At 38.2% G+C, this 144,179-nt stretch overlaps 2 long non-coding RNA genes across 2 annotated transcripts; both read left to right on the forward strand.

The window, feature by feature from the left end:
- The first annotated feature begins 15,235 nt into the window (after positions 1-15,235).
- Positions 15,236-53,403, forward strand: LOC106838157 (uncharacterized). The gene is made up of 3 exons (XR_006517788.2): positions 15,236-15,306; positions 52,791-52,855; positions 53,092-53,403. It is a non-coding gene; the product is annotated as an uncharacterized lncRNA (long non-coding RNA).
- A 1,255-nt stretch (positions 53,404-54,658) lies between these two features.
- On the forward strand, positions 54,659-57,078 carry LOC139041319 (uncharacterized). Its single transcript, XR_011496241.1, has 3 exons — positions 54,659-54,814; positions 55,853-55,912; positions 56,992-57,078. It is a non-coding gene; the product is annotated as an uncharacterized lncRNA (long non-coding RNA).
- The last annotated feature ends 87,101 nt before the right edge of the window (positions 57,079-144,179 follow it).

Genomic DNA, 144,179 nt, shown 5'->3' on the forward strand with positions numbered 1-144,179 from the left:
CTAAGAGGATTGAAAGGTATCCTTGCACACCTGGAGGGTGAAAGCCAGAACGATCCTGTTTATTACTAATCCTGGGCCTCCATTTCTGCCTTCAGGCTAGCATGGCGTGAAGAAACAGGTAACTCCTTTGTATTCTTGAAAGTAATTTCCCCTTTACTCAATTTGTACTTCTTTTTTTTTTTAAGGAAGATTAGCCCTGAGCTAACATCTGCCAACAAACCTCCTCTTTTTTGCTGAGGAAGACTGGCCCTGAGCTAATTTCTGTGCCCATCTTCCTTTACTTTGTATGTAGGATGCCTACCACAGCATGGCTTGACAAATAGTGTGTAGGTCTGCACCTGGGATCTGAACTGGCAAACTGTGGGCCACTGAAGCGGAATGTGCAAACTTAACCACTGTGCCACTGGGTCGGCCCCTCAATTTGTACCTCTTGTTGATGTAACTGTATTAGTGGGTTAAAAAAAAATCACCAACATATCATAGAGCCTTTCTATCCCAGCTTTGGAGAAATGTTTGGCTGTAACTTAATTATGCACCATCAAATATTGCAAATGGTTTTCCATCGAAGTATCACTGTATCCAGACAAATTCTATATAATCTCCTAAACTTGCACTGGTTCAGTCTCCTTTTCAAAAGTGTCCACTTTTCTAATGCTTCCTGTGCCATCAGACCTAGAAGATATGGTAAGAAACAAGATTTGTGGGTTTTTCCACTCAAAGATAAAATAACAACAAAAAGAAAAAATTAAAAACTGCAATCCTGCTCACATCTATTTGAAGAAGGGAGAGGCTAGAATAACAACACCAACATATATAAAATGCTTTTCAGGCCTTCTCTCTGAATTCTTATTGGTTATGCTGTTTGATTTCCCATGAGGTCATCTTAATTTTGCAGACATTACCATGTGAATCCAGGTTTGTTTTTTGTCTCCTACCCATTATTTGCACCTAATGACTCTAAGAGATATTTGCATCCAATTTATGCTTTATTTTTAAATACATGGATGTTGTCATAAAAGTTTGAATAGATTCCAAACAAAATATCAACAAATGAATTAAAAACAAAAAATGAATTGAAAAAAGAAAAATGAAAAGCTTTATGCAAGTGACTTGAAAAACTAGATTGAATAGATAATTTTTTTATTTAACATTAACTCAAGAAAAGCCAAACAGGCCAATATCGCTGATGAACTTGGATGCAGAAATCCTCAGCAAAATACTGGCAAACTGAATACAGCAATACATTAAAAGGATTATATACTATGATCAAGTGAGATTTATTCCAGGGACGCAGGGATGGTTCAACATCTGCAAATCAATCAATGTGATACACACTACATTAACAAAATGAGGAATAAGGATCACATGATCATGTCAAAGATGCAGAGAAAGCATTTGACAAGATCCAACATCCATTTATGATAAAAACTCTCAATAAAATGGATATAGAAGGAAAGTACCTCAACATAATAAAGGCCATATACAACAAACTGACAGCCAACATTATTCTTAATGGTGAAAAATTGAAAGACATCCCTCTGAGAACAGGAACAAGACAAGGGTGCCCACTCTTGCCACTCCTATTCAACATAGTACTGGAAGTATTGGCCAGAGAAATTAAGCAAGAAAAAAGAAATAAAAGGAATCCAAATTGGAAAGGAAGAAGTGAAACTTTTGCTATTTGCAGATGACATGGTTCTATACATAGAAACCCCTAAGGAATCCACCAGAAAACTATTAGAAATAATCAACAACTACAGCAAAGTTGCAGGGTATAAAATCATTTAAAAAAAATCAGTTGCATGTCTATATACTAACAATGAACTAGCGGACAGAGAAATCAAGAATACAATCCCATTTACAATTGCCAAAAAAAAAAAAAAGAATAAAATACCTAGGAATAAACTTAACCAAAGAGGTGAAAAACCTGTACACTAAAAACTATAAGAAATTATTGAAAGAAATTGAAGAAGACATAAAGAAATAGAAACATATTCCATGTTCATGAGTCAGAAGAATAAACATAGTTAGAACGCCCATACTCTCTAAAGCAACCTACAGATTCAATGCAATCCTAATAAGAATCACAATGACATTCTTCACAGAAATAGAACAAAGAATCCAAAAATTTATATGAACTATAAAAGACCCTGAATGACTAAAGCAATCCTGAGAAAGAAGAATAAACCTGGAGGCATCACAACACCTGACTTCAGAATATACTACAAAGCTATAGTAATCAAAATAGCATGGTATCCGCACAAAAACAGATAAGCAGATCAATGGATAAGGATTGAAAGCCCAGAAATAAAAACATACATCCATGGACATTTAATCTTCTACCTTGGAGCTAAGAATGTACAACAGAGAAAGGAAAGGCTCTTCAATAAATGGTGTTGGGAAAACTAGACAGCCACATGCAAAAGAATGACAATAGACCATTATCTTGCACCATACACAAACATTAACTCTAAATGGATTAAAGATTTGAATGTAAGACCTGAAACCATAAAACTCCTAGAAGAAAATACAGGCAGTACACTCTTCGACATGGGTCTTAGCAACGTCTTTTCAAATACTGTCCACTTGGGCAAGGCAAACAAAAGAAAGTTAACAAATGGGACTACAGCAGATTAAAAAGCTTCTGCAAGGCAAAGCAAACCATGAACTAAATGGAAAGACAACCCACCAACCAGGAGAAAATATTTGAAAATCATTTATCAGACAAGGGGTTGATGTCTGAAATATGTAAAGAACTCATACAACTCAACAAAAGAAAAACAAACAACTCGATCAAAAAATAGGCAGATGTGAACAGACATTTTTCCAAGGAAGATATACAAATGGCCAACAGACACATGAAATGATGTTCAACATCAGTAATTATTAGGGAAGTGCAAATCAAAACTACAATGAGATATTACCTTACACTGGTCAGAATGGCTAAAATTACCAAGACAAAGAACAACAAATGTTGGGGCGGATGTGGAGAAAAGGCAACCCTCATACACTGCTGGTGGGAATGCAAGTTGGTACAGCCACTATGGAAGACAGTATGGAGATTTCTAAAAAAATTTAAAATAGAAACACCATATGACCCAGCTATCCCACTACTGGGTATTTATCCAAAGAACTTGAAAGCAATGATCCAAAGAGATTTAGGTACCCCCTATGTTCATTGAAGCCTTATTCACAATAGCCAATATGTGGAAGCAACCCAAGTGCCCTTCTACAGACTGATAGATAAAGAAGACGTGGAATATATATATACACAATGGAATACTACTCAGCCATAAAAAAAGACAAAATCGTCCCATTGCAAGGATGGACCTTGAAGGTATGATGTTAAGCGAAATAAGCCAGACAGAGAAAGACAAACACTGTATGATTTCACTCATATGTGGAAGATAACAAATACATGGATAACGAGAACAGATCAGTGGTTACCAGAGGGAAAGGGGGTTAGGGGGAGGGCAAAAGGGATAAAGGGACACATATGTATGGTGATGGATGAAAATTAGACTACTGGGGCAAACATGACGAAGTGTATTCACAAATTGATAAACAATAATGTACACCTGAAATTACACAATGTTGTACACCATTATAATCCCAAGAAAATTACTTGGGAAAAAAAAAAAAGAGCCAAAACCCTGCAATAGACCAATGCCACTGAAAACTTGAACTACTGATGGAAATCCATTCCTATGATTGGCACTAGTGCAAATTAATTATCCTGGAAAGGCCTAACAATCTACAAGGACCATGTAATTTCCATATTAGATAAAATGCTCCAGAAATGAAAACAAGAAAAAATTTCCAAACTCAATGAATGAGCTGAGAGTTATCCTGATACCAAAACTTAATGAAAATAATATAGAACGGATACTAGAGGCATTTTTTTCTGGTAGTTATGATTTGGTACTTGACAACTAATTTCCAAGTTTACAGGATGCAATGTAAAGCTAACTTTGCCTAGAATATTTAAAATATGACTTAGTTTTCAGAAACTTTATGTATGCGTTTCCAAAATATATCTGATTTGCAAACAAGTTTTACTCATGAAAAACATCATGTTGGAGGGCATTTGAAAGGAAGCAAGGATTGAGTTCAAGTTGCCACACTTGCGCAAGCATATTTCATGAAATTAAGAAAAAGGATTTTGAAAGAAATCTGCATAAGCTCAGGAAAACAAGAGTGCCATACACAAGCTATAAATTTCTGAAAGAGAGAAAACAGTTAGAATCAAATCTATGGAGAAAAATAAGATGAAACTACAGCCAAAAACACATAGGAGAATATTGCTATGGGAATACGATAATTCTAAGAGCTACGACCAGGGATAAATGGACGAGAAAATTCACGAGAATCAGCTGGTCAACTTAGATTTAATAAATTTAGTAGATTTGCCAGATCAATTTACGTAAACCATTTATTTTCCTAAATACCAGTGATAATTTAAATCCATAATAAAGTAAATGAGCAGCAAAATAATGAAGATTAAAGTTCAAAAATGCCAAGAAATAAACTTAATAAAATTTTATGAAAAAATATGAACCTTTACTGAGAGACATATAGAAAATCTGAATTAATGAGTAAAACATACATAGAAAGATTAAAATAGCATTATGGAACTTTGAAAGGATAGAAAACTAAAAAGAGAGTGTCTCCCATGCTAACACCAAGAAAAAGCCAGAAAATCTAAAAATTATCATTTTTCTTGAACTCCTAATGAAGTTCAAGAATGAGACTCAGATGAGGTCTTAGGGTAACTAACTAGCCAGAAATTTAAGGAAAGAAAGATATCTCCAAGGAGTATCAGGATGCCAGTGCTATTTTACTTGTAGAACAGAAGGAAAAACAGGTTTACCATAAAAAAAAAAAAAGGAGGAAGAATAGTCTTTCCAACAAATGGTTATGGAACAACAAGATGTACATATGAGAAAATGAATTCTGATTCATGTTATGGACTGAATTGTGGCCCCCAATTCATATGTTGATGTCCTCCCCCTTCCCCCCACTACTTCAGAATGTGAGTGTATTTGGAGGTAGGGCCTTTAAAGAGGTAACTGAGTCAAAATGATCCTTAGGTCAGACCTAATCTAATCTGAGGGGTGTCCTTAGAAGAGCAGATTAGGCCACAGAGACATCAGGGAGGTATGCTCATGGAGGAGAGGCCATGTGACAGAGAAGGCAGCCGTCTGCAAGCTAAGGCTAGAGCTCTCAGAAGGAACCAACCCCACCAGGGCCTCGATTTCACTCTTCCAGCCTCCAGAACGGTGAGAACATAAATTTCTGCTGTTTAAGCCGTCCAGTCCCTGGTACTTTGTTATGGCAATCCTGGCAAACTAATGTAACTCACAACTCAAAATAGATCACAGACCTAAATACAAAACCGCAACTATAAAACCTACAGAGTGAAATAGAAGAGAACATCTTTATGACCCTAGGTTCAGCAAAGATTTCTAGATAAGACACTAAAAGCATAATTCATAAAAGAACAAATTGATCATCTGGACTTCATCAAAACTAAGAATCTCTGTTCTTTGAAAGCTCGTGTTTAGAGAGTGCAGGGGCAAGCCACAGACTGGGAGAAAATATGCATATTTGATAAAGAGCTTGTATCTAGACTACATAAGTTTCAAAACACAATAGGAAAACAACCCAGTAAAAAATGGGCACATGATTGGAAGAGATACTTCACCCAAGAAGACATATGATAGCAAACACCTGAAAAGATGTTTAACATCATGAATCAGCAGGGGAATGCAAATCAAAACCACAGTGTTACATTACAACACATGCTAGAATGCCTAGAGAAACAAAACAATTCAAAACCCCACTAATACCAAGTGCTGATGAGGAGGCAGAGTAACTGGAACTTTCATACGCTGCTGGTGAGAATCCGAAATAGTACAGTCGCTTTGGAAAGCAGTTTAGCAATTTCTTCTAAAGTTAAATATACATTTACCAGATAATTTAGCATTCCCACTGCTAGATATTTACCTAAGATAAATAAAATTTGTTTATCCAAAAACCTTATAGTGAGTATTTCTAGTTGTTTTGTCATCACCCAAACTGAAAACTACCCAAATGTCCTTCAACTATTACCATAGCCCCTCTTTATCTGTGGTTTCACTTTCTGAGGTTTGTTACCCACAGTCAACTGTGCTCTGAAAGCATTAAAATGAAAATTCCAGAAATAGGGCCAGCCTAGTGGTAGCATTTAAGGTCACGTGCTCTGCTGCAGTGGGTTTGAATCCCGGGCACAGACCTAGCATCGCTCATTGGGCCACACTGTGGTGGCATCCCACATAAAATAGAGGAAGATTGGCACAGATGTTAGCTCAGGGCCAATCTTCCTTACCAAAAAAAAAAAAAAGGAAAATAAATTCCAGAAATAAACAGTTCATAAGTTTTAAATTACACAATGTTCTGAGCAGTGTGATGAAATCTTGGCTTTCCTGCTTCATCCTGCCCGGGATTTGAATCATCTTTTTGTCCAGCATATCCACACTGTATATGTTACCCTTCCAGTAGTCACTTAGTTGACATCTTGATTGTCAGATCAGCTGTCACAGTATCACAGTGCTCATGTTCAAGTAACCTTTATTTTACTTGCTAATAGCCTCAAAGCACAAGAGTAGTGATGCTGGAAATTTGGATGTGCCAAGGAGAAGTCGTTATTAATCTCTTGCTGTGCCTAATTTATGCATTAAACTTTACCATAGGTACATATGTGTAGGGGAGGAAGAAATTTTCCTCTGCCTTTCTGGGTTCTTCTGGCTGGCCTAAGAATTAAATTGACATGAGACAGATTAATAGAAAAACAAACAGAAGTTTAATAACACGTATGCATGGGAGAAACCCAGGAAAACTAAGTAACTCACCAAAATGGTCCAAGCCACCACCTTAAACATCACCTTCAGCTAAAGACAAAAGAGGATGTCGAGGGGGTAGTGGTTTGAGATTTCAAAGGGGAGGAAAGCAATTCACATGGAGATGAGAGGCAATTGTTAAGTAAACAAATGTTTGCCATGCCTTGCAAAGACAATGGGACATGGAGAGGACTTTGATAAGATGGGTTTTGCTAGGTTCCTCCCTGTACACCCCACCTAGTATTTATTATACTGTGGTTATCTATGGTGATAGGTCCCTCCTGGAACAGGCCTTCTATCTTAAATTCTTTTATGCAGTTAGGGGAAAGATCAAAGTTTCTTTCTGAGTCTTTTGTTCTTAAATATAATGAAGCCAGAGAGACATGTTTTGGGGTGGCAAATTCTGCTCCCCTACATACGTACAGGAAAAAACATAGTATGTAGGGTTTGGTACTGTCCGTGGTTTTGGGCATCCACTGGGGGTCTTGGAACATATACCCGACAGATAACGGGGGGCTACCATAAATGGTAAGATAAGATGTAGTACATCCATACAATAGAATACCACTCAGCAACAAAAAGTAGCCATGTACCCATACCTTCAAACTACATGAGATGAATCTCAGTGCATCGTGCTAAGCGAAAGATGCTAGACTCAAAAGACTACGTAGTATATAATCTCATTTCTATGACTTCACGCAAAGCTACAGGAACAGAAAAAAGCTCAGTATTTGCCAGGGTCTGGGTACTGAGCCAAAGGTAGACAAAAGGGACATGAGGGAATTTTTTGGGGAGATGAAACTGTTCTGTATCTTGACTGTAGCGGTATCGTGACTTGACGCCTTTGTCCAAACTGGTGGACTAAAAATGAATTTTATTGCCTGTAAATCATATTTCAATAAACCTGGCTTTAAAAGACAGGATTTCATGAAAGAAGAGAATAATAATCAGATTAATTTAGGGAGTAGAAAGTCTTCCTAAGCAAGACACAAGATGGCAGATATGGAAACCTAAAGATTTAAACTTCTGTATAACAAAATGCACTAAGTAGAAAGTAAAATAAAAAACAAAAACTTATACTGGAAAAATATTTATAACGTATTTAACAGACAACAGGCTATTATCCAGAATATCTAAACTGTTTCAGCAAATTAGGAAGAAAAATACAAATTACGTTGTTGGAAAATTGTCTGCAAACGTGAATTTCAGTTCACTGAAGTATAATGCAATGAAAATGTGCTAACCTATGTTGTTAATAGGGAAAAACTAAATTAACAAATGAGATGTTTTCACACATTAGATGGCACAAGCTATTGAGGTAGAAGGGCAAGCAGACACCCTCACACTCTCTGGTCGCACTGTAAAATGGGGAATCCACTGGGAAGACGCTCTTACAAGTATCCGTCAAAGTCTAAATAAGCATACTATTGACCCAGCACGTCCACTACTAAAACTCTATCCCAAAGATATATTTTTAAAAGATTGCGCCATATCTTTAATAATAAAATTTTGGAAATAGCCTAAATAACTGTCAACAGGGGAAGTGTTAAATAATAATGTATAACTATACTATGCAGCCAATTAAAAGATACGATAAATCTATATGTGTTTACATGGAAATCTCTGCAAGTCACATTGTTAAGGGAAACAATAAATTCTATTTTAATAGGCCTTCATCTCATTCACGTAAAAAAAATCTTTAAAAAAGGTGTGTGTGTGTGTATTATTGTATAAATAAAATGAGGCTTGTCAAACTTAGAGGTTACCACAATTTGTGGGTAATGTTTGAATTGTTGCATTGAAGAAATACTTATAAATTACTGATGTAATTTGAAAAGAGGAAACACAAAATAAGGAAAACAAATTGCATAATATATAACGTGCTAGGCTGTGTAATGCCTGTGTTTGGAAATGCTTTGTTTAAAAAATTTATAATTGTTCAAATATTTTGATCTGGTGCTGTTGGAGTTGTGATCACTTAGGGCATCACAAGTTATTACTCACAATGTCTGCTTCCAGCGTGCCATTATTTACAACCTTGTGTAAGAAATCTTTTGTCTTTATAGAAATTATTTCTGCTCCCTTCTCTTGGGACTCTTTACTAGGTAATGCCGACACCCGCATTGGGATATGCGGTAAATATAATATTATGTAGCTAGTTCCTGACAATGCTTGTAACACTACAGGGAAAATTCAGAGCTAGATCTGAACACGTGGGTTTTCTTTTTCCATCAGCGAGAAACAGAGAAGGGAATATGACATGCTCATATATAATAACTCTTTACAATATAGACAGCCCGTCACGTAGGATTCGAAGCACTTTGCATGTCAGCATTTTGCTTCTTTAGTGTCAGTCACCGAGCAGTTCAGGCTTCCATCTGACAGGGAGACTTCACTATTAATCTCAACCACCTCTTTACTCTGCTCAGAAATGTTCCACTGTCAATCAGTCATTATGTCTCCTTATTTGCTCGAAGGGTGGTGTTATTAAACAACTTGCCTCGGGCCACAGAAGACATCAGTTGTAAAACCTAGACAGAAATGCCAACTCCTGTACGCTACTTGTATCAACAAGTCTTGCTACCTTAAAGGAACTTTTTCTTTTGTAGATCTGAGTTCAGATGTGCTACTGAAAGTATGATACATCTTGCAATTCTGGAGAAAGTTCTTACTGCCTGCTTTATAAGGACTGTTGAGGGTTTAGGGGTTCTTTCTCATCAAGGAGTCAAAGGAACTAGGTACTGAGCTCTGAATATTGAACTCTGAACTCTCCAGCCCGGCACCGCCTCCACAGCTGACTCAAAGAAGGCCTAAAATCTGTAGAGGTCCAGGTCAGAGACACAAGCAACGGGGCCCCCCTGGGTTTTACCCTCCTCCCAGCCCAGTCCCTGCACCCCACACAGAGCAGGTGTGAGGCCTGGGCAGTCCCCCAGGCTTTGCTGCCCTCTGCTCCTAGGAAACAACGGTATATATGATCCAGGGCTGGAGAACAGACCCACCACAGGGGGAAGTTGTCTTAAAGAGGAAATGGGAATCAACAAGTCCAGCTGGTCTTACACTTTGCTGAGTCATGAGCCCCTAAAAAAGCCCAAAAAACAAAAACAAAACAAACCAGTTGCAGTTATGTGTAGTCCAGTGACCTGCTTTTGCTTTTGACACACGAGGGAAGCGATGCATGTCGCTCCAGGGGGCAGCTTTTAGACCAGCGTGTGCCTTGCTACCTTTCCCTCATTAGAGTGATGGGCGCGGTTCCAGATAGTGGCTGCCCCATCAGCCTGGGTCCTAGAGTGAAAACCATAGGAGACAATGCCACATGTGTGATAACGTGACATAGGTGAGGAAAACCCCCACAGACCTATATTGTGAACCATTGAAATTTTGGAGTTGTTTATAACTGCAGCACACGCTAGCTCATTGTGACTAATGACATTTTCTTAATAACATAATTTTTCCCTAGACTGAACCCTCAAAGTTTCATAATGGACATGCTCAGCTTAAAAAAGTGTATCACTGCCCTTAATAATTTTAGGCTTATATATTGGTGTAATCAAATATTGATGTTTTTTAAAATATGCGTTCTTGTAATCTCCTATTTAAGGTAACATTTCACATTTCAATTTCCTGACTATGTTTAAGTGCTATAAAAAGGAATTTCCATATCAAGAAACAAGATTAGTCTTGATTTTATTGCCATATATTTCTTTTAAAGGTTAAAGTTGTGACCTTTTATTTTTATGCACTCCTAGGGAAAGCTGCCTGGGAATCACTGTAGGCATCTTCTGTATTATTCCTTACCTGGGAATCTGTATTGTCCCGTGATACCATGTTTGCTACTACTAACGGTGATAGCTATCATTCACTGAATGTCTGTGATCCATGCTTAATGCTTGGTTCTTGATATATATTACTTCATTACATCCTCATAGTAACTATGCCAGTGGATGACAAATGAGGCTCAGAGAGATTAAGTAACTGCAGTGTTTCAGAGATGTTAGGAAAGACTCCCAGCTAAAAACTGAAAAGGAATATTGAGATAAGAGAGAAACAAGAGAGTGGTGTCCTGGAATCAAATTGAAGGAAGTCGTTTTAGGAAGAAGTGCTCAACTGTGCAAAATATTGCTGGTAATTCAAATAAGATGAGGAATAAAAATCGGCAACATAGGGACCATTATAACCTTTACAAGAGAAGCCCTAGGGTGGTGGTAGGACAAATCTGCCTGAAATAGTTTACGAGGAAATGAGGGGAGATGAATCAGAGATAGCAAATACAGACAACGCTTCCGAGGAGTTTTGCTAACTGGGAATAGAGAAGACAGTAGCTGGAGAGAGAAGTGATGCAGGGGGTGGTTTCTGTTTTGCTTTTTTAAATTTAGGATAGGAAAAATAGTAGTGTGAGTGCACTTTTACGGAAGATGGCTAATGCAGGTGATAGAAGAGAATTGCTAGAGCATCGTCCTTGAGTAGGTCAGAAGAAATGGCATCTAGTGCACATTGAAAGGCTTGGCCTTCCACACAAGCTTGGGGGCTTCATCCACTTAACTGTTGGGAAGACCAAGTGTGTGCTCATAGGTGCTGGGTAGCTGTGGGAAGGGTGAGGCAGTTCTGAATAATTCATTTTCTCAGCCAAAGAGAGAGCAAGAGCCATTGTGAGAGAAAATGGGGTAGAGGTTTGCGAGGAGAAGGTGTGCATACATCATCTCTGGGAGGGAGAGGAAGAACAGACATGGGCGGAGGACAGCAGCTGCGAGCAGTTGTGGGTGATGCATTGTGATAACACGGGACTCAGAGATGCAGGACTTTAGAGAACAGAGGGAGACAATGGCCTGGAACCAGCAGCAAAGGCCAAATAAAACATCTACGCTTCCAAACATTGGGATCCAAGGACGGGGGAGGGATAGAGCCTTCACCTGTGAGAGCTGCAGGGGTTGTAGTATCTTCTGAAAGGATCTAGGGTTCAATTAGAGCTAGAAGATGAGGGGCATACTGAGAGGTGAGGTTTAGGGGAGACACACCAAGGAGTGGAGAGGGCCAGGGAAGGCCTATGCAATTCTGAACACACTGGGCTTCCTCTGAGAGTGGAAGGTAGGAGGTAGGTCTCGGCAGGTGTGCTCTTAGTGTGTGGGACTCATGCACGACCTTACACTTGAGCATTGTTGAAAGGGAAACCCAGATGACTAAGTGTGTAAAGAAATGTCCTAGTTAGTTTTAACCTTACACTTCAGAGAAATTGTCATAACAATGAATTCCTCTCTGTCTCATTAGATTTGCAAAAATTAGAAGTTGGATAATATGAGATGTTTAAGAAAATGGGACATTTTGTGCTCAGTGGTAAGATGAAAAATTGTTGCCCTCATTCTAAAGACCAATCTGGCAGTAATTAGAAAATTAATATACCCTCTCCTACAAATCCTATTTCAGGGTATATCTGTCAGGAAAAAAATTGCGCTGGTCCATGAGGGACTTATAGGAAGATGTTCATTACAGCAGTGATCATAGGAGCGAAAGTTGGAGGCAACACAGACATACTCACTAGGGATGTGGATAAGAAAAACGTAGTGTATGCACATGATGGAACTTGACGTGGCTGTATCAGAAGAAATAAGCACAACTTAGACACTGCATGGATACATTTTAAAGTATACTGTTGAGATTAAAAAAAAAACTGTTGAAATTTATAGTACAGTTTAACTCATATACGTTTAGTGTCACACACACGAATACTCCTATATATTTCAGGAGATGCATATGCAATCAGGACATGAATCACATATATGTCAGTGGGTGACCAAGGTGGGGAATGGGTTGGAGATGGGAACGAAGGAAAAACACGCTCACTAAAGTAAAGGAGGAGAGGAGTTTGTAAAGATGATAACAGGCCAGAAGGGAAGGAGTCTGATTAAGACAACTCGGCTCACTTGATGTTTTAAAGAAAGAAAGGTAATTCCCTTATGATCTGCTTTTTGTTAAACTACATTTGGTGTTTTCTTAGCCTCTATGCAAAGATACAGACTTAATCAAATGCTAGAATGATTTCAGACACTGCATAATGTTAACTGAATAGATTTAAACAAAGAGCAAAGAAAAGATAAGCTGGTTGAACTTAATCATTTCCTGTTACCTCCCTACTTCTCTCTAAGATATTTTTGTATTGTCAGTGTCTATATCAGTATCAAAAATGTGTAAGCAGTTACTTTCAACAAGATGGTGAACAAGCCATGAATGATGACAATGTTATTATCTAGTCTCCAATACAGGGCTAACCAAGGTAAGTTCTTAATAAATGTTTACTGAACAAAAGTGGATTTTACACATGGAGGAAATAATAGTCAACAATAATATTTTTAAATGTCAGAGAATTGAATCCTTTGTCTGATGCTACATATCTCATCGGAGGCTGCCAGTGTAGCCTGAGCTGATCACTGAGTCTTAGGGTCACCGGCTTCTTAGACAAGAAGACTTTGTCCCATGGAGCTCATTGTTCTAGTAAATACTGCACAGTTTACACCTGCAATGGAACTACTGCAAAACCTGAGTAAGTGTTGTTTAGTAATAGCATTTAATCTGTGAATCACGACAAACGCAATGTTGGTCCACTTGCCAGATCTGAAAGCCATGTTTGTCTGGACTGTAAAACCCAAAACATTTTTAGGGAATACATTTTAGGCATGGTGCTATATCAACACAATAATTTCTTGATTTCTTTTTGTGAATAGCACTCTGCAGTATCCTCTATTCTAAGCAGCCAAAAAATTTTATTTGTATGGTTTTGCATCTTATTCTGATGTTTAAATCTTACATGGGCTTTGGTCCAAAAGGAAGACACTACTGACCCTTCCTGGTGACTCAGTGTCGGTCCCCACCTGCAGAGGATGCCACAGCCCTGGGAGAAGTCTGGAGAAAGGCTAGGAAGCCAAGCCTGACTGGATACACACAAGACTGGAGACCACAGAAGAGCAGAGGAACTGAAATCAGTCTTCTGTTTGAGAAAGACTTCCAGGTTAAGCAGAGATTAGATAAACTGCAAAAAAGCATGATTGCCCTTGCCTAGAAAAGCAGAAATTTGATCAGCTGGTCGCCACCCCCAAAAAGGATTTGTAGCAAGCCATTCTGTGGGTCAAGATTTCAAGTGACCGTGGAAATGAAAATTAGTTTAAGCCACTCATATATTGTAATATTTTACATTATCAATACATTATACTTACTATTCCAGCCTCCTATTGTTGGATTTTAGATTATTTTCCTTATAAACAGTGCCACGATAATTATTTTTAACACACATTTTTCTTTTGATCTCTTATAATTTCTTTAGGGTCGGTTTCTTTGTGTGGAATTACTCATTTTAATAGTGAGAAATGTTAAAGGTTCTCTGTGTATATTGCCAAATTATTTTCAGGAAAAAGACCCCAATTTATCTTTTCATAGTAGTTTATAAGAGAGTTATTCTCCATAATTTCAGCAACTTGTATCTCCTTTGGAACTTTTGTCAGTTTGACAAAAAGTTGACAAATTCTTTTGCTTTATATTTTTTGCAATATGTGCAATAGACCAATTTTTATACGCTTGTTGGGATATATGTCTCTTCCTCAAATTCCTTGCCTTGCTTATATCTTCTGCATTCATTTTAATAGGATTTTGCCATTTTATAGTGATGTGTTTTATATTTATTAAAGTTATCTGTGCTAGTAATACTTTAAAGATACCAATATATCATTTTGGCAACGAGTTATCCCTGTGTATCATTATTTTTCTTTTATTTACAGTAGTTCTGAGAATGTATTTATTTTATTGGACTTTTGAAGTCACAAAAGTAATACATATACTTATAACAAGTCAAATAATATACATATTTCAGCCCCCGGGTCACTCGCATGCCACCAACACAAAAGATAACCAATATTAACAGCTCGATGTGTAGTCTTCTACATATTCTGTTTGCACAAGCATAGGGACACATACGTAGGTGTGGCTTTTCATTTTTTCTTAAATAAAATGTAATCATATCATAATAGCAAAAGTAATTTATGCTTATTTTAGAAAACTTTGTAAGGAGTAAAGTACCATACTACTCAAATAATCCTTGTTAAAGTTGCTGCATTTATTTTATTTATCATTAACTTTTTATGTTCTAGAAATGTCTAATAAATCACTTATTAATAACACAAATGATGGTCCTTCAAAATTGAATACTATAAATCCATTAAAAAGTCATGTCTATATTTCCTTTTTAATTATCTGCAACATTCTTAATGGTTATTTTATATGTACATATATATTTTTTAAGCAATCCTAGATTAATAAGTAAACAGTTTATTGATCCTAGAATAATAAGTAACAAAGATAATAGGAGCATTTGTGTCATTACTGCTTTCGGTGAGAAGAACTCTAGTCTTCATTGACACTGAGAATAATGAAATAACTCCATTATTTGGTATGTTATTGACTAGTGGTTTTAGATTTTCTTTACCATGCTCCATAATTACTTCCTATTTCTATTTTCCTAAGTTCTTGATGTCTAGCTTGTTAAAATAAAAGATTTAGTGAAGGAATTTTAAAATATTGTTTCTGTAACTGTTGAACTGGTCACTTGTTTTATTTTTAAAAATTATCTGTTGTTTCTAATAGATTTTTCAATTTTAAACCTACTTGTATTTGAAAATCTTATTAAGTTCAAATTCTTTTACCAGAGTACATCACCTGAAGAATTTAGCGTCCCTCTAGATCCCGTTAAAAGTTAAAAATTTAACTGCTGGGATAAAGTAGTGAGTACAGAGATTAGAACTCACGTTTACCATGAACCGGCGAGCCCCTCCTGTGCCTTGTCTGGGATCTCCCTCCCTCCCTGCCCCGCGGTCCAGAAAGTCCTGCCAGGCAGAAACCCGGAGTGACGGTGGGGCTCATCTCATTTGTTTTGCTTCTCTCAGGGATCACAGGGATCACTGTCTTGTATGTTGTCCAATATCTAAAAAGAGTTATTTTATAGATTTTGTCTAATTTTTCAGTTGTTTTTGGTGGGCAGGCAAGTTAGTTCAAATTACTACATTACGGCCGGAGGTGGAAATCTAACAGATACAATCTTAAGGCAAAATGCAGACAAGTTATATGTCTCAGTACTATTCCTTTTGTCCCATTGTAGCTGATATCTATTCCATTTGGACAACGGTTACGAGAGCTAGTGGGTGTTCTACTATATGGTACACAAGACAGAAGGCTTCTCATAGTTCTATACTGATCATTTTACTGTCTTTAATCAGAAAGGAGCTTAAGATACAGACTGTTAGCTAGTTATTCCACAAAGGAAGAACTCAGCATCAATTAAATATAAATTGAAATAATACGTTGGACTCTCACTAATATTTAAATAATCAAGATTAATCCAACTAATAGATTGGTTTTGGGTAGTTAGGATAGATTTTTCAACTCACAATAATGGGGATTTGGGGTTAAATTAATTTAATTAATAAGCTAAATTAACATTTAATCTCCAAGAGGTGTTACACTGAGCTTCCTCCATGGATGAGATTAACCACTCACAAAATAAAAGAAAACAAACAAATCCTTTAGACTTAACAATAAAACTTCAGAAGGAAATTCTTTTCCTCACATTAGAAGATACAGAAGATACAGTCTTTACTGAGAACCTGTCCAAGGCCAATTATAAGAAAAAACGTTGTTCTCAGTCTGTCATCCCTACTGTAGTAGGACTACTTGTTTGTGATGAGAACAAATGTGGTTGTTGACAAAAATGACAAGTCTTGACTAATAACTAAAGCAAGGAGTTTTCATTGTACCTGACAACTCAGAATATTTACACCGCAGTTTTTGCGAGAGTTTAATCATGGACTGACAATAATCTAGCCTCAGCCAGCATGACCTAAGGAAGCTGGTACTTGAGAGAATCTAGCAGACATGTATATTATTTCTCTATTGAAACTTATGCCCTGTCTTGGCGTCGACCCTGAGACTGGGGGCCTCTCGCCTACCTCGTCGCACCTTCCCTCCCAAAAGCTTTCACGAAATTCTACTTCAGCTTTATCCTTGCTGTGCTCACAAAGGATGGTCTGAACGGAAGTTTTGTAATCACAATTTTACAACCACAGAATTGAAGTGATGTGTTATTTGGTGTGTCTTCCGCAAGGATTCATGTCTTAAATCCTGCTTGAGTTTCGTCCCAGGAAGTAGCACAGCCTACAGAGACAAACGTGTGTACTTTTGTTTGTCAGATAATGAAAAGAATGCAGTTCAACATGCTCCCCTTTGTGTTACAACTGGCAGAAAAAGTGGGGCTCAGTTCAGGCCACTTCCTTCAACCAAAGGACAATATCTACTTGCTTTTTGGTTCATGCGTATGTTTAAAGCTGTTTTATTCCTAGTTGCTCCATTTCATATTATGTTTACCTTGTAAGACAGTTTAAATGCTTCTGGAAGGATATGGAGTGTACATTCTAAAGTAAAAAGTGAATGTGAGAAGAGAGAGGTGTCTGGAGTGGGTGGCCTGGATTGATCACAGACTAAGAAGAGAAAACAGTGAGAGAAAGAAAGTGATTATAGGAATAATGGCTCATTCAGAAGTGTTGCATGAAGCCAAAAACATGAAGAACCAAGCAGGGACCCTGGGGTTTGGCCACTTTCCTGGGTCAGTGGATCAACGAAAAGGGAACCGGATCTCAGAGGTCTGAGAAATTCAATGTTAAGAAATAAGGCTCAGAGTAATAGATTGTCTATTTAATTAATTTAAAACATGAAACGTGGAAGAAACAAGAGATGTGAAACACTGCGGCTGGGTCACCTGTAAGCCAGGGCTCTGATTTAGAGTAGAGAAGAAACTCCTAATGTTGTATTTCACTTTGATTTCCCATTATCCAGCGCCAACCATGCGTGTGCTGTGACCTAAAAGCACTTGTTCTCTTTTAACTTAATTTTCTTTTAAAGCTTTCATGTTCAGGTGACTAAGAAAATATATGTTGTTTTGGGGGAGAATTTATTTTCACACGCTTCGGTGTAATTAAGTAACTGTCCAGAAAAAGTAACTTGCTAGTTTTCCCAGTCTTTTCAGGTATATAACTAGTTTTTGTTATAGCAGTGTGGTATTTTTTAACCCTTGAGTAGAGCTTGGAGAACAGCAGCAGGAAAAGCATAAAAAGGTTTGCCGCGATGAACTCCCCCACAGGCCAAGACTAGGATCAGGTTTGCCTGGGTGTCTGTGCTCAATAGACGATTGTTGGATGAGTCATAAGATGACTACCCAAGGGAGCGACTCAGTGTCAGTCATCTGTGGCCTGGAGAACAGCTGCTATCTGACAGTAGCATCTAAGCCCCTGTGGGGGACAGACAACCTCATTTCTTCAGTGTGCTGATGATCGAACTTGAGAAACATCAGTCATATGGTCATGGCGCTGTTTTGGACCAGTGAACTGAGACATTTCTGCCTCTAACACTGGGCACAGCGTTTCATTAGAGGTAAGATGCACATGGCAGTGGGGGATGTCATCTTCTTTATGTTTTATCTGCTGTGCTTGGAATCTCCCCCGAGTGGCTCCCATTGGGGAAGCTAAGATAACACAGTACCTAGCATGACTTAGACAACTTGATTTCTGAGTATTTGCTACATGTGAAATAAGCAAAGAACTGGTGTCCTGGACATCAGGAGACCAGAGTTCTGGGCTCAGATTTGCCTCTCTCTTAGCTGAGGGCCAGCTCTGCCGGCTGAGTGCAAGTCTCTGCAGCTTTCTGAGCTTCCTATGCTCTTCTGCTCAACCAGGAGGTTGCTTTTCTAATGTCTTTTCCAGCTCCAGAGGTTTATGATTCTATTTTTGGAAACAGGTCTGCAGTATTTCAGATACTCATCTGTACAGGATCCACTCATTCCTTGCTGAACTGAGAAACCGTCTATTATTAGTCACTTTCTTCCTGGAGAATTAGGCCAAATAAGGCCCCTGTTTGTCCTGTGTCCTTATTCTAGCATGCAGGTTCTCAGAAGATCTCCAGCACTTTAGGTGTGAGAAGCGAGCCTTCCATTCAGAGCCAGGTGGATTTAGAGTGTTCATAACTTTCTTTACTGAGATAAGTGCATGCATAACAGAATTGTCACATGCTTGTTTATGCGATCACTGTGTCTGCCAGCTGGATACAAAATGAAGAGAGTAAGACTGCATTTCACTGCCTCTGCAAAACAGAAAGTGCTTTCGTTGTTTTTAAAGTTTTCTGTGTCTGGCATACAACTGTGAGGTAGGAGTTTTATGCACAACCAGCAATATATCTGGGTTTTAAAAAAATCAAACAAAAAAGAATGACTCCTCTGTTCTTCTTGATGATTCCTAACAGGTACAGAGATAGATATTGGGGGAAGAATGAAGAAAGTGTTGTTTGCTTTTGCTTTTACTGGCATGTATTGACATTCTTTTTGAGATATTCATTAGAATGAAAGAATGGATTTAAACTGAAAGAATAAATTCCCACACCGACTTTAATTCTTTTCAATCCCCGCCTCCACTATCGAAGCACCTCCACTTGCCTCTCTGCTCGTCCCTTTCCAATCTTCCTCTCCAATGAGGATAAAAAGATAAAATTGTCCTTCTGGGCAGAGGGAATGGAGAATGCAAGACTGGAGCGAGGGCAGCCGATTAGGAAGTGATGGTGGTTGCATTAACCCGGGTAAGTGGTGATGAGAATCTGAATGAAGGCAAGGTCAGCAGGAATAGGAGGCAGTCGTTTTGAGAAATATCAGCTAAGCAGAAGGTCTAAATCGAGTGACAAGAAGAAATCCACAGAGAGTTCTAGCTTCTGGCTTGGAGAACTGGTGGGTGGTGGTAGCCGAACTATGGAGGAGGACAGCAGGTTTGGGGAGGGATGGTGAGGTCCCTGAGGAATACATATGGTTTGAGCTGCCTGAGTCTCTTTAAGTGGCGATGTCTAAGAGAAGGTTGAATACGTATGTCTACTGCTTAAAGAGATTTGCAGAGCTGTGAGCTCGATATTATTATTTCTATTTTTAAAGTTGGGCAGCTGAGCCAAAGAGGTTAATTCACTCAGCAAAGTAAATTTAACATATGTGGCAGATTGGGCCCTCAGTCACGTGTGTTCTGTTTTTCTTGGATTAAACAGCTGGAGTGAGTCTGTGAAACAAAGGGGGTGGGAATCTTCTGAGCAAGCAAAGGTTTTTCTCTGAAAACTCTATAGTTGAGTGTCTTCCTGGCATCAAAGGAAACTGTGAGAAAAATGAGAGTCTGGAAGAAGTTTCAATGCTAATGTATCATGACCTTTCACCTGCCTCCCCACCTATCCTCTTTCAAATTGCGTACTTACTGCCCTAGTGTCAACACACGTGCAGCAAACACAGGCGTTGCTGTGGGATCTGGGAGCTACACAGGCCTCGGCGGCTCTGGGGTTTGCTGATTCTACTTCCTATCAAATAAACCACTTTCATTTGATGCTGTGGTTCCTGTGGTTCCCATTCAGGTAGGGGGTCGGGAGAGTCTACAAGCAAAGCAACCTAACTCTTTCTGTTCTAGCACTGTTGGTGGCCAGATGGCTTCACTCTGTTCAATCTTTCCTCTCCAGACTCCTCCCTCACAGCCCCTATATTCCTCTTCCACTCAACACCAAATCTCCCCAACCCCAGCACTGACCACTTGGTTCCCTTGGTGACCAGCTTCCTACCTGTCCGCTCTTGGCTCCAGCTTACCCTAGAGATAGTGGGAGCTCCTGTACCGCGTAACCCTGATCTTAACCAAGAAGTTAACATGTCACTTCTAGACAGAGGGGGTCCTGCAAAGATTCCTTATTCCTACCCAGAGAAAAACTCTATCCCCTCTCCTAGCTACACATGGACTCGTGTACCAGGACTGCCTGACGTGTGATGGAACATCCGACCACTGCCACTCTACTTCCTCTTTATGAGGTGGTCATAGCAACTTTTAAAAAGTATTTTCCCCAACATTTTTCTTTGATTCTCGGTTCTTTGCTCTAAATTTTAGTTGTGCCACTGGCATAATCTCAATAGCATTTTTTTTTGTTTTAAGCCATTTCATTCCATTACCTACACTTTCATATTTTGAAGCTGCCATGGAAATTTTATAGATTAATTTTTAAAAGTGCCACAACAGTGAACGAAAGACAATGTCCTATAAGATCAGAATACAACAGTATTACTCTACATTTTCAGATCTCCTTGAATCTGATGATTTTGTAGGGCTTTGTGGAATACACGGTAAATGTAGCCTGGTTTGAAGTTTTTGGTGCCCATGCTGCCGTTTCTCATTAGCACCTTAGCAAGGGTTTTAGTAGCTATATGAAATGGGAGGCTCACTAATGCATGAAATAAGATAAAAATGCCCATTTTCAATTGATAAAGTTTAATGTAGATCTTCTTAGCATTGGGAAATGGGAAAGAGCATACTCCTGGTTAAGGTGAACAAAGAGCAGCTTCATCCCACTGAAAGGTATGATGCGAGATCTGTCAAGTAGGAAATGCACGAGGCAAGATGCGCAGAAAATTCACTCCAGGGCCCTTCCAGTAGTGTACAGCTTTTCTTCCAAAATAAATTCCCAGTCTTTTATTTGCCTGCTTTTATTTACTTCCACTACAAATTTTTTCTGATAATACTAGTCTTCTGCTGTAATCAGGGCTATGGTAAAACTTCAGTGGTCTTTATATAGCATTGTCTTGTTTGCATAGGATCAACCCGGCTTTAGCAAATAATGTCCTTCAGTGATGTGGGCAGAAATGATCTGGCAGGAGCCATGGTGATGGGGAATGTTCTGTCTGGGACACCTCACTCCCAGTTCATTGTTCAACCCATCAAGTGCCATTTCCTCTCTACTTAACAAATTGTATTGTTCTAATCTTACTATTTATTCCATTGGACTAATATGTCTATTCTTTCATGAAAGTCATACATGGCATGAAAATGTTTGGCTGTGATTAAAAATTGTTAACCTTCGCCTTTACTATAAATTAGTATATTTACTATAAATAATTTGCAAATGGTAGATTTGCAAATTATTTAAATAGGTCTGTCCCAGTCTCCTAGCCTTTGTACCGCTCTCTCTTTCCTTCTTTTTGGTTCAGACAGGGATGTAAGAAGAAGACATTGTGGGGCTTGGCCACTCGGTGGCTGAGTGGTTAAGTTCATGCACTCCACTTTGGGGCCCAGGATTTCGTCAGTTCGGATCCTGAGCACAGACCTAGCACTGCTCATCAAGCCATGCTGAGGCAGCATCCCACATAGCAAAAACAGAAGGACCTACAACAAGAGTACACAACTATTTACTAGGGGGCTTTGGGAAGAAGAAGAAGAAACAATGAAGATTGGCAACAGACGTTAGCTTCGGTGCCACTCTTTAAAAAAAAAAAAAAGGAAGAAGACATCGTAAAATGGAATAAAAAGTGAGAAGGATGATGAGAACTTTCCTCTAAAATTTATATACAACAGGCAGCAGGAGGGCTTGTTTAAACACGGATTATTGCATCTCTCCCCTCCCCCAAAGTTTCTGATCCAATAGCCTGGAGTGGGGCTGATAATTTGCATTTCTATCAAGTTCCCAGGTAAGCTGAAATTGTGGTCTGGAGACACATTTTGAGAACCACTGCTCGAAGTCAAATGAAGTGTTGAGTTGAAATTCTTCTCTTGATCCCTTGCTTTTATCTTTTTGTGTCCACTCAATCCTTTCTCTTTAAATAGGTAGTGTCATCCTTGATGACACATGTCAGGAAAACATCAAAGTCCACATATCCTTAGCCGGTGCCACCTCAGCCCCTCACAGGTTCTTTCTCCATCTCCTCAGTGTGCACTCTCATACCCCTTTTGTCTCCATCTTTGGGCTTCCACTATCTCCCTCATCTTCTTGATGATTCCTTTCAGAAGAACTATCTTGGCTTGCCTCAGGAACTCTCCTTAAGGTCAAAATCCAGTGTTTTCACACTTCTATCTTATACAAAATAGGAGATAAGAGACCCCTGGTCATTTCCCACTTCCTCATCTTGACTCTAGCACATGGATTGGAATTGATCAACGAATAGGCTGGATGCCCCAGAAGGGTCTGCACCTACTTTTTTCCCATTGGTGGGGGGGGGGTACTGAATTCTTGATTTATCTCTTTAGTTTCTTTTTTCCCCTAGGTCTGCACTTAAAAACAGGTGGCCATAGTCAAATACTTGAATAGAAAAGCAAACCTAGGGAAATAAAAATTAAGCTAGCTATTGCCCAGATGCAATAATCTTGCTGGACCTCTGGGCTCTTTCCTCACATTATGCCGTTTGCATGCACCACATGGCAGAACATATAATAATATGATAAATAATTATGATTGCTGTAATTTACTGAATGTTTTAATAGCTGCCGGGAGTAGACTACTGTTTTCCCATGCTTTCTCCCCGAAACCTCCCAACTCCACAAGGCAGGTATCACTATATTTTTCACGGAGAAAAGTGAACGTTAGAAATTTAGTTTGCTCAAGATCCTTCAGTTAGTAACTGGCAGCACTGACATTCGTGTTCAGATCCATCTCATTTCAAAGTCCATCACATTCTCAATTCTGTCATGTGCAGGTCACCAGGATACTTTAAAAAATAGAATGACTTTGAGAAGGAAAAACAATTTTGCAGTGGGAAGGTAACTGCAGCTAATGTTAAGTGATTTGGCAACTAATAATAGTAATAATAAATATCAATAACATGTTCTGTGTGCTAGCTATGTTCCAGCCTACGTGCTTTGCATGATTTTTCTCGTTTAATCTTCCGAACTACAGTCCAATGCAGGCACTTTTATTATCCCCATTTCACAGATGTGGAAAGGGAGACTCAGAAATATTAAATGAATTTCCTCAGGATTCCGTGTCCCCTTAGACTAATATTTGAGTCACAAGGGCAAGCAACTTTGAACACACATTGTGAGAAAGTACGAGAAGTGCTGACCCGCCCCTGAGAAGAGCTTAGAACTGGGCCTGACTCTGGCACCAGTCACATCAAAGCTTGCATTTGTATAGTTCTTTCCAGTTTTAATGACTTTGATGTGCATTTCAATGTAATCAGTTTACTCTCTGACCCTGTCCGAGTTTCACAAACTTCTTTGGCCTCAGTTTCCTCATCTGTAAAATAGGGTGTTGAGATGATAGGTGATTTCCATGTTACCAGTGCCAACATTCCCTAATTATGTGAATTAGAGGAAGTTTTATGAATATTGTCCACAATTCCAAATTCTTGCTTTCATTTCTAGAGGAGCAGAAGATGAGAATTCTTACTATTGTTTCATAATAAACTTTTACTCACACAAGTCTATAAGTTTTTAATTAAGAATATAAAGCATGCTCATATAAAAGCAAATAGTACAAAATTCTAAAGTATAAAAATCCCCTTTCTACCCCTATGCTCATCCTCCCCATCTCATCCCCAGAAAAAATAATTCTTAAATTTGTATAGATTCTTTAAAATAAATTCTACACAAAAAAATCCATTTACAAAGTTTCTCTGACACTCAGACTTCCTTATATCTAAGGGGTGAGTAAAACAGAAAAACATTCTGGAATAGTGGTGGGCATGTGTTTTGTGGATGTGTGTGCCCAAAGAAAACCAAAACAGAACCTAATCAAGTCTAATCACTGGGAACACATTGATTTGGGGGAAAAAAAACAAAACTGGCTTCAGCATCTTTTCCCCCTTATGGGTGGCTCAGAGTCTTCTGGAAACGAAGCAATGGGAGCACCTTATCTGTAGGTAGCCCAGCTCCACCCAGGGAGGCAGGTTCAGGCAGCAGTCATAGTGGCCAAGAGCCAGGCCCTGGAGCCAGACCATCTGGATTTGAATCTCATTGCTGACACTTACTACCTGTGTGCTTTTGGGCAACTTACCTCATTTGGCTCAGTTTCCCCATTTTAAGGTTGTTTTGAATATTAAGTAAATTAATATTTAAGAATTTCAAGCAGTGCCTAGAATACAGTCAGCATCATATAAGGGGCTATTAAATACAATAAACAATTGAGAATCACTTAAACTATTTCTGGTAGATCATCTGTTCGCTGTTGTTCCTGAATCTCTTGCAAGGGGCTTGGCAAATTTTAGTTGCTTGATTAACATTTGTGAATGAACAGTACTTGAGTACATCCAGAGTTAGGGATGAGAACTCCATGAATAAACTCATTTCCTAGTTGGATAGCTCTAGATAACAGGAAATATTTTCCTCTGGTGAGTCAAGAGCTGCACCTCCTCTAATTTCTACCAGTTGTTCCTAGTTCCAAATTTTGCAGCAATGGAGTCACTGGAGTCCTTACAACTCTAGCCCATTCAATTGGCGGCATCTCTTCACATATTTTGAGGATCGATTGTGTACTCTTTCTCTTTTTTAGGGCCGAGCATTTCTCAATAGTTATTCTGTAGTCTGGCATCCAGGCACCTTGTCATATCGACAGAATTTTCCTTTCAGAAATTTCCCTCCCCTGACTTTAGCCTACTCATCAAATTTTTGTGCTATTTCGGAATCCTCAATGTGACATCCCAATTGACTAGAGATTTTTTGTTTAACTTCACCCAATAAAGTCTTACTTGACCATGATCTATTCTTAAAGACTCGTTTCTATGATAATGTGATGAATTAATTCAAGTTAAATTATTTATGCCTCGTAGAGGTTTCCTTTAATATCTAGAGGTAAACAATAAATAATTATCACAAATACATTGGGGTTTTAGTATATTTGGTTTTTGTTTTCCTCGTTCTGCAAATTAGTGATTAAGACATAAGAATAAATAGTTGTGGGCTTTGGAGTCAGGCAGCCTTAAGTTTTCATCGCCAGCTGTGTTGTCACGGACAGTGTGCTTGTTCAAGCTTTATAAGGCATTCGAAAGAATCACATGCTTTAATGTGTGTGAGAGCAATTAGCTCAGGACTCGCCGCATGGGAGGGCGGTTAAGAATTTTAGTTGTCCTCCAATGTGTCTGTCAAAGGTGTCTCTAGTTCCTTATTTTCAACAGACCTTAGACAGAGCCCTGATCATTTTTTGCCTAGATGATTGTGTTTCCTTCCCTCCTTCCAGTCTTTCCTCTACATTGCTACCAGAATTTCTAAAATCCAGATTTTGTCGTATTACTGTCCTTCTTAGAAACCTCTGGTGACTTCTATCTCTTAAAGAAGAAAACCATTTTTGTTTAACCAGATTCATGACTAGATTTTCAACTTATCTTCCTGGCTCATTATCTGCCCATTTTTCTTCTTCTGTTGTATACTCTAGTCACATCCGACAGTCGGGCAAAGCTGCCATATAACAGTCGCTTTCATATCTTTGGATCTTGGCATGTGTAGTTTCTTTAATCTAGAATGCCTTCTATTCTCTGCTTTATAATAACACTTTACCAAATCCTTCTTATTCTGTGTTTGATCCAAATGCCGCCTCCTCTCTAAAGCCATCTCTGAGCCTCCCAGACAGAAGTCATTGTTTCTTTTTCATATTTTCTTAGCACATTCATACCTCTTTGGACATATAAATCCTTGTATTTTAGCTTTTTGTTTGAGTGTAATTGTAGTTATAATAACATTTTATTTTGTATCGTACAGTCATAAAATATTTCTACTTGCATTTGATCTTCACAATCATTCTGCAAATCATAACTCCCATTTTATATATGAATAAAGTTGGAAACAAAAGAGTCTGTTGAATATGGTAACACCTCAATAAAAACTTAGATAGCATTTCTTTAGACTTACCATGTATGAAGCATTATTCTAAGTGCCTTATAGGTATTAAATCAATTAATTCTTTACCATAGCCCCATAAGGTGTGTGCTAGTACTGTATTTCATTGATTTAAGATATATCTTGTTCAGAGACAAAGAGGGGCAATATATAATGATCAGAGGGACACTCCATCAAGAAGAAATGACGCTTATAAATATCTATGCACCCAACACAGGAGCACCAAAGTTCATAAAACAACTATTAGCAAACCTAAAAGAAGATATCAAAAATAGCACAATAATAGCAGGGGACCTCAACACTATACTCATATCATTGGACAGATCATCCAGACGGAAAATCAACAAGGGAACAGTGGAATTAAATGAAAAGCTAAAACAATTGGACTTAATAGACATATATAGAACACTCTATCAAAAAACAGCAGAATACACATTCCTCTCATGTACGCGTGGAACATTCCCAAGCATAGACCCTATGTTGGGAAACAAGGCAAGCCTCTACAAATTTAAAAAAATTGAAATAATAATAAGCACCTTCTCCTATCATAATGCTACAAAGCTAGAAATTAATTACAAGAAAAAAGCTGAGAAAGGGACAAAGATGTGGAGATTAAACAATATGCTATTGAACAAGAAATGGATCATTGAAGAAATTAAAGAAGAAGTCAAAAAATATCTGGAGACAAATGAAAATGATAACATGCCATACCAACTCATATGGGATACAGCAAAAGCTGTATTAAGAGGGAAATTCTTCACAATACAGGCACATCTTAACAAACAAGAAAAATCCCAAATAAGCAATCTCAAATTACACCTAACTGAATTAGAGAAAGAAGAACAAACAAAGCCCAAAGTCAGCAGAAGGAGAGGAATAATAAAAATCAGAGCAGAAATAAATGCTATTGAAACAAAAAAGGCAGTAGAAAGGATCAACGAAACAAAGAGCTGGTTCTTTGAGAAGATAAATAAAATTGACAAACCCATAGCCAGACTTACAAAGAAAAAAAGAGAGAAAGCTCAAATAAACAAAATCAGAAATGAAAGAGGAGAAATAACAACAGACTCCACAGAAATACAACGGATTAGAAGAGAATACTATGAAAAACTATATGCCAACAAAATGGATAACCTAGAGAAAATGGATAAATTCTTAGACTCTTACAACCTCCCAAAGCTAAGTCAAGAAGAAACAGACAATCTGAACAGACCAATCACAAGGAAAGAGATTGAAACAGCAATCAAAAGCATCCCAAAGAATAAAATCCCAGGACCAGACTGCTTTCCTGGGGAATTCTACCAAACTTTCAGAGGGGATTTAATACATATACTTTTCAAGCTATTCTAAAAAATTAGGGCAGATGGAACACTTCCTAACACATTCGACGAGGCCAACATCACTCCGATACCAAAGTCTGACAAGGACAGCACAAAAAAGGAGAACTACAGGCCAATATCACTGATGAACATAGATATAAAAATTATCAACAAAATTTTGGCAACCGAAATTCAGGAATACATCAAAAGGATCATACATCATGATCAAGTGGGATACATACCAGGGACACAGGGATGGTTCAACATCCACAAATCAATCAACGTAATACACCACATCAACAAATTGAGGAATAAAAACCACATTATCATCTCAATAGATGCAGAGAAAGCATTTGACAAGATCCAATAGCCATTTATGATAAAAACTCTTAACAAAATGGGGATAGAAGGAAGTTATCTCAACATAATAAAGGCCATATATGACAAACCCACAGCCAACATCATACTCAATGGGCAAACACTGAGTGCCATCCCCATGAGAACAGGAATGAGACAAGGATGCCCTCTATCACCACTCTTATTTAAAATAGTACTGGAGGTTTTGGCCAGAGCAATTAGGCAAGAGAAAGGAATAAAAGGAATCCAAATAGGGAGTGAAGAAGTGAAACTCTCGCTGTTTGCAGAGGACATTATCTTATATATAGAAAACTCCAAAGAATCCATTGGAAAACTATTAGAAATAATCAACAACTACAGCAAAGTTGCCTGCTTGCATCATACATTAACTTACGTAAATTAGAAGCATTTCTATACTGTAATAACAAACTAACAGAAAAAGAACTCAAGAACACAATACCATTCATAATCTCAACAAAAAGAATAAAATACCTTGGAGTGAATTTAACAAAGGAAGTGAAAGACCTATGCAACAAAAACTATAAGACTTTCCTAAAAGAAATGGATGACAACATAAAGAGATAGAAAGACATTCCATGTACATGGATTGGAAGAATAAACATAGTTAAAATGTCCATACTACCTAAAGCAATCTACAGATTCAACACAATCCCAATCAGAATCCCAATGACATTCTTTACAGAAATAGAACAAAGAATCCTAAAATTCATATGGGGCAACAAAAGACCCTGAATTGCTAAAGCAATCCTGAGAAAGAAGAACAAAGCTGGAGGCATCACAATCCCTGACTTCAAAACCTACCACAAAGCTACAGTAATCAAAACAGCATTGTACTGGTATAAAACAGGTGCACAGATCAATGGAACAGAACTGAAAGCCCAGAAATAAAACCACACATCTATGGACAGCTAATCTTCGACAAAGGAGCTGAGGGCATACAACAGAGAAAAGAAAGTCTCTTCAACAAACGGTGCTGGGAAAACTGGAAAACCACATGTAAAAGAATGAAAATTGACCATTCTTTTTCACCATTCACCAAAATAAACTCAAAATGGATCAAAGACCTAAAGGTAAGACCTGAAACCATAAGGCTTCCAGAAGAAAATACAGGCAGTACACTCTTTGACATCAGTATTTAAAGGATTTTTTCAGACACCATGTCTTCTCAGACAAGGGAAATTATAGAAAGAATAAACAAATGGGACTTCATCAGACTAAAGAGCTTCTTCAAGGCAAGGGAAAACAGGATTGAAACAAAAAAACAATCCACCAATTGGGAAAAAATATTTGCAAGTCATATATCTGATGAAGAGTTAATCTCCATAATATCTAAAGAACTCACACAACACAAAAACAAAAAAATCAAACAACACAATCAAAAAATGGGCCGGGGACATGAACAGACATTTCTCCAAAGAAGATATATGGATGGCCAATAGGCACATGAAAAGATGTTCATCACCACTGATTATCAGGGAAATGCAAAACAAAACTATACTAAAATATCATGTTACACCCATTAGAATGGCAAAAATAACCAAAACAAAAAGTAACAAATGGTGGAGAGGTTGTGGAGAAAAGGGAACCCTCATACACTGCTAGTGGGAATGCAAACTGGTGCATTCCCACTATGGAATGCCACTATGGAAAACAGTATCAAGATTTCTCAAAAAATTAAGAATAGAAATACCATATGACCCAGGCATCCCACTACTGGGTATCTATCCAAAGAACTTGAAATCAGAAATTCCAAAAGTCCCATGCACCCCTATGTTCATTGCAGCATTATTTACAATAGCCAAGATGTGGAAGCAACCTAAGTGACCATCAACTGATGATTGGATAAAGAAGATATGGTATCTATATACAATGGAATACTACTCAGCCATAAAAAATGATAAAATCATCCCATTTACAACAACATGGATGGACCTTGAGAGTATTATGCTAAGTGAAATAAGCCAGATAGAGAAAGACAATCTCTGTACGACTCCACTCATGTGGAAGGAAGTTAAACATGTAGACAAAGAGAACAGATCAGTGGTTATTAGGGGACAGGGGTGGTGGGGGGTGGGCACAAAGGGTGAAGTGGTGCACCTACAACACGACTGACAAACAATAATGTACATCTGAAATTTCACAGGTTGTAAACTATCATAATCTCAATTAAAAGTTAAAAAAAGTGGTGTCAACCAGGTTTCTCTACCGTAAAGTTACCATTTCTTTTCTTTGAAATTAATCAATATAACTTGGGTAGATTAAAAAAAAAGATATATCTTGTTCAGTTAGCTATTGCTGTATAACAAAACTCGCCAAGACATAATCACTTAAAATAGTAAATATTCTTGCTGGCGAGCCTACAGGGTGGTTTTGATCATCTGGGTGGGCTCAGGCGGTCTCACATAAGCTTCCTCAGGCATCTGTGTTCAGCTGGCGGGTAGGCTGGGAGCTGTGTGATCTAGCAAGCCCTGGGTTAGGATGAATTGCTTCTGCTGCCTAATGGTCTCTCAGCTTCCCAGCAGTTTAGCAGTGGGTTATTTTCCTGGAAATGGCAGAGTTCAAGGACCAAGTGAAAGCGTGCAAGGCCTCTTAAGCCTAGGTTTGCAACAGATACAGCATTATGTCTGTCATATTGTGTTGGCCCAAACAGAGGCAAGCAGAGATTCAAGTGTTGGGGAAATAGACTTGATGGGAAGAGCTGCAAAGTCATGTAGCAAAGGATGTGGATTCAGGGAAGGGAAGAATTGGGGCCATGCTTGCAGTCAATCCCCCACACCCTTTTTTTTTCCCTGCCTTATAACATCTCTGAAATTGGTCTTTTAATCAATACTGTCTTGGAGTGGCTTCAGCTTGGATTTCCATCAAATTCTTCCAGAGACAATTTGTGTTTGCTCCTGCCAGTCATCTGGAGTAGGACCAACCTAAGGCCACTTTCAATTAAATTCTCTTTTGAGGTTTTTCAGACCATACCAATGGTGTTCTTTCAGCCTACTGAACTTGTTGGATATGGCTTCTTTTCATATTGTAGCGACATATTTTTTCCCCTCTCTGCACTCTGTGCCAAGGTGGAGGCATGTTAGTTTTCTGGTACCTTTCTGTGTGTTGTCTTTTTCTCCCGTTCTTCACATTGAGGTCATAACCCTTCAGTATATCCACTTTACATAAGGTCTTCTTTTTAACTCCAGATGTTGGGTGATATTGCTTTTGTAGTAGTACATAAAATAATGGTGTGTCTTACAATCAAAGACATCTCAGATAAAGTATGGTATCTCTCTACTTTAAAGATGAGGAATTTGAGCCATGGTGAGTTTAAGTTTCCAAAGACCTTTTGGACACAGCTGTTAAATAAAAGAAGAAGGATTGGAGCCCAGATGCTCTGGCTGCAAAACCCCTACTACTAACCACTGCTATTGTTGAATTCTGGAACTGCCTATTTAAGTAAAAAAATGCATCATAACTTAGAAATTTTCCTTATATTGTGCCTTTTATCACCAGTTGTCTTGACAGCTCTTTCTGACAGTAGATGAGGGTTACATAATAAATAATTTAACATGCATATACATGTATAAAGGATCAGAAATAAATAAATAATATGCTGCTTCATCCAGGCAATACCCATAATTTTATTAGTGACCTAACTTTATGAGGTTAATAGTATATGTGGTTCAAGATCTGAAGTAAGTCCATTAAGAGAGACTTTCTAGCAGTTTTTAAAAAACATCTCTACAATCACCTTTTATAATTAGTTCTGTCTCCATCCTCATAATACTGGGTGCCCCCAAGACAACCAGGCCCATCACTTTATCTTTTGTCTAATAGCTGTGTCTATCTACTAAATTATTCACACTTAAGAACAGAGGCCACATAATTATTTGACTCACCCAAACTCTTTTCATTTAAATAGTTCATGTATAGTGGACAACCAACAAATGGTAATTAAAAGGTAATGAATTAAAATCCCAATAATAAGAACACTTTTATCTACCGTTGGAAAATCTATGATTTTGAAATTTTAATATTTAGTTTTCTAATTTTGCTAAGAATTACCTTGTTGCCCTAAGCTGTTGCTTTTTTTATCTAGCTTTACAGTTTAGAAACATTAAACATTTTTTTTAATTCGATACAAGTTGAGATAAGCTCTGAAATATTTGCCAATAAAAAACCACAAGTATTTTCTCAAGTTGCAAAGCAGCAGTGGGATATTAAATATTTAAAAACCCCACAAAGTTTTTTCTCTGAGCTGCCAACCTTTTCCAAGGAAATGGATTAAAAGAATTCCCCCCAGTCTCCATAGATCCCCACATTTCATGAATAAAGGTAATACTTTTTTGTCTATGCTGTAAATAAACCTAAAATTTCTTCTCACTGCAACTCCTGAAAGTAAATACATGATGCTTTTTCTCATCATGCTATAGGGAGGCCCCCAAATAGATTTTCACCGCCTGCAAATACCCAGGCTTTGCTTATTGGAAAGTGCCATGTGTTTCTCAGTCTGGCACCTTCGTACGTGGGTTTCTAGTTTTCTTCCAACTGGAGATGTGCGGAGTCAGACTGTAATACTAATAAATAAGACAAATAGTTCAGAATCTTTTTAATTTCTTAAGTAGATTTCTGGGCATATTTAATTCAACAGATTTGGGAGTTGACATATGTTATATCCATATTTCATTTGGGGTAAATAAAACAGTGATCTTCTAATGGATAAACATTCTTCAATTATTTTTGACACTAAGATTCTGTCTGAAATGCCATATTTTACCAATTTTGGACTCACTGTTTTTCTGTTAGGCTTTTCCTTGGTATTTCTTTCTTTGTCATCATTTTTTTTTCTATTTATGTTGCATTATGTTAGCTCAAAGAGATTTTTTTTTTCAGTCTCAAAGTGTGACTAAAATGTTAAATGTTTTGCTGTTGTTCTTGATAATCATTTAGTGGATTTCATAATATATATTTCTCTTTTAAAGTCAGCTTTTCGGGCAACTTCTTTTGTCTTTAAAGATTCATTTTTGATTCTAAGTTTACTTTTGGCATAAATCCTTAAATTATTTCTGTTTGACAAATTATTGATGGGAATAGTAACACTAAAAAAATAGTAACTAGCATTTTACTTAGTAATGTTTTAAGTGCTTTATTTGTCTCAAAATAATACAATTAAATCAAAGAAACGGTACAATGTTATTAGTTCTAAGAACTAAATTAGAAAGACTACTTGCATAAAAGAAGAACGTTACGCAAAGAGTTGTGTTGTGTTTATTTGGAATTTGCAGAACTATTATAGTATAGAGCAATTTGAAAGCTTTCTTTTGCTTTTTCTTAATCTGTTCAGGAGTGGAATGAAACTGTCTGTGTGCTGGTCTCCAAAGAGGGCTGCCATCAATTCCCTCTGTCTCTGTACACGTGCCGCTCCTCCATCCAAAGGTGGAGTGTAATTCTTCTCCCTGTAATTCTGGGCTGGCCCCGTGACTGCTCTGACCAATAGAATATGGCAGAAGAGGTATTCTAGGTCTTCTGAGGCCAGGCTTTAAGAGGACTGGGGCCTTCCTATTTCCGCCTTTTTGGAACCCAGTGGCAATGCTGTGAGGAAGCCCTAGCAGCCATACAGACAAGTCCACATGGAGGAGAACTGGGGACTCTGGCTATGAGCCTCCACGGAGCTCCCAGCTGGTGGTCAGCACTAATTTCCTGCTGTATGAATACGGCCTTCTGGACCTTGCAGCATCCTAACGTATATCATGCAAAGCACAAAACACACCCACTCAATCCACATGTATAAGAGTATGTGGCTGGTGTTAGCGTGTGATTCTGCGGAAAGGGAAAGACTAGGCCGAGGTCAGACAACCAGGATGAGATCTGAGGCACCAGGGCACTGGGCACCAGGGAGTGTGAGGGAAGTTCGGCATTCTCAACTCTAAGCTGCTTAGTTTCTCATCGTGAGTCTGGGGTCATTTTGCCGTGATTCTACAAGGAATGTCCCTATTGTGCCCTTAGGACTGAAGAGAGAGTAGGGCTAGTTTATTACCTAAAAAGTCTGTCTTCCTTTTAACCAATCAATACACAGAAAAGCCAGAAGGGTGTGCAGAGAGCTTCTTCCTCATCGCAGTCATTTCTGTGCATGGAGAGTTCCCCTGGGGTGGGTCAGGGCTCAGGTCTCCGTCACTGGATTCAGCTTGCTCCACCGGCTTTGCAAAGGGCAGCGATCCTGTCCCCTCTCCTCCCTTAGCACTCATTCTATTCTGTCAGTCTTGTTTTCCCCGTTCCTGCTGTTCTAGAGAGTGCCCCTGATCCTCTCATTTGGCGAAGGTAGTTTGAGGCAACCTCCCCTCAGGAGTGTAAACTCAAAGCCAGCTGCCTCCAAGACAATCCTACATTTCTATCAGTTTCCCTCAGCATTATAAGGGTGGTTATGCTAAAATAGTGAGTCTTTTTTTTTTTTCTGTTCTCCATCCCTTTACAGAAGGTAGTCTTACTTTCCTTTGCATTGTATGTTCTGTATCCTAGGCAACTCCTCCTTGCCCTCCCCTCCCCACACACAACCTGTCACAGAAAGACGGCCTCTGATTCCAAATCAGTAGGATTTTGTTGTTGTTTTTTATCAGAGTACTTTCAGCTTCTCAACTTTCCTGATGAAATTAGTCTACTTATGGAGATCAGAACCCCTCCCCCCGCCCCAAGGAAAACTGCTTTTGTTACTGAGATACCAGCAAGGCTTTCTTAAATTACTTTCCATGCAGTTCAGAATGACTCATCTTATTGGCCTAGCAACTACTAGATTGACGAAGTTCTTCTTTTATTAAAATTTTACCACAAATTCCCAGGATTCTGAAGCATCTGACGGAATTTCCAGGAGCAGGAGGCTGGGTGTTAGGCTTTTCTCTCCACGTCATGGTCAAGCCTGTGCTCTCCTAACATGAGTAGCAGGGCAGCTGCCTTGGCTAAGTATCCCTGACTGTGGTCTCTGGCTTCTCCAGGTCTCTGAGGTTGCCCCTTTTGTCCTTTTGTTAACTGCTGCCGCTGGCTGCTTTAGACTAAATGGTTTTGAAGAGTACTTGCCCCTGAAGCTATTAACTCTGGAAAGTAACTTTTAAGAATTTTAAAGTTGATTAGAACATCCACAGGGTGTGACTTAAAGAAAAAAAATAATAAAATAAGGATGTTATAGCAAGAGGGAAGTATTTTTCTGTAATAAAACCAAAATGAAGTCGGGACTCAGAAATCATTGAAGTCTGGTAAGTCGTCATAAAGCAGTTCATGCGTTATTGGCGTGAGGCAAACGTTCAGACCGTTAATGGCAGGCACTGAAGCCAAAACAGGGACATCAGAATCAACTTTCAGTGTATGGAGGGTTTTGTTTATTGAATCTAATAGCACCACTCAAGCTATTTGAAAAACTTAAACATCTTATGAAATTATACAATCTGAAATAACCGATTATAACTCTTTAAATTATTAGACTCTAGTGAATTTTCCTACTGGGCTTTTGGAAATGGAGGTGCTGTGTAAAAGTAATTGCCTGCAAATGCACAGGAACTGTGAAGCATCAGTCCATGTCTAAGGAAAAAAGGGAATAAAATTATCTTCCAAACATTCAAAACTATAAACAAAGCCAGCAGATAAAAAATTTTTGGTGAGTTCAAACATGGAATACATCAGTTTCTTGGTTAACTTGATGAAATGCCCAGCTCTCAAGGACGGAAAGAAGGCTATCTGAAGAACTGGGACCCACGGGTATAGAGAGGTCATTTCTATATTAAAGAAGACAATATGTTATTTGCAAAATGCCACTCTTTCTACACATTCGTGATGAGTTTCTTGAAAATTAATGATAGTCTTCAGAAATAGCTGCTGTCAGTCCCTGTGGATTCTGACAAGGCAGATTGTGCCATACCACATTCATTAGTAGGAGGATTGAAAAATGTGTCAGGGACAAAAAAGCTGATGGCAGATGTTTTACCTCTGTTTTAGCATGCACCAATGGAAAAAAAGCATTTTCCTTAGGAAAAGAGACACAATGAAGGATGAGACGAAAAACAATTTATTAAAAATTCAAATGACCTTAGTTGCAAGTAATCTTAAATTTCACAAAGCTCCATTTTGTTTGCACATTATTCGACGAATTGATTTTTTTCCTACTATGCTCTCTCAAATACTTTAAAATACTGAAGTATCTTCTAAATCCTCAAATCAGGATTCAGGAATTAGAGTTGTCCTTTTTGTTTTAACTAAATTCTAATCATTCAGATATAGGCGGTACCTGTATTTCTTCTAGATTAACCAAATAATTTATTAACTAAAATAATTCATTCTTTAAGCACTTCTGACAATGGGTGGTGATAGTCACAACGACCACATGTCAATATGAAATTGTTACCGAACCAGGTTCCTTTTTGCCCACTGCCCAGAAAGCCAAACACCGAGACGATGAGATTGCAGCAGAGGGTTTGCTCACAAGGCAGCCATGCGAGAAAGCGAGAGCAGGAGCCTCAAATTCGCTTCCCTGAAAATAGGGACTCAGGGATATTTATGGGCCGGGGGGGTAGCGGGGGGAGCCAAGGTGCTCTCAAATGTGGAGAGAGGTGATTGGAGATGAGGAGAGGTGAGATAACTGATGATCTGGGCAAGCGTAGTCTGACTCCATGCCCCTTCATAGGACCCATGTTCACAAAATGGCGGCATTAACATGATCTGACGGTGGAGTTTTTAGCCTCTTTATGTCAAAACGTTGCCTATTGGATAGCTCCAAAGGCCCAGTTTATGAGTTGGTGGTCTCAACTGGCCTGAAGAGGACAAAGAGTTCTAATTCCTGGAAAACAGCTCACACCCCCATTACCATGGTGACCCAGCCTCCAAGGAGATGTTATCTATAGGAGCCTAGCAGGAGTCAGAGAGCATATTTCCTAAACAGCAGTTAACAATGGGTGGGTAAACAGCTGAAAGCTATAGTCAGTAATTGCCAAAAGGAAAAAAAACCTTTAGTTCCTAGCTACTTAATCATCAATGGCTAACTCTCTGCTCATTCCAAATTTTCTTCCTAATATCAGACCATATATTGCAATCAAGGGGATAGACGGGGTGAAATACGTTCAGGAAAAGGATCCTGTGTGTGTAAGCTGTATACAGAGTGAAGCGATATGGTCAAAGATACATTGGGTGTGATAGTATCTTGATGACAATAATAATCCCTAATGTTTACTAAATGTTTTTCATATAGTCAATGTGCTCAATACTTCACACGAATGAGACAATGTTAGGTTACTTTTGTTGTAACAGTACGATATTTTTGTCCATTTCATGGGTGAGTACGTTGAGTGATAGTGGGTTAAATGACTTGCCCAATGCCACACGTCTAGTAAATGGTGATTGACTATTTCAACCCAGACTGAATCCAAATCCCAAATTCTCAAATTCGGGTTTCAGAATGTAGCAAAGGCAGGGCAAGGATGGCAGTAAACATAATTGCAAACAGACATTCTTAAGCAATTGGTGAAAATTGAGCAAATCAATGTCTCCAAAATAAATCCAGTAAGTGGTCTTATTTAAATACATGAGATGCTGTGCAATTTTACCCTTTAAATTTATGTGCTCTTGTTTTTCTGCTTTATTTCTTTTATGTAAATTAGGGCATTGATTTGAAACCCAATTTACCTAGCACTAAACAGGCCCTGCTCTGAATTCCAGGATGCCTGGGAAAAGCTTCGCTAAGAGCAGCTTCTTTCTCTCTGTTTCCAATTTTGTATTCCTATGGCCTCACATTTGCTCCCAGAATTCTGAAATTTCACGTTCTGACTGTTGTTCAGATATTGACCCTTTTGCTTTCACTGTGAGAGTGATAAGTAGGTGACAAAACACGAAATGTGTAGGTGAGCTTGCAGAGCTCTCTTCTGAAGGGTGTCGCAGATTTTAAGAGAGCATTCTGAGCCTATATATAAAATGTTACCAGGCTGTTTGATCAGAGAACCTTACAAATAATTGTTAACTCTATTTATTGGTTTATGACTGCAAATATCATAGGCTAACTTTAATAAACGGCTTGGAAAATGTCACTATTGCCCAAACCTCCCCCACCAACTCAGAAGGGTTGCAAACTTTTATAAATTGATTCTAATAAATGTCCTTCCAATTTCATAACAGAAGGAACAAATAGTCTGAGGCTGGGACTTTCTGCCACTTTGTATTTTAAAAGCTTTTCAAAGATAGGAATCTGCATAGGGGAATTGAATTTTCTGGTTTTATTAAGTCATACTAATATAATAACAATAATAATGATGATGGGTAACTTGTACTGAGTCCTTGTTATATGCTTCCGGGAACTGTGCTTAATAAACATTTTTACATTTATTATCTCATTTCATCTTCACAACAGCACTGAGAAGCAGTGTTGCCATCAGCCCTCGTACTGATGAGTCTTAGGGATTTTAAATAGCTTGCTCAGGGTTATGCAGTTAGTCAGAGAGTCTAGCCTTAAAAGCTGTGGTCTCATTCTAGTTCTTAATTCCTATAAGCATCTAAGGACAAGGCAACAAGTCCAAGTGATTACCTGCATGTTTGGGCAATTGGTTGGTTACTTGCTGCATTAGTTTGCTAGGGCTCCATTACAAAATACCACAGACTAGGCGAGTTAAACAAGACCTTTATTTTCTCACAATTCCAGAGGCTAGAAGTCCAAGATCAAGGCGTCAAGGTTTGGTTTCTCCTGAGCCCTTTCTCCCAGGCTTGAGGATGGCCACCTTCTCTCTGGGTCCTCGAGTGGCCTTATCTCTGTGCATGTCCATACCCGGTGTCACTTTTTCTTATAACGATACTAGTCATTTGACCTTATGACATCATTTGACCTTAATTTTCTCTTTAAAGGGCTTATCTCCAAATATTCACATTCTGAGATGTGCTGATGGTTATGAGCTTCAACATATGAATTTTGGGGGATGCAATTCAGCCTATAACACTTGCTGTCGCAGATATGATATATCTCAGACAATCTGAGATATTTGTTTTTTGCTTTCACTGTGAGAGTTTTTACATTTATATAGCTGTGTCAGCAAGTATGGGTGAATACGCATCTCTACTTTATCTGTGATATTAGTATAAGATTAATATTCATTAATTCATTCAATCAAAAAAACAGGCACACAAAATCCCACAGCATTGTTCAAGGAAGGATAAAGAGAGAAAAAATGCCAAGAACTAACCATCATAAACTGTGGAAGAAAGGATGCAAAGTCACTCCATTTCTGTACAAGGTTTGGGAGTTTTCTGGTAGTTCAATGATCAACCTTCTTTTACAGTCTCTGATTTTTTTTTTTAGTAAAATTTTAAAGAGAATAGAAAGTCTTGAATAAGAGTAAAAAGTTGTTCCCAAACTTTATTTTTTAACTATCTGAACTGTTGTCTTTAGTGACACTCATTCCCCAACCTCTGAAACCGGAGAGTTCAGTGTTCTGTAAGGACATGGCAGAGGTGGAGAGAAATATGCTGGGCATGCATTTATGGAAAAGAAGTCATTGTTGCATGAGTCCTGAATACAACTTTAAGACAACTGATAAAATAAACAGCCCAGAGCAGGGCAACTCAGAATGCATCTGAAGAAGACAAGTTTCATGAGCTGTTCCATAACAAAAGTTCTCTTATTTAATATATTTGAGAAATTGTACATATTATGTTCTCCTTTTGAAGATTTGCAGTGTGAATCTAACTAAAGGATAGGCAAAGTCTTATGACAAGGTACCATTTAATCAATGTTTCTAAAAAACAATATTTATTAAAATTGCCCCAAATCGGTATTTCTTGGACCCAATAGGTATATAAGATGCTATACGAAATGCTTTCAGTGAGCCTGACTTTGTTCATGACCTGGTAGAGACGATCAAAAAGAGAAGGGAAGGGGCCGGCCTGTTGGTGCAGCAGTTAAGTGCACACGTTCAGCTGTGGCGGCCCAGGATTCGCCGGTTTGGATCCCAGGTGCAGACATGGCACCGCTTGGCAAGCCATGCTGTGGTAGGCGTCCCACGTATAAAGTAGAGGAAGACGGGTACGGATGTGAACTCAGGGCCAGTCTTCCTCAGCCAAAAGAGGAGGATTGGCAGCAGATGTTAGCTCAGGGCTAATCTTCCTCAAAAAAAAAAAAAGAGAGAGAGAGAGAAAGGAAGGTAAGTTAAGTCTAATTGAAAGGAAGAACATAGGAAGAACAAAGAAAAATCAAGATCTGAGAAATTATGGAGAAAATAGCAGTATCATGCTGGGCAGGAGTAGAAGAGGACAAGCAAGAAACATAAAATGGGCTAATTAGAGTATGAATAAACTTGACAAGGGTCATGGCCAGAATCTAAAGACTCCTTTAATTACACACTCATTCAACAAAAATGCAGTGTGCACCTATGTGTTCTAGGCCACATGCCAAACACCAAGGACACGCAAATAAATCAAAACTGACCTGTTTTCAGACTAGAAAGGAATAAATGAACTTCAGTTTCTATTTATGACACAGGAAGAGAAGATTGCAATAGAAATATAATCCAAGTGTCACAGGATCACAGCGAAAATTCAATGTGTTTTGTGTGGTTCAGCTTCATCCTGAAGGAATGTGATGAGCAATATTAAATCTTAACGGCATGTGTGCACCAAGCAAGGTTAAGAAGGCTGGCTTTGGTGACATCATCTTAGATTTAACTCTTAGATTTAACATCTTAGGTGTAATCTCTCGGGGACGACTTTTAATACAAAATGGCAGGATATGAATGTTAAATCTTTTACTATAAAATCTTCCTTCTTTTTTTTTTCTTGCTTTGCTGCACTGGATAGAGCCCCAACCTCTGAAGGTCAACCCTCCCTGCCCTTTGGAGTTCCCAGTGATCTGGGATCTGGGAGCACTGATCCATTGATTCCCGCTGTGAAAGACCCAGCAAAGAATAGACCTGAGAAAGTAGAACAAGGAACTGCTCTCTCAGGAAAAGAAAACAATTTTCTAAACAGAGGTCATAGGAAGGAGGGACTAACTAGGAGGGCCTCGAGATCCTGGGAGACGTTTTTGAGAAAGTTTATAAGATGGGAAAGGGTCCAAGAACTGGTTGGATGAGTTCTGGGAAGGAAGGTCGGGAGGGGCATTGTTCAAGTTCCCTGCAGCTTAGTGGGACTGAGACCTGCCCCTTGGATTTCCTAGCCCTCGCCAAGGTGAATACCACCCACAGTTTGAGCCCCGAAGCCATGCCAATTTTCTTCCTATTACTGTTCATTAAGGACTTCACTTTGTCAGCATCCAGCACTGCACTTGCTGACTTCTCAGCAGGAAGGATGCCTACCATGCTATATTTTTAGCTATTGCTGCAACAGTGCTACCTAACAAACCGCTCCAAAACTTTGTGATTTGAAAACGATAGCCATTTGCTATTTCTCATGAGTCTGTGGGTTGACCAGGCTTTGATATTCTGCTGGGCTCCCTCATGCACTTGCAGCAAGCTGGTAGGTCAGCTGAGGGCTGGCTGGTTTAGAATGCCCTCAGCCGGGATAAGTCAGCGCTCTTCCATGTCGTTTCTCACGTTCCGGGGGAATCACCCATGTTTGTCCTCCTGGTGGTGGCAGGAATCAAAGAGATTGGAAGTGCACAAGGCCTCTTGAGGCCAAACTCCTAGCTGTCACCCTGTCAGTTCTGCCACATTCTATTGCCCCAAGAAACTCAGAAGGCCGGCCCAGATTCACTGGGTGGGGAAATAGATGCCACCTGGTGGCGAGAGCTGCAAAATCAAGAGCTGGACTAAGGCGGAGGAAGAATCTGGGCTATTTTCATAAATATTCCACCACACACGCCGTTAGACTTCTGCCAGTCCCTCTCTGGTTACCTCAGCAGATTTTAGGGCATCAAGAAATCCAAGGAAAGTGGAGTGGAGACCTGGCCTCTTATTTGGAGTAGTAAGGAAGTATCCATCCACACTGGTTGGGGAGAGATCCATCAACCGAGCTCAGACACCCTGACTCTGGACAAGGATTAGTGACAGTTTTATTTTAAAATTCAGAGCAGTTACTGATATTAAAAGTGGACAGCAACAAGAACTACAACGTGAAGCACACAGAAGATAGAAATTTAGGACAAAATAATGGACACATTGCAGGAAAGTAATTTAAAATTTAAAGCTAAGGGCAGAATTGGGAGGCAGAGGGACAGAATAACAGAGAGCAAACCTAGAAGAGAATCAGACACATTATCCCTCAGGCACAAGCAAATTAAAAATTTGGTTGAACAGTAGATGAAGCTCGTTACGGATTCTGTGCTGCATCTTATGACTGAGGCTGTTGCTCTGACAGTGCATGCAACTTTGGCAGAAAATACCGCTGGATTCAACGGACTGCTCCTTGTCTTGTCAGTGCTGCTGTCCTCCTTTCATCAGGGAAGTCTTTAAAGAGTCCACATGGAATATTAAAATGTTTGGTGGTTATATAAAATCACTATGGAATATATCAATTCTGTTCATTATTAATCAGAATAAACAACATATGCTTCATCTTCATTTAATCAAAGTATACATGCTTTAGAGAGATCATCAAACTTTCTCTTTTTGAATAATGGTTAGGGAACCAGAAATTTTCTTTTCCTAACTTTGGATTAGGCAAATTATAAAGGCAGTAGAGTGTTGTATTAGGAGAAAAAGCTAAAGAAACTAGAATAATTTAGACTATAAAGCACAAGTTCATTAAAACATTATTCAGGGGGCTGGCCTGATGGTGTAGCGCTTAAGTTCATGTGCTCTGCTCTGGTGGCCCAGGGTTCATGGGTTCAGATCCCGGGGCAGATGTACACACTGCTTATCAAGCCATGCTGTGGCGGGCATCCCTCATATAAAGTAGAGGAAGATGGGCACAGATGTTAGCTTAGGGCCGGTCTTCCTCAGCAAAAAAGAGGAGGATTGGCAGCAGATGTTAGCTCAGGGCTAATCTTCTTCCAAAAACAAACAAACAAACAAAGAAAAATTAGTCAGGAATGGGAGAGATTCTCATATAGCAGACGATAACCATTTGGAACTCCAGAGAAGTGAGAACATGAGAAAGTGGTTAAAAACTATAGAATTAAGGAATCTGGCTGGATATAAAGACGAGCCTCCTAGTTGTGAGAAGTAATGAACTTTCTCTGAACGTCTTTCTGTGTCAAGAATAGTGAGTCACAATCTTTCTAAAACTCTGAGATTTTGTTGTCCTGGTTTGATGATGTGTTTTTCCATTTCACCCACAATAAAAATGTAGTACAAAATACTTGCCTTTCTATAGAGTCTCACTGCCTATGAATTTGTTTTATATCTATTTTCACAGACCTTATTTCACTTTTTCCATGATACCCCTAGAGAATGGGAGATAGGCTTTATCATTTCTCGTGTGTGTATGTGTTTAAGATGAAGAAACTTGAGCTTCAGCATCTTATTTAAGTATCTTGCCCAAAGTCAAATTGCATTAAATCTAATGCTTTTTAAATCAAAAATTTTGATCAACGTTGCTGTTCAACTGTTATATGAGCTTGCAGTAAGGACAAATGACTTATTTTTATTCATGACTACTTAGCAGACTTTGTGGCATCCCCTTAGGATAACGTCACCCTCCTGCACAATAAATTCAGTGCCTCCTGGTTGCCTATCAAACAAATTCCAGACTCCTCAGCCTATACTCAAAGGTCACAGATTCTTTCATGTCCTCCCCTCTCAAATTCCATTTAGCTAGTCCCCTAGCATCTCTGTGACATTGCTTTCCCATCCCCATAACCACTCTGCACAGGATAAACCATACAGAAGGTGAGGAATGGGGTATTCTTAATTCATATGTAGACTTCTTCTATCAAAAATTATAAGGAATCCTCAATAAGAAAGAGAAAACTGTCTCGTCCATGTGCATCTTTGGAAGGGGTACTGATTTAAAATTATCAGAGATGCCATCTTAATATATAAGTAGGTCTCCAAGCAGCTGATGCTGCTGTCCCAGAGGAATATTCATTGGCTGGCAGCTGGAGAACCACATTTCCTTTTGTCTAGGCATAAATCTTGAAGTGGGAGGTGACAAGGTGAAAGTCTGTGCCTGGGAAAGATCGTGGCTGGCTTCCTTTCACACACAAAAAGAATAACAGGAGAGTATTTCATGCTCTAATTTTTGTATATCTTCTCTATTTTAAGTCTAGTTTGTTTTTATATCTTTAAACTCTCTTTTATTGGACAGGGAAAATAACACTAGATTTAGGGTGAGACAAACCCAGAGATGCACCTTGTTTCTACCGTCTACCATGTGGACAGTCTTGGGCAAGTCAGATAACCTTTCCTAAGTCAGTTTCTTTGCTATCAAATGAATATAATCAATTGTCTGCCTAGCAAGGATGTTGTTAGGATTAAATAAGATACACCATTTAAAGACAACCATCTAGCAGTGCTTTTCCTACACACACTAGGTACTCAGCCAAGGCATAATTGGAAAATGGCAATCTTCTTTGTTTCAGTTCCAAAACAGCTTCACTTTTGTAAACACTCATTCATCTCCTTTCTATCTCTACTTTGTGCTTCCATATTAGTGTATACTAGAACACTAGTGGTATTAGAAGGTTAATGATTTAAGCATATATTTAACAGCTTCTGCATATTGAACTAGCTGTTGTGAGCAAGTCCACATACAGGCAACAATTAGAGTAGGGACACAGCTTATCAAGTGCTAAGTGGCGAGCCATTGATTTTAAGTTGCAGGAGGATCCTAGTAAAGAGAGAGACTCTGAGAAGTTAGTATAGTCACAGGAGAAGTGATGGATGCAAAGCGACTTAAGTGGAGGCTAGAGGGATGAATTGGGTGTAGTTAGGAAGAGTAGGGAAGATTGAGCCTTCTGGGGTTGGGAGTGGCAAGGGTGGACACACAAGTATCAACACGTACATGGTTGTGCCATGATGAGACTGCTCTCCTTGAGCCAAGGATCTGTTCAGAGCTCAAGGATGTGTGAGAGCACTTGTATCTGGGATAAGGGAGATGCACGTTGTAAAGGACCTTCAAAACCAAGTGAGATTTAACTTTGATTCAAAACCAGCAAGGAGGTAGTATAGATTCAAAAGCAAAACAGTGATGTCAATGAGACCTTTTGTCTGTTGGTCATGAGTAGAATAAATTGGACAAGAAGAGAAAAGCTTATTTAGCAGCTTTTGATGTAACACACATTGTGATAGTGAGAGTCTGTACTTGGTTGTCCTGGGGATGAGGTAAGGAAGACCTTAAAAATAATGAAGATTGGTGGTGGGGATATGACTAAGAGGCATTCTTGGCAAATTATTAACAGGGCTTAGAGATACACAAGTTATAGAGGGGGAGAGGGAAAGTCCAGTGTTTCTGGGTTGGAAGACAGCATAATGGTAAAACTCTTGTGTTCAGTTGGGAAGAAGATCTGTGTTTTAGGATGATCATTAGGTTTTGAGAATGCTGACTAGTGGAAGGACACCCACATGGAAATATCCTCTAGGCACTGGTACATACCAGAATCAATGTAAGTTTAAGGCAAATTCCTTAATGCTATCCTGAATCTGAACTGAAACCTTAACTTCTAGCCTCAACTCTAACTTTTGTACCAATTTCATCCATAAATGATGACAAGAAGCAACTGGCACAGGGAAAAGACAAAAAACAGCCTGAGTCTTAAGCCAAAGGAGATTGATTTCATTCCCTAATTGCTTCTAGGAAGCCTTTTCAATTAAAGGATTGGATAAGGACCAATAGTACTGATAGTTATGTGAAGGACCAGTCTCTTTTGGGTCTCCCTCTCAGATGTATTCTGAGGAATGATATTTCTTCAGGTGGCTGTGAGTTTTGATCCAGGCTTCCTCAATCTTTCATAAACCATAAATTTAAAATGAGCACCTCTTTCTAGTTTCTGGTTCACTGAGCCACTGAATGGAAAATGTTAAGTCAAGATTCTCTCTCTCCTCTCATATTAACTGAATTGGGTGAATTGAAAACAGGTGAGTAGTTGACTTTCTAAAAATCCAATCCAATGCACCCTTATCCCATTCTCAACCGTCATTTTGTGAGGTTGTTTGACCTACTCCTGATGAGTTCAAGGTAAGGTGACTCCAATTTTGTGCTGGCTACAGAAGTGTCCCACCACTTTTATGTCTTCTTTATAACAGAGCTAAGTATAAATACCAAGTTACCCGGTTTTCACCTTCATCTTCTTAAAATAAGTCGAGTGTTCAAAAGTGTGTCTTCATAATTTCTTGGTCTTCACTCCTTTTCAGTCAATAGTCTATACCTTAGACTTGCCCACAAGTCCGATTTACTGACCATTAAATTGCTTTTGAGTGTTATCTTGATTTTCTTAAAGATCAATTCAAATCTTTCAAAGTCCATAAGTACTTTTCGAGGGATAACGCTTCTAGACTCCTACTGAAGATGATGCATGTTGAAAAAAATGCAGAACATCTTGAGAGCCATCCTTCAAAGAAATCTGCACAGGGAATGTTCTTAAAGAGCAGATGAGGATGATTCCTCTCCTCCTTCTTATGGAAAGGCTGTGAGACCCTTGTGATAGATTATCGCAGTGGGTTCTGTGATTTCTCAATGCTCCTGACTTCCTCCAGCAGCACACCTACCCACATGCACTAGGCACAGTATCTGTCTAAATTAGAAAATGACGAAACAGAAGCTTCAGGTCATCAATGGTCTTAGCAATAGAGGAGAGAGTGATGTAGTCACCAGATAAGTCCCCAAAACCATTTCATGGACAAAGGAAATACTCTCTCTTGTAGTGACTTGGAGTGTCCTACTAACCTTTTTTTTTCCTTGTCATAAATTGGGGGAACAGAAACCCAAGAGGAAACTTTCATTCCATTCCCTGAACTGGGAAACACAAAGTATGGTGACTCAGTGTTTCCTTACTGTTCAGAACCTGTTCAGTACATTATTTCTAGAAAACCATATGCAAAGATTGCTTCTATTTAAGAATGGTTGATGGTTTCTGCTGTCTCATATGCTATATTTCTCTTTCTGATAAATGGCAGTGGAATAATTCCAGGGTGAATATGATATAAGGCTAAGATCAACATTATTTCCTTGGTGAATTGATTACTTGCCTTTAAATTTATAGTTCCTACCAGGACTGCAAATTAATATGGTTGATGCACTTAGTTATTCTGATTGTGCTTTACATTTAAATGCAGGCAGCTTAGACATTAAAGGTTCTAAGTTTATAACTCATAATCAGATGGTAGGTCTTGTGAACAAGAGCAGGTATTTGTATCTTGTCTGAACAGAAAGTGTTTTTGAATTAGTGGTGGATCACTATGTTGGAGACTATATTCTGTTACATGAAATATATGGCTGGCAGCATCTATTATTCATTATATCAACATGTATTCAATTCAACATCTGACTCCAGGTTCACATCTAGGAGAAATGAACATATGCACCAACAGCATCGGAAGGTTATGTCTGGTGTAGATAAGTGTAAATAATAAATTATTTGTGCATGTGTGAAATTACTGTATAGGATTAACATGATTTTAAAATTGTGCTCATGTATATGTTAGTACACAAGGAAAGGTTTTGTTTTTTGAGATGTACAGCCTTTCTACTTTTGAAGGTGAATTACTGACAGTTATGATTGATTGAGTTATGATTGATGGGAAATCAATCATAAAGGTTGTGATTTTTGGAGGAGATAGTTGTTGCTACTTTTCTAATTTATAATGTAACTTGACATCCTTTTTACCCAAATATATAGGATTTTAGAACTAGGAAGAATTTTGAAATGACTTTCCTTAACCTCCTCAGATTCCAGGTCAGTTCATGAAGGCCCCAAGCACTAAGTGACACAAAAGAGTTGGGCCACTTACTGGCAGGGCTGGTGCTCCGACCCACTTTGTTGCTCTTGCTACTTTGTTTTGTAGTTGCTTTAACCATAGACGCCTGCAGAGTGGATCTCAATTCCTCCATTCTGTAGCTATTTTCTTTATGGTTGTCTTCAAGATTTCCCTAGGGTAAACTAAAGTAATCAAGAATTTGCTAGGCTCTGTATTTTTCATCCTGAATTGCGATCTCAACACAAAAACAAAAGAAGATAGCCTTATGACTACGTGGTATCACTATTTTGAAAAAATATTAAGGAAAAATGATTGTGTTTGCCTTAGATACAACTATAAACAAATGTTGGGTCAAACATATCTTTTCCTTTCAATATTGATCACCAAGATGATGAGAGAGAAAAATCCTGCACTAATGTTATTGCACAGTGAAAGCCTTTGTTTTCCCAGTTGTGATGGCAGGACACAGGCAAGTCAGAGTCCAGACGCTGTCCTTTTAAATGACTGAAATCTGAATGTTACCCTGGGGCATATTGAATACATTTGGGAATTTGTTGAAAGCATAATTTACTCTGGGTAATTTTTTATTTTTCTGTAGGGGTGTGAAGAAATGCCCTTTAACTCTTGAGTGAATTGATGTGGTCCGAGTAAATGTAATTGTAATAGAAATGCATGTGCATATATTTAGATAGAACTTGACTCACTGGTGACTTTATGAGCACAGCAGCTGCAGGCTGGAATTTAAGGCTTTCATATGACCTTGTTGGATAGCAAAAACATAGAAACTGCTAGATACTGTGTGTACATTTTTCCTTAAATTATTGATTAGCTGCTCTTTAAATGATTTGTGTAGTCATTCTCCAAAGCTGAAAAGCTAGCTGTATATGGAGGTGGCACCTTGAACACTATGATACCGTTGAGTAAGTAGCAACATACACTGGTTTTCAAAGTTCTAAGCAGTAGTTATAAATCTGCAATGTGCTCGTCACCTGATACGTTACTTTGCATTTACCTTTCTCAGAACTGGGCAAGAAAGTGCAGGACACTCTAGTTTAACACAACAAGCATTCACTGTAGGGCTAACTATTGACAGAAGCTACTCTGTCACCCTCTGTAAGGTCAGTCCTATGGGGTGGTGGCTCTTCAGCTCTTACATTTCTGCTTCTTCTGCCATTGGTTTTCAGTAGATTCAGGGCAGTAAAAAACAAGAGAAGGCCTTTCCTCGTAGTTCAGAACTCTGAATGCTTGCCTGGCTTCGGATCCAGGAGTCTTGCTGGGAGCTCTATCTGGCAGCCAATGGATGTGGTTGATAAGAGCTGCTGCCCTGGGCTCTTTCCCGCATGCTTCGAGAGTGATCTCTGTTCTCACTCCACTGGCCCGAAATGAGCAGAAGCTGTGTACAGGAGCAGTTGCAGCCCAGAGGTCTCCCTCTAAAGTTCTCCATTCCGTCCTCATTTCTTGAGTTCAGACTCTCAGTTAATCAGATTGGAGGTTTCAAAGATGGTACGTTATGTCTTCTCTCTATAATCTATTAATCTTTGGGAAAATGTTCTATATTACAGTGAGACTTCTTCCCCAAGAAAAGAAAATGCGTATAAACAGAAACTTTAATAATAATTAACATGAACACAGGATCTGGAAGTGTACACAGCACTTCACATACATTGTTTTGTTATATTTAGCACTCAAAATACTTTGCAGCAGGCATTATGATGAAATGGAGGCTAAAATAATCTAAGTGTTTTTTCCCCCAAGTTCCACAGCCAGTAAGAAGTGGATTAGAACTTGACTCTATGTAGATCCCGAATCCAGACAGACTCTAAATTTCAGACTTGATTTCAGGAATTATACTTGCTCCTGTGTGAACTGTAAACCTTGCATAACATGTAATTATGCATTCCTACTTTTATTGCATTAAGTATCAATTACTGCTTTTATTGAATTACCTTAATATTTTGTAGGATGTTCAAAGGTTATATTTAATGAAAGTGTGTTTTAACAAGATTCATTTATTTCTTTGTAATTCTGCATTTTGTTTTATTTGAATTTCTGTGTTTGGGATGTTAAAATGTTAATATCTTGTAAAGCACAAGCGGTGCCAGGTTTTATAGGTCATCTCAACTTTGGTTATAGTTAATCTTACTGTTGCTATGCAAAAATCTATAATAAGATCCCATCTGCTTTTATAATTGCTCAAGAAAAATACATTACTGGTATCATTTGGATGAAGTGGAATTCAAATGAAATTGTCCTGATGAAAATTATTACTTTTGGAGCTTGCTTTTGATATTCTTGTGAATATTTGATTCAATGCAGCATATTTTCCAGCATATATAGTGCTTGTGAATTAAAATATGAAAAAAATAATAAAAAATATATAAAAAGACATATAGGTAGAGAGAAGAACAAAGAAATGTATATTATGGTTTGTACCTAGCGGACCATGTCAAACTTTCTATCATCTTTCGGTAGTTTTAGAAGACTACAAGTTAATGTAAGCAGAACAAATAGAATTCATGGGATTTTTATCAAAGACAATATCATTTTTTTTTAAGTTTTGGCCTGAGCTATCATCTGTTGCCAATCTCTCTTTTTCCTTCTTCTTCTCCCCAAAGCCCCCCAGTACATAGCTGTATATTCTGGTTGTAGGTACTTCTAGATCTGTTATGCGGGGCGCCACCTCAGCATGGCTTAATGAGCGGTGTAGGTCTGTGCCCAGGATCCAAACTGACGAAACCCTGGGCCGCCAAAGTGGAGTACACGAACTTAACCATTCAACCATGGGGCTGGCCCAGACAACATCATTTTTATTTCTTATTATTGCTTTACTTTAAAAAAAAAATTATTGAAGGAAATATTCCTCTATCCCTGGAACGGTAATTTTGACAGGTACATGACAATTATGATAGCCATCAGGTTATTGAAACTTTTAAACTCATTTTGTATTGTTAATATGGCTTAAATGCAGAAATCAGAAGGGGCAGTCGCATGTAGTAACGAAAATTTTGGAGGTGAATTATAGTTAAATCTTCTCCTGTTTTATGGCTGGAGTTCTGCTACAAACTCGTGGCTGGCAATGAGAGACAGAAAAAGGTTGTATCTCTAGCTAAGTATTTTTTAGGAAGTTTGAGACACGACTCTCATGCAATTATAAAGTGACGACATGTCAAAAACTTATGTAACTCGTTAATGAAGAGATCAGCAGAGTGATCAAGCCAGTCGAAGAGCAGTTGAGGGATGGGTACAGGCACTCAGGAAAAGAACGCTGGATTAAGTTGCCTAAATTCCTAACAGGTTGTTGTCCTAGAACTGTACGCTTTGGGGTTTTATTTTCTTCTGGACAGAAACCTATGACTTAATGTCAAATTCCAGAGTCTGGGCCCTAATCAGTAGAGACAGTAAGTAAAATAATGACTCCCCTTGGGGAAACCCGATCGCCAGTGCTCCAGTGTGACACTGAAAGGACATGCAGTCTTCCTTTGCCCCAAGTTTTGCACGGTTTTTCCCCAGCATCCCTGTTCCAAGTGTCTTATTTGTTTCTCTCCTTCTTCTTTTGCTCTATTTGGTTTCTGACTCTGAAGGCTGAGGAAAGAAGATGAGGAAGGGGGAAGAAAGTTTTTCTTGATTGATAGTGGCACAAACTAGCATTTCACACTGTGAGCTTGGCACTGTTTAAAGTTGACTCTCTGAAGGATGCTTTTCTTGGTTTCTAGAGGCCCCCACTGGGTACCTATGATGGTACATCCCCTGCTGTGAATGTGGCTCTTTCCTCTTGGCTCCCTCTGCGTTCTAGTGTTTCAGAGCTGTCCTCCACCCAGATTCTCTCTGTTGGAGTTTGAGTGGCTTCCAGGATGGTTTTCTCTGGGGGTGGTCCTCTGCAGCAATTTTGGTTGGCTGTCCCTTTTGTAGGGCCCACATCTGGTTACCAAGAAACGCTAGTGCACTTTACCCATACAAATCCTGAGAAGACAGACCAATCTCAATACAGCAGTGACTCTCACTGTCTGTACCATCAAAGCAGCTCCCCCCCCCCCCCCCATCTCTCCTGCCTACTATGCCTCCCGGATGGAAGGCAGACTCTAGTTTACTGGGTTGCCCTCACTGCGGGGAGTGAGTCCTTTGAACCTCCTCCCTTGATATGAGTTGAAGAGGAAAGAGTCTTCTCTCCCTCCCTTTGGGGTAGATGGTTCCTACAGAATCACTCCTACCATACCAATCTTTCTTACAAATCTTCCCCCAAAATTCTCTCTTGACTCTTTTATGTTCTTATTTTGGATATAAGTAAAACACAGTTTTAAACATATTTTATTTGCCAATTTCCTTTGAAAATTTATTTCTTGATCTTGTATCTTGCCTTGGTATCTCATATCTATTTATCCTAATGTCTCAGACAAAACTTGTGCTCCCCTAGCCCATGGTACTGGTTTTAGGAGGCTAGGAGCCCCTGGGAGACACAGGCTTACAGGCATGCTGTATTCAATTGGATTTTTCCCAGAATGATTTTATCTGCTTACTTTTGGAGAACTATTTGTAGGACATAAAAAATTAGGGCAACTGTCTTGGGGTCTGTTTGGAGGAATATGGGGGATAAATGTGAGAAATGCAGGAGTGAGGAGAAGGCCCAGAGAGGCAGGTGGTTGTAGAATATCTCGCTCCATTTCCTGATCTAAAAAAATATAAAGTTATAGCATTTATGCCGACCCATCTCCCCTTCCACACACAGACTTTTTGCATCTTTTCTCATTCCAGGGGCTCTCAGCACCTTGACTTGCTCTCACAGAATACAGCATTCAGACAGGAGAGTTTAGCGTGAGGTAATGTAATGGCCTGTGGACTTCTCTTCCCCTAGATGATAATTCCTTGGAGGGAGGGACTGTATTATTCTCATTATTCTGTCTCCAGCTCTAGCAGCTTGCCTGGTGCAGAGTGTACAATCAATAAGTATTCACTGAATGAATGACTGAGACAAAGAGGGAGGCATGCTGTGTGAGATTTCCCCCTGGGCCCTGTTTTCTAGAAATGGTTTTGTCTCTCCGTTTTCCCCTTTTAGAAGAGTTGGGATGAAGAAGACAGAAAGGAGGGAGAAAACCACTCTTCCCATTGTTTGTAACGGCCTTTCTTCCATTAACGTGATCCTCACCGATCTGCGCCCTAGGAACGTGTGTGTAGGAGGAAGCTCTAAAATTATGTGTAAAAATTTTGACAAATATTGTATTGCATGAATGTATATCCCCTTATTTTTATAAACCGTCTGCCTTAGATTGAAAGTTCTTTAAGACTATAATGTCATCTTTCATTATGTGCGATATTCATGTTTAGAATCCGTTTCTTCAATTGAATAAAATGGCATCTACTTTACCCATCCCAGGCTTGCGTGGTTTGATTTCCTATTTGAGGGGATTATCCTTATTTTCGGTCTTTCCTTTAGTATCCCAATAAATCTTTTGAAAGGTGCCCCCTTTATTCCTTCTTTTCCTCTACTAAATGCAAAAGAAAACAGCAACCTATATTTAAAAGGTAGCCACTGTTATCCCCCGTGGCAATTTCCCCTCTTCCAGAGATGAGAATTTACTGTAGTACAGCAGCCCAATAAGATTGTGCTGGAAATGGATTTTCATGTAAAGTATTAACTTATGGCATTATGTGCAGCAAAAGGAAGGATCAAAATATTGTAAAGAGAGAGAAGCTGCATTATTATTTTTAATAGGATTGGTGTAATAAATGGTCTTTAAAAAGCATACATCTGTTCCACTCAATGCTTTCTTTTTGAATTTACCATGAAATGTATTTTACTGATAAGACACAGCATTCAGATCCACTATTTCTCTAAAAGCCTGGTTAAGAGATTTAAAGTATAAGATACTGCTACATGGTCTCTGGTACTTCATGGAAAGTAAGAGCTTCCATTCTGAAATTGAAAGAAACAAAATATATATCCCACAGGTATATGTTTTTAGTGCCCTCTCCCTCCGTTTGGATTATTAAATAATCAGCTTTAAATAAAGACGTTTTGTGTAAGTTTATATTTAAACAACATAGCTGCTTGTTTTCTGTCATAAAAAGGAAAAGTTTAAAACATATTTCTTTCTTTCTTTTTAAGATTTTATTTTTTTTCCTTTTTCTCTCCAAAGCCCCCCGGCACATAGTTGTATATTCTTAGTTGTGGGTCGTCCTAGTTGTAGCATGTGGGACGCCGCCTCAGCATGGCTCGATGAGCAGTGCCATGTCCGTGCCCAGGATTCCAACCCGTGAAACACTGGGCCGCCTGCAGTGGAGCGTGTGAACTTAACCACTCGGCCATGGTGCCGGCCCCAAAACTTCATTAAAATGTTAGGAAAAACTAAAATGTGTAAGTGACAAAATCATTGCAACCCTCACTTCTACTTTTCTGCTAGACTAGAGAGAAATTTGAGGGGAACTGAGTTTATTATTGAGTACACATCTCTCCCTAACTCTAACACATATTTTCCAAAGAGGGGTTGGGCGTGATTTCAATCTTAGACTAGGATTAAATGCTTGGTCCCAAATAGAAGGTCCCTTCCACACAGTGAATCTCAGTGTGCTCATTTACAAGATGAGGGATGAGGGATACAGCCCTGATCTGTGCATATCAAAGTCTCAGGAGAATGCCAACAGGCTAGAGCAGGGTATATGGTTCTAATCTTGCCTCTTGGTTCCTTTTTCCTAGGTGCTAGTGTGCCCGAAGAGATCAGGCCGTCCTTCAGGCCAGTTGGTGATGGTTCCTTTCAAGGCCATGCTCTTAGAATAGCTGGGTGAGGTAACCCTATGGAACACAGTGAGAAACACAGAGACTCCTAACTCATACCTATTGAGTGGAGCTCCCCTTGGACTCGATGCATCTATCTTGGAGAAAATTAACATTTTAACCAGTTTTGAAGTCCTGGCCATTGGTACCATTTGAGGAGTTCAGGAACAGGACCCAATGGACCATTAAGCATATTTTTAAACCATATTTAGAGACTTATGGCAGTTTGACTTCTGGATCTTTATTTTGAGGGCGATTCGTGTAACTGTCTCCCTCTCCTACGTAATGTCTATGTTCAACCTCTCAGTGACTCCTGAGGACACAATTACTCTTCCCAACATGAAGGACACTGGAGAATCTAATTCTGCAGTTTTACATTCAGAGGTTTTCTGCAGTTTTTTTTGTAGATCAGGAATAGAAATATTAAGATAGATGGTTATAAATTTGAATATATGTTGGGGTAGGGGAAAATGTAATATTTACTGTAGGGAGATTTAAAAGAGGAAAAAAAAAGATCCTGAGCCTGGATTTCATTGTACTATGGTTGATTTTACATACTTAAAAAGTATTTATAAACCCTATATTTCTAAACTATTTTCTCTCTATTTGTGTTGGTAATAAGTTTTGGTATCTTTTGGTGTAAAGTATGTTTCCAAGAGTGAATCCCCCAACTCATAGCGTTATAACTCTAGGAGATAAGAGTGTAACTTACAATTATTTGAATTATTACTATTGTCCACGAAGGAATTACTCATAAATATGAGATCACAAGTGAAAGACAATGGGACTAATAAAAAAAAATGGAACTCTTCATAACCAGGAGTACAGTCAACCATAATTAAATTCTGTAAAAGTTATAAATACATATAAATATAATAAAAGATGGTAAAGATGCTTGATATAAACAGATCATCACTATGGATTAGAGATAGAGTTATCATGCATAATATGTTCGCTCCCATTAGAAAATGGGTCAATAATGATTGCTCAGATCTGATCTCACTTTAGCTTCTCTCATTATTTTTATTCGGTCATTTCCCTGTAGCCACTGAGAAGGGGCTCAGAAGATGAAAATTCCACTGTGTGATGACTGGAAAGATGCCTGGTAAATAATGGGAATTTTGGTACAGAAGCTCCAGATGTCTCATATATGTTGCAATGTCTTGACCAGAAAATACATTTTCTTATTTTGTTTAATTACAGAATCATTGCCAAGTTCAGGTGTTCCTTGTACAATGCTAATGTGGCAAAGAATGAGGCTTCTCTTCGTTTTGTGTTCTGACCTGTCTTCTAATGCCAAACTTCAAAAAATACATATTTTACATTAATAGGAATATACAATTCAAGATCACATTTGTTCTCATGAAATTTCTCAACAATTTTAAACTAGCAAGATATTATTTTCTATTTTCCATCCTCTTTTTTCTGAAGCTATGTCTTTGTAGTCCTATTATCTAAAGAATAAAATATGTATGTATGTTTTCTGACTCTATCTGATTAACATCTGAATTATACGTAACCTGGAGCTATATAATGGAGTCAGACTTTTCTAGAGCTGACATTTTTGGGAGCTAGACATAGCTGATCCTACTAAGGATTATTTCCTTAATTTTCAGTGCTTTTTTTTTTGGTAGAACTATCTTAATGGAAACTCTTAATATGAAAAACAACAGGTAGTATTTTTTAATCCATCAAATTCGAAATTATTAACTTAGGAAGTTATGAGAAATAATTTAGGTCTGACATCTCATTTAACACTTGAATGGTAGAGTTAATGCTTTTGGAAGAAAAATCTTTGTGTGTGTACATCATATGCATTCTCTATTAAAATGTTCTAGTATTTAAGAAAGAAAAAGATTCAGAAGATTTAAAAATCTCACAAAAGTTTTGCTATAGCTTATATATGTGTTCTAATGGTAATTTCATAAATTATTTTCAAACAATTTGTTCTAAGGTGACGTTATATTAAAAAAGAGCCTCCATAAAAAGATGTGTTTCATCTTCTACTTCACTCAAAATAATTTATTTTCCCTTTTGCATTTAAATTCTTGGTTTTATATTGTCATAATGCTTGACTTTGTGTTACCTCTTAAAGTGTTGATGATCAAATAATTGAAACTAAGTAGGAACTAAATGCACCTAAGCTTAATGGTTGCTGCTCACCAACTCCATAATTATTGTCAGGGAGGCTGAAAATGCAGAACGTCTGTCAAATATTAAAGAAGAGCGCACGTGGAGCGGCAGTGGGGGAGATGGAAATCACATCTGGAGGTAATGATTACTCTGAGTGTCTTGCTACAGCAAACACAGCATTTGGAAATTCATGAACATTCCTTTTAAATGTTCAAAAGTCTTTGCAAAACAAATCATATTTTAACTCAAACACTCACGACTGCACTGCCTACACACCAAGCCACCCATAATTTAGCAAAGGTTCTTTGTGTGCAACATCAAAAGAAAGAAGATAAATCTTTTTCTTCAGAATTGGCTTTGGTGACAAATGAGCTGGAGATAAATAGTATGGATAGTTCCACTTTTCTGACACCCAATATTCAGCGCTAGGTCACATAATTTGCCTATGAAATAGTTTATTTTCTAGATGTAATATGTATCCAATAAGATTTTTAAAATGTGGCCATCCTTTGCTAAATAATGCACAGTGTATAAGTCTTCCTGGGATCTCTCATAAAAATATTCATCACCCCAGACTCATCCTTTATAATCCAGATGGGTTAGTAAGCCCCTCTTTTGGGGAGAGTAATTAACCCATTGGCTTACTCAGTAAAAAGGGAGGTTGTCTCACATCCATTCCAGTCCACGTGTTCCTCTGCTGTTTTGGTGCCACCAGAAGCCACCGCTCACGTTGGTACTGGCCACCCCACTGCCCCATGGAACACAGGAGGATGACCCCCTCCACTGGCAGCAATTGAGAGATGAAGATGGACAAACCACAATTTCCTTTATTCCTCTGATTCCTGGTAAGCAGTCAATAAATATTTTATGAATGAATGGATGAATATCCTTTATTTTTCAAAATACCACCATGCAATTGCACCAGGTTTCACTGGAGAAGTAGTGCGAATTTTTGGCCTTCTCTCGGTTCATTTACCAACTCCTTTTTAACTACAATCTTAAGGCCCCTCTGCCTGAGAAGTGAGAGTCCACTGCAAAGCCCTCCACACCATTAGGGCCAAAAACCCCTGCAGAATCTTGGAAAATACCTTGCTTGTCCAGTAGTGAAGTTTGCATTCTGTAGAAAGGACTGCTGGTGATGGTGGTGCTGACATGATGGCTCTTCTGCTGGGGATATTCATCAGCGTTTCCTCAAGTTAACAGCTTCCTAACAAGAAAGATCAGTGTAATCTTCATTTTTAGTTGTTTGCAATTCCAGTAATTGTGTAAGAAAATGAGAATGGGGAGGGTGAAGGGAAAATCAGTTCTACTGAATGTCTCTATTCTTTATCAAGACGCTGTTGTCCCTGGGAGACACAGACGTCATCATCCTCTTTTCAAGAGGAGTAAATGAAATGACAAAAAGTAGCTTGCAAGGTCATCAAGTTGATGATTTAGAGAGTGAGGACTGGAACTCAGGAGTGTCTAATTCTAACCTGTATTCTTTCCATAATACAGCACTTCTCTACATCTGTGAGAGGGAGGGAAGCAGGGGTCATTTGGAGCAAAAGGGTATTTACTGCACAGGCCTATGTGGGAAGCATGTGGAATTTTGGACAGCAATTTTTCAAGGAATTTACATCTTGAGGACATGGAAGGGTGGCATGACTCTAACCAGAGAAGATCTTGCAAACCGAGCCCTTATGACTGTGTCAGATGATTTTCCACCAAAATCATTTGCAGAAGTCCCTGAGTGTTGTGGTTTCCTGATGTTGAGTTGAAATGGTAAAACTCAATTTTAAAATAAAACCTATTTCACGGAGCTGTGAAGATCAATTAAAACACGTTTAAGGGAAGAAATGTGAAAACAATAAGGAACCATTGAAATTTTATTCAGTTATTTTTGCACTAGTTGGGAAGGCTCCAAATCAAAATCTGCTCAGGTTTAGCCTCTTTTCAGTATATATATCAGAGTTTGGAAATCATTTGAGGTCAGTGTTTCTCAAAGACTGTTCTAAGGAGGTTATTTCCATGGGATGCAAATACATGTATGGGGGTGCATGGTTAAACGCGTTTGGGAAGCACAGAGTTAAACAGTTTATAGAGAACCTTCAGTTTGCTAATGTACACTCTCCCAGGGTAGGAGGCATTGTTTACCATAATTCTTTGAACCTGGACCCTTTACACTTGAATCACTAAAGAGATAAGCAGCTTCCAAAATCAACAGAACTTCATGTCACATATTCAAAACATTAAAATCTCAGCTAACAAAGAGATTGTTATCCCCTAGAAACACCCCGTGACCTCTTTACTGATAACAAAACTTTACTGATTAATATTTTACTATATAAATACTGTGGCCTCTTTCACGTGTGTCTTAGCAGAACCTTTTGTAAACAGCCTTTTATAATTTGCTGACTTATGACTACAAAGTCCACCTTCCCCTCTGCTGCGGAGAGTTGAGTGCTCTCGTCTCTGCCAGCCACGGGTGGAGGTTTAAGGCTGGACTCAGGTACACAAGAAGTCCTGGTCCTGATGTGGTAAGGAACTCGAGTGTGGACTGTGAAAAGCACTCTCCTTTGACCTCTGTAATATAAGTCTTATAAATAGCTACATCTTTTTAAAAACTCTGACAATGCGGTTGGTTTTTCCACACCACATAGGATGAGCATCCACAGACCTACCTTGAGAAATGCCATTTGATTCCAATGATATTGCTTTTCAAATGAGAAAAATCAAACCCAGAGCATGTGAGTTATTTGCTTGAGGAAGACAGAAGCTGGCACCTCTGCTGGAGAGTAGTTATCACATTGGAGAGACCATGAGAACTCTCCTCAATTTGCTTGCGCTTTTCCAAAAGAAAATTAATACCCCTGTGACTTAAAGGAGAAAGTGAGCCTAAAGTTCAAAGGATGAAATCATTGTCTTTGACAGGCTGCAAATATCAAACTGAAATTTGCCCAAATACAAATTTCTGAGCAGGAAAAGAAAAGCTTTGTCTCCGGAGGATTCTGGAAAGAATTTATTTTTATATAGCTCTCCCAAAGTTCTACCACCATATAATACTATGCAATAAAAATGAGATTAACTATATATCGAACAGAGTCGTGAAGGAATGTGAAGTGAGCACCGCCATGGTTTCTGATGAATGCATTTATGAGTGGGTAATACTGACAGGTCCCCAGAGGCCTGCAAGCAAAGCCCCCGTTTTGAACACTGCTGTTCACTAGTAAAACGGCTTTCCTTGTTTTTCCTCTTAATATTTTCTTGATTGATGGGGCATTACATTCACACTTAGAGAAAGAGGTTATATTTGTTTTATTCCGGGGGGTGAAGCCTACAAATCTTTTGCATTCTATTATTTTCTATTATTCGCAGTCTCCTATTTTCTCGTGGACTAAAAGTAATCATGAAACACCATGCGAACTCCAGAGTTCTTGGATAATTTACAATGGAAGATTTCTTTCTTTAGCAAATAGAACAGTAATATGATGAGATGGAAGTTAGTGAGGAGGATGCAGTTGGTTCATTTGAAAACATTTAGTTTAGATTTTTTAATAAGTAGAAACTTCGTAAAGCAGAATTTTCAGGAAATGTTATTTTTATTTATGGGACAATGTTGCCCTCACATCTCTCCTCCAGTCCGAGTAGCATCCTCACAGCTGAATGCTCAGTCTGGATGATGCTTCAACAACACAGGGCACACATAAGACATATCCTTAATCTAGAGCTCAAGCCTGCCCGCCTATTTCCTCCCCTCATTGGTTGATCATGCGTGTCCATTTCATTTTCCCAGCATCAGTGCCCTCTGCATCAGGAGCATTGTCTAAACGGAGCTGGGAGGAAGATCTGCCAGCTAAGTTGATTTTCTGGCTCTGATTCTAGAACATCTGATGACACAGATGAAAATTCTCCCTAATATCCTCAGCCTGACTACGCTAGGAAAGGACATCCTACTGAGTATTATCCCTGAGGGCATGGGTTAGGGCTCTAATTTCAGTACTTACCGCTTGATTCTGAGAAGATACTCTTCTAGGATTTGTTACCCTCTCCAGCGGTTTCTGTTTGTGGTACCGTCGTTCCTCCAGTCACTCCGCGGCACCGCTTTCCCTCTTCGCTCTCCACCGTCCCCTTTACCTCAGGTGCTTGTTCATTTAGCACACACTTGTGGAGAAGATATGTTCTCTACTACTGTTTCAGGCTAAGAGAAAAAGAAATTAGGAGAAAGAAACAAAGACTTTGATCAGAATGAATCATGGCAATTGCGGATGCCTCAACCGCATTGGCTCTGAACATTGGGACTTGATTTTTGGCTCCCTACGCCGGATGCTACCCGTTTCTATGTTGAAATAGTCCTTTTTGCATGGTGAACTAGTTCAGGTGCAGCTGCTTTTCACTCTATTATATGTGTCAAAGAAATCAACACCTAACAGGTTTCTCTTACAGATCAAGAGGCAGGTCTTATTTCATACATTCCTCTAGCTTTTCTAACCTACCATATGAAGAAATGGAAACTCTCGAGTTCTTCTGCACTGAAATAAATAACTCTGTTCAGCTCATTCTTCGTGATCCATGCTTCACTAGCAGAATGTTGTAAAACATCTCAGAGAAATGCTTTGCAAACAGGGCTGCACAATATCATCTTAAAACATGGATTACATGTTATAGATTAGTACATGACACGGTCATTTGCCCAGATTTATATGGACGTACAACACTAATACCAGTAGTAGATTTAAACTTCAGAAATATGTTTGTTATAGGAGAAACACTCACAAAACATCGATAGACCTTGGCATTTAGGTTTTGAGGGTTATGGTAATCTCTTATCCCAAACTCTTATAGACTAGTAAATTAATTCAAGGGAATACTCTACACTATTCATTTATATATGAATTTATAAGTCATGGGATGTCCATCGAAAGAATTTAAACATTTGAATAGGTTACTATATTTTATTTGCAGAGTCAGCTGAGATTTAATATACTAATTAAGCACAGTGAAACTTATACCTATAAGAAATATGGTGAATCAAGAAATGATTCACTCTTTCCTTTGGGCTGCAGTGTAAGTTTATGATCTTTATTTTCAAATAGACTTTAAACATTATCTCTCAATTCTACCACATTTCATCGGATCACTCCTCCCTCTCCCTTTTAGGATTTTCAAAAGGAATACATTTATTTTTAGTGAGGTAAATTTTTTATGATGTACAGATCTTAAGTATGTATTCAAGGAGTTTTGACAGATGTCTACACCCATGTAACTACCATCTCAACCAGGATATAGAGCATTTCCATCACTCCAGAAAAATTTTTCCCTGACTTCTAGTCATTCCTTGCTCCTATAGGCATCCACACTTATGATTTCTACAGGTGTAAATTATTTTTGCTCTTGAACTGCATATAAATGGAACCATAAAATATGCAATCTTTATTTTGTCTGACTTTTTGGTATAATATCTGTGCGATTCAAGCGTGTTATTGCATGTATCGCTAGTTAATTCTTTCCTGTTACTGAGTAACTTCCTATTGAATAAATGCACCATAATTTGTTTCTCCATTCTCCTGTTGAGGATTTTTAGATTGTTTCCAGTTTTTGAGTATTATGAATAAAGCTACGGTGAAGATTCTTTTACAAGTCTTTTGGTATAAATGCTTAGAATTGGAATATTTGGGTTTTATGTTAGGTATATGTTTAACATTATAAGAAATTGGTATTGTTCCGGAATGGTTGAATCATATTACACTCCCACTGGGATGCTGTAGAGCTCCACTTGCTTCATGTCTTTGCCAATATTTGGTGTTCATGGTGTGGAAAGTGGTTTATCACTGTATTTAATTTCTATTTTTCTAATGATTTAAGATATTCAACATCTTTTCATGTGCCATCAAACATTTATGTTTCTTATTTTTGTGAAGTGTCTGTTCAATTTTTTTACCTGTTTTTATATTGTGTTTTATTTTATTATTCACTTGTAAATGCACCTTATTGCATTCTAGATGCAAGGACTTTGTAGGACACGTGTGCTGAGAATATTTTGTCCCAGTCTGTGCTTTGTTTTTTATCTTTGTAACAGTGTCTTTTAATAAGCAAAAGTTTTTAATTTGGTGAAATCCATATTATATATATTTTTCATTTATCTTTAGTGTTTTTGATCTCCTTACTAAGAAATCTTTGCCTACCTCAGGGTTATGAAAATATTGGGTTTGCTTCTGGAATCCTTACAGTTTTAGCTTTTAAATCGCTTGTCATATCAGTAGTCATCTGGATGTCATTTTGGGGTAGGGCATAACATTGGGGGAAGTCCCCGCCCATGTAGATATCTAGTTCTTCACACCACTTGTTTACAAAAGACCCTTCCTTTATTTCGTTGAATTACCTTGGTGTCTTTGTTGAATAACAATTGACCATACATGTGTGAGTCAACCTCTGGCCTCTTTTCTATTCCATTGATCTATTTGATCTATTTGTCTGTCTATTGTACTGTCTTTATCACTGTAGTTTTGTACCAAGTATTTAAGTCAGCTAGTGAAAAAATCTCCAACTTCATTATTTTTAGGATTTTTTTGTTTGCTTTTTTTTATTTTAAATCCTTTGACTTCCATATAGTCAACTTATAGATTTCAGCCAAAAACTCATCAGAATTTTGTTTGGGTTGCAGTACATCTGTAGATCCATTTGGAAAGAAATGACATCTTAGTAATATTGACTCTTCTGATTTATGAACATAGTAGATCTTTCTATTCATTTAAATAGTTTTAAATTTGTCTAAGCAATGTTTTATAGTTTTTATGCAGAGATCTTACTTGTCCTTTGTTAAATTTATTTCTAGTATTTGTGTTTTTTAATGCTATTGTAAATGGTATTGTTTGCATAATTTCACTTCTAACTATTTGATGTTAGCATATAGAAATGTTATTAGTTTTTGTATATTGACTTTTATGCTATAACCTTACTAAATTCACTTAGTGTTGATATCTTTTTCTTTGATTATTTGGGATGTATTTTACATAGTCATGTCGTTTCCGAATAAAAACAGGCTGGAGCCTAAAAAAACAGTACAATGTCAAATCGAAGTGGTGAGAGTAGATATCCTTGCCTTGTTCCCAATCTTAGGGAAAGAGCGTTCAATTATTAAACAAATAAGTATGATGTTAGAGGCAGGTTATTCAAGGACACTCATTATCAGTTTGAGGGAGTTCTTGTCTATTCCTAATTGTTTGTGAGTTTTATTATGAATGAATTTTGAGGTTTTTTTTAAAAAAAATGCTTTTCCTGCATCTATGAAGATAACATGGCTTTTCTTTTCTTAAATCTCTGTTAATGTGGTGAATTTCTTATTGATTTTTTAATGTTAAACTGCCTTGTCTTCCTGGGAGAAATCCCACATGGTCATTGTGTACATTATTTATTCATATTTCTGGGCTTCATTTACTAATATTTTTTAAAAATTCTTTTCCACCTATGTACAAAATTATAGGTAAATAATTTTTTGTTCTTGAATTTGCTTTTGTCAGTCTGTCATTTTAGGTGGATGCTTATCTCACAAAATGAGTTAGAGAATGTTGCTTCCTTCTCTATTTTTGGAAGGAGTTTAAGATTGTTAATATTTCATTCTCAAATGTTCAATATACTTCACCAGTGAGACTATCTGGGCTTAGAGTTTCTTCACTGGAATATTTCTCACTACAAATTCAATTTCTTTGCTGAATATAGGGATATATATAATATATTATATATAAAATATTTATATATTAATTATTTTAAAGGTATATTAATATATTTATATATATTTATTTTATTGTATATTAATATATATAAAATTTATATATATACATTGTATATTTAATACATAATATATTATATGTAGAATATATTATTTTATATATAATATATTATTATATATTATTTTATATTCATATGTATTTTTAAATGAATATATTTTTATACATTTTATTCATTTTTCATATATACTTTATTCATATATATTCATCTATAATTTTTTTATATTCAAGAAATTTATCCTTTCTACCTAACGTTTAAAATTTTGGCATAATGTTTTACATAAAATTACCTTATTGATCCTTTTAATGTTTATAAGATTTGTAGTACTGTCCCTTGTTTTATTTTTGTTATTGGCAATTTGTGTTTTCTGTTTTGTATCTTGATAGGTCTTGCTGGGTGTTTGTCAACTGTATCAATCTAATAAAAAAACCAACTTTTATATTTGTTAACTGTATTAGTCTTCTGTGCTGCTGTACAAATGATCACAAACAGAGTGGCTTAAACAACACTCGTTTATTTTCTCACAGTTTCCGTGTGTCAGGGTTCTGGGCACAGCGTGGCTCAGCTGGTTCTCAACTTGGTCTCACACGGACAAAATCTAGGAGTTGGCAGGACCATGCTCCTTTCTGGAGGCCGGGGGGAAGAATCCGCTCCCAAGCTCCTTCAGGTTGTTGGCAGAATTGGGTTCTTGTGGTCATACAGCTGAGGTCCTCTGTTGCCTTGCCGGCTGTTGCTGGGAACCGCTCTCAGCCCCTAAGGGGGCCTGCGTTCTCTGCACCTTGCCCTCTTTGTTTCATATCAGCAATGATCTGTCCAGTCCTTCTCAGGCTTCCAGTCTCTCTGACTTCCCCTCTGACACATCTGTCTGACTCCATCTGGAGAAAGTTCTCTACTTTTAATAACTTGTGTGATAAAGTTGAGCCCACCTGGGTAACCCAGGATAATCTCCCTGTTTCGACGTCCATAACCTTAATCACATCTGCAAAGTTCCTTTTGCTACTTACGGTGACACATTTACAGGTGTCAGGGATTAAGGAAAGGACATCTTTTGGGGGGCCATTCTCCCTACTATAGTTAATTTTCTCTGTTACTAGTTTTATATGTCATTGATATCTGCTCCATTTTTTTGCTATTTTTTCTTCATAATTTTCTCTATTTTTATTAGCTTCTTAAGGTAGAAACTAGATCATTGATTTTTAAATCTACTTTTTCAATATAGATATTTAACGCTACATACATTTTCCTCTGCTTTAGCTACATCCCATAAATTTTGATGTTTGTTTTTATTATTTTCAGTTCAAAATATTTTCTAATTTTTTAATTTCTTCTTTTTATGAGTGTGTTGTTTAATCTTTCAGCATTTGATTTGTCAGATATTTATTGTTATTGATTGCTTATTTATTTTGGTCAGAGCACATTCTACCCAATATCTCTACCTTTTGAAATTTATTGTCATATTTTTTACACAGAATATTGATGCATCTGATGAACTTTTCGTGTTCACTTGAAAGAATATTTATTCTACAGTAAACAGATACTGTATTCTATAGGTGTCAACTATGTCTATGCATTTGATAGTACTGTGTAACTCCTATAGCCTTATTGATTTTTTCAGAGGCTGGGGGGCTACTTGTTCTATTAGTTAATGAGAGAGAGGAGTTTTTATATATACGATTGTTCTTGTTTATTTGGATTGTTTATTTCTCCCTTTAATTTGGTCACATTTTGTTTTATGTATTTTGAAGTCCTATTGTTAAGGGAATCACCTTTAGGATTATGTATTTATGATGAATGGTCCAATTTATCATTATTTTTGGTAATACTTCTCTCTTGAAGTTGTGTTGTTTGATATTTCTATGGCCACACTGTCTTTCTTATACTTACTGTTTGGATGGTTTATAATTTTTGTCGTTTTACTTTCAATCTATCTATGACTTTATATCTGATAGACCGTAATATGCTTGACTCTTACTTTTTTATCCAGTCTGACAATTTTTGTCTTTTAATTATTTATCCCATTTGTATTTAATTTAACTATTGGTATGATTTCATTTATGTCTATGTTCTTGCTATTTGGTTTCTCTTTGTTCCATTTGTTTCTTTGATTTTTTCCCTTTTTTCTGCCTTCTTTTTCATTACTCAAATATTGTTTTATTATTTCATTTTAATTTCTATGTAAGTTTTTTAGTTATGCCCCTTTGTACTTTTTTTTAATTGGTTGCTCTAGGAAATAAAATACAGTTTAATTGGAGTTAACATGTACCACATTATATAGAATAAAAGAATTTAAAAAATACAATTCCTTTTACTCTTTTATCCTATAATTTGCTTTTAAATGTTATAAAACCCACAATGTAATAATATTTTTGCTTGAAAAATTCAGTGTCTCTTAAAGAAATAGAGAAAAAAACAGTCAGGCTTTTGTATTTACTCACATACTTACCATTTTCAGTATTCATTATCTCTCTGTGTGACTTCCGGTTTCCATTTGTTATCATTTCTATTCAGTTTGAAGAACTTCTTTTGGAAGTTTTTAGAGTCCTTGTCTGCTTGCTACTAAGTCTCTGAGCTTTTATTTTCTGAAAATATCTTATGATCTTTTATCTTAAGAGATGCCATTGGAGGCATTTCATCAAGAGAGTCAAGTCACTAAATCACCATCTGATTTTTTTAAAGATACTCATCACAAAAACAGCTAGTTGAGCACAGATTGGAGATGGGCCAACAGGATGCAGGGAGCCAGGTCAAGATGCAATTACAGCAGGCTGGGCAAAGACAAGAATGGAATTAGAACAGATGGACGCACAACCTTTTAATATAACTCGGGCTTATTGAACTGCCCAGCAGAGAGGACACAAACATTCTAGTCCCAAAGAAAGTCTAGGCCCCACTGTAAATTAACAAATCAACATTCTGATTTATCAACATGTTTTACATTTTCAGGAATTAAACGTTAAGTTCTCATCACATATAAGTAAACTGACAAAAATCAAATGTTCTATTATACAATTAAGAACCAAAGCCAGATGGTATGGCCTGTAAGTATTCACCTTTTCTACTTTGACTGCAATAAATAAATTTAAGCTAGTTCTTCATAAACCATGGTACATGAATATCTAATGCATTGATAGAAAATTAAGCATTCTATTATGTGCCTGTTGTCTAACAAGATAGTCCAGCTCAGATAATAATAATAGTCCAATTTATAATAGCTGACATCAGTGCAAGAATATTTATTCCTCTGGTATCTAATTACTAGATGTTACCATTACCGTTCACATATAAGCTTGTTAATTAGTAAATTACATGAGTAACGTGAGTGTTAACCATAACAAAGAAACTTTGAAGGTTTAAAATATTTCTTCTTCATTTCTCTCTTATTCTCTTCCAAATGGAGTAGGATAGACAGAGAGCTAGAGTGTCACAATTTTTCACAAAGGCTCTCCTTGTCAGGGTACCTCTAGTCCAGTAAATCTCAACTGTGACTACCCCTAGGAAGTGTTTGGGAATGTGTAGAGGCCTTTGATTACATTAACTAGGGGATGCTACTACTTGTTTAGTAAAGAAGTAACAAGAATCCTACACATCCTGGTATGCACTGGATGATCTCACACAATAAAGAATTGTCCTATCCAAATATCAATAGGGCTTCTGTTGAGATGGAGGGTGGGGGTGATATTGACCTCTTTGAATTCTCTACTGTACTTAGCAGCACAACATTTTACACTATAGTATGGCTATTATATTTTGAGTTATATTTTAAAATAATGAAAGTATAAATAAATGAACTATTCAAAACATTTGGATAATGTGTTATAAAACATGCAGAGATTTATATTTCTGACCCAGTAGGCATATAAAGATTTCATTTTGGTTAGCCATTCAATACTTTACAGTCAGAACCAATCTTTCCACCCACTCCACGCTCTATTTAAAGTGAATTGATTCTCCTTATTGTAAAGATGGCCTAGATCCTTTTTATTCAAGCATGGTGCATGCATCATAAATTAATGCTGGTCTTACTCACTATAGCCAAGAATACAATAAAATTATTGGAATCTCTTTATTCTTATGGAACTGCCATGTAGTCAGTTGTATGGCCTAATATTCCATTAGCCAAATTATTCTTGGTGTCTATATTCACTGAGTAGAAGAAAGAAGAGGGTTTAACTTTCTCTGCTCCTCTTCTCCACATTTCATCTTATACTAAGAAAGTGAAATACCCTTGGATTTTTTTTTCAATTCATAAGTTTTCCTTACACAAGCTTACAGAGTAATATATGTGGGACAATGCACAGGCTTTTAAAATTGTTTTACTCATATATTCACCTGTTTTCATTCAACAATCAAAGATTGCATTTCTACAATATTATAGATGTTCTGCTACATACTAAAGGTGTACATACCAGCAAGAAAGTTTCTGCCCATAAAACCTTAGGGTTCAAAGGGGAAGACAGGCAATTAAGTATGATAAGGTGATACACGTTCTGCGACAAGGGTAGGATGGAGTAGCCAGTTCTACCAACGAGTGTGTGTGTGTGTGTGTGTGTGTGTAGTGGGGCACCGGAGACAGGTTTGGGAAATATCTCAATGAGATGGTGACACGAGTTGGATCTTGAAAGATGAGTGGATATTAAATAGACCGGCAAAGGGAAAAGAAAAAGAAGAGGGAATAGCTAAGCAAAAGCAAAGAGGCCAGAAGCAGTGAGGCACTTTCACACATCTGGAGCCCCTTTATCAGATTTAGGTGATGGTCATAAGGAGGTGTGGCTGGAGGGATGGGTTGACTAAGCCCTGTACACCATGCTGTGGAGTTTGAAATGTATACCATAAGCTACACAGTGATTCTCAAAGTGTAGTTTCAGTCTAGCCACAACACAACCACCTGGGAACTCACTGGAGAGGCCCATTCTCAGGTACACTCCAAACCTACCAATTCACAAATTCTGGTGGTTGGGCCTAGCAATCTGTGTTTCAACAAGCCTTCTAGGTGATTGGTACATGCTAAAGTTTGAGAACCACTGGGCTAAGAGGAGCCCCAAAATGGCATTAAGCTGTTGATAATATACTCAAATCTGTGTTTTAAAAGGGTATTTTACTGATGATTTGATTAGAGGGAGTAGAGTACATGGTCAAGAGACCATGAAGACATGCCCATATGAAATACCAGGAAGGAAAGAAAGAGAAGTTCTAAGAACATTTAAGGAGGTAGAATCAATGATATTTGGTTAAAAGAAAAGAGAAGACCCTGATAGCTACCATACTTCAACCTTTAATGACTTTATGGTGGAAAGTGGTGCCATTCATAAGATGGGGAGTGCAGAAGGGAGAGCGCTTCTGTTTTAAATATGTTGATGTTGAATTTCCTGCAGCACACTTGAGCAGAAATATTGAATAGGCAGTTGGGTATGTAAGCACTGAGCTCTAGAAGGAGGTCTGGGCTGAAAATAGAGATGGAGAAGTCTTTAGCTATTCTAGGTAACTGACAGCATATGGGTAAGGACAGTGTGTAGGATAAAAAGATAGGATAAGCCAGTGTAATGCTTCAGAACCATTTACGGGCTAGACAGAAAAGGAAGCACCTTCACATGTATTCTCAGTTACATGAGAATAAATGGGTCACTATTTGCTGAGGGTAGAGGAGAACCAGGAATGTGTGTGGTCCTGGAGACAAAACGAGGAGAGAGTTCCAGGAGGAAGGTATTTGTCATCAGTATCAAATTATGTTTCTATGATTTGGAAGCATAGTCAAAGATGAAACATTTCAAAGATGAAAGCCCAGAAGCTTTCCATTTTGATTTTAGAGGATCATTGGGACCCTCAGTCAGGACAGTTTCTCCAATGTAGGGGGGATATTTTACCTTGAATTTCTGGTCCAACAGGGACAGCAGACTCCCCATTTTAGAAGAAGGTAACAGTTTTATATATTTGTAAAATCACTGAGGTGGTTGTGAAGCCGATGTTCAGTATTCATGTGAAGTTGCCAGTTGGACCAAGTGGAGAAGACTTCTGTTCTTGAGAAAAGAGGATGTAATTTCTCGATAGAATAAAGTGGAATGGAAATAGTGGAAAGAAACTGGAAAGTGAGATGAAGGGATGAATGAGGCCTGCATCCTCAGCAGGCGGCAGAGCTAACATTATAGCAGAGTTAACTTAAGACATCAAAACACCCTGGTCCTTGAGTCACAACAAGGAAATGGGAGAAAGCTTGGCAGCTGAGGCGTCAAGCTGATAACAGGAAAAAGTGACATCTGTGTACATCAGAGAAGTGTGTCTGGAAGGATAAGCAGGAATAATCACTTTTCCATTTGTCTATCTTATCCCCAATGAGCAAACGTAAGACTTTGATCTCTTCCCCTACATGAGTCCAAAACTATGAGATAAAGATTACCTAGGTCCTCTATTCTCTGTTGTGGACTTGCTTCTGCCACTATCCTGGATGTTTACATTTACACTTGAATTAAGCTTGAAAATTGCATTCTAGTCTCAACCTGAAAGACTTGCATGACTTGAAGACCTGGGTGGCCAGGAAGTTTGGGCCTTGTTGGACTCGTGCTCCTGGCCCATGGTGGCAGTGGTCATTAACTGGAGTCAAATGGTGTCTCATTTATATTTTTTAACACCAACCATGAAAATATACTGAGCTTTAATTTTTGAAGCAAGTGTTCTAGAAAGAAACATCTCCCATTGATTGCCATGTAAAAAACATAATTTTAATTTTAAGGTGGCTTTTTACCCTGTGATGGCCTGTGTCCCACTGCCCTTACCCCCACACAAGGGCAGGAATCGAGCCAATTAATAACCCAAGATGAACTAAAATATTCTAAGACTGTCTCTGGCTTCTTATTTTTAGGACTTCGTTAGAATGAAACATATCTCTGGAGTTTGGGAGAATTAGTTCATGATACCTAATAGCGTTAAACACTTAATTGGCTTCTGGTCTAATTCTGGGTGTCTGAGACAGATTCTATTTAATAATTTAGGCTCCATTATTTTAGGACTGAATTGAAACGACCTTTGAATATCTGGGGTGTGTATTTCCTAGGAAATCCCTGTATCTCTGAGCTTCAAACAGTCGTATTTGTCATTACCATACCATTTGGCTCATATTTGACAATAAGGTATCATTTTCATTTCTCACATCCTCCACCCTCTCTGTTTTACCAGCATCAGTGGAAATATACAAGCACCAAGTCACACGGTTTATTCTTCCTCTTAAGAAATTACTTCTACAGTGGAAAAATCATATTAATTTAGTACAAAGACAGTATTTGGGTTATAGAGAAGTTTTTGGGAAAGAATCCAGAGGAAATTCTACCAAGTTTCTATTTTGCCAAGAAATTAGTAACAAAGAGGATGTGTTTGTAGAAAACAGTCTTGTGTATTTCTAAAATAATTTCAATGGTTATGAAGCCAATGTACACATAAAACGACAATCTGAAGAAGATATATCTCCACTTTAAAGAATATAAATATTTATCTGATTTGAAGTATGCACATATAAAAATCCTTTAGTTTATATTTTGTAATATGTCATATTGTATGATACAAATGGGCTCTCAGACAAATAACTGAAAGAATCACTCAGCAATAATATAAGTGTTTACTACCATTTGGTTTTGATAGCATTCTTCTAAAATTCAACTTAGCCAACAAATATTTATTGTGTTCTATCTATACAATAGATTCTGCTATTTGTTATTGTTGCTTTGGCTGCAAACAAAACTGGCGTGGTCCCAGCCTTCAATAAGTAAGCAGCTTAATGAGAAAGACAGATGATAAGTAATTATGAGTGTGATGGGTGTCATGAGAGGCAAAAGTACAATAGAAAGATAACATTGCAGACCCACCCTAATTTGGGGATCAGGGCTTACTGGAGAAAGGGAAATTTAAGTTTACACTTGAAGAATGCCTACATGGAATAGTTAGAGTTGTCTTAGGTATATCTGAGGCCAGGAGGGGAGGGAGATGATTAGGGATGAGCCACAAACTGGTAAGAGTCCAGTGTGACTGTGGCATAGAGTGGCAATCAGAGAATGGTGAGGAATGAAGCTTTAGAAGTAGCTGGGAGCCAGATGTGAAGGGCCATATAAGCTGTGTCAAAGAGATTTGATCTCATCTAAGGCCTAGGGGAAGCAATTGTTGGATTTTAAGTAATGGAAGTTTGCAGTCGTATTTGTGTTTTTGCAAGATGTCTCTACATAGCAGGCTAGAGAAGGACTGGGGAAGAGCAAGAATGGGAGCGGCAATACTGGCTTATAGGCCATGGCAGCGATGCTGACGAGGGGAGACAGCAGCTTGGCTTAGATTAGGGCAGTGGCAGTGGGAATGGAGAAAGGTGGACAATTCTGACAGATAGTTAAGCTATAGAAGCAATGAGTCTTGGTGATTCTGAGTGTGTGTGTGTTGGGTACATCACCGAGAAAAAAGGAAGGAAATTCTACCAAGTTTATGGCTTGAGGAAAGTGGAAGGCAGTGCTCTTTAGTAAATATTACAGAATTACTGATAGTTTCCAATGAGAAAGAATTCCATTTTCTGTTGTGATACTGAATGACAAAACAGACAGAAGTAAGAAAATTCAAAATATGTGTCATTGTATTATAATGCCCTAAATATTCTTATACACAATGTAGTGCTTAAAGAACATTGCTTCTGCAAGATTTATTTTGAAAGAAAGTGTTCATAGAACACTTTATATAAATTAAAATCATTTTTATTGAACTTTCCAGTTAATTACAGAGTATTATATGCTTGCAGTGAGATAAAAGGCCAACAACAAATGCACAATTTTAAACATAGTTCAAATTATTCAAATTACACATTCCTAAAAATGACTCTTGGGACCCTTTCATGCAGAACCTTCTCTGTTCTCTTTCCTGGTGTGTCTCCTCTTCAACCTCTAGCTGAGGGAAGGGGCAGCCCTCTTCTCTGAGCTCCCTGTTCTTTTCTCTAGGTTGCTTACCTGTACTCTTCCAACATCATCATCTTTGCCTCCTCAATGCCATTCTCTCGTTCTGCCTCTTGTCTTCTTCCAAGTTAATGACCTTCCATGTGTTCAGTGCCCTCGTGGCCTTTCCAGCTAGAGCTTCTTTTGTACCAAAAACCATGCAACAGAGCCAAAGCAGAACTCAGTCTCTGCCGCATTAAGATCAATTTCCCTCCTAAATCTCTTGGAGCCCTCAGACTCCTTTCTTCTTATAGAGTTAATGAAAATAGGTAACATGAGTTGGGCACGTACTAAACGATACTCCGTGCTCAGCCTTTCACAGGTATGGTCTCATCTACTGTGCACACACTAACACTAGGCAGCTACTGTTCGAATAACCCTATTTTACAGCTGAAGAAACTGAAGGTTGGAGTAGATACTCAACTCTTAGGGTCACACAGTTAGTATATGGCAAAATATGAACATTAAACATTATTGTTTAGACTCTCAAAGCACCAAGTATATGTTTTTAACCACTCTGCTAAAAGGCCTTTACCACTCAATTGGTCAGTTATCAAGTCATATTAGTGTTGTTTAGATATTTCAGGGCAACTTGTCCTCCCCATATCCACTCTTGTAGTCCTGGACCAGGTCTTCATACATCACACAGGGATAAATGTAACAAATTCCTTGCTGTCCTGCCTTACTAAGCATCCTTCTCTTTGATGCTTTCAGCATATTGATGCCTGAGTAATTGTTTTAAATGATCACTTTTATTATCATTTTCTTGGCTAATGTTTTTTAATTGCTGTCTCCTGGATAGGCCAAGCCTCACAGAAATCTGCTAATTCTTCCACCCCAATTTCTATGCGCAGTCCCCATCTACAGGATTCCTTCTGCAAATTACTTCATGTTATGACTACAGTTGGTACCGACCCTCATATCAGTTTCCCTACATTAAACCCAGCATATATGGGGTTAAAACCAAAACATTCATTCCCTGCTTGCTCCCTGGCTTCCTGGCTCCAGAATCCACTATCCTCCATGGAGACAGACACCATCAAGGACAAGCACCTGGACTCATTCTCCCCTCCCCACAAAGAGATACAGGCTGGTGGGAAAGCCACTGACCAGCAAGGCCATGAGCTCCCTCCTCCCTGCAAGTAATCTCAAGGCCAAAGACAGGCTGATGGGAAAGCTCCGACCAGCAAGGCCATATGCTCTCCCTCCCCTCCCTAAAACCCCAAATAAAAACCCTTCCTTTTAGCTTTTTGGGGAGTTTGGGATTTCAGCATTAGCTGCCTTCTCTCCTTGCTCAGCACTGTGAAAGAATAAAATTCCTAATTTCTTCCACTACCCCCAGTGTCAGAAATTGACTTGCTGTGCAACTGGTGAGTGAACTCACTTCAGGTTCCGTATCACTTTCTCTCCAAATTCTACTCCATTATCTGGTAACTGCTGACTAGGTGGGCATCTGATCCAAAGATAGCCCGTCTACAGCGATTGTAGCAGGAGAGGTGAAGGGGTGACTGCTCTACCCGAAGAACAGCTTATTGAACCAGCCTCTCTCAGGGTTTGACTGGCCACGTGAGACGAGTCAGCTCAGTGGAGGTGGGAGCAGAAGTAGAGAGGTAGAGAATCTTCATAAAAAGACTCATCAGACGATGTGATTAAGTTGTTACAAGACGGAAGCACATTTAACTGTTGTCTTCCCAGAGCCCTGGAGCCTGAACCACATTCAGATATGGTGATCTGGTCACTGCAAAGCCAGGTCGACTACGGTTTCTGTTCTCTGATGGTCCCTGGACTCTTTTGAGACCTTGTCTTTGTTTCTACGTTTACTCCTAAAAAACAAACAACTCCATGTTACTTAAAGAAATTGAATGGGTGATGCTTATCTTTTCCTAAAAGAGCCCAACACAGGAATTTTGCTTTTCAACACATTAATTCACAGGGTAATGTAACTACTGACAAATATTACGTTTACCCCACACGCCAGAGACTGTGCTAAATTGGAATACACATCTTGTTTAGTTCTCACTATCTTTTCAAATGGGTTTTCTTAACCTTCATTAACAGATAAAGCAACTGAGGCACAGAAGTTCAGTAATTGGCCCAAGGTCATACACCTAGTAAATGGCAGAGCTGGGATTAGAGATCTGGTCTGTGTGACTCCATTACCCTCAGTGTTACCGTATACTGCCAATCCTTCTTTACCTGGTTTTAAGGACTCCACAATTTCATAATAGAGAACTTTGTGTCTCACTTGTTCTTCTGTTCCTCTGAAACTGACATCCTTGTGTCGTTAAAAATCAATTTTATTTTATTCATCTTTTTTTTTTTATGGAGGGGAGCTGTTGCGTCTTTCATCCATATTATCTTTTGGCCTCATCTAATTAAATTCTCAAATTCCTTGAGAATTCCAACTCAAGCCTCAAGCCTCTTTAAAATTTTCCTTATCCACCCCACTTATTCTACAGCAAGAACACACAATTCTGCATTATCTAATCTCCCATTCCATTGTGAACACCACTCCACGTAAGACTTCACCACATCAAATACTTAACTTGTAGTTTGACTAAAAGAGAATAAATATATTAAGTACTATGTATAAAATATATTTTGCATATAGTTTTACACTGGAAGATTTGGGAATAGTGAGTAATTTCAATCAACCTTAAGCAAAGTGATTTTTTGTCACTTGACAATTCAATGACTACTTCTTTGTGTATCCAAAGAATGTATGTCAGTTTAGCTTTATTTTGGCTCTAGCTAAAAAAAAGGATGATAATGGACATCTTTGTCTTTGCTACCCAGCAACTATTCTCTCTCCTCTTGGTAATAAATCTACAATTTTATTCTGGTGAACAGCACTCTTTCTTATTCTCAGTCCATATGGTTCAGTGCAGAAATCTCGCCTTCTAGCTCCTGGCTCATTGTAACTGTATTGCTCTAGTGGCTGTGATTCAGGAATGGACAGAGACCTGATCAGAGGAAATGAAATGGAAGGGGAGTTTTGGGGAAAGAAAGGCATGGCTCTTCTCTCCTGACTTTGTTAGCAATGAGGAGGCTGTGAGCCTGGAGCTAGACGGGGCTCCACAAAGAGCCTGAGAACAAACCCAACAGAGAAACCAAGTCCAAATGGTACTGAATGCATTCTTAGATCAGACTGAACAAGAACTTGCTCTAGTCTCTTCAGATACCTGAGCCAATAGGTTTCCTTTTAGTCTGAGTTGAGATTTCTGACACGTGTCATCGTAGGAGTTCTAACTAACTCATCTTAGTAAAGAAGAGAGTAAATTTTTTATTGCTCATTTCTTCCAATACAAAAAATAAACCTCACACATTCCACTCACTATAATATGTGGTTAGCCACTGTTTGCCCCCATTCTACCATAACCAGTTATTATACAATTTTCATTATAAAAGAGAGGAAGTAAAGTCTGTCAATAGATAAAATATATAAATAGCAAACTCTGATACTGCTAATTGTACATCTTACAGGATTTCTATTTTGTTTTATTAAAGCCAAATACAATATTCTGTTATCCCCACTCTGTGTGCCTTGTGTTGGTACTGGTAGATGGTATCTACCTTCGAGGACAAGAATGTTGGGGCTAGGAGTCTTGCTAAGTCACCTGAAGAGAACAGGACTATAAAGGCACGGCTCTACAGGGAAGAGTAGCCTTATGTGTTTCTAACTGGCTGGATAAGTCCTCAGGGCAGACAATATATATTGAGCAATATATATCAATTGAGTTTTGAAATAGAAATTTCTTCAATGTCTTTGTCATAAAATAATTGAAGGATTTCTAGCTCAAATGTCTTGCTGTGTCATTTGGAAGCAAGCCGATACAGTCCTTTTCACAGTGTGTTATCGACACGCACTACGCTCGAATATTTATTAGCAGTACTCGGGGAGCTGTAAATCACCGGGGAGGTGCAGGATTAGCAAGATCTTAATGTTTAACTGCACAAGATTACCGTCAGTTTTATCTTTCAAAGTATTACAGTCTATAAAGACAGCCACATAATTTCAGTTTAAATGTCCCCTAAGTCATCATTTTATTATAACTGGATCTTACTGTTAACAGGGACTTTATAGAGAAAAAAAGATAGGAATTGAGAAATACAAGTCTTAGTCTGCTGTGATTATGGTGAATACTATATCATTCAGGAAACACAAGACTTGGTATTCTCATTGTAAGTCTAGTCTATGTGGAGAAAATTGCGTATCTATTAGAATGTTTTCAGCTGCAAGTAAAAGAATGTCAAACTTAAAGTGACTTAAACAGTGAGGATTTATGATCTAACATAAAAAGAAGTCCAGAGTCGGCTGGTTTTGGGTTTTAGTTTCTGGCAAAGCAGTGTTATTCAGGACCAGGATGTTTTCCTGTCCTTGCATCTTCTCTTTATGGTGATTTGGCTTTAGTTTTCAAATGTGTCCTCTTGTGGCTACAAAGTAACCACTGGGCCACAGGCGTATCTTCATACAACACATTCAAAGGCAAAAAGGTGTTTTTTTATTGAAGATTAAAACCTTTTCCAGAAAAACCCACCAGACTTGCAAAAAGGTTCCTTTGACCAACTCTGGCTTATAAATCCATAACCTGGCTGGAAGTAGGGCCTGCAAAGTGAGATTCTAGGATTTTCAGCATTTACGGTGGGTAGCTAGAAAAGAAAATTAGTAGAAGGACCACCCATGTCTAAATTGGCAGACTGTTCTGCCATGCGATTACGTGGCAGAGAGGCAGAAATTGAACAGCAGCAGCTGTTGGCCAAAGGAAATAGTATATTAGAATCCCAAGTCAAATGAAAATTGATGGATTTGCCTTTGTGAGGGGTTGAGAAGAACTTTCTACTTAAATCTTCTTTTTTTGTCACCTTTATCTAGCATTTGGCATTCTACTCAGACAGTGGTCTGTATGCTAAAGAAAACCCTTCCTAGTTTACGTTCCTGTCAATAAAGGCAGCATTTTACATTATAATGGATACTGTGCTTCTTAAATAAATGGGCATGCTTCCTTTTCAGTCATTGTAAAGTTTTCCCTTTGTGCTCTTGCTGTAGTCAGAGGCCTAGGTGTGTTTTATGAATGGAGCTCTAGGCTATTGTGTTGTGACAGAGGAAGTCTACTTTACTTAATAGGAAACTTTCTGAAATTTAAGAGGATATAAACATAATTATGTTGTTTGGAATGTTTCCTGACAGCCTTCTCATCCCAGTAGTTGTTTTGCTTTTAAGCCTGAAAAGGTGAATATTCAAGTAAACATACACACACAACAAAACAAACACAAAATTCTAAAAATGGGCAGACCAAAGCCTGTTCAAATTTATGATATATAAATATTGAATGATTTCTTTCTCCCTTTATCTGTGTTCATTGTTGAAGGGTCCGTCTGCTCCTTTTGTGCATTTTTAATTCAATTCGATTAACATTTACTGAGTTCCTAATGTAATGGAAGTCATCATACTAAGGTCTGTAGGAGTACAACTAAAATATACTTATTTGTAAGGAATTTGTTGTCTATAAATGAGATGAATTAATATGTAAGTGAATATAGTGCAAGATATCAGCTGTGTACTTTTGCCTGAAGTTTAAACACTTACTATGGAAATAAGTGATCAAGTCTCTGTGGGATCTGGGGAAGTTTTGTGAAGGACTTTGTAGGTTTGCCTTTTAGGATGGACAGACAAAGGGAAATAGGGCTCTTGGTTTTCCCGATGGTGGGATCTAAATACGAGGGAAGGGACCTCAGGGGGTTAGGAAATGTTGAGCAGTTGGATGAGTTGACGATACATACAGTCAAATTGGACTAAAATAAGGGACGTGAGAAGGTGGACCTGAGCCAGATTGAAAGCCACACAAAGGAGTATGGAAGCAACATGAAGCTACTGAATATTCCTGGCCAAGCCCTGATCTCCTCTGTATGTTAGAACTCTCATGCTTCTGTGCAGGTCACTAACATTTGTTGAACACTATGTCGACGAAAATAATCCATAACCAATCTATAAATGAAAATTTGGGTGAGTTTATTCTGAGCTTAAATCTGAGGATTATAACCCGGGGCTTTTCTTCCCGAAGGTAGAAAGGGCACCAAAGAAGTGGGGTGCACAGACTGGTTATATACCCCCAGAGAGGATGTCTCACGTAGGATTGAAATGTCCCTTTTACAATAGTCATGAGACTGCTCCGTCGGCACAGCGATTGATGGAAATAGCAGGTAGGTCTTCTGTCTCAGTGACCACAGCAGGGTGGCAGTCTGTTGTCTCCAGCTGAGTGGTCACAGGTGAGCTGGGTGGTCAAAGGTGTGTGCAGCAATCAGTTCCTAGCCTAAGGAAAAATGCTTATCCCTAAGGAAATGCTAATGTGGGGGGAAGTTGCACCTTTATCTCAAGGGCCTTTGTTCTGGCCATAGGAAACATCTAAGCAGATATGCAATGTGTGCTCAACAGCCACAGTCAGGCCCTTTTGGAAAAAGCAAAGTCAGGCCGAATTAGGTTTATACCAAATGGCTTCCTCATATACTCCAATATATCCTATTGCTTGCCATTTTTATTTGTCAACTATGTAGTCAGCATTCTAAGTACTTTAGACGTGCTGACTCATACAATCCTGCAAAAACCCTATTAGCTGCTTATTACTATAAGTTCACTTCATATTTCAAGAAATTTAGACACAGAGAGGCTAAGCAACTTGTTCAAGGTCACACAACTTGCCCCAGGTCACACTCTTAACTACCACCTCTGCAGATGGGAAGAAAAACACAGCTTTTCCTTCTTGGAAAATTATTTTCATTTTTCATATGAAAATTTTCATATTTTATTTTCATATTTTATTGAAAGGAAAAAGGTCATACATCAAAGTAAATTTATGTTATTTTTGAAGTATTTTTCTGATGCTTTACTATAGAAAATTTGCAACGTAAACTTCAATTCCCGTAATCTTCTGCACAGGAAGATAGCTTATAAAAACATTAAAAAATAATGCATTAATAATCATAAATATTTAATCTGGAAGAAAAGATATAAGCCATTTAGAGTATTGCAACATTTACAATATTTATTATTTAAAACAGAAAGGAAAAGCTTTATAACATTCACTTGTGTATCCGTGGACCTTTGGAGTTGAAATGAGCTGCAACCATCAGCCAGGCCAGATGCCCATAGATGTGATTTATTTGGCCTCCACAGTGATTTCTGCTTTAATTGAATTACTTGCCAACTTCAAAAAATATTGGGAAGTTTAATCTAAAAATATCCATTTCCAGCATCTCATGAAAGGTGGAACATGGGGCAACAGCAAACCCACATTTCTATGACAAGAAGATAGTAGAGCTGATCAGAGGCTGGTTAGTTCAGGTGAGTCCTGTATTACCTGGTTAATCAGATGGTACCTTAGTGTTTTTTTGCTGCATAACAAATTGCCACAAACTTAGCAACTTAAAACAACACCCACTTATCAGCTCACAGTTTGATTGGTCATAAGTTCATCAGCACGAGTGGTTTCTTTGCTGAGGGTCTCACAACACTGCATCAAGGTGTCAGCCAGGATGGCCACTTATCTGGAGGCTCCAGGGAAGAATCTGCTTTCAGGAACACTCAGATTTTTGGCAGAATTCAGCTCCTTGTGGTTGTAGGAATGAGGTTCCCATTTCCTTGCTGGCTGTCAGTCAGGGGTCACTCTCAGCTTCTTTCCCTGCATGCCCTCCATCTTCAGAGCCGGCAACAGATCATTTCCCTCTTGTTAAATTCTCCTTCTGCAACCAGTTAGAGAAAACCCTCTTCTTGTAAAAGGCTAATGTGATTAGGACCACCTGGGTAATCTCCTTATTTTAAGGTCAACCGATTAGTAACCTTAATCACATCTGTCAAATACTTTTTACCATGTAGCATAACAAAATTATAGAAGTAACACCAGGACTGAGATTATTAGACCATCTTAGAATTCTATCACAGATAGCAATGATCCTCTTGACCATTGTATATATAAAAATACTAAGTGGGGGCTGGCCCCACAGCGTAGTGGTTAAGTTTGGCACACTCCATTTTGACAGCCCAGGTTCTCGGGTTTGGATCCTAGGCACGGACCGACACCACTCATCAGCCATGCTGTGGTGGCAACCCACATATAAAGTGGAGAAAGACTGGCACAGATTTTATCTCAGGGGTAATCTTCCTCAAGCTAAAAAAGAGGAAGATTGACAACAGATGTTAGCTCAGGGCGAATCTTCCTCTGCAAAAATAAAATTAAAAAATACCAAGTGTACATGAAAATGTAGAGTCATGGAAACTCATATATTACTGGAAGGAATGTATATTGATACCACTACCCTAAAACATTATTGGGTAAAATGCGCAAAAAGGCCCTGCAACCCAGCAACTCTCCTCCTAAGTACATACTCAAGAGAAATGCATACAGGTGTGCACTTAAAAGGTTAGCAAAGGAGTCAGGGCAAATGTTTTGTGCGTTTATTGTGTTCCTGAGAGGAAATTCAGTGATCAGTCTCATTTTTGAGCCTTGCAGTTATTAGGAGCTGTATCAACATCATCTCCTTTAGAATATTTTGAACATTTCTAAGGTCTTTTGCTTATAGCTGATGGTGTTCGCCTGGCCTACATTAAAAAAGATTCTTGGAAAAATCTATAAATGGAATTTGAGGCTTAACACCATCATGTAACAAATTTCCTTTTTTGATTTCAAGGAAGCAGATGGGATATGTGGACGGTGAGGACTGTCTATTATTCCAGCAAAGTCGGTCAGGTCTGTGTGTTCTTTCCTCCAGATAGGCCACATATTTGTATGAGAGAGGAGAACACATAACCCCTGCACGTTCTTCCTGAGAGTCCCTTTGTCTAGAAATTATGCTTGATTGTTTGCTTTTCTTCCCCTAGAAAATGGGTAAGACTCATGTCCCTTTGACTCTCAAATAAAGGCAGAAATAAAATGTGATTACATGCCACTTATAGGCCACTTATAATTTCTGATCTGGCAGAAGTCAGAATAGGAATCAGAACACCCGCTGTCCTCCATTACTAGAAAGGTCAGCCTAGCAGTGGTTTTTCTTGGGGCTTCAGACAATATCCCCATGTGTTTCCAGCCCCCAAGCAAGGAACATACTTGAGGCCCAGGACAGCTGTGAACATCAGTGAATACCACCTTAGGTGAGGGCTTTCGGCAGAGAGGGGAGTAGTGTTGGCATTGCGTGTGATAAGGAGTAAAAGGGAAGAAAACCATGCAGCTGGTCTCTGTCTTTTGATATCCTCGAAGTTCTGCCTTATTGCGATTAAAAGAATCACAGGTAATCCAGTGCAGAGAATAGAGCTAGCTTTAAATTCGGCCCTGTTCTTTTTACTCTTTTGCCTTTTCATGTAATACCTATTTTATGATTCTAAAAATGGTGTATGATAGTTCTCAGAAGAGCTGTAAAATAATACTTAAATTGAATTTGGAGTAGTAGAATGATTAATTGATTATGATTACTCTCATTTTAGAAAGACAACTTATTGTGGGATTTGTAGATTAGAATAGAATACAGATATAGAAATTTAAACATCTAAATGGCTTGGTTTTTCCCATAACACTTTGGAAAAGTTTGTAAAAGCCGGGAGAAGACTGCTGGCCGGCTTTCAAGAGGCTTCATAAGGAACATTTATTGGTGAATTCATCAGAGTCCTCAAAACTGGTGTATAAAGTGTGAATGGCAGTTGATTTGTTTGTCATAAGCAAAGTAACTGTTTTATGGACCACAATATTGATGATGGCAAAGCCAGCTCGTCTGGGAAGCCAAAATATAAAGTGGATTTCTTTGTAATCACAGAATTAGAACAGGGACAATTAGTCATATGACTTAAATGTGTAATGGCTTAAAGCTAATCCCAGGTCATTTATTTACACAGTGATAGGAATAGTCTTGCCAATCTTCCTTGCACACTCGAAGGCAGTTGATTTAATTTTCGCTTTGATATTTGCTTTCATGATTCTCATTTTCTATACCAACTCTTTTGTGACTGACATTAATCATTTTTTTATATGCTCAGAACCTCAGTTTGGTTATAGTTGGGTTTTTAGGCCTGAAAGAATTTGCTTCTTTTATGTGACATTGCTAATCTCTGCTTGATCCCCTCTGAGTGGGTTTGATAGTGGGTCTCCCCCCTGTAATCTATTCCTCTTATTTCCAAACTCTTCTGAATTGCTTCATTTAAACATCCACTTACTGACAACAGTAGGTGTTGCTTGGATGATAAAGACAACAATCATGGATTCTGGTTTTTGATAGCATGTTTCTTTACAAACATAAGCAAACTTCTACAAGTTCTACAAAGCACTTGCCAGTTATAAAAATTCATCCATTAGTGAATATCTGTTCTGTTTCATTTTTCCCTTTCACAATTTTCGTTCATTTAGCACAGATGTTCTGTAAAGAATGACAAGAGTTTCTGGAATTTTTGCAAAGAGGATCCTGTCGAGGTCTGCATCATCAAACACTCATCGATCTCTGAAAATATAATCATCAACTGGATCAGTAAATCTCATTAAAAACCATACAGTGAAAACAATTTGACTAGTTTCTTTGAGCTCCATAGGGAAAAGAATATCTACTAAAAAGTAACTATCGACCATGAACAAAGTATCTTGTTTTTAAGCTGGTCTTTTTAGATTGTCTTTGTTTCTAAATTGTGGTTATTCATTCTGAGAAAATATGTAGTTTGATTCTAAATGAACAGATAAATTACTCTAAGTATGATATAAAGTTTTGGAATCTAACAATGTATTATTTGCTTTTTAAATTGCTCCTTTCATAATGGCTAAAGGATAAGAACCAACAATGGTTTCTCCATATTCTTGGAATAGTTTATCTTGCAAAGGCTGTGACACAATCTTACGCTTATTTTCTTTGACATTCTGATATGATTATTCAACTTCTTATATATGCTGAGGTGACAAGGGAATCTTTAGAGGATTATATTGCGCTCCATATAAGACTTCCATTTTGTTTGAGCTTAAGCATTAGACAAATTCTCTTGTTGGTTTTAGCCTAAGTATGTCTAAAGGATCTCATTTTTGCAAGGAATTAAAAGATCAACACAATTAATCAAAGAACTGATCCCAAAGTTAAACATAACTCATATTACTCTCCCAGCAATGTAAACAGGTGACTTTTTCCAGCTATTGTGATAGATTGATTTGAATAGTCTCGAAAAACGATATTATAGCTAAACAGAGTAATGCAAACATTGGATATTCAGCATTCAAGAGCAGAAGCCTTCATTAACTCACTCAACCTGAGTTTATTGAGTTTTTCCACTGTGTAAAGGCCAGGGAGGCATGGAGGGGAATAGAGAACCTACTGCAGTGTATGGTAGGTGGACCCATGCAAGGGGCACAGAATCTGCAGAAATTAAAGGACCAGAAATAAACATGACAATTCAATTGCAATACAAGTCAAAAGCCGAAATCCAGTAACATATTCATACCTCTCACTTTTAGCAAATGAGAGGTACAAATAACAAACGTTATAGAAGATCATAAAAGTAAAGACACTTTTTGAAGGTATTCGAGCTTAGGTAGAAGTCACTGGCCAGCAGCTGTGACAGTGATGATTAAGAGGCATCATAACAAGGGAACTTGCATCTGGTTTAGTACCCTCAGGCCTCTCTAAGCAGGGTTGTTTCAGTAAGTCAGGAAAGTCACATCTCGTTCTATAAATAATGGGAAAACTTGTTTCTCCCCAGTGCATGTGGTGATCCTTCCATCTCGGCGTGAGGAACAATTTGTTCTGTTGTTTTACAATAAAAGACACCTTGAGAAGCTTGTAATTTTGAGAACATTGAGTGATGTATGCGTTTTGCTCATCTGTGTGAAGAACTGCCATTTCAGGTAACAGGAGAGTCGAGCTTTGCATATTTGTTTTTCTTGGGTCACTCAAAAATTTTTGGTTGACAGAGAAGAGCTGCTTAACAAGCTCAATTTTGACAAAATTGGGTGGTAATGGTAGGACGAGGGGGAAAGCTGGGACATAAGACATTCATTATGTTGAAACCTGTGAAATTACCTATATAGACCGTATTTAACCTCAAATTCGGCAATTTATAACTGAGCAACCTAAAAAATAGAACCCGTTTTATTTCACTTTAAGCTGAATCCTCCGAGGCCAGGAATAATGCACCAGATATTGAGTATCCCAAGTTTCAAAGAAAGGTGCTAGACCTTTCAACCAGGATGTGCTAAGAGCTGGTTAAATTGATTCTGTCAAAATAGTGATCACTCACCTCCTACCAGAAAAGCACAGAGGTAGAAAATGAATGTGGGAGATTCTCTTTAGAGACTGTGGGCCAGCCATGTGTTCTCCTTTCTATTGGGGTAGGAGTAAAATGGATTCTTTGCATACCTTATGTCAAGAGAGAGAAGTTTTAGTGGGACCTCCCAACCCACCATCTGGAGGGAGCCTAAGTGCGGCCGTTTTGAAAGGAAATCCATCCAAAACAATTCTGGGGTGACATAGCCCAGCAAGGGCCTAACTGTCCGTGGACTCCAAGGCTGAGAATAAAGCAGGCACCTGTGCATTCTGGTTATTACAGTAGTAGGAGGCGGGAGAGGGGGGATCTCAAAAACTCCCACAAAAGCAATTAGTGAAAAATTCAACTTGGAGCACATGCCAGTCTCATAGGACAGAGACATCATTTCACAAGTTATTCAACACCACTTTTTCTCTTTAATCTCCTCTCCCCTTGGATCCTACTCTACAGAGGTTTTACGCTTGATTTTTTTGTTTATGGCACAACATGAAAGCACAGTAACAGCACGATATGCATCAATAATTTGCTTTCCAAATAATTCTTATATTGTTTTCTCTATAAACAGAATAGATATCTACCTAGAATATTGAGGGTGTTTGTGTGTATATATGCACACACACACGAGGTTTTTAAATTTCAAACAGAATTTTGCCACTGGCACATACGTAGAAGCCGTCTTCACATAGCAACAGATGTTACCATAAGACAAGAATTGGATTGCCTTGCCTGGGGTTTTCTTTCACTATCTCTTACTTTCACTCTTGCTTTCATTTTTGTTCTTCTCTCTCTATTGCTCTTTTATTTTTCTTCTTGTTTACTGAGCCACTTATAAGGTATCCCCTTCCTATGCGAGGTTAAGATTCCAAGCCGTTGAAGGAGGCTGCCACTCCGCTGGCCCAGCTATATTAGATTTCTGATGGATGTCCCAGCCTTGCTTGGGTTTGCTTGCTCTTCACCTTTACTCTGGGAACTGCTATCCTCCTTGTGGGACTGCCGCCCACACCTCCTGCTTGCTCCATGATGTTCTGAGAAAAGAGTTCTCATCTGCCCAGGACCTCTTTATCTTTTCAGAAAGCTTTGCTTTGATCAGGCTTAAGTAAGACAAAATACTCATTAATTGAGATGACCTTTTGGAATGGCCCAGTGAATAGCCAGTAGATGTAAAATCAAGGTAACATTTACAAGGCTGCTGAATATATATAGTTTCCATAACAATACAGTTCCACATGATGCACACAAAATGTTTTCGTCTGTTGAGATCTGACAGTGATCCCTCATATGAGCTCTTTGACCTTGACTTCTGATTTATTTATTTCTTCACATGACTGATTCTGCACATCATGTTGAATTTCATCTTTCTTGTGAATCTCAGTTGTCATGACTGCAACACATCTGAAAATCATCTATGCTGACGTCCACTAAAAATAGATGTAGAAAACACACATGCATACACACTCAACAAATTCAACAAATTGCCTAGAAACCCAGGCAAATATGGTTTCATGGCTAGATGCCCAGTTTCTTGATGGGAAAAAGGAAAGGGCACAAATAACTACTTTTATGAATAAAATGATCTTAACAGAAGCTATCTTTAAGGTGTCACTTCCCAAGTTTTCTTACATAACACCTATAGAAAATAATAATGTTGTCACTGTCCACTCACACACCTTAGCACATCTGTAAGCGATTGCCAGCACTCAGGTTTGGAGGCTCTGCTTTAGCGATTGTTGCCAGCACTGGCTTCATTTAAGATTTCTGTGAGTGGTTGGGAGGATGAAGTATGCAGTAAAAGCTTCAAGTTCACAGATGACACTAAGCTTCTCTAGGTAATTAAATGTCAAGCTGATAAGGATAAACTGCAGAAAAATCTTTCCTGCTCATGTGTGAGGTCAGGACATGAAGATGAACTTCACCATGGATGTGTGAATGTCGTAGAATAAGAAAAAATAATGGAAACCATATTTATATGATGATGACCCTTGAGCATCAGTGATGACACAAGTTAAGGATTTGAGAGTTTTCTTCTTCTATTCCTGGAGACTTCCACCTGAAGCCTGTGTTGACAAAAACAGTTACTACGATTCTGTGAATCATCAGAGATGCTTTTGCAAATGACACAGAAATATCAGTAGCAATCCAAACACTTTCGTAAATGTTTTTTTGTTTAATCCTTACGACAATCCTGTGTGATAATTTTAACGCAGTTTGCAAATGAGGAAGCTGAGGCTCGGTAAGTGATTGACACTTGCAGCAAGGCATAGGCTTCTGCAGTTAGTTCTGGATGCTGTCTCTAAAGGAAACGGAAGCTGAAAATGTTCAGAAATAGACATTTCAAATAAGGATTAGGGAATCAGAAAAAAGAACTGAGGAGAGGAAGAGGTTTCTCTAGGAACATGTATTTTAAAAAGAAGAAAGCTTTGATCTGGAAAGAGGAATACTGAATGTAATACGGCTTAAGTGAAATTCTAGAATTGTAGATTTAAATAGGGAATTGTATGATGTTTAAAAATGGTGTATCAGTTTGCAAAGGCTGCCATAACAAAGCACACGAACTGGGGGGCTTAACAACTGAAATGTATTGTTTCACAGTTCTGGAGGCTGGAAATCCAAAATCCAGGTGTCGGCAGGGTCCGTTCCTTCCGAGGGCTGTGAGGGAGAATCTGTTGCATGCCTCTTCTTCCTACATCTCTTCATATTTTCCTCCCTCTGTGCATATCTGTCTCTGTGTCCAGATTTCCCTTTTTTATAAGGACACGAGTCATATTGGCTTAGGGCCCATTCTAATACCTCATCTTAATTACATCGGCAAATACCCCATTTCCAAATAAAGTTGTATGATGGGATACTGGGAGTTAGGCTTCTATACACAGATTTGGGGGAGGACACAATTCAGTCTGTAACAAATGGCAAGGAAGGACTACATAGTCGGTGATATATTTATGAAAGTTGTTGCTAGGAATAAGAAGAAGGCTTAAAGATTTTATATGTCAGGGAAAGACAAAGCATCGAGAGAGCATTAAGCCCACAGAGAGATGTGGGTGGCGGGGGGAGGAAAGAGTGTGACAGAATCTTAGCATCGTCACACTGGAGAGTTGTGGGAAACCATAGACATCACTGCGCTTTTGCACAGCTGAACAGTATCCAGAAGGAAGGTTCCGCTCTTCTTGTCCAGCAACAACATAACCAATTAATTTCACCAAATAGGGCATTAGTATTGCTATTTATTGGTGCCAGTTTTTTTTTTTATCCCAGAAAAGATTAAACCCCAAATATTTAAAAATGTGGTTAACCACTAAACCTAAATAATCTCAACTCTTTGAACGTGTCATGAAAACTTCAGGCTTGGCTTTCTCTTTCAGATTAAAATGAAAACAAAAACATTTTAGACAAATTTATGCTAGATACTTTAATATTGATATCAGTTTCTAAAATGAAACTCAACCGCACTTCTCCATGAAACGGAAGAATCACTTCAATTAAATTTTATTTTCTTCGGGGTGCATTCAGTCCCATGTCACAAGGTCAAATGTTATGTGTGTCATATGCGCTAAGAGGTATCTTAAGGTATGTAACATAACAAGGAAATTACGATTAATCTTTACTATATGGACATAAGACATGAAATAGTAGAGAACGGTACAAATAAATTTTCATTTATTTATTGCAGCCATCCTCTCAAGGCAGTATCTTTAATCAAAAATGAGCATCAATTAATCTTAATCATAATAACACCTTGTGCATGAGTCTGCACTATGACTATTTTGTTAAGGTTATTGTCCGTGAATCTATGGCCCTTAAAATGTCTCCACAGTTATTTTCAGTTTGTACTGATTCTATGAGTCCATAGCAGAATAGATTTGGTCACTTTCTTCTCTCAACCTTTAGTCTCTTGACTGTTCCCTGGCGTGCCTAGTGGCTAGGGTTGATTGACAGCTTTGGCAATGCCAGTGTAAACACCAGGCAAAGCTCATCAGCACAGGGAATTGGTGATATGTAAATGTACTTCTTGCACCCAGTTTTTACACGTAAATACCCCTGGGCTTCTTGTCAAGGGCTGACCTAAATTGACTTTGCTATGTGGAGCAGGGAGAACACTGAAATTGTGAACACCAGGTTGCAAAGCCTTCTGAAACAGGGGTGATGACATGAGTCGTGGCACTGAATAAGATTTGTATTTGACCTAGAATATCTGGACCCAAGTGTATGAAACAGAGAGGACTGTAGTGGGCAAGGAGAGGTGGTGAAGTGTCAAGGTAGTAGGGGCTCCATCCCCAAGATAAGAAGACAGATTTTCCCTTTAGACAATTGAAGGAAGAAACTCTGAATCATTCTAAAAGAGACCATGAAACACTCTTGTTATTTTCTAAGTATGATTAAATTTTATTCCACAAAATTGGAACATAGAATAAATCAATATTCTTTATTGTCACAATATAGTGTGACCAATATACACGTTATCCAAACACAACTAGTTAACATTTTGTGATTATGTATTTCCCAATAATCCAATCAAATTATCTAAATTTTTTAAATCTTGATTTTTTTCATCTAATACTTAGTATCTTTTTATGTTAACATTATATGTATATTCATCTCTACCTACTTTTTAATGTCGATACTTCCCATGATCCTGTTTTTGACTCTTTTTCTACTTTCTCAGATCTCCCAGGTCTTTCTCAGTTCTCCTATTAGAACAGCTAATACCTAAACACTTACAAGTTACACATCTACATTGTATGTTTCAGACTCACGTATATAACAATTAACCATTCAGATGTTCATTAATTAAGGAATTAATGCACTGATAATTAATGAGTTAATTAATTCCGTAAGATGTTAACATGTGTTGGCTGGTATTCTGAGTACTGAGGGTTTAACCTAGAAGATGGTGTTTGGTTACAACAGAAGATAGTGGGAATTAAAGCAGGGAGCAGAAAGGCATTAAAGTCTGCATTCTGAAGGCTCTTAAGTACTAAATGTAGGCATTTGGACATTTATTCCCATTCTACGTTATGTACCCTTCTTAACATAGTCTCATCGGCACACACAACACTCATCAGGGTTGTAGTTAATCAGTTAGTGAAGTGATTATTTTACTTGGTGTCTTTATTAGTTTTCTATTGCACCTGTGACAAATTACCACACACTTAGTGGCTTAAAACAATTCAGAATTATCATCTCATAGTTCTATAGATCAGAAGTCCAACATGAATCTCACTGAGCTAAGATCAAGGTGTTGGCAGGGTGCGTTCCTTCCTGCAAGTTCTAAAGGAGCACCCATTTCCTTGTGTGGGGACTGGAATTGGCCACCCCAAGATATACCTCTTTGGCATAAGGATTATTTGGGGCTGGTTGCTTTTAAAAACTGTAGACAGGAAAGAAACTCTGAAAAGTAGAATTTACTTACCATTTGTTAAGAGACATTTACATTGTAAAGGAAATTTCCATCTGTAAATGTATCTCCCTCTCTGTACCAGGAAGAAGAGGGGATGTCTTTAGCTCTAGAAACTCTTAATCAATGTGGAAGGCAAGGACTTAAATCTGCATAATAATCTTACTCTTGTTTACTGTACTTGTCTGTTAACCTCCTATAACTGACTCCCTCCACCCCCAACATCGTCCTTTGTCTTTAGCTGAAGAAGATATTTAAGGTGGTGGCTTCAACCATTTTGGTGAGTTGCTCAGTTTTCCTGACCCTCTCCCATGTATACATGTTATAAAGCTTTGTTTAATTTTCTCCTGTTTTTCTGTCTCATGTGAATTTAATTCATTCTCCAGCCGGAAGGACCCAGAAGTGTGGGTCCCCACACTTGTTTTTTTCCACTTCCAGAGCTGCCTGCTCACCTTGGTTCATGGCTTCTTTCCTAGGTCTTCAAAGCCACAACATGGGCCAAATCCTTCTCACACTGCCATCTCTCTGGTTGTCTTTTCTACATTGAAGGACCCTAGTGATTACTTTGGGTCCACCCAGTTCATCCAGGATAATCTCCTTATTTTAAGGTCAGCTGATTAGCAACCTTAAGTCTATCTTTTACTTCAATTCTCCTTCACCAAGTAACTAACATATTTACAGGTTTGTGGGAGTAGGATGTGGACATCTTTGAGGGGCCATTATTCTGTTCACCATGGTGTTTATCTCCCTCCCTGAGCCTGTGGATTCCATAGAGGAGACTGTATCCATTGTTCTTTTTTTTCTCAATAACAGAAGCTTGATTTTATTCAGTGTAGCAATTGCCCAGTTAATAAAATTCAATATCCTGAACTCCACTGTAGTACAGAGGTGTAACGTGGTGCTGTCCCAGCCATTGAGTTATGAGGGGAAGTCTGCTGAGTATTTCTTGCAGATTTTGCTTTCCTGGTAAGAAGTATCACCTTTTTCCCCAGTAACCTTTCCTTAGAGTCTAAAGAACAGTTGTCTCATGACCAAGAATAATAATAATGAATACACCAAGTCTTCTGCATTAAGGAAAAGAAGGAAAAACTTGGAAAGAACCTTGGTCACTGATGACATTGTTTAGCCAATGTATTGTCAGTGCAGGGCTTGCCTCTCCTGGATTTCTTGTATTTGAGAAAAAATGTTCTTTACATACTTGAGAGACTGTAGTAGGGTTTTTAGTTACTTGCAGCCACATGAACTCTTGCTTCATAGTCTATATGAGAGCAGGCACCTTTTCTATCTTGTATCCCCCTGTACTTCCAGAGCCCAGGGCAGAGCAGAATATCTGTTAGGAACCCAATAAATGTTTGTTCAGTTTCTCCTGAGAATGGCTTTTGATCTGTATTGAAAAAGTAGACATTAACTAGATTAAGAAGGGAGGGTGAGTGGATCATCCAAAACAAAGAGTATTTGTCAATGTCCTGGAGTGGGAGTGACCTTGCATGTAGGGAAGTAATAGAAAGTGGCATGGCTGTGAAATGATAAGGAAGGAGAGAAGGTTGACAGATAAGCCCAGTGAGATCAGGAGGCAGAAAATCTCACAGGACCAAAAGAGCCATGTTAAGACGTTTTTTTTAATTTCTAAGAGCATTGATCAGAGATTGACAGATTTTAAGTGAGGTTATCATAGCTGTGCTTTTGTAGGCTCTTTCAGGCTGTTTCTTGAAGAAAGACAAGTGAGTGCTTTGAGAGAGATTAAGAGGGTATGGAAATTGTCTAAGTGAGAGATAATGAGAGCCTGATGTGGGTTTGATGATGATGGAAATGGAGAGAAATGGATGGATTGGAGAGATGTTAAGAGGTTAGATTGGCAGGACTTGGCACATGGCTGGATGTGAGGACAAGAGAGGAGAGAGAAGAGTCTGGGTTAACTCTTGGTCTCTGATGGAGTATGTGCGAGGATTGTGGAGTTGCTCTTGTGACAGCGTCATCTGGCATTGCTCTGTCGATGACATCTTACTCGGAAATTTTTGTTGACTGTTTACCATTTACCAATCTAATAAGTACAGGACTAGGACATAAATCTATATGCGAATATGGCTGGGAAGGGCTTTGTAATCTACCTTAAGGAATCTGTTATTTTTTTTGTACATATACTTATTGAGGGCTTAGTTTCAGGAGCTGTGGACATGAAGATGAACACCCTGCTCTCAACGAACCCAGAATCTAGTGCAGAACTTTCTCATGTGATACATGAATGGGTCACAGGTGAGCTGAGCTAGAGACACCCCAGCGATCAGGGCAGCCCAAGCAAGCTCCTCCACTGACACTAGAGTAGCATGTACGTGTATGATTTCCCACGTGTGTTCTATGGAAAACTTTAGAATTCAGTCTTGGAGACAAGTTAGATGCATAAATCAGGATAACAAGAGTAACAACATAATACAATGTGATGGTATGAAAAGAGAATATAAAGTAATAATTAGACATTGCTATAATGTAGTGATTTAATAAGAGAATATAGGCAATAATGAAAAAAAATTACTGGGGAGATGGTTTGGGTGACATTTTAAAAGCGAGCATTCTCCAGGAAGTTGAAAGAATTGGTACCCATCCTTCCAGAGACTTTAAGTGTGAAAATTCAGTAAGAGTTTCAAGTATAAAATTTCTCATTTGTTTCTTCAGTAACTACTTACTTTTTCAGGCAAAATGGCATGAAGCATCTTCTATCATATTTCATCAGCTGATGAATTTTGAAAATATAGTAGCTAGAGAATGAATGGCAGTGGAACGATGCGTCTCTGCACTGCTTCCCCAGGGTAAGAAATCGGCATGGAGAGGTGATGTAGCGTCTCATTAGTTGAACTTGGGTGTTTCCTGAAGGGATGTCATCCTCTTTCAATTATTTACTTCCTTCTGCTTCTGAAAGTTTAAGTCATAGCTCTCTGAGAAGCTTCCACTGCTTTTCAGTAAAAGAATCATTCTTTTACAGTTTCTAAAACTGTATGTTTGCCTGTTAAAATCATTGTTTCTCTTCACAGATTTGCTGTACATATCAAATAACATTATGATTTACATTTTTTTGGTACATAAGCACTTCACTTAATCTGTATGATTGTACTCTTTTGCCACCCTTTTGGGTTTTTTTTCACTCTAGGAAGTGTTTGGAAGTTCAGATAAAATGCCCATTAGTTAAATCCACTTCCAGCACAACCAGTCTATGAAACCTTGTTTCAGTAGATTCTCAGGAGTTTTAAATTGTGATTTGGAGCTGAATTCATGTAGATAAGGGAATCTCATGGAGTGATGGCAACAATTGAACTTGAAACTGGGCCTGGAAAATCATTCGGTTTACTGAATCATTAAAGGAGAAAATAAACGTGATGCCATTTACAACATAATTAACAGCATCTCATTAATGCATCATATTGTAACATCTGGATTTTTTGAGCTGTTCTCAAACTCCTCCAAACCTGTAGTCGGAAACAATGTCAAACTCCATTACTAGCTTTTCCAATGCCACGAAAGTATTATTAATCTCGTAAGAATTTAATAATGAGGATTCAGCAAGGGCCTCACGGCCGGTGTTGAAGCTCTCCCTGTGCTTTCTCACAGTGCTTAAATCACAATGGAGCTTTTCCTAGACTTTTAGCATTTAGCACAAAAAACATTCTTCCGTTTCACAAATGCACCACATAGGCGCTTATACACAATCACTATGAGAGAGCTTCTAACCACATCAGCCCACTGTGAGAATCAAGGTTTTTGTGATAAGTGTATTTTAAACCATCTTGACAAATGCATATAATTATAATAGCTATCATATGAACACTCAGTATCCTCAAAGGAATTTAAGTGTATGATAGAATCTTCCTTTTAAGAGTTTATCAGCCAGCAGATTTCCATTCTTATGTATGGAAAGTGCATTTTAGATACATAAAGCCACCATAAATGAGCTCTTTACTATGTCGACCGTTGTAGTAATCAAGCCCCTTTCTTTCCAAAGTATTTAAACTATCTCATTACGTATACTTCTAGAGGATGTAATGACGTTCCCCCACATAAGCGAGGAGAATGCCTTGCATTTGTATCCTTTCTTATCAGACTCCAGAGTTTTAGAAGTTTGCTCACTGGGATAATTAGGTCTCCAGTGCTCCTCAGCCCCCTTTGCCGACCTGTCAACTCTAATGGCTGGAGAAAGATAATTTGCCAAATTGAGAGAGTTGCTATGAAGCTGCAAGGAAGTGTAGGACAAAGTAAGCAAATTTACAACCTGTCACCCTTCAAGGCTCTGAGGAATAATTTATGAGCTCTCGAAGCCGATGTCAGTTGCATGGCCCAAAAACATGGGTATTTCTTATATTAGTCCTGAAACATTTATCTGGTGATTTAACTATATGGGAGACTTTGACCAGAATGTTCCACTAAGGCTCTCAAGCAGTTTCAGAGTAAGATGGGGTATGCAGTGTACAGGCGCTGCTCGGCTCCTGGCCTGGGCATCTTTTGAGTTGAGTATCAGATGTGGGTCCAGCTTGTCTCCCACTTGAATTTCAGAGTTTGGAGGTATGAGACTGTTTTTCATATCTTCTGATTCTTCCATTGGCATTTACTATAGCAGACAATGAATGTGAGCTGTGATGCAAAAGACAGGTATCTGTGTTTAGTGGATTTGGACGTTAATTTATTGCTTTATTTTGACTCTTTAAGTCAATATTTTATTCCATCCTCCACTACAGATCTCTTTCATATGTATAGATCTGTAGTAGGGAATGGGGGAGAACATAGATTTAAAAAGTCAAAATAAAACAATAAAGTCATAACAATTATATATATACATATGTTATGCATACATATATCATACATTATATGTAGATATACGTACATGTGTGTATATACCTATGTATACACACTATTGAAGGAATGGTTATACAGGCTTAAATAATAAAAACAAATTTTAAATTGCTTGCACACTTTAAATTTCAACAAAATAATTATGAATAATGAGAGAATGGTGAATTTAAGACTTTGTTATGGTCATCTTTTCATCCTAATGCCCTCACACTCAAAAATCAATGTTCAACTACCAAGCTCACGATGCTGTGGTTCCAGGAGAATTGAAGTCCTATGCGGAGAGCTGGCCCTCACGTCGACTCTGTTACCTTCCTTCAGGGAGCGCGCATATTTACTGCAAATCGTAGTGGCACAGCCATAAATCCACACGACTGCTTTGCTTTTCACAATTTGGGAAAATGGCAAAATCAAAGCCAAATGAATTGGGTGGGACTGAGATGCTGATGGTCTTTGTAAAGGCACGGACACGTTTTGTTGTTCTGAGGAACGTGTGGGTAGGTGTCTGGTGTCAGGGCCGCTGGAAGACTCATGTCTCTCTGTGGAGAGTAGTTTTTATCCTCAGGGAATAATCAGATTGAGAAGATCAAAAGCGTCGTGTGAGTGGAAGCAGCTTCTCTCTAATTTGATGTGGAGTGATGTCATTGCGGACTGGGTTAGTGTTTGTTCTCCTCCTTTAGCATGTGGAATATTTCATGCAGTTTTCTTTCTACATAAACACATTACAAAAATTCCAGTGTGCACTTCTAAATTCTTCTTTTGCTGTTAGCTGCCTCTGGTGGAACACGCTGTGGTCTTTCTTGTTTGGTTGCTCTGGGAGACAGCTTTCTCCAAACCCAAAAGAAGCCTATGTTTTCAGTATCTAGAGGGGTAGATACTGGGGAGATGAGTATTCAAATCCTCAGCACAGCTCAACTTGATGTCCCTGAAAAGTCATCACTATTGTTTATGTGGCCGTCTCTCCTAAGCTCCATCCGACCTCCGTGCTCAGATTCCCTCAGAATCTCCTCCATTTGTCTCTTGGCCCTGAGACTCTGCTAAGGCTGTGTACTTTCATCAGGTTTGTTTCATAGAATTAAATTTCTCCTTGTAATACTCAAAATCCTGGCTGTCAGGGCTGCCCTGGAACCGATCACGAAGTGTCCCATGACCGTGCTGCTTGGAGAGAAACAGAACAACGTTGAGAAATTGTGAGCCTTGGTGTTGTTTAGCATCAGAGGCTCATGTGATTGGAATTGAAAAGTGTGTCAGCATTTGTCCTCATTCTGCTGCTCAGGATAGTGCTTCTGACAAGCCATGCTTCATCACTGAAGCAGATTTGAGAAGAACTTGTGCAGTACACTGTACATCCATAAATCAAACGACAGGGCTGCCCCAGTCCTCCTATTTAGGAATAAATGGAATTGAAAATGAAATGTCTAGTAATGAACACTTAGCTGAAAAGGTTAGTAACTAGGACAGGGAGTGGGAGATGGGAGAATGAGGACTGGGTGATTTATTAAATTGACAAAATCCCTAATTTTGCAATTTAACACCAGTTCCCTTTGTTCTGTTCTCAGTAGGGATGGAGAACAGCTGGTCAGTACCACCTGTGTAAGAATCCATCATGTTCTTGAATACCATTAACATATTTCCCCGCAGCCTTTTCAGCCTTAGAAAAAGACCAATTCCTTTCATCTTTCCAAAGTGTTAAATCAAGCCACCAGAGCAGGAATTCAAAATGCTTTTTGAGGATGGTTTGTTTCTGAGGCTGGAACCCAGACCAGAATCTTTCTCAACTAAATGAGGGGGATATTCACCATCTGGATGGAAGTGGAAATGACAAAGACAGGAATTCCAGCTATGATGTTGGGCCTTGTAGGAGAGGAAAGAGACCCCATCCACTGGGCCTCATCAGAAGAACAGGAATCCTAGTCTGCCCAGGCTTTTGAGGGGATGGTTCCAAAGGCTGTTAAGATCCAATGCCATGGTGGGTGGGTTATCGTGATGCTCCCCCAGCAGTTAAGTTTGGGGATCCTTTATGTTTCTGTGCCATTAATGCAATACAGCTCTTGACATGACTCTGCTACTCTTTACCTGCTACTGCTTCTCTGATTCACCGAACAACTGTTTTTTCCTTTGCTACAAGTAGAATTTCCAAAGCGTTTGTGATTGACCAATAAAATTTTGTAAACCATTGATCAGATTATATGCTGACTATGCTTTACTCAGATGTTCATCCTGAATGCAATCGGTAATGGGGGGTCACACGGTACAGAGCATCTCCAGGGATAGCTGGGGCTGCCTAGGGCTTCTCTTGCCGAGTGGGACTGACTGCTAGTCAGGAATTTTCTTAAGCCAATCTAGTAAAGCTGGTGTGGATGGTTAAGAGTAGGGGAGAACAACTTGTCTCTGTTGTCTTTCCTTTGAAATACATCCTTAGGTTTATAAATGCCTTTCTCTGCATCAATGGCCACCTCACAACCAAATTGTCAAATATTAGGAACTGGGATCCTTGCTTACTTGTATCTCTACGTGAACTGCATCTTCTCATTTTTAATGACATTTGTGAATTCTGAGCATTTGAATTTTTTCACTTTGTTAAGTTTCTCTTTTTCTTATAAGGCAATTGTTCTATTTCAGTTTTCTCTATCTTCTGGATCAATTTCGGAAATTTGTGCTTTCCTGGAAAATTCTATTTCAGTTGAATTTTAAATGGTTTTGAATAGAGTTTTGCAAAGTCCTCTCTTAGGCTTTAATTTTCCCACTCATCTTGGATTTGTTTATCAATTTCTTAAATCTTTAATGTTACTATTTCTTCAGTTCTGTTTTCCTTAAGTTAACTTTATTACTTTTTAACTTATTGAATTGAGTACTTAATTCATTGATTTTTATCTTTTTTATTTATGAATAACAATTTTAAAAAAATTATAAATTTGTCAAAAAGACCAAGTTAGGGGCCCACCCGGTGGCGCTGTGGTTGAGTTTGCACGTTCTGATTCTCGGCCAACTGGGGTTCGCTGGTTCGAATCCCAGGTGCGGACATGGCACCCCTTGGCAAAAAGCCATGCTGTGGTAGGTGTCCCACATATAAAGTAGAGGAAGATGAGCATGTATGTTAGCTCAGGGCCCATCTTCCTCTGCAAAAAGAGGAGGATTGGCAGTAGTTAGCTCAGGGCTACTCTTCCTTAAAAAAAAAAAAAAAAGACCAAATTAAATCTTTATTTATTGTCCTGGGGGGATGTTCGTGACGTATTATTAAATGAGAAAACGTGCTTAGGGATTAAATATTTAAAGTTAAGAATCCTGTTCTATGTCATTAAAATATTACTCATAATTGCATATCAATCTGACATTACTCATAAAGTTCATGAGATAAATAGGGAACGACCATTATGCATGGCATTATTTTAAGAACAACGAAAACAGATGCCACCTTTATTAAGCATGCCCTCTTGACTTTTGTTCATTCTGGATCTGGACCATCTCCCTTTAGCCATTCAGAGTTCAAGATCCAGCTCTCATGAGATCCTGGCTGTGAGGGCTTTCAGAAAGACCCCCCAGCCCAGAGACTTTCTCCCATCTTCATTGCATATAGACTTTGGTGTCTATATCTGCTTGAATTCGTATCACATTGTGTCACTTTTCTTTGCTAATTTTTATTTTTAACTATTGAAGTAAATCCTTGTTGTAGAAATGAAAAAAAATATAGAGACACACAAGACAAAGTTAATCAAGTGCTATCACCTGCTTGAAATAGCCTAGTAGGTGACATGGATCATTACATACCTTTCTTGGTGATTCTGTGAATTTGTACAAACATATTTAAAAATATTTATTTATGTTTGTTTTCCAAAGATGAGATCATTTTACTCATTATTTCATTACCTGCTCGTCTCATTTAACAATACAGCATAAAACATCCTTCTAGGTCAATAGATATAGAAGTAACTCATGCTTTTTTAGAAAATTTTATAAAGAATTTTAATTGAGGTAAAATATACATAACATAAAATTTAGCATCTTAACTATTTTTAAGTATTAGCAGTTAGCAGTATTAAGTATACTCAAATTATTGTGCAACCAATTTCCAGACCCCTTTTCGTCTTGCAAAACTGAAACTCTATCCCCGTTTAATAACAACTCCCCATTCCCTCCTTGCCCCAGTCCGCGGCAACCACCATTCTGGTTTCTGTCTCCATGGATTTAACGACTCTAGGTACCTCATATAAACTGGAATCATACCGTATTTATCTTTTTGTGACAGCTTATTTCACTCAGTGTAAATGTCCTCAAAGTTCATCCATGTTGTAGCATGTGTCAGAATTTCCTTCCTTTTTAAGGCTGAATAATATCCCATTGTAGGTATAGACCACATTTTGTTTATCCATTCATCTGTCATGGACATTTGAGTTGCTTCTACCCTTTGGCTATGTGAATAATGTTGCATTGTAACCGCAAGCCCTCCAGGACCAGTTCAATTGACCCCAGCTTATCAACAGAGTAATTAAGAGTGGTTTTTCAGGAACTGAGAACCCTTGTCCAGTTCAGGCCAGTTGAGACCACCAACCCATCAACTGGGCCCGGGCAAATGCCTGATAAGTGATCTTTTTGACTTCGAAGGGCTGAAAACTCCACCCTCAGATCGTGCTAACACCACTATTTGGTGAACGTGCATCTTATGAAGAGGCATGAAGCTTGACTACACTTGCTCAGATCATCAATTACCTCACCTCTCCTCACCTCCAATCGTCTATCTTCACACTTCAGACCACTTTGCGCTTCATCCCATAAATTGTTCTCCAAGCCCTGGATTTGGGAGACAGCTCTCAGATCATATGCCTCCTGTCTCCTTGCAGATAGATCTCACAAATAAAACTACTTTTCTTTTTCCAAAGGCTGATGCCACAATAATTGGCTCTTTCTGTGCATCAGGTGGCAATCCCTTGCTCAGTAACACAATGAACATGGTTGTACAAAAATCTCTTTGAGACCCTGCTTTTAGTTCTTTGGGGTATATACCCAGAAGTGGAATTGCTGGATCATATGGCAATTCTATTTTTAATTTTTTGAGGAGCCACCATACTTTTTCCACATTGGCCAGACTGTTTTACATTTCATCAACAGCATACAAGGGTTCCAATTTCTCTGGTAACTTGTTGTTTTGGACAAATTCATAATTATTATATCGATTTTGATTTGATTTTTTTTTTTTTTTTTGCATGTATATGCCTTCCTTCTAGTAAACTGTGAAGTCCTACAGGGAGTTTTTGAAGAGATAGTGCTGTTTGATCTGGGCCTTGAAGGCAGCTGAGGTTTCATCTGGTGGAATGTGCGTGTAGGGCCTCACCCATTCTGCCAGTGCAGCTGACCCTGCACTGACCCCTACTGGCTCTGGATAATGGACCACTTTCGGATGCAATTGTCACAATTGTTATGCTTCTTTTGAGGCTTGTTGGAGCCTGATGTCAGATATAACAAATCACCCAGCTTAGATCTGATGAATCTTAAACTTTGAAAAAAACCTGATTAAAACTGTGTTCCTCTCCCTAGAAAAATGCACGTATGCACTCAGTATATACCTTTGAATTTAGAGCTTCTAATGTCTCCTGAATCTCCCATGGATGCCCCCTCAGGGCCCCCTGGGTTAAGAACACCTGCTCTGGGATCTGACTCAGCTCTTTCACTTAGATAAGCAGGAATGAATGAGGCTATTTAAGCTTCATTATTTATCCTGCCTTCCTCACACGCTCTTTCTCTCTCCTTATATTTGTAACAATCTTGATCTTCCCCATATGCTGCCTCTTCTCCTGCTCACTGGTCATTGTTTACAAATTGTAGAACACCCTCTTTAATTTATTCTTATGTTGCTAACATATGGTATTCATTCTGTCTATTATCTAATAATCCTCAAGACATCTCCAGAAGTAGGTAGTGAAACTCGTATCATCAATCAAATGCAATAGAGAAGGCACTACTCCCTCACAGTGATTGTCCATAAATCTTTAGCCATAAAATAGATTATTAAATGTGGCTAGGCAGCCGTGAACAATATCATGTATTTTTTGTTTTTATCTTAAGAATTTCTACCCTGTTTTCTTTTGTTCTGAGCCCTCGGGGTGCTTTCTGGTTTTTCAAAATGTCACATTGGAATAGAAGTGAGAATCCAGCATCTGGGACATGACATCCTGAATACAACAGGCCTGCTTTTTGTGACCTAGTTCTGAATAAACTATATTGTCATTGTGGTATTTAATTCACTGAAAAGGGCATGTTTTTCTAAAAGAGAAGCCATATTTACATTAAAAAATAAGGAACAATAGTCATAAACAGGGAAGTCAATGAATTTTCAGCGGATTTTTCACAAGAGGAAGCATCTTTACAATATCTCTGGCATCTAGGTATCTTTGATTGTAAATTGACATGTCAAAATTTAAAAAAGAAAGTAATAGAGACTTTCCAAAGTAGTGATATATGACATGTTCAAAAATTAATTTGCACTTTAATTTTTACCCAGGGTCTCATTGTGACCCTTAAAACCTACATTTCTTTCTAATTTATATCTTATAATCCTCCAAAAATGCATTTTTCGGCACCTTTTCAATTAAGTTTTAAACTCACTTACTTTAAAGGAAAAAATAAGTGCAAAGTGCTGTGTTTTTAAAATTAATTTTCAATTAACTTTTCAAAATGTTCTTTAAAGAAATTTTTGATGTTTGGGAAACCTCATGAGAATTGTTCATGAGATTTTGCAATCTTTTACATAGAACATTAAGTTGTATTTTGTGATGAATAAATCAAATAAAAGTTAAAAGATTTAGATGATTCTAAAACTTAACATGTTCTGCATTTGGCCAAGTATATTTTCCATTTTACTTATGATTTTCATAGCTATTTCTTGTTGATGGTTAGTTATTCAGCAGACAGATTAGGATAAGCTTATGCTTCAGTACTAGACAAGCATAGACTCTCAGTGGCTAAACACCTCGGTCAAGTCACTCTCCAGCACCCGACCTTTGAACTATGGCTCAGCCATTCCAACTTTTGATCTCCACACTTCCTGTAAAGGAGAACTCACACCTGCTCTTTAAGACTGGACTAACCTCTGCTCACATCACATTGACAAGAATGAGTCATGTGGCCTTGCCTAAATGCAAGAAGGTGAAGAAATGCAGGGAGCATGTGAAATACTTAGTTTTCCATAGTATGTCTGCTGCAAAAGCTAATTCTAAATTTGAGTTTTAGAGATAGAAGGGACTTGGAAAAATAGATCCTTAGTTTTCTAAATAATGAAGGTGAAGCTACAAAGGTCAGGCCACTTATTCAGCTCATACTGCTTCTTGTCTTAAGTAGTGTCTTAATTATACTTTCTTTACACCGAGAAGACTCTTCAAATAATTTAGCTATAATGCTGTGTTCTCTTTTCTTGCCATTTTCTTGAAAGTTATTCTTAGATATTTTGAACTTTGGATCACAATTAGATAAATGTTACGCCATCTTGTTCAATTGTTAGTTACATTGTGGATGGTTGAAAAATCACACAATATATTATAAGAGAGTAGCACCTTGGAATATAAGAGAGTTCCCCTCCAGAACTATGCTGGACCTATGTGGTAGGCTTTAAATCCTGCTCTTGAGTCAAAGTAGATACGTAGTCTGGATTTTATCTGCAGATTACATATTTCCCACTTATGACTGGAGCTTATCTCAGAGCTTTGGTTATTTTCACTCTAGGATAAACCAAAGTGAACAAACCAAGCTGGACATCAGCTCTAGTTGGTAGCTAAGGAACTGAAAACCAGAACGCAGAACCGAATGTTTTATTTACTTATGATAATGCCCCAGGAACAAAATGCATTTTGCCATTACAAATGCAACATATAGAACCTTGAGCTCAATATCTATACTTACTTCACCAGAGATCAGTAAGTTTTCTGACCAACAACAATTCATGGACCACAATTTAAGTACCACTGAAATGCAGGGGATTACACAGTGGCAAGTTTAAAACGGAGAGCTAACAGAGAACCAGCTGCCTCTGTCACATTCCACAGTAGGAATTTGGGATAATCAACATTTTGAACTTGGATATGTACTTGCATGTTATGTCTCATTCGACTACAGATCCTTTTATGTATGTGCTGTTAGGCAGAACACTGGAGAGTAGAGGTTGGTACCTCCAGATCAGAGTATTTATAACCAACTTTGGGAGTAGTTATTATTTTACGTATTTCATGAATGAGAAATCTGGGGTTCAGAGAGGATAAATAACTTGGCTAAGATCAATCACACAGAATAAGTGGCAACCTGGGAATTTCCTTCACAAGTGTGTCTGCTACAGACACTCATGCTTTACCACCAATTTAAATGACTCAGCTTGAGTTGAACTACATGAATTTGTGTCCAATTGCAGCTGTAAAAGTTCCACAAACTTAGTGGCTTAAACCCATACAAGTTTGTTATCTTACAGTTCTAGAGGTCAGAAGTTCAAACCCAGTTTCAGCTGGTTAAAATCAAGACAGTGGCAGGGCTTCTCCTGTTCTGGAGGCTCCAGGGGAGAATCCATTTTCTTGTCTTTTCTAGCTTCTGGAGGATGCCCACATCCGTTGGCTGGTGGCCCCATCCCCTGTCTTCAAAGTTTGCAGTGTAACATCTTTCAATCTTTCTCCCTTACTCTTAGCTTCCTGCCTCCCTCTTAGAAGGACTTTTGTGATTATGTTGGGTTTACCTGAATAATCCAGGATAATCTCCCCATCTTAAAATCCTTAACTCAGTCGCAGCTGCAAAGTCTTTTTTGCCATAGAAGGTAAATTTTCATAGGTTCCAGGGATGAGAATGTGGATATCTTTGGGGGCCATTATTCAGCCCACCACACTATAATATTTCTCTTGAGGTGTGGACTTCAACAAGAGATTCTAGGTTATTCTGTTATGTTTTTTTGTTTTGAAATACATCATATTTATTTTTATTTTGGGGCATTAAAACTCTACAGAATAATAAAAAAGGATCCATATTTTTAATAAGAAGAAATGAACTTGGCACACACTCCCTACACCCACAAAAGAGAAAGGGACTTTGATGTGTGTTTCAAAATGGGAGCAAGAACAGAGCCTAACCATAACAACATACAGCCATGCACTGCATAATAGTGTTTCAGTCAACGACAGACTGTGTATATGACAACAGCGGTCCCATAAGATTATAATGGAGCTGAAAAATTCCTATTGCCTAGTGATGTCCTAGCTGTTGTAACATTGTAGCACCATATGTTACTCATGTGTTTGCGGTGATGCTGGTGTAAACGAACCTACTGCGATGCCAGTCATATAAAAGTATAGTACATACAGTTATGTACAGTACATATCACTCAATAATGATAAACGACTACGTTACTGGTTTATGTATTTATTATATTATACTTTTTATTGTTATTTTAGAGTGTATTCTTTCTACTTATAAAAAAAATTTACTGTAAAACAGTATGCCGTGTTACTCCAGCAGCAGATTCATGCATCTTGTGTTTACTGTGTCTCTTGATTGCATCATTTTCTCTTGTGCTTGAGCGAATCTCATGTTGTTTTGTTCATCATGACCCCTAAGTGTACAAAAGCCACTGCTAATGTTGCCACTAAGAGGCCACATTGAGTGATTGACCCGGAAATGAAATTAAAAGTGATTAAGGACTACAAAGGGGAGAATCAGTGATGGTTATTGCTCACCAGTCAGGCAGGTGTCATTCCACCATAGCCACAGTATTGAAGAATGAGAACAAAGTGACCGGAGCTCTTAGAGGATCTGCTTCATTGAAGGCAATGAGACTATCAAAAATTGAGAAGAGCCTATGTTAGACATGCAGAAACTTCTAATGACCTGGATTGAAGACCAGACACAGAAGTGTATCCCTCTCGGTACCATGATGATCATGGCCAAAGCAAAGAGTTTGTTTGCAACATTGGAAGAAAAGGCTGGGTGTTGAATTTACTGCTAGCTCTGGGTGGTTGAAATGATTCAAAAATAGTTATTCATTACATAACGTGAAAGTGAGTGGTGAGTCTACAAGTGCTGATGTGAAGGCAGCTGAAGAATTTTTGGAAACCCTAAATAAGCTGATTACGGAGCAAAATTACTTGCCAGAGCAAATATTCAATAGGGAGGAAACCTCCCTATTCGGAAAAGGATGCCTGAAAGGACTTTCATCCATAAGCAGGCCAAGGCAATGCCAGGTTTCAAGACTTTTAAGGACAAGCTAACAGTCTTGCCTGGGGGCAATGTTGCAGGCTACAGACTGAAACCCTCTGTGAGCTGGCACAGTGAGTGCCCCAGGGCCTTCAAGCATATCAACAAGCTCAATGTACTACCGGAGCAATGAGAAGTTATGGCTGACCCAGCACCTCTTCCAAGATGCCCTCCTGAATTGCTATACCAGCGAAATGGAGAAGTATTATTTGGAGAATAACATGCCTTTCAAGGTTTTTCTTATTGTTGATAATGATCCTGGACATCTTCCTTTTATTGGTGATGTTCATCCCAATCTCCAAACAGTGTTTCTCCCTCCAAACACCGCCTCTTTGATCCAACCAATGGATCAAGGAGTTATAGAAGCTTTTAAGGCCTATGACCTGAGGATGACCTTTGCCCAGGCTATTACTGCAACTGAGAAAGATACTGAGAAGACACTGATGCAATTAAGGAAGCATCAAAACATTTACGACTGCATCAAGAATGTTGCTTGAGCTCGGGGTGATGTTACCAAGCAATGAATGAATGGCATCTGCAGAAGACACTCAAGAGGGTTGTCCATGACTTCGAAGGATTTAATCCTCTCAGTAACTCTGTGAGGCATGCTCCCATTAAAGATCATGGTGCCCCTTTTATATTTGTCTTAGAGTAGTTCTTCTCAACTGGGAGTGATTTTGTCCTGCCAGGGGACACTGGCATTGTCTGCAGACAGTTTTGGTTGTCACAACTAGGAAAGTGCTACCAGCATCTAGTGGGTACAGGCCAGGGATGCGGCTCAACATCCTACAGTGCACAGGACAGTGCCACCACAAAGAATGATACCGTTCAAAATGTCAGTAGAGCCAAGGTTGAGAAACCCTGGTCAAGAGATTTGCCAGGGATGAGGAGGTTGCAAACATCAACAAGGCTGTGGCTGAGAAGACAAACAACTTTACCCTGGGTGTGGACGAGGATGACATTCAGGACCTCCTAGAGGTGCATCCTGAGGAAGTGACTCATGAGGAGTTGCTGGAACTGGAACAGGAACACACAACTGAAGAAGAGGCAAGAGAAAAGAAAACCACAGGAGAAGACAAAGAACAACCGTCTGGAAAATTCCCAGTGAAGGGTTTAGCAGAAGATTTTGTAGACCTCACAGAGCTCCTTAAAAAGTTTGAAAATGTGGAGCTGAATACCAAAAGGTTTTCATTAATAGAGAGGAATGTTCACGGTGCATTACTTGCTTAAAGCAAATCTATGATGAAAACAAGAAACAAACTAAGCAAACCACTATGGATATATTTCTGAAAGGAGTGACACCTCCTTAACAAGAGCCTCAGGCAGGTCTTTCAGGAATTATTCCAGAAGGAGGCACTGTTATCATAGCAGAAGACATCTCCACGCATGTTATTGCCCCTGATGACCTTCCAAGGGACGAGAAGTGAAGGTGGAAGACAGCGATATCGATTATCCTACCCTTGTGTAGGCCTAGGCTAATGTGTGTTTGTGTCTTAATTTTTAACAAGAAAGTTTACAAAGTTAAAAAAATTAAAAATAGAAAAAAGCTTATAGAATAAAGATATAAAGAAAGAAAATATTTTTGTACAGCTGTACAATGTGTGTTTTAAGCTGTGTTACTACAAAAGAGTCAAAAGGTTAAAAAAACTAAAAAGTTTACAAAGTAAAAAAGTTACAGTAAGCTAAGGTTAATTTATTATTGAAGAAAAATATTTTTTATGAATTTAGTGTAGCCTAAGTGTGCAGCGTTTATAACGTCTATTGTAGTCACAGTAATGTCCCAGGCCTTCGTGTTCACTCACCACTCACCCACTGACTCACCCAGAGCAATTTCTAGTACTGTGAGCTCTACTCATGGTAAGTGCCCTATAGACGCGTACCATTTTTTATCTTTTATACCATATTTTCACTGTGTCTTTTCTATGTTTAGATACACAAATCCCATTATATTACAATTGCCTACAGCATTCATTACAGTAACAAGCTATCCAGGTTTGTGGCCTACGTGTATAGCAGGCTATACCACCTCGGTTTGTGTAAGTCTATTCTTTGATCACACAAGGGTGAAATCACCAATGATGCATTTCTCAGAATGTATCCCCATCATTAAGTGACACATGACTGTACAAGGATTATGCTTAAGCAAACTTGGAAATATAAATTCTGATTGTCTTGAAGAAGGCTAAAACTGAGGCTGGCAAGATTGAGTAACGTATCTACATTCCCTCTTCTATCTACGTAAGGTGGAAACATACTCCAGCCACATCTATAAAAAATAGATGGGTTGTTCGACTTGACAAAACAGTGTGCCACTTGAGGAGGAGCAAAGGTGGACAACTAGTGACAATGCAGTGGTGTGGGCCCATTCATTTTCTAAGAGATTTAAGAGAAGGAAAGTGGGTGTCTTGTGAATTCCATTAAGAAATAGAGGTGACGGATGGCCTGACATGAAGAATGGTGCCATACATTCTGTGGATTCTACACCTTTATTTGTAGTCTTAAGTAGTATTCTCTTGCCTTCTAACTTTATGGACCTGTCCAATCCATGCCCAGTTCCCTGTCAACGCCAAGCTCCACCTTGACTTACTGTCTGCTCCTTTCCATGGTGACTGCCGCTCTTGCTCAGCCAGTGTCTCCTCTTGCCTGGCCTCTGCACTAAGAACCCTGGCTTCTTTATGCCCTTCACTTCCTTCCGGTCTACTCTTCACACACCAGCCAACACTTGTTTTAAGACATAAGCTGTATAATTTAATAGGATGGCCAATGGAATAAATCATTTGTTTTCTTTTTACTCTCATCAAAATGGTGTGTGTTGAGAGATAATTTATTAGGTAAATCACACACATCATGCTAAATTATTCTGAATTAAATCTGGGTAACAGAAAAGAACAGGAAAAAAATGACAGAAACGTCTTGTTCTTACCAAGTATCATAACCATGTTGTGTGTGTGCTTATTCTCCGATTTTGGGTTGCATTAAGGACCTTTAATGCCCAGCAACAGCTTTCGGCATTTCGGTTGTTGCAGACCATTCAGCTGCTCAACAAAGATTGAAAGCTGATCATCTAGAAAACATTTGAATGAAGAACCTCATAAATAATAAAAAGGGAACATGTTTTCGCTCATTGCTCCCCAACCCCTGCTGCCACCCTTCCACTCTTTGTCCTTTAAATGGGACTGAGGGTTAATTCAAGCAGGAGTGAACTGATCATGGGGCCTCAGCTCCCTATTACTGGGAGCTGCAACAGGGGTTCAGCATATCAAAGTCAGATGCTAGGGTCAAGGAGAGAGTGAAACAGAACACCTATTGGAGAGATGAGATTCAAATACGGAGGAAACAGGGCACGCGTGAGCAGAAGGTCCCAGTATGGAAGTAGCCGTTGTCTATGATGAGCATCTATTCCGATAGGTTGGGGCGCGTGCTGCATCAATTGTTAAAAATCTTGAATAGTTGCTTAAAACTTATTTATTCCTAGGGAGAGAATCATGCAGAGGCCTAACTATCAGATCAAGTAAGGGAGTTATGAGGAGAGAAGCAGGACTCAGGTGACAACGGGCTTTGGAACTAACAGATTAGAATCAGAGAAACCAGAATTGGTAAAATTGAGCTAGAAGCCAAAGGGAGAAGGGGACCTTACACTATGGCTTTGGGTGTCATGTATCATTTGAAACTTGCCTTTCTGGTCACATTTCGGGAGGACATGAAATAGGTAGGTTGGCCTTACTTAAAGTATGCTGGCAAAATACTAGTAATATAGCTACATCTAATTTATACTGAATTGTAAATGTCTCTGGGATTTGGAGCATTATTTCTTAGGTCATTTCCACCATTTTTTAAATAAACATTTCAGATTGATCCTAATAACGTTAAATGAAAATAATTCCACGATTTGCATCGATGCTTTAGGAAGGGTGGTACTACAGTAAAGAGGTTTCTTTTATTTTGAGCAATGATTGGACTGAATTCCATAAATTGTATAAGCTTCCTGATCTTTTACTGGATTTCTAGGATACAAGTAGCTCCTGTCAACATTTTTCCTTTTGAACCTATGCATTTCTAATATCCTGGCACCTCTCAGGTAAGCTAAACGGGATTGTGTAGGATGAGGTAATGATGACAGGTTCAAACTTCAATCATCTTGAAAAGTTCTGGACATCTGTTTTGCAAACTAATGATAGTATTTTAAAACACACTTAATAGCAAAAAGAAATTTAAGTGGAAATATCTGGAGAAATTCCAGTTATGCAGTCTGCATTGCTGAATGACGCTTTTCTGAGAGATGCGGGCATTTCCAGGAAATTAAAAAAAAAAAAAATAGAAGAAAGACAGGAACGAAGAAGAAAGAAACAGCCTTTTCTACTGCAAGTAACTTGTAAAACGTAAAATATGCTGCCTCTGAGTGCAATCCATATACTTGATACCTGAAAAATAAGCCTAATAATATATTTTTAATTGATACACCCCTTTTACAAACTTGAATCAGGACAGTTAAAGACATTTCAAAAGCATCTCAAAAAGGATCAAAATAGTAGCCCTCTTAGATTTACACGGCACGTTGTCTAAACTAGTCCAAGTTGGTGCTCCTTCACCTATGTTCTCTTAATATTACTTTGGTCTCATTTACATTTTAGAGATTAGCTACTAATGTTTGATAATTATGTATAATTGATGAGAAAGGTATGCAGGTAGTCAGTCAGTCATGCCAGAGGTATAAAACCTCACTTGCGAATGTCACCGTGGCCTCCTCTTTTATTGCACCTCTGTGTTTATTTTGCCTTTCACCTCTTAACAGCAGTGTATACCACTGTGGAAGTTAGCGTTTTATTTTAAGCATCGACGACCTTGAATTATGGGAGCACTACAAAACGACCTCGCCTCCTCCACACCCCCAGCACAGACTGTGAACACCAAAGGCATCACTGCTGTGCCGCTGGCCCCACGCCTCCTGATGCCTCAGCGCAAGCAGTGGAGACGCAGCTGAGCAGGCTGCTGGCAGTGGCGAGCCGGCCGGCCGAGTGTGCCATTCCGCTTAGAGCAAGTATATGAAAAGAAAGTAGGATACACGGGATGGCCAATGGCCACAAAAGTGAAGAAAAACATTGCTTCAGAAGTGAAGGCCAGAATAAAGGTGAACGAACTAACCTCCAAGTTCAAGTAGTCTCATTTGGATATAATTTTTTTAGAACAAGGGAAAATGTTTGAAGGAAGAAGAAAATATGTCAATTCAATTGATGGTGGCATGAAAATGCATTGGCTGAGCGATGAGGCGGAAGCACGTGCAACTTTGTGGATGCCTGGTCAGAAAATACATATGCCTCTAACGTTTAAAGTCTAAAGCAAGCAATGAGTTTTAGCGTAGGTGCTTGAATCAATAAAGGAATGGTGTGATTACTTCCGGAAGAGAAATTCTTGGCCTAGCATCAGCATTCATAGGAAAACTTGAAGCATTGCTATAGAAGGAGCCGAGACTTTTTCAGAAAATTTTGTTTAGATCTTGAAGGGAAGGGAAGTATTTGCGATTTATATTTAAAGCTGATGAAACAGGACTTTGGGGAAAGCCAGTACCCTGCAAAACCACATTCTCCCAGAAGGAAAAGAGGACTACTTGTGACAGCAGCTACACAGATCTCTGCGGAGGAGCTCAGCAGTGAAGGCCTCATTGAAAGGGAAGAGCATGGTGTCAAGAAAAAAGAGTGTCCGCGAAGAGTTGTCATTTTTGTTCACTAATGTATCCCAAATGCCTAGAACAATGCCCAACATGTAGCAGGTACTCAATAAGCACTTGCTAAATGATATTTGAAGAAACCTCAGCTAGTGCACTCCCTACTAAAATAAAAAAAAATCAAAACATAGCTTTTATAGTGTCAGGTGATTATATTTGCATGTCTGTAAAATGTACATTTGTTTTTGTCCCATTAATTTTGTAATCATTTTGGTATTTTTTGGTATAGAATGGCTTTTCAGAAATTGAACCTGAGTTCATAACATGGCATCTGTAGGCAGAAAATTGGGTCAGCCTGTGGTAGCTGGACTCACGCTCTCCTTTATGAACCAGTTAAGTTCGTCTACAGTTATTTATTTTGCTCTTTTCTTTTTCCCAGGACTTCCAAAAAACTGTTTTTGTATTTTACTATTGTTTTTTTATTTTCCTTTTCAGGTTCCTTGTCCGTGATATCACTCAATTTGTTGGCTGAGACCTATTGAACATCCCACCCACCCCCCCACCACCAAAAAAAGAAGCCACCAAAAAGAAAATGCCCTAATGATGTTTAGAATGCTGTAATAGTCTTGGAGACAGACTAGAATATCCTAACATGGGAAGCAATATTGTATGTAATAAACAGCAGTGCCGCTCTTTTCTGACACCTCTGAAAGCTACTGGATGGCACTTTAGACTCTCCAGAGATGCCCCATTTTATTTCCTCTTCTTCTCATTAAACTTCTCTGCCAGCAGTGGAATTGAAGATACATTTTAAAAATTACTATTAAACATTTGTATTTTGGTTTCATTTAGTTTTATTGTTGCAACTGTGTGTGACTCTGTTTTAAGATTGGAAAGCTGCAGTCATTCAGCTACTTGCTTAAACAGATTTTGTGTGATTGCCAAGAAACCTAATCATTTGTAGCATTGTTTCTAAGGGATAAATGGATTTTTGGATCGTATCCTCCTTATAAATAAGGGGCTGCCAGTACACTTAATAAGAATGGGGTTTGTACCAGGTGTTGCATAGGAAACATTAGATCGAAAATTATAAACCAAATGACTTTGCTGTGCTAAATTTCATAGGCAGAGAGATCTTGATTGCTTCCTAGCTCTGTCACTGTTATTTGCAGTTGATTTTAATTTTAATTAAAAAAAATTTTGGCCCGTTTTCTTGATTCCTGGAACTCTAGAATTTCAGAAGTAGCAAAGCATATAGTTCTCTTTTTTCCAGATTTATAGAGCTTTAGATTACAAAAAGTTTAAGTTTGGCACACAAGTTAGATAGTCCATTTCATTTCAAGCAATATAGTCTCCTCAGTTGCTGAATTAAGACTGCGATTTTTACCTTCTTTGAAAGAAGAAATAAATTTTAAAAAAACCCTTCAAATTCTCACCAAAAAATTAACTTGATAAGTTAATGAAAGAGACTATATATCTGAATTGCTTCACCTCAATTAAATTTTGTCCTCTAAAATTTTTCATAAACATATTTTCACTGGTGATCACACGTGGCCGTGCTTTAAACTGCCCAACTTTTAAAAACAAAGCAGAAGAGGTTCTGGGTGAAAGCAAGAGTGAAATAAATGTGTGAATATTGAGTACAAATTACCAATCACTGTCCAGGCTTTTGAATTGTTATCTTTGTCCCTTTCCACTCACACAGATAATCAAGACACTCGGTGGCATGCAAATGATATCATTATTTTGAAATGATGAAATTTAAAATTTCAATGTGTTAACACACAAAATAATTCTATTTTGGTCTCACTGAAACCTGCCAAGTGCACCTTGTCTTCTTTTTCCTTCAACCACTTTCTGGAACAAAAGCAGAAAGAATCAAACTCCCAGCTTTTGTGTCTTCTGCATGTTTATGTGCTAAATGGTAGTCAACAGTATAAACGATAGTGGAACCTTCCTTTTGGAAGGTCTTTCATCTCTGAAAGCCACTTACTGTAGCCATCACAGTTAATTTTATTATTGGCAGGCAGGCATAAACCTAGCGAAACCACAGCTTCAGAGTACATTTGCACATAATGACTATCCCGGGAATTCACAGCTCTGGGGTAAATAGCTACTTCTCCACTTTGATGACTCAGAGTGGTTTGGTTTTTAAAGCACTAATATAACTGATGGACAATGAGCAGTTCATAGTTTTATCTGTTTCTTTATTTCCCTAAAGTAGATCAAAGTGGCTTTCACTGGCCTAGCAGTGATTCACACGAATAAGACCTACAAGATTCACCCTCAGTAAGATCTCCAGGAGTCGGGAGGGTGATATAGTTGTCAGAAGAAAATGTGTTTTGGACTGCATTACTAGAGCAAGCACACCAGTCACTGTGCACTGCTGATGGATCATGGAGCCCAGGGTCAGATGGTAGAGCTCCTCTGTAAGGAAGGCATTAGCAGACTGCAGTGCCCTCAGAGGATGCTGAGCAATTTGGAATGCATGAAGCAACAGGAAGCATTTCTTTAGGAAGCTAATCAGCAGTCCACAATGTAAAATTCCTGAGAAACGGGCAGCGAAAATGTCTGCACTCTTTCAAAACCATGCTTTGTCTGGTGAGTGAGTTGCTTTTGTTAGAAGCTGGATGTACCACTTCGTACCCTGACTCCTAAGAGGGCTTTAAGAGTTGGTATGCCCAACATTGTGACTTTCTTTACACATAGGGAAAAATATCTCGTCCACCAAGCATTATCCTCAAGCAACATCTTGACACCACCGTAGCAAACTTTCTCAAGGCCTGGTGGAATGGAAAGACCAATGTGGAGGTTTTATTCAAAGATATTAATCGTTACAAATTGAAAAGGCCTTTATTTGGGTTTAATGATATGGAACTCTACTATATATACAAACTCCATGAATGTCTTACGTCTGCAAGTACTACTCACACTTGAATATATCCAGTAGGAGTGCCTGCATTGACCGAGAGAGAAATCTTTGACACTTTTCTACTTTGTAATTTACTGTTTATTACGTTTCTTGTAATTATTTCTTGTTTTTTTCTTGTCCATTGTTTTCCGTGATATGTGCCTGTTGTAAACCTTGTAGGAGGGGGGAGAAGGGACGTTAGAGGTTTTAAACAATTGTGCTTTATCTTTTCTTCAAGCTTCCTTATATCTACGTAAAATCTCTTTTTTTCCCTCATTTTTATCTAGTTAGAATTTCACTTGCTACAGTGCAATATGTTGGCTTGATATAAAATATTTTAACATAATTTCAATCATCCTTAAAAAGCATATATTTCTTGAACAGAGTAAAGAGTTTTTCTTCAGTACTTTTGAAGTCAGAACGGCTTCACTGTACGGTATAGAACTTGATGCTATATTTGGTACCTTCCTACTAATTTGTAGGACTTCATTTATAACAAGAATTTGAGAAAAACAAGCCCAGGAAAGTAGATGGCACTCTTAGATATACCTTCTAATGAATCGGTCTTTTGAGATTACAGTTTGAATGTTACCTTTCTGTAGGTATTCTTTTAGTTAGCGGGAAAAATATTCAGTGTATTAATAAATTGGCTTCAGAAAAATGAGGTTGGTAAATACTTTAGATTATTCAAAATACTTAGTCGAGCATCAAATTAACATTTACCTGGTTTATAAAGGAAGCACCAGCAAGTGAAATTATTTCACGTAATAATGATACTGAATGATATTTCTTTTGATTAAAGTTTAATCCTTTCCTATTTGTCAGTTTGAACACGTGGGCATGGATTTTTGCATTCCTTATTAACTAGTCCTGATGAAATGGACTGCCTGGTGCTAGAATCTATCCTACTTGAGGAAATGCATGTATAGTTATGCTATATTGCCAGGAAGGCTACGGTAGCCAAACAGAATGCTCATTTTCCCTCAATTTTCAGAACAAAAGAGGAAAGAATAGTAATATATGTCATAGCTAATCACCAAGCAGAAAACACATACCATGATATGGAAAAATATATCTAACTCAATAAACTAATATAAAGAAGGGAAATGGCTTATGAATATTATCAGGCCATATTCATTCATTATAAATATTCATATGTACATAACTGAAATGAAACTTATCTTTGGGAATCCAAATGTGGTATTTATTTACCAGCATTAGAACACTGAAAAAAATTTCAGTTAGAGAAATTAAAAAGGAAATATATTCACCATGTTTGCACATCCAAAGTGATCAATAATGGGTCACTAATTTGTCTTTGCTTTAGGATCACAATGAGATAATAGGTTCACAGTGTATCTGAGGGGCAGCCTCTTTAGAGCAATTCACGTGATGGCATTACCTTAGTGAAGTTCCTGTGGGTCAGGGTTGGATCACTAGAGCTCATCTCCAGAAGTTACTGACTCTAGGAGTCTTATGTTACCAAATTCATAAGGAAACTGAACTGTTTACCAGGTTGCCTAGTAGGTAAATTAAAATGAGAAATACAATTGTTACAGAGACCAGAGGAATTAGTGTTGCCATAGGAAAGCCACATGGGAAATTGAATTAAAATCAGAATGCTGCTTGGTGAGCAATGAGTCAGAGAAAGAGCTTGTTGCATGATTAGAATAGCTCATAGTGCCAACTTATAACAACTCAATGCGTCTGCTGCCATCCTTAGGACTTGGCTGCCAGGGGAGCCACATAGTTGAGTTTGATGTATTAATGCCATCAACACTCTTGTGAACTGAATTTATAAGGTTAACTCTTCAAATCTTGGAGATTCCTGTTGAAACTCAGCAGAACAACATAGTGAAAAGAACACAGATACTGGGGTCAGACCATTCTGTGTTTGAATCCTGGTTCTGCAAGTTACTATCTCAATTTTGTAATCCCCTCAAGGCCAAGTTTTCAAATTTGTAACATGGGAATGATGATATCTGTCTTGTGAGGATTAAATACCGTCAGCGTCAGCTCAATAAACAGACAACATTGCATGGTGTTTAAGATTGAGTTTTCAATTAGATAGACTGGACTTTGGTCCCAGATCTACCATTACTTTCTTCTCTAAACCTCATTTTATTTATTTCTAAAATGTGCAAATAAAAAGTCTATCCCATAGAGTGGTTTTAAGATGAAATGTAACAAAAATAAAGCATTTATTATAGTTTCTGTCAGTTAATGCATGCTCAATAAATGGTAGCTATCGGTATAAGTAATAGCGCTGTAGTAGTCCCTCCATTGCTAAGAATTAAACACTCTGTAGTGATGCATCTTGAGCAATTATAAGTTAGAAAATAATACTCAAAATTTTTCATGGTTCAAGGAATCAACTTTGGTTTGAAGAGCTTTCACTGTCCTTGTCAGTCATTCAGATGCTGATTTTAGGGTTGACTGGAAGTGACCACCCTTGAAATTGAAGCCCTTAAGAAGGGATTCAGTCACCTCTCTCGGTGGAGTGCAGCATCAGACTGCTCCTCATGAACTGGAGTCTCCAAGGAGACTAAGGCCTCGCTGCCTGTACACTTCAGAATCGTCCCTCTCGCGACAGCGGCTCCCTTTCTGGGTGAGGGGATCTCCCATCTGGTTTCCAGGACTATATTTTTTTTCTGGGATTATTTAGAAAATGCTGATTTTCCCTGGCTGCCTCTTCCCTGGAACAAACGGAAAACATTTCAAAAGAAAAAAATTAGAAATTATATGTAGGGGAAGAACTTCCAGAGAAGAGCAGGTCATGGTGGTCACACTTTTCATAAAGCATTGAGATGAGACATTGATGGAAATTAGGATCAGATAGAACTTGTGTGAGTGACAATGTGAAACTGATATAATTTGAAAATATGATGAAATATATACCAAAGTGCCTAATCATAATAAAAGTGACTTTTTTTTTTGTTTTTTAAACATTGGCACCTGAGCTAACAACCGTTGCCAATATTCTTTTTTTTCTTCTTCTTCTTCTCCCCAAAGCCCTCCAGTACATAGTTGTATATTCTAGTCGTGAGTGCCTCTGGTTGTGTTAGAGTGAGACTTTTTGATGCCGGCAACTGTGCAAATTAGAAAAATGTTGAAAAAGTGAAACATTTTCTAGCTTTGTCTGTCACCAGACCATGGGGGATATCGTGGCTGTTTAGTAGATACTGCAGAAGAGCAGTAGAAAGTAGCTGTCAAGTGGCCACTATGAAATTTCCCTGGAAAATAATTCCTCCAGGCCATTTCAGAGATATTAAGCTAGATTTCAACCTAGCATCAAACAGATCAGTGTCAAAGAATTCTTGCAGATACTAAAAACACTTGAGTACAAAATTCAAAAGATGCAAACACAACACGTCCCAAACTAAAATCCTGATTTCCCGCTTCCAGCCACAAACTTGCTTTTCCCACCGTTTTCCCATTTCAATGGCTCAAGCACAAAACCTCGGATTTATCTAAGACTCCTTTTTTTTTCCTCACAACACAGATTCAATTGGTCAGGAATCTCTTTTAGCTCTCCCTTCAAAAAGTACCCAAAATCCAACCACGTCTTGCTCTCTCCTCTGCTACCACGCTGGTGTGAGCCACCATTACCTCTCACCTGGCTTATTGCCATAGCCTCAGACTCTCTCTTTTATTCCACACAGTAGTGATTCTTCAAAACCTGTGTCAGATCATGTCACACTTCTCCGCAAAACGCTGTGATGGCTCCTCATTCCAACCAAGCAAAACCCAAAATCCTGAAAATTGCCTACAAGGTCCTCTGTGATCTGATTCCCCATTACTTCTCTGCTTCATGTCCTATTGCTTTTCTCTTGTTCACTCCAATCCAGCAACACGGATGGAGTGCCTTTCCGTTCTACAGTCTGTGAATCTGTCAGATCACTCTAGGATATTGCCACCCAAAGAAAAGCAAGATGGAGCTAGATTTATAGATATAGAATACAGAACAGCCTGTATTCTGGAAAATCAAAACAAAAATACAAAATCATAAATATTAACAGCCTATGTGAATTTATAATTAATAACAGAATTCTAGACTACTTTATGGAGAGTATAGCTGGGATATTTGAAAGAGTTAATTTTAGAATATTTAAAAGGAAATATGTTAAAACAGAAGAAATATGCTTATAAAAACATTTTGATAAATGCTTCTGTTGAAATAAAATATAACTATTTTAGCAATATTTGGGCAAATGGATAGATTCATAAAATATCAAAGGAAAATATATACTCATGGGTTAGATATCTAACTGGGTGCAGTGACACTATGTAAATTATTCACTCTAGTCTCCAAACTGTTCATCGGAACCATATTCTTGATGGATGGACCATTATGTTAGTTCAGTTTTATACTCTTTATGATCTCAAGTGTTGCTTGTATAGAATTTAAATATGGTAATGAATATATATGTATAAGATATTTTCATTTACTTGATGTGATTTTTTTTCTTTTATTTTTAGCAAACATAAAAACAGCTTGATTGTGCTAGTTGGCTTATATATATAAAATGCTTGTTGTATATACCAAACAGGATTATTAGGAAGAGAGTAAAGGTCACCTGAAATCCCACACCTGTGGAAACCACCATGAACATTTTAGTGACTTTCCTTTCAAATTCATGTGCAAGCTCCCAGATGCCTACATGCTGACGCGTACACACGTATAGGAAGATTTACACATGGACGATCATATCACAAGTACTGCTTTTATCATCACACCTTTTGTTGACTTTTTTACTTAGTAAATCCTTCCTTTTCTCATCCAAATTCCCCTCACTCCACCTAAACTATATTAATAGCCTAGTATATAGTCATCCATGCTCCTATCTATATTTATTTAAGCATTTAATCACAAAACACAGTCATACACAGACATTCTTGTCACTGTTATACAAAAATAAAAATGCACGACTTCTCTTTCTCTGGCTTTTGAAATTTAATCCAGGCATATTTGAAATCTTTCTGAGTGAACCATTTTTAAAATTCTGAATAATATTTTTCCTTTGTGCTTGAAGAAGATTAGCCTTGAGATATCATCTATGCCAATCTTCCTCCACCTCGTATGCAGGTTGCCTCCAAAGCATGGCTGACGAGTGGAGTAAGTCCATACCCCAGATTTGAACCCACGAATGCAGGCTGCCAAAGTGGAGCATGCAGAACTTTAACCACTCAGCCATGGGGCTGGCCCCAAAACTCTGAATAATATTTTATAGTACAAATATTCCATAATTATTCACCAAATCCCATATCATTCTGTATACTTTTTGTCTCCTCTTCTTCCCTGCCTTCATAAACAATTCCACAATAAATATCCTTCCACATATATGTTCATGGTCTGTTGCTTGTGTTTCTATGAGATAGATTCAGAAAAGTGTGATTGCTGGCTTTGAACTTATCAAGCTAGAAGGTAGTGGAATGCAGACTACCGAGAGAAAAGAACTGCAGTGTAGGGATTCTATATCCTTCCAAGATCTTATCCATCAGTCATGGTGAAATAAAAGATATTTGAGGCTATGCAAGGGTTCTGAAAACGTATCACCAGATACTACCGCTAAGTGAAATATTAGAGGAAGAGTCTACAAGACAAATGAGTCAGAACGGAGACCTCTGATAGCAGAAGATGAAGTGGAAAGGCAACTGTGGTGAGCAAGGAATCTTGCAAGATGTACAGTTAATTCTAAATGGAAAATGATAGAGTGACTGTGAATGTGGGAGTTAAGAGATAAATAAAGATTGAAATGGAAGAAATGTACTCTGAGGAAAAACTGAACTGAAAGTCCTAAATTATCTCAGCAAAACTTGGGGCAGGAGGAGGGTGGGGACACATATTCTAAGGATTTCATCTTACGAGGAGGAATCTGAGGCTCTGTGAGGAAACAGAGCCTTTGGATGGGGAAATACGTGAATTTAGGGAAAGGAAAGATAACTACATTCAAGAATATCCAAAAGAACAAGGGGTAACACATCACAAGTGTCTACACAAGAAAAAAAAGGAAAAGATGAACAATAAAGTAAAATAAATTGCAAAAATTAAATAGGACAAAATAGTAAAATCAACTATGTGAGTTTTTACGTTAAATGTGAACATGCTGAATGATTCTTTTAGAAGACAGAGACAATAAGATTAGGGTAAAATGTCAAACCTACCCACTTGCTATTTATAAGAAACATTCTTAAAATAACATATCGAAAGTAGTTGAAGATGGAGAGGTGGTCAAAGAGACACCAGGCCAAGGAATCAGAAAGAAAGTGGCAATATTAATACCACAGAAGGTGGAATTTTAGGTTAATGGCAATAAAACCATTGAGGAGCAGAAATTAATGAAAAAGTCCAAATTAAAAGAGAAAAGATTACAGTAAAAAATTTCTGTTCATCGAACTACATAGCAGCTCAATATATTCAAAGCAAAAACAATTAGTAATGCAAGAAGACAAAAAATTAAGTAAGATTTAAATATCTTTCTGGATTAGATAGATGTCATGAACAAAAAATACATAAAAACATAGAGCAACTAAATAACATATTCAACATATCTGATTACAAATGTATACATATGTAATATCAATATAGATATACAAAAATGTTTATGTACTACAAATAAAGGATATCATATATATCTAGAATGTAATCCAAACATTTCTCTATATAATAATAATTAAGAATAAAAATAAATTATTTAAATTTGACTCATCTTTAAAAACCATAAAAGAAACCTTACCTAATTTAAAATTAACAAAGACCCTCATAAGCAATATTCAATCATAAAAGAAATAAAATTAAAATGGCAAGCAGTATAAGAAGTAGTGTAAACGAGAATACTTCTCATCAAAATGTATAGAACAAAGTTGTATTTATCAGCTTAAGTGCACAAAAAAAGAGAAAACCCGCAGAAAAGTGTGGAAAAATGGACTTATAATTGATCATAAAAACTAGAGAAAGAATGACAAAAAATAAAACCCAGCAACTAGAAAAAAGCACTGATCAAGATAAAAACTCAAGTTAATGAAATATATAATAATAAATAAAAGAAACCTCAAAGTTCACTTTTTATAGAAAACAGAAGAACTTATTGTCTTCCTACTCTAACAAACATAAAAAATTGCTTGTCTATAAAGACCTTTCTGATGTACTTAAATAATATATATAGAGAGAAGTATATACTATATTTCCTCAGATCCAAGGTAATATCAAATGTAAGACACAGCATTATTTTATGAACCAGTAAGAAAGAAAACTCTCAAACCGTGACTTACCGTCTATTGTAAGAGGTATGTCAAAAAAGGCACGTCTTAGACTAGTTGTGTGTGTTTCCCCTGCTTAAATGGGAATATACTCTATGTGTTATTCTGCAGCTCTCCTTTTTCGTTTAATATAGTAGTAGATCATTCTGATTTCATTCTTTGATTTTACTGCTACTTATTATTCTAAAATATGAATGTATTAATGGTCACTTAAGCTATAATTGTCTATTATTACAGATAATTCTGTAGTAGTACTCCTTCTGAACAGATTTTTATACATAGGTGCAATCTAGGCTGGATAGTAAGACCTGGAATTACTAAGCTAAAGAGTGTGTTCACTAAAAGTATAGTACAGTATATACTGCTAAATTGTTATGTTAAAATGCTATATTAATTTATATTTTCACAAAAGGTGTTTTAGAATTATCGTTTCTTCACTTGATGTTTACATTTTTGCCAGTCTGATGGGTGGGGAAATGAAATCTCATTATTGGTTTATTTTGCATTTTTCATATTATAAGTAAACATTTTTACATATGTGTATTACTCATTTGTATTTTGCCATCTAGTAAGTGCCTTTGAATATATCCTTTGTTTGTTTTCCTATTGAGATTGTATCTTTTCTGTTTAATTTGTGGAAATACTTAAAAATATTCTGATTATTAATAGTTTTACACATTTTGCAAATCTTTTCTCCCAGTCTGTCATTTAACTTATAAATTTCTTTACAGCAATTTCTTTGGTTGTTCAGAAGTTTTTAACATTTAAATAATCAACTTACAATTGCCTTATTTATTGATTCTAAAATATTAGCTCTTTTTAAAAAAAAGTTCTTCCCTACCCCATGATTATTATTATTTCTTAAAAATCTTTTGTTTTCATTTAGTACTTTTTATTTAGTTAATTTAACAATCACCTCTTTAACGCAACTGGAAATTTTGTTGTATACGTCTACTCATGGTTTTACTTTTTTCATAGAGAGGAAAATATGTATTTGTGTACACAAACAGAGGAAATTAGAAAAAACTCAGTGAGGATGATGCTGAGAATTCTAAAGCATCCAAGTGTCCAGATTATTCAAAGGATTTTGTTTGACTTTTTTTTGAGTATTCAAATATTTGAAAAACAACTGATTGGTTTAAAATTTCAAGAAATGGAGCAAAGCTAACTGAGCAGTTTCAACTTTGCTGTTATTAACACTTCTAACTGACAGAACCAAGAATGGAAAATTGTAAAAGCAAAAGGAATAGGATGTCAGCCAGGTAATCAAGGCCAACAGTGATACATCATATTGATAGGCTGGAATTTTGATATGATGTGATAGAAATGGCACTTTACCCCTGTGATCTTCCTCCCCAAAACCCATAAGCCCTGTCTAATTGTGAAAAAAATCAGAAAAATCCCAACTGAGGAACATTGTACTGAATATCTGACTAGTACTTCTTCAAAATTGTCACAGTCATCAAAACAAGGAAAGTCTGAGAAGCTGTCACAGCTAAGAGGAGCCTAAAGGGACTTGATGACTATATGTAATGTGGTGTCCTGATGGGATCCTGGAAAAGAGAAAGGACAGTAGGTAAAACAACTCTAGACGTCTGAATACAGTATGTATCTTGTGTAATAATAAGTATTGATACTGGTTCATCCTTTTTAATGTATTAATGGAATGCAATATAATGCACTACGACGAAATGTACGGGAAACTGGGTACACTATCTCTGCCCTGTCTTAGAAATTTCTCTGTAAATCTAAAACTGTTCTAAAAGAAAAGTTCATTTAAAAAATAACGTACGATTAGCTTATGGAATTGGCCCATGTGAGGATCAATTATATGAACAAACTTTGACTTCCCTTGAAAATAATCTCGCCAGTTTCCTGTGGCAATGGTGGGCATGTGGTTAAGGGGGTGAAGATGTAGCAGCAGAGATTAATTGTGTTTCAATATAAAAGACAAAAAAGTCTGAGTTCTGCTTCCAGTGGAAGTAAGGAGAAATAACTGTGTTGCCTTCTTGAGCAAAATAGGTAAATGCCACTATTTTGAAATCAGGACGGAGCTGCTTTTTCTCCCCACTGCCTCTAACTAAATAAAAAGTACTGAAAGAAAGCAGAATGATTTTTAAGAAATAGTATTGGGGCAGGGAAGACCTTCTTTTAAAAAAAAGACCCAAATTTCGAAGCTGCTTTTTCCTGCCTCTGATGTACTGTCAGATTGATGACATGGATTCCTCAAGGAACATGATAGATTATCATACAGTTTATGTAGATAGCCAGAAAACGATTTTCGGTGATGTGGCATTTTAAAAGTGAGTATTAGATGCTACTATGTAATTGTTTTCTGGTATATATGTCAAACCCAGTGCTCCGGAGATAGGGCACCAGGCTGTGTGCTGTCCAGATGGAAGGCAACAATGTGAGTGCATCTTTCAGAGAAACTATAATTTACTTATTAATTGGATAGCTGAATGAGGATTATAGCTGATATCCTGGGACTTATCCACAATCAGTCTATCCATCTTGCACAAACTTTCTTATAAAATGAGAATCGAGAGAACAGAAGAGAAAGCCTTCAGGCCATATGCAGATGCTATATCATACATTGAAGTTAATGCTTTTTAAAATTTCTTAATGAGATAGACTTTATCCCAGTGATGGACAGGGGCTTGCAGATTATCTGGAGCCCCACGGAGAAACAGCTGCACCCTGCTATTTTCAGCAAACACATCTACCACAACTAAAACATTAGAAATATTCGCAGGTTGCTTCTGTTTTCTGGGACTTCTTAATACGTAAGAAGAATGTGGTCATGTAGACCAAGGAAGATGAATGCTAATATGCATATTCTTGGCTGCATGAAATAATCACCTGGTTTTTTTTTGATGCCTATATTTTATAGTCCCCTGTTGCTCTCTTTGAAGAGTTCAAGTTTATTTTCCTACTGAATTAATTACTTTCTAATGAAACACTTAGAATTCTCTCTCTCTCATTTTTCAACAGATCCTTTCTTGTTTCGAATTAGTTTCAAATAAACACATTTCCTTTCATTTCTTTTTAAAATGTGCAAAATTGCAATTGATCTTTACTTCCATATCTTTTGAAGTTCATTACTATTCATTTTGTATTTTTCATGACTTGGAAAATGCAATGATGTCCATGTTTGTGTGTCCCACAAAACAATTCATAAAACTACCTATAATTGTGACACCCTCCGTTTTTATAATTATGATACATTGTTTTTTTTCCCCAAGGGATATTGATTTTAACATTTAAAATAAAAGTTTGGCATATAGCTCAAATTGTGTGTGGAAATAAACTCATTTCCTGTGTTTTACACAGGTACATAAATGCATATGACGTTCCTATCTCGTTCTAGGACAATGACCTTCTTTCACTCAGGGTACTTTATTGTCTTTATATTCAGCATCTACACTAAAATTTTATTGTTAATTTTGTGTAGCAGCAGCCCAATTCTTGTTTATACATTGTAAAACTTAGTAGCCATTGGAGTGTTTATCATCCTTGAAGCTCATTTCACATCTCATCTATTATACGAATAAAATGTGAAAATAATTATGTTTTTCTAAAATAATGTTGTTAGAACTGATTACAAGAAAAAACAAAGGAAACCCCACCAGCTCAAGTAAAGTGAAAGATCTTTAAAATCTTACTATTAATTGTCATAGAGAAATACCAGTGAATGAGTGGTAGTGTCAGAAACCCAGACCACGAGCTCCAAGCTAGAAACGAAATACGAATATCAGTAAAAGGAGCCCAAAGCAAGTACAAGGAAACTTCTTTAGCCTTCTCTGTCTGTTAGAGAAATGTGGTCATTACCTATGCTTAGGGCGGATCCAAGTTCTGTGAGGCCTGAAACTGACATAATTCCAAGTGAGGGAATCTCTTAGAAAAAATATAGAAGTACAAACTTAAAATGAAGATCCGAAGTAAATATTTGGAATGAACCATTGCTGGAGCTTCAGAGATGCATTTCATCTGAGACTGCTCAAGGTAATTTACCAGAGTTGCTTCCTCATTGCTCCCAGGTTTCTCTCCCTATCAGGAAACTTCCTCAACTCCCAGAAATTCCCTGCCTTCCCATTGGTCAGAGATAAAAGGATTCCAAAGTTTAAACATGATTATCTTCAGGATAAACCTGCACCTGCTCATGATGATGTTTTTTCTGTGTCTCTGCCTGCTTTGTTCCTAAACCTGACTCCTCTGCTGTTCTTCCAGGCTGCCACCCAAATGTGGACCCCACTTGATCAACATTATTTTTCCTGCTGGCTCAAGCTTTTTTTTTTTTAAAGATTTTATTTTTTTCCTTTTTCTCCCCAAAGCCCCCCAGTACATAGTTGTATATTCTTCGTTGTGGGTCCTTCTAGTTGTGGCATGTGGGACGCTGCCTCAGCGTGGTTTGATGAGCAGTGCCATGTCCGCGCCCAGGATTCAAACCAATGAAACACTGGGCCGCCTGCAGCGGAGCGCGCGAACTTAACCACTCGGCCACGGGGCCAGCCCCTGGCTCAAGCTTTTTTTACAAGCATTTCAAAAAATAGTTTCAGCTCTTTGGCAATAATATATGGTATTTTTAAACCTTTTCTTTTGTGACAGGTAAAAATACCTGTTTTCACGTAACTATTTTTTTTTTTTTTTGGAAGATTAGCCCTGAGCTAACATCTGCTGCCAATCCTCCTCTTTTTTGCTGAGGAAGACTGGCCCTGAGCTAACATCCATGCCCACTTCCTCTACTTTATATGTGGGATGCCTGATACAGCACGGCTTGCCAAGTGCTGCCATGTCGGTACCAAGGATCTGAACAGGTGAACCCCAGGCTGTGGAAGCAGAACGTGGGAATTCAACCACTGCACCACCCGGCTGGCCCCCACGTAATTCTTAAGTCACATTACCTCTCTTTTCAGTGCAGATAAATATGACGATGTACTCTTTCTGCAGTCTGGGGAGAGTGTCCTCAGTTGGCAACCTGAACAGCCTGCGTGGCCACTGGGTAAATCAACCACCCTAAAAAGAACAGAGTCCAGGCTCACCAGCTGAGTCCAAGCTGTCTGAAGGGGTGATTTTTCATGAAGCATTATAAGTAAAAATGATTTCACAAATGTTTCTGTGAGACCCAGAGCCCAGAGACCCAGAGATTGCGGTCAGTCCTCAATGTGGTTGGAGTAACAGAGGGAAGGGAAACCCATACACTGTCTCTATATTGCATTTCATTGATGTCAAATTGGTCACACGGCCTGGGCATGCAGCTGAGCCAGTTCACATCTGAAAGGAAAGGAGAATGAGCACTTTGACAGCCAAAATATTTTTACTACAGCAGTTAGAACATCGGGGGCCAGGTTCATGTTACTGTGTAAGCCCAATTTTCCACTCTCACTGCTCAAATGGTACTAACCTATTGTTGTTTAGGTTTCAGCCAACAATTGTGAGCTGATAATAATCTAGTCTATAAATCTCTATTTTTCCATAACTAAACTCTTGAGTCTAAAACATTTTACACTCTGAAGGCATGAACTGTTATTGGTGTAATGGTGTAATAATTGGTATAAATAACTTAAAACTATAAATAAAACTATATACAAATATCCCAAATCAAAATGGTGATTTTAGGAGGAAAAGGTCAAGCCATTCTTTGGAGTTGAATGGATAATACAACAGTTCAACATTGTATTTTACATTCATAAATGAATTATATTTGATATTTATAAAAAAAGGTTTGAGGAATTCCCCCAAAATGGGAATAATCTTATAATTTTGTGAGAGGAAGAATATAAATACTAAATTAGGGCAATCGCAATGTACTCCTCATATTTTGCATTTAAAAAATTTAAAAATATAATTTTGCTTGTGACTGTTTGCCTAAATAAGTTGATTTATAAAACTAAACATTTCCCACTCATTAATCTTCCTAACAATAAACTATTCTATAGGCAAAGTCTAAAAACTTGTTGAGTTATGGAAAACGAAAGAGAGGGATATTATATATATATTTTTTTTAATTTTTATTTTTTCAGATGTACATCATATTTCGAATTCTGTATACGTTACATCCTGTTCACCACCCGAACACTAATTATAGTGCATCCCCTCACATGTGACCCTAATCACCCCTTTTGCCCTCCCCCCACCCCCCTTCCCCAATGGTAACCACCAGTCCAATCTCCAATGCTGTGTGTGTTTTTTTTTGTCGTTTTTATCTTCTACTTATGAGTGAGATCATATGGTATTTGACTTTCTCCCTCTGACTTATTTCGCTCAGCATAATACCCTCAAGGTCCATCCATGTTGTCACAAATGGCCGGATTTTGTCATTTCTTATGGCTGAGTAGTAGTCCATCGTGTATAAATACCACATCTTCTTTATCTGTTCGTCCTTTGATGGGCACCTAGGTTGCTTCCACGTCTTGGCTATTGTGTATAATGCTGCAGTGAACATAGGGGTGCAAGTATCTTTATGCCTTTGTGTTTTCAAGTTCTTTGGATAAATACCCATTAGTGGAATAGCTGGATCATATGGTAGATCTAGCCTTAATTTTCTGAGGAAACTCCATACTGCTTTCCATAGTGGCTGCACCAGTTTGCACTGCCACCAGCAGTGAACAAGTGTTCCCTTCTTTTAAGAACTACTTTTCACTGGGCGCTGTACCGGGAATTATAAGAGTTATCTCGTTTCATCTAATGGATGATACAAATACGCAAATCAAAGTGGAGATGAGAAGTTCAAGCTGGTGTGATTAACGCTATGATTGCTGTTTCATAGACTTAGGTAGGAACATCATTTTCTTGGAAATGGTCATCAATAAAGAGTTCTTGAAGGAAGTGATATGTAACCCATCTCTTGAAGGATGAATATGAGTTGGCCAGGTGAAGGAGGAGGAAAGCATTTTCTAGGCAAATGGAAGACTGTGTGGGGAGGCCTAAGGTAGGATGAAAGTACGGTATATTTAAGAGATGTTCAGGATAGTTGAATCATGGAGGGTGAAGCTGAGGGCGTGAGAAATGATGACAGAAAGGTGCCAGAGGTGGCTTTCTCAGGAAATTTTTATTCTATCATAAGAGCAAGGGGAAACCAATGATAAGTTTGAAAAAGCAAATATGGTCATAGTTTCATTTTAAGAAGTACTTTACAATTGTAGAGAGAGAAAAGACTAAAAACATTGTTACAACATGTATCAATTATTTTAAAAGATTTTAGGATAATCAATATGATATTATATATGTACCAGTTAGTTTGGGCTCTACATCTGGGTCTGGTATCCAACACGCCATTGAGGGTGCAGAGTCAAAGGGAGATCAGCTCGCATTCTATCAGAAAGGGCCACTCCCAGGGGCAGCCACGAAAAGCACTGCTCTAATCCTCTCTCTACCACAACTAAGGCCTTGCTCAGTAGCATGTGACTGTTAGAAATGGTGCCTCTTGATGGAACTGGAGGCCTGTCAATTAGCATGATGAATGATAGAAAAAAATCATCATTAGCTAAATTGAAGGTTTTCAAGACATACAGAATAGTTAAAATACATTAGACGTTATCAAACATTACCTGAATAGGACATAAGAATTCACTAGGCTCTTAAACTGATCTCTCTTAAAGATGATGCCTGAGGTTTGAACTGATTGATCCTACACTCAGGCATTGGTTTAGGATGATTTCTGATTGCATGATGCCAACTAGAGGCCAGGCAAGGATTGAATTTTACCAGAGACTATCTGTCTAGTAAACATCTATAGATTTGTCCGAATTTGGCCTAAGATTTGTTCTTATTAAAAGTTAATACCGAGGTAATGAGGGAGTCGTTAATCTTTGCTCTGAAATTTTTTGGCAGCTGTTAGTATCTACCAAAAGAACCCAAGCGTTATACAGGACCAGTTTGGCTTTGGTCAGCCCACAGCGGACAGTCTCATCTGACACCTCTCCTGCTTTTGCAGAAGGACAGGGCGGCCTGAACACGTTAGCTGGAAATGGTGGCTGGATTGACTTAAGAAATATGCAGGAGGCAGACTCAATAGAATAGTGATCAATAAGATGAGAGGACTGAGAGAGAAGGAAGGAAGAAAAATCATATCCAATTTTCTGTCACTGGCAACTGGTTTGGGGGAGTTTTCATTCCTTAAGACAGAAAGCTAAAGCGGAAAAGCAGGTGTGAGGAAAGATGGTGAGTTCAGCTTTGCAAATATTGAGTGTGAAGTGCCTGGCACATTGAAGCAGAGTTATCTGGCAGTCAGTTAGATACGCAGGTCTGACTCCACGCAGGATCTGTGCTGTGAATGAGCAATGGGACCCAGCCTTGCGAGGTAAAGGAAAGAGAGCAACAGGTAACCTTCATTATGACAATCACTCGGCCAATGAACTGTGCAATTTTTCAGGCCCAGATGTCTCCCAGGTGGCAATGTTTACTGGGAGAATATGAGACACAAGGCCAATATGCAACTGCACGATTTATTGGCTCTGGTTAAAAATAAATTTTGTGAGAAACAAGATATGCAATCTCTGGAAGCTCCTAAGAGTTCTGGGTCAATTTGACTCATTTTTACATAATCTAAACTCCACCCCTTCTGAGACCTTCTCCTTAGGTGGAACTGGTTAGACCCTGAGTTTCTCTACCTCTGATATTTATTTCATTGATGTGGAGCATTTTTTTCCTCAATTATTCATCATTAGCCTCAAGGCTAGTCTCTATTTCAAAGGGAGTCTGGGGTGTGGTGGGTGTACTGAGGAGCCATGCTTGCCAACTCTTACTTCTTGTCTCATCTCTTTCCTGTGGTCAAAATAATATAAGCACTCAATATTTCCCCATTTATTTGTTTCTCCATAATATCTTGATGACATATGTATTCCTTTGAATGCACTGACTTCAGATATTTTATTTCTACTCACTATCCCTGATACATTTTCCTTATATTAGGTAATAAATTATACCTTCAAATCAATATTACCTCCTCAACAGAGTTTGCTCAGGGAGAGTGAAGAGTCAGAAGAGAAAAAGTCCTTGAATAAGATTTAAATCAAAGAAGTGAACAAATAGACAAAACAAACTAGAATTTGACAAACACACACAACAAAAGAGAAACTAGTGAAATGGACAGAGACGTAGTGGCCGAACCATAGGAGAAAATCCAAGAGAGTGTGGATTTAAGATGAAAAGAGGAGAGGATGTTTCAGGAAGGAAGGAGCGGTCAGCAATGCCAACGGCTTCCAGAGCAGATAAACATCTGTTGCCTTTAGTTATAGTGAGGTTAGTGCTGGTATTTTTTGAGGAATATCAGGGAGCAGTGTGGAAATTAGTCAGAAAGCAGTTGGCTGGGGAGCTAGTAAGAGTTGAGAAACTGGAGAAAATGAGTGAAAACAACTCTTTTGAGATGTTTGGCTCGAGTGGAGAAAGAAGGTTAGGATGGTTGTTAAAAAGAGCCAAGGTATTGACATTGATTTTTTTTAGTGTAGGAAAAACCATGCTTAAATTCAAGTTTATTAATTCAAATGAGAAGAAATGCACAGAGAGGGAGAGGATGAAGATAAAGGATTTATGGGGGATAATCAATTGATCGAATTGCCCGAGAAGGTGGAAAGTCATGGTCCCAGAGATCAACCTGAGAGATGAGCTGTATGCAGGAGAAAGACTTTTCCCACCATCTCAGGATAAAGAGAAGAAATGATACATGTAAATGACAAAAAGGTTTTGAGAGCTCGTTATATGCCAACCACGTTTGTAAGTGCTTCTCGTGTACTGGGTTAACAGTTCCCAAACTGTGGCTCCTGATGCTGTGCTGCAAAATCAGCATCGCCTAAGAAATTGTTAGATACGCAAATTCTGGGGCTTGAGCCTCAGCCTACTGAATCATAAACTCTGGAAATGGAGCTCCATTTGTGTTATAACAAGCTTTCTGGGTGGTTTTGATACTTTCCCAAGTTTGAGAACCATTGCACTAGATCCTTTAGCAATACAATCTCTTTAGGTTAGATGTTAGGATTGTGCCCATTTCACAGATGAGGAAGCTGAGGCACAGAAAGTTTAAGTAACTTGCCTTGCCAAAAGCTGCCAGCTGTCTGGATCAGAAGCCCACACGTTTGAGTCCAATCTTATGTTGTCACTAAGAGCTGCTTATAGAATTGGCGATGGGATGTTGAACAATTTTCTGTTCAATGATTTCGTGATTTGTTGTTGTTTTCCCTGTAACCCAAGAAGCAGAACCACTTCCTGAAGTTGAGAGTGTCAAGTGGTGGGATTAGCATAAAATGCTGAAGGTTTAATATGGTTTTTGTAGAAAACTGGATAAATACTTGAGTGGAGCAAAAGGAAAAATTGCTGTTTAGCACCAAGGTCAATAGATATTAAATATCCATGAATTTATAAAGGCAATAATCTGGATGATTTTTGGTTTCCTTGAGGACCAGAAAAGTGAAACAGATAGATTTATCCAGGATTGAAGCTTCCCTAGGAAGATGTCGCAGAAGGATAGAGAACCAGGAAAGTTAGAGAAATTGGCAAGAGAGTGGCTATAATGATGGAGAGTGCTATCTAAATTGAATGACAAAAGGAGCGAAATCAAGAAGGAGATGACAGGAAAAAAGGTAGAGTCAACATGCAAGGAAACTAACCTTGTTCCCTAAGCAACACAACAATAATACTAACAGCAACATTAAGAATAATACAAATGAAGCAGCCGGAGTGTAAGTTTTCAGTATTGTAAATCTAGAATTGAGCATTTTCTTCTTGAAATAAGTTCTTTTCTTGGTTTCCGTACACTTTTGGGTTTCTTACCTGTATAGTCACTCTTCATTCTCCTTTATGAGCTCATCTCCCTTCACTTAGCATTTAAATTTTAGATGTTGAGATTTCATAAAGCTCCATCCTTATGTCTTGTAAATGTACATGTCATTTACATGTTCTCTCCTGACTCACTTTGCTGTGTGATGGCATCCACATCTGTGATTTCAAGTTTAAGTAACCCAAAAGTCTAGATCTCTAGTCCAGACTTTGCCTTTGAACTGTAGACGGGTATCCCCAACTATTTGTTAAAAATCAACACTTGGATGTCTCAAAGACACCACAAACTCAACACAGGAAAAGGAGAACACAGCTTTTTACCCACTGAACTTAGTTGTCTTCCAGAATTGCCAGCTTCACTGAGTGGCACTGCCATCCACGCAGTTGTGCAGGACAGAAATCTGTGAGTTGTCCCTAATCTCTCCCTTCTTCACATACAATGCACTGCCAAGTTGAGTTGACTTTTATCTCTTAAATATTGACCAAATTTGTTTTTCTGTTCTCCTTTTGCCCTGCTATCCCCTGACCTCTGTTGCTGTTATCTCTTCTGTGAGGTGTTGACCAGCCACCAAAAACCTATCCCTACCCTGATCTAGTTTCCACAAAGTTATCTTTAGAAAGTTCATGTCTCAACAAGTTTCTTCTCGACCTCTAAGGACAAAAGAGAGTCCTTCATATGGCTAGTCTAATCCAGTACTTTCCAAACTGGGCATGTGACATATTCGTGGGTCATAAAATTATTCAGTGGGTAATAATTATTTCAGTTATTTCTATATTTATATATGTAAGTATGTGTGTGCATGTGCAGTGGTTCTTGATGTAAAATGGGATTCTTACTGTGGTCATGGTCACAAAAACTGAAAATCCTGTTAGTTACTCCCACCTCTCATCTCTTACTCTTCATTCCTTCTACACTGGCCAAGTTTCAGTTCCTGTAATAGGGTCTTTGTACATTCTCTGAGCTTGGAGAGATGTATGCTGCCCTCTTTACCTGGTTGACTTTAGCTTATCTGAAGCCCTGAGCTCAGTCCTGACTTTATTAGGATGGCCTTCAACCGGGTTGGATCAAGTCAAACTTTCCAACAGCACATGCTCACAAAACCACGTGCAACTCTTTTGTAGCATTTAGCACAGCTGAGCTTTGTATTTATATGTGTTGTTATTTGATAAATGTGTTTATCCCCAACTAGAATTTATTTACTAAGTATTTGTTGTTTCCACTATATGCCAGTTTTTCTTCAAGATGTCAGGGACCCGGTAATGAGTAAGATGGGACAGGCCACTTGCTCTCGCGGAACTTATATTGTAGCTCAGAGATAGGATCAATAATCATACAAACAAATGAATGAGCACTGTGTGTTCTCATCCTGATTTGCTTAGTAAAATCCATCAGGCAGGGTTAATATGACAGATCATCAATGCACTACCTTTGATATAGTGACCAGTGGGGTGTCTTTGAAGAGATAGCCTTTGAGTCCAGAACTAAATGGTGAGAATAGGCCAAGCATACAAATATCCATGAGGACAGTGTCCAGGTGTGTGTTTGCTCATCAGTGAACATGTTGATACCTGGCCATTCCTACCACTTGTGCTAAAAATTATATTGCTGAATAAAAGAAAAAAATAGATGAATGAATGACTTTCCAGATGCCAGAACTACAATCTCTAAAAACAAGAATGAAAATTATTTTATGATTATGAACTGGAAGATGTTGCAGTAAGAAGAAGTACATGTTCAGATGAAAAGATAGATAAAGATATTTTTCATCTTTCCAAAGAATATAGAATTATTACCCTTAAAAAATATTCAGAAAAAAATGCAATCTGCTTTTCTTTTTAATGCCCATAAAACAGTAATTTGACAAGGCAATGTTTTCATTTTTTGAAGTCATTTTTAGTTATATATTTGGTTTAGAGATAGAATTACATAATAAGATGGGAGGTAGATCAGAAATTAACATTTTATAACTCATTTTCTGACAAGATTATACTTTCATAGAAAACGATGTAGTCTTTGGTGGAGAGAAATGGTAATAGGAACAGATGGTACCATTCTAGGATGAACCTAAAGCCCTTTTTAGATTCCTAAAACAATAGTTCAGAAAACAATAACTTGAACAAATTTCTAGCCCTTTAAATCTCTATCATTCATATGTCCTTCAGAGGGAAAATATCGCAAACACACTAATTACAAAATTGCAAACTAATTACACATTTCCTGTATGTTTTTTTTTTATCCAAATATACCCAAGTTCCTTTTCAGAGAGAAGAGGAATTTCTGGGCAGAAATTTTGGGATTGTTTTTTTTCTTCCTTCAAGGCAGTAAGGGGAAAAATGAGTCTAGCTAGGGATCAATTTTGTTAGGCTCGAGAAAGTTCACTGATTGGTTCATGTTAATCATATCTTCAAATGCAAGACTAGTAACCAGACTCTGTTGATTGTTAGTTCCCTCTCTAGGAATGAGGACACACTAGTTGGGCAAGAGCTGTACACTAGTCCTCCCTTATCTGTCGGGGTTGTGTTCTAATACCCCCAATGGATGCCTGAAACCATGGATAGTACTGAACCCTACATATACTATGTTTTTTCCTATATATACAGATTTGAAGCGTGACAGCAAAATTAGCATGTTTCTTTTTCCTTCTTCAGAATTTCACAGACAGAAGATTTGTTCTTACTGTAGATCTGAGCAATCTCAGCATACCACTTTTTTTTTTTCCTTATTAAGTGGAGAACTTTCACCTTTTCACTTAAAGGAAGCACTTTATGGCTTCTCTTTGGTGTATCTGAATTGCCAGCACCACTACTCTTGCTTCGGGGCCATTATTAAGTCAAACAAGGGTTACCTGAACAGAAGCAATGCTACACCGCGAGAGGTGATCTGATAATCAATAGCTACTAAATGACTACTGGCAGTAGCGTCTGCAGTGTGGATTTGCTGGACAAAGGGATGGTTCATACCCTGGGTGGGACGCAGCTGGACAGCATGAGATTTCATCAGGCTACTCAGAACGACACGAGATTTAAAAATAACGAATTATTTATTTCTAGAATTTTTCATTTAATATTTTCAGACTGTGGTTGACTGTGGGTGTGGGTAACTGAAACTGCAGAAAGCAGAACCGCATAAGGGGGGACCATGGTACTGTGATTATCAGGCAAAGGAATAAATGATGAATATACACAGTCTAATTATATCTGTAAACTTTTGTCATGGAAATAACTCGGGGGATTTCATTTTGAGATTGTGTACTACTACTTTCTCACTTTTGGAGTGGGAAACAGAAGCCTACGCCTGTTTTTTTCCTCAGTTCCCAGTGGTCTTCTTCCACTTCCCATGGTAATGAGAGCTCCACCTGAGAAACAATGCATCAAAGCTGTGAGGAAGGAAATGACACTAATAAGACGAAATAATTTGTTCTTTATTTAAGAAATCTTTTGATCATTCTCCATTGCCAACTCCAAGGTTGAATGAAGGCAAACAAAACACTTTGGTTTCTTTGTGTTTGCTTATGGAAGATTTACTTTGTTTTTCTTTTAAGGCAGAGACGACGGTTCTTTCAAGGGAGTGTAGATGTACTGGAACAAAACAAGGGCAGTGGCATACACAATAAATGCAGGCAGAGGCACACTGACGTGATTATGGTTTGAAGACTGCAAAGCACCGAGTAGACACTTGGATCTGGTGAATATAATAACAAAAGTAAACATTTATTGAGTGAGAACTATGTGCCCCTTAATTGTCACAACGATCCTATGACTTGAGTCCTAACATTATCCTCTTTGTAGAGATGAAGAACTTGGATCACAGAGAAGTTACTTAACTTGTTTAAATCCACATAAATAGTAAAAGGGAGACTTAGCTTAATTCAAGGTTGTTTTTATCACTATTATCTCTCAATATGAAGTGAAATAAAATATAAAGTATATTCTGTGAAGAGTCACAAATATCTTTTATAAATTCATAGTACTTCTTGCTTAGTCTGGTACTATGTCCTAGATTTATTCGTTGAGTCAGAGCTTCATTTATTTATTTGATTATTTTGTTTGGTTAAGTTTGATTATTTATTAAATGTCATTATCTCCCTATGTCCTATTTGCTGCATCCCTAAGACACTGGGAATATAGCAGTGGATAGCAGAAGGATTTATGTATAGATGGAGCCCATATTCTAATTAATGTATAGAATAAACTATTTAACTACAAATAAGCCCTAAAGGGATATTACTTGTTATTATTTGTAAGCCCAGATAAAATTTTATCTGTAAGCATAGAAAACATTTATAATAGATGCAAATTGAGGTAATGGCCAGGCTCATAATGATTTTTCCAGGAGACATATTTATGTTATCCACTCTTCCTCTCTCCACTTGCAACAAACGTGCCCCCCCTTACCACCACCCCAGGCCCCATGAGGAATCTGCTTCTTTCTTCCCATTCTCTGCTCTGGCTGTGCTCTTAAAGGGATTTGGACGACCTGCCTCACTGGCCACAGTAATTGGAAAGAATTCTTAGTAACTCAATTTAATGGCCACACTGATTTATCCATGCAGTGGGCATGTAACTCAAGTTGAATAATCAAAGGAATTTGCCTGGCTCTGTATATCCAGAACTGGTAAAGAGAAGCTCTTTTCTGTGTGCTTGCAAAGCCCAAGATGTGAGCACAGGGGCTGCTGGTGGTCCTCATTCCAGTGGGAGTAATCAGACTGAAAGAATGAATTTGTCACATGGAGAAAAGCAGAGCTAAGAGATGGGATGAAATAAATAGGAAGTCCTCAGATTCCAACGCTACCCCTAAATCCATACAGAGATTTGAACCAAATAAATTTACTTTCATCACTCTTTTCTTTTATCTAAACTAACTCAAGTTGGATTTCTATATAAGTTAGGAGCTTAGTTACAGATAATACATACCAACTCTGACCAGTTTAAGAAGAAAGGCAATTTCAAAAGGATATTATAAACCTTACCGAATCTCTAGGTTGGCCAGAGAGCCATGCTTAGAAACTACACATCCAGGATCAGTGCCCCAAATCATGCCTCGTAATTGGTCTACTAAAGACATCTTGGGTGCCATCCTTGGACACACACATTGTGTGTTTGCAGTTGACAGTACCTGAACTCTGATGCTCCTGCCTATGGAAATTGGATGTCTCTGTCACCTTCTTTGCCAGAATGGATTCTTCACAGAGTGTGTTTCTTTGCACCACTGACTTCCAATTCTGTGTTTGGTAAGAATGTCTCTGATGACAGAAGTTACATACCTTCATTCTTCCTGCAAAGGAGGCTGGGAAAACAGATGTTGAACTTTTATGATGAGTTTTAAGAAAACACCCTAAATAGCAGGAAACTGTTCAAACATGTTTGGTCACTAGAAATAATGACAAATATCTACTACAATTTATGTACATCCCAATGTGTCCACAGTAATATAGCTTACGGATTGAATAGTGTCCCCAAAAAGGTATGTTGAAGTCCTAACTCCCTGGAACCTGTGAATGAAACTGTATTTAGAAATAGAATCAGGGCCAGCCCCAATGCTGAGTGGTTAAGTTTGTGCACTCCACTTCGGTGGCCCAGGGTTTCGCTGCTTGATATCCTGGTCGTGGACATGGCACCGCTCATCAGGCCATGCTAAGGCGGTGTCCCACATAACACAACCAGAGGCACTCACAACTAGAATCTACAACTATGTACTGGGCGGGGGCCTTTGGGGAGAAGAATAAGAACAAAAAAATAAATAAATAAAAGGAAGATTGGCAATAGATATTAGCTCAGGTGCCAATCTTTAAAAAAAAAAAAAAGAAATAGAATCTTTGCAGATTTAATCAAGTTAAGATGAGATCATACTGACTTAGAGTGGGCCCCAAATTCAATAGGACTGGTATCCTTATAAAAAGAAGGAAATTTTGGCAAAGAGACACAGGGGAGAAGGCCATGTATAGATGGAGGCAGAGATTAGAGTCAAGCACGTACAAGCCAAGGACTGCAAAGGATGGCTTTTATTTCTTGAATTTTTCATTTAATATTTTCAGACTGTGGTTGACTATGGGTAACTGAAACTGCAGAAAGTGGAACCGCATAAGGGAAGACCACCAGAAGCTGTACGAGGCAGGTAAGGATCCCCCCATAGAACACTCAGAGAGAGCATGGCCAAACCAACGCTTTGATTTCAGAGTTCTAGTCTCCAAAAATTTTAGGGACTACAATTTCTGTTGTTATAAGTCACCAAGTTTGTGGGTATTTGTTTGGGCAGCCCTAGAAAACTAATACACAGCTCCTTCAAGAAGTCACACCTGAGCAGAACTACGGAGGATGAAAGCAGATTCTGAGGCAGTTTAGTGGGCAGAATGTTCATTAAGAGAGTCATTGGGATCCGCATTTGTGGAAGGAAGAGAAGGGAATAGGATTCAGCAGAGGGAGAAGTCACGTTGTGATGTAAGCCTCAGCCAACCCCACAGGGAGCTCTGGAGCTAAAAAGGCCCATCAGGAGTTGTCTTGTTATAATCCATCTCAATCAGTCTTTGGTTGTGGGCTTCTCCAAGAAAGGGATGACCTTGGGCAAGGCAGTTCTCTGAAACTTAGGCAATCCTGAAATGGGCTTACAGTTGAAGCTGTCTGTCAACAGTACTCCTAGCCATTGGGACAACAAATCCTTCTTTGAGAGGGAAATTGGGTGGCATATCTTTATGTCACCATAAGAGTCATGAGTTAGGTAAAGGGAACATGAGATGGAGACAGAATGCCAGGTCAAGGTCATGGCTTGAAGGAAAGCTCTGAGGTGGGATGGAAATTAGAATGTTCTCAGAAATGAAAGAAAAGGTAACACCGATAGTAAAAAAAGGAGAGTGGCTCAAAGTAAGACCAGTGAGAGAGACCAACAGTCAGATCATAGGGAGCCTAAGTATATTTTATCTTTACTCTAAGAAAAATGGGAAGCCACAAAGGTGTTCAGATAAAGCTAGAGGTGACATGATTAGATTCACATTTAAAAATATCAACAAAGGGTACAAAGTGTAGGGTAGTATAGTGATGACAATACGACAGTTAGGAAGGTACCGCTCTATTAGTCTCCCAGTATGAGACAAAAATCACCTACGCTGGGGTGGCAATGTTCATTGGAGGGAAGTGGACAGGCTCGAGAGCTTTTTTAGGAGGTGACTGAATCTACAAAGAAAAAGAAGGAGAGGCATCAAGGATGAGTCCAAGTTTGCTCTAGATTGAATATTTGTGTCTCCCTCAAATTCATGTGTTGAAGTCCCAATCTCCACTGTGATGGCATTAGGGGATGGGGCCTTTGGGAGGTAATTAGATCTTGAAGGTAGAGCCCTCATGAATAGGGTTAGTGCCTTTATAAGAAGAGAGAGGAGAAAGATGTTCTTTCTCTCCACCATGTGAGGAAATAGCAAGAAGGCGGCCATATGCAAACTAGGAAATGGGTCCTCACCAGACGCTGAGACCGCCAGCACCCTGATCTTGGACTTCCCAGCCTCAAGAATTGTGAGAAGTAAGTGTTTGTTGCTTAAGCCACCCGGCTTAGGTATTTGTTGCAGCAGCCTGAATTAAGACAAAGTTTCTTGCTGAGATGGAGAATCTTTGAGGAAGACCAGGCTAGTGCAGCCAAAGCAAGGCTTCAGTCTCGGGAATGAAGCAAGTGAGATTGCTGGGAAGCGCCAACGAGAGGACAAGTTCTGAGCGCATATGTTTGTGTGAAACTCAGATGAGGCATCTGGCCTGGAGATACAAATGTGTGAGATTTTAACTGAATCCGTCCGGTGGATGAAGTCACTGAGAGATTGTGGGTGTAGAGTAGGAAAAGGGTCTGTTATTGGGCTTCAGAAACTCTGGTGTTTAAAACTGGAGAGAGAATGGTAAACAGGAAGAGCCAGTGAGGTAGGGGAGCTACAAAGTCTGAATGTGGGCACCTTTGTATTTGTGTTAGAGATATTATTTTATATTTTTGAAAGTACAGTAGCAACAGAGGAAATATTCATCCTTTCATTTTTGTTCCTGACCCAAAAGACATGATTGCTTGAAATGAGAAATGTGGATAACTACGTTACAATGAATGAATTACGTCCCAATCTAAGGCAGTTTAGAAGTGACCTTTCCTAAAAATAATAGAAGTAGACTGACAAAGGTGAGGAAGTATTTTTAAGCTTTTCCACCATCAGAGGACTGACCTAATTAGAGTGTGAAAAACCAAATGGATAAAAAAAGATTACTTAACAGTTCATTCTGTTACTTTAATGTATATTTTAAAAGTTAATAAGCAAACGACAGAAGATTTGATTTCCTTCCCCCTTCAGAAGACTTTTGAAGTAGGATTTCAACTTGGACCCTGCTGGAAGGTGAAAGACTAATTTATGAAATAATATTAGTTCTTTAAGTAGAAGAACATGTGGAGTTGCCTTAAATTGTGGCATTAGAAGGGCTAATTAGGTGTCTTCAGGCAGCCCAGGCATGCTGGCAAGCTAAGTCTTTTCAGAGTAAGAACATTTTTATGCAGAAGAGATGTTGTATGCATCGCTACCATGGAAATGGAAATGTTCCTCCATAGCTAACCATAGAAGCTAACGTACAGAGAACACTTTTTTTGTTTAGTTTCTGTCCTGCCCAGCATAGCATTTCTAATGAATACTATGTCAGTGTAAGGTCCAATCCTTGTAATTACAGGCTAACAAATAAGGCACTTTAGGTAATGTTTTAGCCTAAAAAACCAGTGCTTCACACTGACGCTTTCTGTACCCACAGCAGGATAGGAAGAGCCCAGGTCTTCAGAAATGCACGTAGGGTCCTGGGCACTTGGAGTGAAGAGTTAAAGTCCAGTAAATGATGGCTTCATCTGATGATGTTTATCTGTAGACAAAGCAACATATGACACTAGCTGTCTATTTTATAAATTTTTTCACATAATTTGTTGTGCTTAGTGAGTAGTAACAGAAGACAAGTTTTTGCCTACAACGTTTTTATCTAAATTACTCCACGAATTTTTCATAACTGAGATAAAAATGGATGACATATTAAATTGGGAAAATATTCACAATGAGGACAAGTGATTGGATATTATTAATTATTAAGAATTATTATAAAGTAAACACCAAAATACAAACTTTTCAATGTATAAAAGGGTAAAGGTTTACATGTGCCCAAAATACAGGAGTAAAACTGGATTTCTTCATTCTTAGTTTCTGCTGGATTTTCAGCAGAAAAATAGGTCACAGGTACTCCAAGGGAAGATGCAAGACTTCTAAAGTAGAGGGCTGGAGATTGGTTTGTTATCCTCACACCCACTTTAAATAAAGTGAGGAGAGAGCAAGTCTATGGAAAGTGTCTGGAGTACTGTTGCGTCTCCTGCTTTGATGCTGTGGGTGAGGGGAGCAGAATATGTCCATCTTAATTCAAGCCCGGAGAGAAAGATGTCAAAGAAATCATTCAGACTGTCGATCTGTGCCCTCTGGAGCTGGTGAGGTTTAGGTACCAGTGCTAGATCTACAGCCAGAAAAGCCTGAAGTCAGAGACAGGCTATCTGGTGGCTTTCATGGAAGAGCAAGAAGAGATGGCTCCTTTGGCCCTTTCATGGTTTAAAGGTACAAAGCCTGCATGGATCCTTCCTATGGAGGAAGTATGGGAAGAGGGCTGGCTTCGAGCCATCTCAGAAGAACTGGACCTAGAGGGCTTCCTGGAAGTTGGATAAGGATGAGACCCAAACAGAGGAAATCCGTGTGGAATTATAGGAAAACCAAGAGTTAAGTGGAGGAGGCACTGCCAGCCTCCAGAGAAGACAGGGGAGATTTCTAATGTCGTGAAGTCTCCAAGGAACCCTGAATCTGACTTGAATATCTGCTTGGACCAGACGAGAGCAATCCGTGTTAGAGTACAACAAAGCCAGTCAAGCCAGATCTTCCCTGCACCTCCTGGCTCATCCTCTGCTTCAACACGGAAGACTCAGAGGAGCCCAGGGAGCAGGCATTCAATCCAAACCAGACTGAGCCGGGGAAGTGCCTGAAACAACACGTCTGCACACTATCACCACTTTTATTCATCATTTTAACAGAGTTCTGGTGAGAACAATAAGGCAAGAAAAAGTAGAAACTATAAGGATTGAGAATGAAGAAATAAAACTGTTACTGTTGACTGATGGCATGATCATATTCATAGAAAATCCAAGAGAATCTGAGATATACTATGAAAATTACATAGGAATTTAACAAAGTCACAGATACATGACCAATATGTGAAAATATTTTGTATTTTTCTTTATAAAAGCAATAAGTAAGTAGAGAATGAAGATTTCTTAAAATGACACCATTTGTGATAATATCAGAAAAGATCAAATATAGGACAATTAAGTCAAACAAAAGATGTGCAAGCTATTTATACTGAAATTCACAAAATATTAAGAAAAGCTAATGCATGCATAAATTAACGGGAGGATATACAGTCTTCATGAGTTGAAAGACTCAGTATCGTAAAGATACCAATCCTCTCTCAATTGAGGGTTTTTCTTATGGAAATAGGTAAGCTGATTCTAAAATTTGTATTGAAATGAACAGAGCAAAGAAAAATCAAGGCAATCTTCGAGAGGAACAAAGCTAAAGGACTTAAATTTCCAGAAAAAAACCTAAAACCTCTTGCAAAACTATAGTAGTTAAGATGGTATGGTACAAATCAATGAAACAGAAGAGAGAATCCAGAAAGAGACCCAAACTTGTCCCCTGATTTATGTCAAAGGTGACAATGCAGTGTTAAGGTAAAGCATGGCTTTTCAATAAACGGTGCTGAGTCAATTTGATGTCTGTTTGAAAGATAAAATAATGTTATCCCTGTATTAGTTTTTTAGGGCTGTCTTAACAAATAACCACAAATTGGGTCACTTAAAACAACAGAAATTTATTCTTTACACAGTTCAGGAGTCCAGAAGTCCAAAATCAAGATGCTATTTCTGAAGCCACTGAGGGCAAAGCCATCTCATGCTTCTCTCCTAACTTCTGGTGAATGCTGCTAATACTTGGTATTATTTGTCTTGTAGACACATCACTCTGATCTCTGCCTCTGTCTTCATGTTGCTTTCTTCTCTGTGAGTGTCTCTATTGTCCTTTTCTGTCTCTTTCACAAGAACTCTCTCATGGGATTTAGGGCTACTCTAATCCAGTGTGATCTCATCTTGATTCTTACCTTAATTACATCTGCGAAGACCT

This window comes from Equus asinus, chromosome 21 (genome assembly GCF_041296235.1).
Source record: "Equus asinus isolate D_3611 breed Donkey chromosome 21, EquAss-T2T_v2, whole genome shotgun sequence".
Taxonomy (NCBI): Eukaryota; Metazoa; Chordata; class Mammalia; order Perissodactyla; family Equidae; genus Equus; species Equus asinus.